Below are 113,859 nucleotides of genomic sequence, written 5' to 3'. Positions count from 1 at the left end.
TGTATTTGAAGAAGTGTATTTAAAACACAGAAAACTAAATCCTAGTGATGGGTCCAGCGACACCGATGCGTTGACGCATGCGCCGGGCTCACAGAGCAAACCACGTGTCGGTGCATGTGCTGCTTCATTACGTCACGTGATTGACACGTGAACTGCACCGGCGCAGTTTAGACTGCATCGGCCGCTTGGCACAGTCCAAGCTGCGCCACTTAGTCCAGGGGGCGTCGACTCAGTGCAGGGGGCGTTGACGCAGCAAAATCCCGCACAGTGTATCCTAAGGAAGTGCATCTGGCGACACGATGCCGATTGCCGAAACAAGCCAGACCTCACCCTCGCTCGAATAAAAATATATGTCTGGGCAATACAGAAAACACACTGATTATCAGAAAAAATGTGTCCGTCTGACTTGGAGCGTCATGTCGGCTGTCATATAATAGGCTATTATTATACGAGAAGTGCTTTATGAACGTTTGTACTGTACGTCATACTCATACCTGTCAACTCATACGGTTTAGCCATAGTTCATACGAATTTTGTGGTGAATCTTACGTATATGGCCGCATCGCACAAATCATACGGATTCTGAAAATGTCCGCCCCCCCCCCAACAGGTAGTTCCGTTTGCTTTTGCCCAGAATGGTGATAGTCTACTCGAATGCTTTCTTTTCGAAAGTAAATATGAATGGATGCTGTAACTTCGAGCCGATGGGTCAGCATTTGGAGTTGGTGAAAAAAGTAACGCAGGAATACAACTCTGAACACAGTAATGCCACTAAGTAGAATGATGATTAGACATTAACCAGACATTGTATTATGGAGATCTACAATAAATATCATTGAAAATTTCGTGGGTTTTTTTCTGCCATATAAAATGATTTGGTATGTTATAAGGATTTTTTGTTACGTTGCGAGGTGGTGGTGGACAGCAAAAAGCAGGCAGGAGGGAGGAGCAGGGTGAACTTGACAAACTATATTTAATAAAACAGAGAAAACTGAATCCAAAACAAACAAAGTGCTAACAACCAAAACGAATCCAAAGTAGCAAAACAAAACCATGACTGTGGTAAAAAACTAACAGGAACAGAACCATGACAGAAACAAACATGACAGTTGCAAGCAAAAAGCAACACAACACACATGACAGTAGCAGGAAGCAACAATGACCCGACACTGAATGTTCGGGCTGGGAGTCCTTTTAAACAACTAATTACCAAATGACCAACAGGTGTGCAGCTGCCGGGGGAGCCCTACAGTGCCACCTGTTGGTCCCTAAACCGAATCATGACATTTTTTGCTCTTTATAAGGATTTTTTTGGTAGTTTATATAGGTTGGCGCTCCGAAAAGTTGACAGGTATGCACGCCACATATTAAGCTTTGAACTACGACAACAGCTAAACTAGCCTAGCCGATGTAAGGATGGTCAGCAGACAAGGTTTACGTTTTATGTAACTTTTAATAGCAACGTGGCAGAGTCATCAAACATGCGGTGAGCTCACTCGCAGTCACTTTCTGGAACTCCCCCTTATAGGCGGGACCTCTCAATCAACTCGAGTATGCATACCTGTCAACTTTTCGGAGCGTCAACCTGTATAAAGTATGAAAAAAATCCTTATAAAGAGCAAAAAAAATCCTTATAACATACCAAAGCATTTTATATGTCAAAATAACGGCAGAAAAAAACCCACGAAATTTTCAATGATATTTATTGTAGATCTCCATAATATAATGTCTAGTCATCATTCTACTTAGTGGCATTACTGTGTTCAGAGTTGTATTCCTGCGTTACTTTTTTCACCAACTCCAAATACTGACCCATCGGCTCGAAGTTACAGCATCCATTCATATTTTCTTTGCACTGCAATAATGCTGTCAGTGTTTCTGGTGCAAGCGATTTTCGGAAATCTGTGTGAAGAGAAAGTTACCGGAAATGAAAGCATTCGAGTAGACGAGCACCATTCTGGGCAAAAGCAAACGGAACCACCTTTTAGGGGGGAAAAACCCCGGAAATTTTCAGTATCCGTATGATTTGTGCAATACGGCCATATACGTAAGATTCCATATGAACTAAGGCTAAACCGTGTGAGTTGACAGGTATGGTTTTTGTCATTTTTTTTCTTGACGAGTCGATGCTCGTTTTGCCATGAATTTTGTCCCAAGGGGTTTGTCATACAATCTTTGTTCGAATGCTGCAACTGTACTCCATACGCTAAACTATTACACGGATTTATTTGTGAATAGAAATCAAAGAAGACGAACCAAAATGTTCTTCTCGAATTATATCACTTTAGCCTCGACGCAGGACGACCATCGTTTCTTTATTGGACTGTAACATCATTATTTCAAGTTTCTGGGCCTAGCTTAGCTGACTTAGCCCTGCTTGCTAGCCGCTTCGTCGCGAAGCAGAGATCAAGTGTGAACGGAAACTGTGGTGGTTTTCTTGAAAAATGCGCCCAGGAAGAACAGCAGAGAACGAGGAGCAACTTTGTGGGGCAAAAGAGGAGAGCGATGCTGTGTTCAAGAAGTGTCGATTTGCCTCACGCAGTGCAGGTTTGGTCTCTTCTAGTTCTTACGCTATAAATCCACGAATTACTTTTCTTCATGTCATTATTAACTATACAGCACAACGCTGTATTTTCTGTCTAGAGTGGCCAAGCCAGCTGCCACGATTTTTCATACTTGCACATCCTGCAAGGGCCAGTTTCCAAATAAAAGCCTTCAAAGACATGGATGTACATATATTCAAAGATTTCTGCGCATTGTGGAGATCCACATAACAGACATTTGTACCAAAATCAACAGTTTCTTCAACACAGGAGCTGTCCGGCACACGTTTTTCAGCCAATCATGTACGAACAAACATACAGTATTTCGTTGACCGGTAAATGTCGGTCTCTTTGGACACACTCACACCATTCTGCAGCTGGAAGCAAGGCTCGAATTTTCATGACTTTGGAGCCTTTTTTTATACATTCGGAGTTTTTCAGATACATTCAAAATTTCCGGCGTTGTTAACACTCAACTCTGTGTTGCAACAAATGTACTCGTTACTTTTTTTCTCGTAGACTTGAAAATTGTGTCGCAGAACGAAATATTCCCATCTCTGGAATTCTATGAAAAGGAATTTCCTTCACCCGGAATAAAAACCTATCCATTAACATTTTGACTACGATATTACATTTTGCCGGAACTTACTTATGCGGAAGTTCCACCGTCCGTAACCCGGATGGAGAAGGAAAGGCCGCGAGAGCTTAAATACACGCAGCGCCCACCCGATGCGACGGAAGACACATGTTCATTCGAAACGACGACGTGTGAGTGACTTTTTATTGGCGTGCGTTTTACTGTAATTGCAAACGATTTTAACTTTATTTACTTACGTCCTGTAGATCGCGGCACGAGCTTAAAAAGCAGCGCCCACTCAACACAACGGGAGACACGACGGAAGAAACGTGTTCGCTTCGCCGTTTTCTATTATCGGAACCGAAACGATGACGTGTAAGTGACTCTTTATTGCCGTGCATTTTACTGTAATTGCGAAAGATTTTAACTTTATTCACTTATGTCCTGTAGATCATGGCATCGAAAATGAAGAACCCAACAAAACAAAACAACCCAAAATAGACTCATTTTTTTCCCAAGACGGAAAAAAATCAACATTAAAATACTCTACGTACTGTACTGTGTTGTGATTTTTTTAATACTCTATACCTGTACTGTATACTGTACTGCAGTTTTTGTTATATAAACAGATTTTGGACAATATATTTTTGCATTTTATTGCTTGTGTTGTTACACGTGCATTTTGTCAACATACTTGCAGGTTCATAAAAGACATGTACCATGCTCTTTTCCCAAATAAGGAAATTCTGTTCTCAGGACAGATTGGACAGCGCAAACATGAATCCGTACTCGAGAATATTTACTGGATTCTTTGAAGCTGTCATGATTGGGTTTAGGGACCAACAGGTGGCACTGTAGGGCTCCCCCGGCAGCTGCACACCTGTTGGTCATAGGTAATTAGGGCCTTAAAAGGACTCCCAGCCCGAACACTCAGTGTCGGGTCATGTTGCTTCTTGCTACTGTCATGTTTGTTTGTTTGCTGTTCCTTTGCTACTGTCATGTTTGTTTGTTGCTTCTTGCTACTGTCATGTGTGTTGCTGTTTGCTCTTGGCTTCTGTCATGTTTAGTTCATTGTTATGTTTTAGCTTTAGTCATGGTTTTTCTTTGATACTTTGGACTTTGTTTGTTTTGGATTTAGTTTTCTTTGTTTTAAATACAATTCTTCAAATACACCCTGCTCCTCCCTCCTGCCTGCTTTTTGGGGTCCACCACCACCATGCAACGTGACAGAAGCCTTTGTATTCATCTTTGAAGCTTTGATTTTAGTGGGTAGCGCACTATCAAACCCAAGAATACAGTTGGACTAATAATTTCTTCAAGGGTCTTAAAAATACAGCATGAAGTCACTAAATATGAACGTAAAGTACGAAAACATAGTGCCTCATATCATGAATATTCGAGGCCAGGACAGCTTTTGACTTTTCCACCACTCAAAAATGTGCAATGTCAGACTGTATGAATCTTTCCGAAGATAACCATGGATAAAACAAAATTAATTCATTTTAAAAAATCACCACTTGGGATAAAAGTAAAAATCCACCACCAGTAAGTGATTCTGCTAATGTCACTTAGCAAGTCATAATTTGAACTCATCTAGCTCTCCTTGTAACCTTCATTATAATTATCAATCATAATTCCATGTGTGTTTCTCGTGTCTTTCAGACATCAGCGAAGATGCTTGTCCTGAGGGGTTGGATGCAGAGACCTCTCACATTAAAGAGGAAGAGGAGAACAACGAGGTACCCCACTTGAAGGAGGAGGAAGAGCAGAAGGCCCCTTACATTAAGAAAGAGGAGGAGCTAGAGCACCCTTGCATGAAAGTGGAGGTGGATGAGCCTCCCGACGTCAAAGAAAAGGAGGAGGAGAAGGGGATCTGCAAGTTGCCATCGACTGGTGTCCCTCTGAAGAGTATAAATGAGGCGGACAGAGGGGCGGAGCCTCCAAGCAGCAGCTCATGTAAACACATGACAACACAGGGTATTGGAAACCACTGTGGACAACCAAAAGCAGATAGCCTCTTAGCTCCACTCTCAGATAGAGACAACACATCGTCAACCGCTGATGATAATGGTGAGAAACGGTTCACCTGTTCCGACTGCGGCCGGAAATTCTCTCGGGAAGGACACTTAAAAAAGCATGTAAGAACCCACACTGGTGAGAAACCTTTTTCCTGCTCAGTTTGTGGCCAAAGATTCTCTCATAGGGGAACCTTAAAATTACACACAAGAACCCACACTGGTGAGAAACTTTTTTCGTGCTCAGTTTGTGGCCAAAGATTCTCTCAGAAGGGAAACTTACAAACACACAAAATAACCCACACTGGTGAGAAACCTTTTGTTAGGTTAATTGTTTTTAGTTATGTTACATTTGCATAGTATTAATGATAAATTGATTATGCTTGCAATGAAGAATGCTGATGCCTGCAATGAAAAACGCTTATGCTTTTAATAAAGATATAATGCTTTTAAATAATATATACTCACATTGCTTAGTGTACTGTGTGGCAGTTGAGGGATGCAGAGAGCATGATAAGTATTAAGACTAAACGGGAGCAAGGTCGGACGTGGACGGAGCTGTCAACACCAGCTGCAACTTGATGTTTTTGTAACAATTGCACACGTGTATATAATTTACACTCACATACACGCACATAGTCAAACAAGTTCAGTGTGTGTTCAACAGCCCACACTCTTTAGGAGGACACACCTATGTAGTAGAGTCCCAATAAATGAGGGGGTGAGGATGGAGATCCTTGGGTGGCCTGCTGAGAACTGAAACCTAACGCTTCTCCTCATTCCCCCCTGGTACCAGAATTAAGTATCCTGTCTCCTCCTTGGGTTTTATTTCTATATGTCAAATTGATGGGCCTGACATTTTTGGGGGCTCGTCCGGGATAGCAATATACCTGATGCCTCCAGAAGATGAGTCGATGGCCAGGAAGACCGTGGCCACGGCTGAAACACCCTTTTCGGGACTGCGTTTCGGCTCCTCCCCTGGGGGCTGAGGGTTGACGCGAAGCCGGAGGAGATAGGACTGCTCTTGGTAGGTAAGGAACTCTTCAAAGGATGAATGAGTGTTTGCGCGCCGGGGCAGGCGCAGGTGGTCTTTAAATCTTTCAAGCCCTGAGCCATACTTGCCCTTATCAGGCAGATAGAGTCGAGTCTTTAAAACTGTTGAGGGCGGCGGTGTCCTGTAAGTACTTCAACTCCGCATTTATATTGAACAATACCTATGTTAAATATACTCAAATAAAACTTACTTTAAGAGTGACTGTGTAATTGATTGAGGTGAGGTTCGCTACCTCATCCGAACAGGGAATTTTGTGTGGCAACCGTCTGAGATGCAAGAATTTCCCGCCACCTTGGTGGTGGTCGACGGTTGGAAATTACCTCAGTCGGAGAGATTGTCACCCTGTTCAGGGGTGGAAGGACCCCCTCCACAGGACATGTTTAACATCAAAACAGGAACTGTTATCTCAAGTATCTGTGTTGCTGCCGTCACACCAAATGGTGGGTTGTGGTGGTCTGGTCTCACCTCACCACTCCCAACTTCTTCCAGCCACACCGAGTCAGATGACATGTTACTTTCTTTGTTTCCGGGATTTGCATGGAGGGGTAACTCCCCGCCTCTCATTATCATATTGTCTCTATATAATCTCATGACTGTGTTTCTTCTACGCTTCCTGACTGAAATCTGGAGCCCAAATCGATTCGTAAATTGCAGAAAAATAAATTAAAAGCTTCGAAAAAAGTGTTCATAGACTCCAGCGTGTTTTTGGATAACCAACATCCTCACCCTCTGAAATTCAACAAACATGCGGAGGAAGAGAAATGCCTCTCTTCCCCCAACATTTGGTGAGCCCGACGTGATTTCAGACTGAGCTTTTGGCCAACAGATTGAACACGAGGCGCCCAAGATTGACGAGGTAAGAGGACAATTCTTCTCTTAATTAATCTTCTGCCTGTTGGCTGAAATCAAGGTAAGAATTGCGTTTTGAATTGATATTCTAAAAAGATAACTTGTGGCTTGATGAACAGTGAAATGCGCAATTGTAATCAAAACACCTCATGTATAAAAAGATCGAGTGCTTTTGCTAAATTAAGGTTCGAGTGCTCTTGTTTGGAATTGTAACGAGTACTTTTGAAGGAATAAAAAGGGTCGAGCACAACACAAACCTATTTTGTAAAATAATGCCAAACTTACAAATGCTCAGATCTTGTTTCTGTGAGGGATGGTACAGGGGTTGGGGGGTCACCACGAAGCATTTGTGCTTTGGGCACCAAAATGGCTGGCGCCGGCTTTTCACAGCAGGGAGGTCGTTTCTGCACATCAGGGGGGCACACAACAAGGAGCGCTGAATAGTAGCTTTTTTCTTGAAGGGCGATGATGCGCACATCGGTCTGCTCACTAGAGACAAAAAATAATAATACATAGACAAACTGTAACACAACAATCTCTGTGTTTGATTAGCGGACTAGCTATATCGGAATGTCAGGTCTGTGCTGAGCAGCCAGTACGTATGCGCCCATTTTTGCCATACAAGTGCAATCAATAAACACAGAGGTGTATTTTGCTACTTTAAGATCTGCTTTTCCCAGGTACACCGATTCATTACAGTGAAACTTCTCTAGAACGAAACCTACATGGGCGAAAATACCCCCTAATGTGAAAAAATCTTCATGCATTAACACCATTCCTATTCTCCTGCCGCCCATATGACGAAAACCCCCCTGTTGCGTTGTACGAAATCATTTTCCCTGCTCTAGCCTCGCGAACAGATTCACTACAACGAAGTCGAATCCAACAGCGACCTCAACTGCTTCGTTCGGAAATGGCAACAGCAACCACCACACTGGTTTACACAGCTCCGAATTTCCTCAACGCATCATACTCATAGCTGTTCTGCCATTGGCTTACCGAGCATCATTCTGGCCTCTGATTGGCCAAGAACGAACTCACTGTCTACGAGTGTAGATACTGCAGCTAGATCCGTGGAAAATAGAGTGGAATGCATCTGATTAGCTGCTCGGATTAAATTGCTTATGGCTCGACGAACATTCAAATAAACGAACGTTTCCTCGAATGCTTTACTTGTTATCATGCTAAAAACCTTACGCTAACTGGAGCGCTAATTAGAAGGCGAGTTCCATCGCGCTAACAATGGCCATTGAGGACTACGAAGCGTCCCGTGGCTAGCTTAAAAGTTCATTGCATGACATCAGCTGAGCAACGCTGTCCTCGGTGGCGATCGAGGGGAGGTCGAGTTAAAGACAGTGAGATAGTGGAAAGAAAAGCCACCGGGTCCAGGAAGTATCTGTTATTGTTAGATTCAGATGCAGCATGAACGTTGCATTGCTAAAATGGCTACAAAACGGACCTTTGGATGTCAAGCAGCTAAGACAAGAAGCGCTCTGACGCTGGAAGAGAGGGTAAAAGTCATCAAAATGAAAGACAGAGGAAGCCAAATAAAAGACATTATCTAAGAAATTGATGTAAGTGAAAGTGAATGCTAATCGTAGATGTCGCAATTTCTTTCCCTTTATTCTTTCTACACTAATGAAGTGTCAAATAAGTGTGTGCTTATAATTATGCACTATTGGAATAAAAATAAAGAGTACACATACGATTGTGTGTGCGTGTACACATACGTTTGTGTGTGTATGTGTGTGTGTGTGTGTTTACATCTGAGATCAAATTTGCTACAGTGAAAAAAACCCTGTTGTGAAAAATGTCTTGCTGCGTTGTAGAGGAGTTTCACTGTACTACCGATGGAAGTTTTCATAATTCACTCTTGTGCTAAATCATTGGAGCAATACATCCCGGCCCCCGAGGCCTTGAATTTGACACTGTCGGTCGGTGAAGGCCCTTGTTATCGAGGAATGCGGCCCCCAGAACAAGGCGACGGCTCCTGGTGCTTGTGTCTCCGATGACTGTGGAGGCCCAGTTTTCCCCGGAAGCCCCGCCCGCAGGATTGACAGAAGTGGGTTGGGGTGCCGGGCGGTTGCCGGGCCCTCTCCTTCCTCCGCGCTCGCCGCTCCTCCTCCACAGCGACGAGTCGAGTCTCGAGCATCTGGACCCCGCCCCGCACAGCCCCACGCCAGGCCGCCCGATCCGCGGCCAGGTCAGCCCACTGTGCCGGGGGAATCCGGCACCGCTGAAGATGACCCTTTAGCTGGTCTTTGAATCGTCTTTTCGGGCCACCGCGGGGACGGGTGCCCTCCAGCAACTCCGCGTAGAGGAGCTGCTTCAGGAGACGGTCGACGCTCATCCGCTGCACGTGGCCGGCCCACCGCAGTTGGGCCAGGGTGATCATGGCCTCGATGCTCGTGAGGCCAGCCCGGGTGAGGATCTCATTATTGGTCACTTCTTCCTCCCAGGAAACTTTGAGGAGAGAGCGGAGTCGTCCTTGGTGGAACCTCTCGAGCCTCTTGATGCTGCTCCGGTAGAGGGTCCAACATTCGGCGCCATAGAGAAGGGTCGGGAGGACGACAGACTTGTACACCATGATCTTCGTGTTGGTGGAAATGGCGTGATTCCTGAAGACCCGACGACCGAGGCGTCCAAAGGCTGTGTGGGCTGCCTGGATATGGTAAGTGAGGTCCTCCATGAGGCCGGCATCCTCCTGGATAATGCTGCCCAGGTAAGGGAACGCCGAGACCTGCTCGATGGGTTCGTCGTCGATGGTGATTTGGGGTGGACGATGGTTCAGGTGGAGGGTCTTTGTCTTTTTGGTGTTGACGGAGAGGCCAAAGGTCCTGTACGCCGCGGCGAAGCCGTCCGTGATGAGCTGGAGGCCCCCGGAGGAGTTGGAGACCGAAGCATTGTCATGAGCGTACTGGAGTTCGCTGACGGTCGTGACCATGGCCCCCCGCCTGCTCCTCAAACGGCTGAGGTTGAAGAGCGACCTTTCAGTTTGGTAGCGTAGAGTGATTCCGTGCTCCTGGACAGGGGTGACGTGGTGGATGAGCGCGGCGATGTAGAGGCAGAACACCGTCAGCGCCACCGTGCAGCCCTGTTTGACTCCGGTCCGAACCGGGAATGGGGGAGTCATTTCGCCCTGAGTCAGGACGCAACCCTTCATGTCGTCGTGAAACATCCGGATGAGGGATATGAATTTGGGGGGGGCAGCCTTGACGTTCCAGCACTTTCCAGAGTGCTGCTCCGGGCACAGAATCAAACGCTTTGGCCAGATCATAAAAGATGGCGTGGAACTCCCTCCGCTGCTCCCGGCACTTCTCCAGGAGCTGTCTGGCGCAGAACACCATGTCCGCGGTTCCCCTTCCTCGACGGAAGCCCGCCTGGGACTCCGGAAGAACCCGGTCAGCGAGAAAGGTGAGTCGGTCGGCCAGTATACGACAGATGAGTTTTCCAGCAGTTGACAGCAGGGAAATTCCACGATAGTTTCCACAGTCGAGTTTGTCGCCCTTCTTGAATATCGTGACAATGACGGAGTCCTTCAGGTCCCCAGCATTGAAGGATGAAGGTGTGGAGGCGGGTGAGGAGATGTGCACCCCCAGCTTGTAAAAGTTCTACGGGGATATCGTCGACTCCAGCAGCTTTGTTCTTCTTCATCCTCCTCAGGGCTCCGGAGATCTCCCGGAGAGTCAGCAGCTCCATCATCCAGTGTTGCACGGGTAGCTGGGGGACAGGATCGAGGAAGCCGTCTATTGCGCTTGTCGGACGGTTCAGGAGCTCCATGAAATGCTCCTTCCATCGCTGGTGAGTATCCTCCTTTTCCTGCAGGATTGTGCCGTCCTTTGCCTTCACAGCCATTGGAGCACTGTGAGCCAGACCGATGATCTTCCTCGTTGCTTCGAAGAAGGATCTGGTATCGTGACGGTCAGCGAAACTCTGCATTTGGTGGGCAAAGTTAACCCACCATTGACTTTGGATCCTCCGGATCTCTCTCTGTGCTTCACTCTTGGCCGCCCGGTAGGCTTCTTCAAGTCTCTTGGAGGAAACGCAGTTCTGCCATGCAATGCGAGCCTCTCTCTTTCTTGAAATCAGTGGCTCAATTTCTTCCAGGTTTTCGGCAAACCAATCAGGATTTCTCCTCTTCTGGACACCGAGGACCTCTTCCGCGGATTTGGTGAGCGCAGTCTTCAAGTGCTCCCAGTCTGAGTGGACAGTGGCAGGAAGGGTCTGACGTTGAGTGTCCAGTTTGTCGGCTAGGGACGTCTGGTACTGTTCGAGGACTTCGGAATTCCTCAGCAGCCCAACATTGAAACATATCCTCTTGGGGATCTTTTTTCTTCTTTTCGCAGGCGCGATCTTCAGCCTAAGTCTTGAGGCTACCAGCCTGTGATCGGACCATCCGTCATCCATGGAGCGGATGGCCCTGGTGACCATGACGTCCGATCGGTCGCAGATTCAGGTAAGGACGTAATCGATCAGGTGCCAGTGGCCCGATCTTGGATGTTGCCAGGTGGTCTTGTGCTTGTTGGCCATCCGAAACAGTGTGTTGGTTATCACCATCTCCGTCTCTGCGCAGAGACCAAGGAGTAGTTCTCCATTTTCGTTGCAGTTGCCAACGCCTTCCTTCCCCAGAATCCCTCCCCAAAGCTGATGGTCCCGGCCGACCCGCGCGTTGAAATCCCCCAGAACCAAGAGCTTATCCTGGGGGTTGACGCGGAGAATCAGGCCACGCAGCGCAGCATAGAGGGACTCCTTCGCCTCCTCCGAGGCGTCCAGGGTAGGTGCGTAGGCGCTGATGATGACAAGGGATTGGGATTGACACAGAGGTAGGGTGATGGACATGAGTCTCTCAGAAGTTCTTACGGGGATGATGTTGTGATCCCTGACCAGACGTGACTTGACGCAGAACCCTACACCGTGAATTCTTCTCTCCTCCACAGCTCGTCCGCTCCAGAAGAAGGTGTACCCGTGCCGAGGCTCCTCGATCTGCCCGGCACCAGGGAGACGGGTCTCGGAGAGGGCCACAATGTCCAGGCCGAGCTTCTGAATCTCAAGGGCGATGAGGGCAGTCCTGCGCTCCGGTCTCTTTGCTCTTACATTGTCCATCAGGGTTCGTACATTCCAAGCGCCGATTTCCAGGAAAGCAGTCCGGTTATTGCATTTGTTTCGCCCGCATAAAGGATGAATCTGCTGGAGGCGGGTCTCCAGCCGATCGTTGGCGGTGATGGGCGTGTTTAGGCCGCCTTTTATTGGCTCTTCTTCGGATTGAGGGGAGCAGCGCTGCGACTAAAGAGTCCTGCTCTGCCACCGTGGTCGCTACCTCTCCCCCGCGCCATCACCAGTTCGCAAGGGGAGCGACCATCGTGCCACGGCCGCCGACGTGTGGTTGTGGAGCTAGGGACGTGGGCCCTCATCTGAGCCTGTCCCCGACGCCCCGCGCCATCGCCGCCGGACTTCTTGAGGTTGAGGGAATCGGGAGAGGGGGGAAACGGGTTGAGAGGGCAGGAGGGGGGGGGGGGGGAATCGCCATCCTGGGGGCTATGTAGCTTGAGGGAGGGGGGCGGGTCGTAACCCCGCCCCCGCACTTCGACCCCGTGGCCAGGGTCCACGGCAGCGCGGTGGCCGACGGTGGTGGTCCAGGGGGTCTGCAGCACCCGAGGTTGGACCGTGGGTGCGCCGGGCCCGGTGTTTTATTTTGAAGGGTGGGCATTCCTTCATAACCCAGGGGGATGGTCGGCTTGGGGATCCGGTCCGCCACCTTGCTAGGCGCTTGACGCCAGGACTGCGGTGGATTTGTATACCGCCGGGCGCGGTCTCGTGGGGTTTTGCTGACCCGAAGGTCATTACCACTTTGCACCAACTCTCCAGTGATGGAAAGTCCCGTCAATTCGGCATGGAGGCTCCCTTACGGACTTCACTGCGATCCACTAGGAATTGGCGATGGTTTGATCCGCACCTTTGAGCCTAGGGATCGCAGATCTTATGCAACCTTGACACTGTACATCTTTTTGGAATATGGGAGGAAACCGGAGTACCTTAGACGACGGGGAAGAACATGCAATCTCCTCACAGGACTGCTGGAGCCGGTCGAGTACCGTGTCGCCCACAATATTTTTGAAGGAAGAAAAGCACTGTTAAGGTTGTATGATTGCCTTTTTACAACTGAGTCAGCAGAGGGCAAAGTAACTCTACTCTGCGTTGTTCGTGGTGAATGACGTAGTCAGCCATGTAAAAAAGGGGCACGTTGTTTTTCATTTCTCTCTCTCTGCCTGTTGAAATAAATATGCCGGTGTATGGCTGAAGAAAACATGTCCTTCTTAGGATGGGAGAATATTGGATGTCAGTCGACAAGCATTGTGAAGTAACCCTGCTATGAAGCATGACAGTAATTAAAATAGACTTCGTAGAAAAATGATATTGAAAACTGCACTGTGATCCTAAATCAGACAAACGTTTTTCATTTTGGAATGAAATGTGTCATGTAACTATTTAATTCTCTTTGACTTCATGTTGCTTTGTTTTACTCTGCTTGTACCCTGCCGCCAGATCGACACTGCAAATGAAAATTTGATTTCAATGGCCTTCCCTGCAGAAATAAAGTTACATAAAAACCACACCTTTTCCATTTTTGATAGTTTTTTTTACATCAAGCAAACCACGTTAACGATGAGGACAATGCAGATGACCATATTAGGAAACAGGAAGTCAAGCAACAAAGTGATGGCTTGTTTTCAGTGAGAAGCTCCAACGTACACTGCAACGATTTAATAGGGAGAAGAATATTTAATGTAAGGTTTTTTTAGTCTAGAAAAGTAGTGATGGGGGGAAATGCAGTGCTGTGCGTGGAGGCGGGTGTGTCGAGAAAGTTTCGGCGGAAAATCTACTCAACTCAACTCAACTGTATTTATAAAGCACTTTAAAACAACCACCGCTGTATACAAAGTGCTGGGTATGGAGCAAACATCATCCATAGAACTAGAAACAGTAAAACAATAAATTGATAGAAAAAACAGTGGAAAAAAATAATATATATACAAAATATACGGCAAAGCAATATAAATTAACTTTATGTCAAGCGGAAATCACCATTATTAACCAGCGCGCGCACACACACACACACACACACACACACGTACACACGCACACACACACACACAAACACACACACACGCACTAGAGCAGGGGTGGGCAAACTACGGCCCGCGGGCCGGATCCGGCCTATTGGTCTTTTTAATCCGGCCCGCCGAAGATTGGTGCACAATTAAGGTTTGATTGCATTCATTTCGTTTGGACTTGTAATGGCAGGTATTTCAACACCAGGTGGCGCAGTTACCTCAAGTTGCAGAGCACAGGGAGGGAGGGGAAGACGAAGAAAGAGGGAGAGAGTAATGACCATGGAAGGGAAAGTGATATGTATCTGATTAAACGAAGCGGGTAACAAAGTACGAAACATTCAGGAGACGCCTGGAGTCGGAAAGACTCAAATCTATGAGACTTTGAAAAACAAGGAAGCGATTCTTACTCAGTCCAATTCTGGCAATTTCCATGCTCAGAGTGAATTGCTTGTGGCTCGAGTAAATGAACATTTCCTAGAATGGTTTGATTGTTATCATGTTAAAAACTTTCCGCAAACTGGACCGCTAATAAGAGTCGCAGAGCAGTCAAATGTGTAGAGCGTGAACAACAGGGGGCTCAGTACACATCCTTGAGGAGAACCGGTGCTGAGTGTGATGGTGGAGGAGAATGTTACATTATTACTGGCATACAAAGACATTGTGCTATCTTCTTTATTTTCTATTTCTATTTCTAACTTTTGGCCCGGCCCTCCACAATATTTTCTGCTTCTCATTTGGCCCCTCCGGGAAAATAGTTGCCCACCCCTGCACTAGAGGTAAGATCGGGCCGCCAGAGCCCGAGCCCGACCCGACCCGAAATGTCAATCATTGCTTCGTGTTCGGGTCGGGTCGGGCTTCTCTCTCGCTGACTTTTTATTTATTTTTTTCGAGGCCGTCAATAGTTTTGGCCATGAGAGACCGTGGTTCGCAAAAAAACAGAAGTCGCCTCATCACAACACGTACTGTACTAAACTCTTGCAATGACAATTCAAAGAACTCCTTTCTGCCTCTATATATGATCCACCCATCATTATTCTTTTTTGTCTCTCTGCTTCTCTCTCTTACAGTGCCGCGCTAGATTCTTAAGGACGTACTGCTGCTGTTGTTAATGGCCCGATTTTCAACACGTCAAAATGACGGACGGCCTTAATATTTTTCATCAACTCTTAAAAAAAATCCGTCAATGATGGAAAATTGTCGGTTCGTGTGCCCTCTGCAGAAACAGAAATATAAAAGATGTAAATGTTTATACAGTCTTGTTTAACTTAGATTTCGTTCCAAAAGACAGGCTTTGTTCTCAGAAATCACCCCTCCTCCTCCCGAGTCCTCACAAATAAAATATGAAATGTCGGGTTTGCTTCGGGCTCGGGCCTGCAAATCAAGCTCAGTGATCGGGCTCGGGCCGGGTCAGGCTTATATACCCTCGGGCCAGTTCGGGTCGGGCTCGATTTTCTTTAGGACCGATCTTAGCTCAAACACACACACACACACACAATGAAGCAAAAAATACCTATTACATCACCTATATCAAAGTGCAGGCCCACGGGCCAGATCCGGCCCGCGAGAATGTTTTCAGTGCCCCCTGGGATGATATTGATTTATTATTAGAACCGGCCAGCAGACCGCAGCAAGCCGGGAGCCCGCAGATCTTTTTACACACACCAATACTACATTTCCCACAATGCAACGGTGACGCACCAAGCAGTCGGTCACTTTCATTTCAAAATTTATTAGTGCAGCAGTCACTCACATAACAGTGACGTTAGCTTTCAGATACCCATCAAAAATGGCAAAACGGAAGGTGGACACCGAGGACCGGGGGCTTCAAACAAGGCGGGAGTCGGACTAATGTTCACAGACGTAGCTGGAAAATCTGTGTGTCTTCTGTGCGGAGAAAGTGTGGCGGTATTGAAAGAGTGAAATCTGAGATGACATCATGAAACAAAACACGCAAACAAAAACAAGAATATGTACATGGAACAAAGGCTACAGAAGGTTGAGGAATTAAAACGAAGCCTCAAATCTCAACAGGCTCTGTTCCAAAAAAGCCAAATCATAAAGCCAGGCTGCTGTTACGGCCAGTTTTATTGTGGCAGAAGAGATCGCCAAATCAGCCCGGCTACTTACGGAGGGGGGTTTCATTAAAAACTGTATGCTTAAAGTTTGTGACGAAGTTTGCCACGAAAAAAGCAACTCTTTTTAAACGTGCGCATGAGCAGAAACACCATTGCCGAGCGAGTAGAGCAGTTGTCCATTTATCTCAAAGAGCAGCTTGTGAAAAACGGAAAAGATGTCATCGCATATTCCTTGGCTGTGGATGAGAACGCTGAAGTTTTTGACTTAAAAGAGCAACGGACAACACTGCGGTCGAACTGCAAATCCCCTAATCTGTTCCAAGGCCTGCCCCCCCACCCCCCGAAATTCAAACAGAAATGTTTTATTAAGTATAAAAATGCATCAAAATATGTAACAAACATACAGCATGTTACAATTACATTATTGCACTATAATGGAGAATTGTGCAAAATGGAAAAAAACAGAATAAAGAGTAAAAATGATCATTTAACTTTTAATTGCATCCTCGTAGTTTTTTTTTTTTTGCCCTCTTTAGTTAATATTCTTTTTCAGAAGTGTTTTTTGCCTTACGTTTTGTAAAAAACTGTGCGTTTGCTTTTGGCGGCTTTTAACAATCTTTCGAAAATGTCAAAGGCAAACATTAGCAAAGCGATCGCCCGAATTGTGAAGACTTTTTCTGGGTGATTCACATTTACATAAAACCATCTTAACGTCTCATGGCCCGAGGGGCGAATGACAAGGATGCTGCATGACACAGATCGATTAATCGACACACACAGGCACAAACGATTGAGGCCCCTCTCAGCCAATGGGATGCCAAGAAGATGCTCGCGATTAGCCAATGGCAGAACAGCTATGAGTGTGTTGCGTTCAGGAAACTCGGACCTGCGAAAAGTGTCCCGAACTGTATTTTTTTTACCTTTCGGATCTTGAAATTTCTTTTGGAACAAGAGGCAATATTTTCCTGTTGAGAAGTTTCAAAACTTGAAAACTTTTTATGAAGAGGCGTTCGTAAGTAGAGGTACCAGTGTAAAAGTAAAAGGCAGCTTGGGCCGCGGCTTCACGTGATCAGGGTGGAGCTTCAGTCACCCGATGAGTTTGTGAGTTCAGAGCTTGAGTTCAGAAGGAGAAGCAGAGTTGACAGAAATTTCTTCAGCATGTTGCTGTCAGCTTGGTTGCTGCTCGTCATCACGGTGGCGGGTGAGTGCTGCTTGGCGAGGCGAAGAGTCACTCAACATGTCACCGAATGCTGAAACAGCTTTTGTCTTATCCTTCAGGCACCAGCAGCGAGCTGGTGGCGGTCACTACTGAAACGTTGGCATCAAAAGGCAGTCGGGTGACACTATCATACATTTACACCGATAAGGCTACGAGTAGTGATTATTTTCTCTGGTACAAACAACTTCCTGGACAAGCGCCACACTTCCTGCTTTCCCACTTTGGAAACGGCAAACCATTGAAGGGCAAGCCGGGAATGTCGGTCAACATGACAAGTGACAGGGAGCGAGTGCACCTGCACATGGAGGATGTGTCGCTTGAGCACTCGGCAGTTTACTACTGTGCTGTGACACCCACAGTGACACATGCACCACATTCTCGTTACAAGAACATTTCCTGCTCCTCAACTCATCACACTCGCCTCTTATCAGAATCAGAATCAGAATCAGAATATTATATTATAGCTGTGATGACCATATTATAGAGGAACAGCTTAACTAGATACATAAACCCAAATTCTAAAGTTTGAACGTTGTGCAAAATGTGAATAAAACTAAAGACTTTTTTTTTCACCCTCGTTTACTTTTCAAATGGTTTTTGGTCATCATGAATTTTGAAGGTCAGTGTTTTGTGACGCAGTGTCATGGATGTTCCTGTGTACCAGAAGAAGCCTGATTCGCTTCCTCAACAGTTTATCAGCCAATAAGTATTCGCAAGAAGAAGGAGAAGCAGATGGGGCAAAGACAAATTTCAGGTGACACCAAAGAACCACAGTACGGCGCTGTGACTTGGGAGGACATGTCTCCGAATGTGCACATTGATGTCATTACAACAGGAAGTGAAGGTCGTGCCCACTCAGCCACAAGTCAGCATTCATGTGAACCGCAAATGCTGTGCCATGAAGCTCATGCTGACACATCCTCTGGCGCGCCTGCACAAAAACACCTGCAGCTGCCTCGTGTCAGAGACCACGTTGGGGGAGTGGCCTCACAGGAGGAGATGAGCCACTGTGACAACACGCTGCTGCTGCTGTGCAGGGGACGTTCTTGTCTCATGGCTCATTTCAACTTCATCTCATACTCACTGATCTTATGTTTTGTTGTGATGTTATGCAAGCACAAGGAGGTCTTTCTCCTCATCACTGGTGCAAGAGGATATAAGTTGTCCCATTACATTCCTGACATCCACGACAAAGGTCAGGCGTGGAAAAGGATCAGGAGACCAACAGCGGCTGGCGCTACTGACTGTTATTGCTCATAAAGTGACAAAAACAGAAATCCAAACCTTCCCCACTCTGCGCACTGATATGAACACAGCTGTGATGACCATACTGTTGAAACCCAATAAAGACCCAACGACAACCATCCAATTATCGCACACTGTTCTGAAATCAAACCTGTTTAAAAGTTGCGGAAAGCGATGCTCCTCGTTCTACCTGATCTTCATTTCCTACACACAACAAACATCCTGTCCCAGTAAGCTTTTGAGACAGAAACCATCGCCGCTGTCATCTGTGGTGCAGGTGCCATGGCCACCGCTTCCTGTCGAAAGAGCAGCAGACACGCACACCAACGCTCATCCTGAAATAGCGCAAGTCATTTTTAACTCATGCTCACAAAATAAAGACTGATAGGCTTGCTAAATGATGTGGGATTTTTTTTTTAATGTGTGGGTTGACTCTCATTCATCCAGGTCATGGCAAAAGTTGAATCGAGGCAAGTGAATTCTTCTGTATTGTTGATTTTTTTTTTCAAAATGGCCTTCTATCATTTGAACAATTTGTAATCATGCTGATTTGATGTCTTTTTTGTATTTTATTCATGACTTATTAGTTTCTGTGGGTATAGAATCTTGGGGGACTCTTTTGAATCATCCAAAAAAAAAGGAAGCAACAGCCTTTTAAAAATGTTCTTTTATTGAATTTTTTGTTGATTTAATGACACATTTTATTGCTCACTGACATGTAAAAAGTGGCACGTTCTCACACAAGCACAGCAGCAAGAGGAAGATGGTGGCGCCGTGCTGGCTACTCTGGTGCCCGGAACCACAGGCCCAGTGTCATGACACAGTTGATGGCGAGCGTCTTGGCAAAGATGAGGCGCAGGGTGAGGACGGCGAGGGACAGAAGGTTCACCTTCTCGTCTGCCGGCAACATGCACATTTAGCTCAGCCCGACAGACTGCGCCTCTCGCATGTTCAATACTAACCTGGCACCAAAGCGACCTGGCACCACCCTGGTCCACTTTCACCTGTGGCGATTAAACAGGAAGCAGACATGAGGCGGTGACTCCATTTAGAGTACTAGAGGTCTGGCTTGACCCTTCTCACCTTCCTCACATGTGTCGTTATGTGCGGCTGTCAGCAGTACCACCTGGTTGTATAACGAGTCGTCCGATATTCGCACGGGGTGTGACTCCTCGAACATGTGATGTTTTCCCACTTTCTCCGTGGCATTGCGTCGGCTGAAGCCGGTGGCGAGACACACCGTCAGGTTGCTAGTCTCAAGTTTGTAGAAGGATGGCTCAAAGTCCTCCCCTAAAACACCAACCACATGCTCACATTACAAGGGAAGTTGCGTCAAAAGTTTTCATGACCATAATATGGAATATAAATGACCAATGCAAGTGGCTCCCCTCACTCCTTTTAAAATCAAGGCAGTCAAAGGACTTTGTCGAAGCAGAAATTGACTCGCTGGGGTGTATGAGATTGGCGCACACCAAGTGCATTAATTTAGCAGCAAGCTCTCCCCTTGCGGATTATATATTTGGCTGGGCATTTGACGTGGACAATTGGAGAGCACCTTGCAACCCTGTTTGAGCATCCATGGGGACCAAAATCATGAATGGCTATTTTTTTCAGTGTTTGGTTCCTATTTTTAATTTAACATGAATGAAAATGGAAATAAAACCATTTAGATGTTTTTCCCATTGATGCAGTTTGGGTTCTGGAGTTGACTACTGGCTTTGAAGAAACTTGCTGGTTCCTGACATGGCAAAAATGCAACAACAGCTTTTATATTAAATTCGTGACAGAGTTTGTGAAAGTTTCACACAAAACATGTAGACATGTAATGAGCAAATCCCCAAATTTCATTTAATTGAGCTGCCACCTTGACTTTGCCATTTTTCCACGCACCAGTCTCAACACTCAATCTGGTTCCACATCCAAACAACGATGACGAATTAGACAATGTGAGGCTCAACAAAACAAAAAAGAAACAATATGAACTAGCTGAGTTTCTGTTTCAGATTTTAATTCAAACAAAACTAAGTAATTATCTTCCAAAAACGCCCAAAAATCCCACTTACAGGTTTCCACCGTCAATCTGGTTCCACTTCCAAAAAGTAACCTGTTGTATCCTGTCACACATTAGTTGCTTCCTTTCCAAGAACCTCCTGAGATCTGTTTTGAACTTGCAAACCTCAACAGGCTCCACGGTGTAAAAAAATGGACACAAAAAATGTATTTCATCTTGTTTTATCTCATCTTTTTGAGGTAGTGACACAATTTGGGTTGCGATACATCAAAGCCAAACTTACGAGTGTCCACAGTCAGTCTGGTAGAGTACTCTCCAGTTTCCTGACACACATCAGTTGGTCACCTAACAAAAGCCTGAAGTGAAAGAAGAAGAGCACAATCGGAATCCTTATGGGGCTGAGGTGGTACTATGGTCGTTTTCATGGAAACCATGTCGACTGGACACCCTTCTCCAAGTGTCTGTGAAAGAAGATTCTCGGCAGAAGCAAGCAACTGAACCTTTCCCCGAAAAATTGAGTGGAGAAAGAAAAATGAGTATTCACTAACAATGATGTCAATACAAGAGGTGGAAAATACAAGCTCCCGTATATATTAAGATCATCCTGATTTCCACTGTCATTCTTGTCCCGCCCCCGAAGACAATCTGGAAGCCTGCAGCAGCCTTCTTGTAACAACATCCACTGTGACACAAAGCTGCAACTACATTGGCCACGCCCACAACCTCTGGCTTCACTATGCTGGCATCATGTTGCCTCTCTTCAAAGTTCCGCTCAAAAGTCATTCACATCTATTTTAATATTACCAGGTGGTCCGAAGTAATGGTACAAAGTTCAGGAAAATGATACAGGGTCCGACATTAACAGTGGCCCAATGGCCTTATGGCCCTGGACCAGTATGCCACTGTGGTCAGGCCACCACCGACATTCTAGATGCGGGCTCGGTAGTCCAGTACAAATTTCATGAAATTGAGTTTTTAGCTGTCAGGCGAGGCAATCAAACTGTCTCAAAAGCAAAGGATGTTTTGGGCTCTCAAAAGTCAAAAGTTGTCTTGTTTGAGGTTCAGAGTGACTTTTCAGTGAAAGATTCATTGTTCAAAAGTAAGTGGCCACAGTAAACAACCAAAACATATTATGCTGGTGCGTGCTCAATTATTTCCCACAACAATATGTATTGGCTCGAACAAGAAATAAGATCAGAAAAAATATTTTTCATCTGGATCTGGACGTTAATCACAGTCACACCAAGTGAACTTATTCGTACTATTTGCTTGCCTGGCCACAAGGAATCAGAAAAAAAAACAAAAAACCAACATGTAGAACAATAAGCGCTTGCGAAGGCAAGGTACAAGAGAACAATGAGAATACACAAACGAAAAATCACAAGTCCAATAACGTGAAACCAAATATCAAGATCGATAAAAAAAGAATACAGTATTGAAAACGAGAGTGACTATGAAAGTATTAAGGAATTATTCCGCTAGAAGTAGTAGTAGAACACGGTTGAGGAATTTCACCTTGCTATGAGAACTATTGGTACCGGTCTCTGTCCTGAACATCCGCTACTTAAAACAAAGAATGTAGGGTGAAGTTGGGGTCCTATTTCCCCTTGAGTGATTAACAGCCCCCAAGTGTCTTCTTTTGCGTCCCCCAGTTCCTGAAGGCTGTCAAGTTCCCTCAAGGAGGAACTCTTATCTCGAGATTTGTGCACAGCAGATGTGGTCTGTACTTAGTCAAAATGCCAAGATCGAACTGCATTGACTTTCTTTGTTTCAGATTTTTACATAAGAGGAAGGACTGCCCGCCCCTAATTAACATAATTAACATACTATGCCTATATATACGTGTGACTGTGGTTGTTCGGGGCTTCCTGATGAAATCTGAGACTCACAGGAGCCCAAAGAAGAAGCCACTGAAGAAAAGACGACGTGGTGTTGGGTCTTCTTCCACCTTATAGAGAGATAAAAAAACCTGTGTCCAAGGAGGGCCAAGAGCAAATTGACAGCTCCCCCTCCTCAACAGAAAGGCACCGAGCGGTCACACGTTTCCTGCTTTCCGTCTCACCGAGTGCCAGCTTGCCACGTGCCGAAAGGTCGGCGAGTATCGAAAGTGACAGGAAGCAGGTTCACCTGCATATTGAGATGATTATGGGCATACAGTATTTACCTTAATATTCATGTAAGATTAAGTTATATTATTAATTCTCATTTTATGTTTGAGCATCATATTATTTCATGTTAAGATTACCTAAATTGCATTCTTTGGTTTAATTGCTTCGAGATGATTTTATGTTGATAGATTCTGATTGGCTGTTGAAGTCAGGGAAAGCAGGAAGTGATTTAACTTGTGAAGAGTGTGTTCTCAAACGTGCTGCGGTGCAGACGTCTTTTTTTTTCAAAAAACTGCATTCAAAGGATTCCATCTCTCTTTTTGCCGTTCGTAAAGTAGAGCCATCCATTAAAAAAAAACAACGAATCCCTCAACTTACATTAGCTGTAAATGAGTCTGATTAAAACCAAGACAAGACAAATATGACGATCACGCGAACCACAGTGCGCTGCTCCACCATACATGACTTCCGTTGTGCATGTGTGATGTCACTGCTTCAGAAAGCCCCCGCCCCCTCAGCAACAAGTCAGAGTTCACGCACGTTGCGAGTGCAGACATGAGTCGAGCGCTTGTATGTGTGCTGATGGCTGCTTGGTCCCTGGGTGAGGTCGAGATGTGAAGTCACTGCTGCTTTCCACTGACGTCTGATCGTTTTTGTTAACTTTTTGTGACAGGAATCAGCGGCCAGACGGTGTACCAGCTCAAACGGGGCGTCCGCACTGTGGAGGGTGCAGCAGTGACGCTTGACTGCAGCTACGACAGTTCGGCGTACTCCATCTTCTGGTACAAACAAGAAGCCAACGCAGCACCCGAGTTCATCTTGAGCCGATTTAAGATCGATCAAGGCAAGACGGCAGAGAAGTACGCTGACAAATATCGCTGCAGCATGGACGCCAGCGCTCGGCAAGCTCCTCTGCGTATCGCGCGCGTGAAGCCCAGCGACTCGGGAGTCTTCTACTGCGCCTTGCAGCCCACGCTGACACATCCACTGGCGTGCCTGCACAAAAACTTTTGCAACTGCCTCATCTCGGAACATACATTGGGGGTGTGGCCTCACAGGAAGAAATGGGTCAAATTGTCGCAGAGCTGCAACTTATCGTGACAACAGCCTGTTTTCGTGCTCTAGGAGGATATTGCCTTGTCCCGTTGTGGCCCAGCGGGCCTAAAAACGTACTTTGTAACTCACTCAGGATGATTTTTCGATTCTACTTGCCGCTCACTCTGTCATGAGTCTCAGATGTGCTCCTTTGACACATCTGATTTCAGACTCCATATGGATTCCTTCTAGTATTTCAATGTCCTCTCCTTCTTTCTGATCTGAAGTTAGGTCTGTTGAAAATGGGACAAATTTGAGTTGGGAATACTTGGATTGGATACAACTTTATTGCCAAATGTGCTGTGCACAGATGGAATTTCTTCCCTCTCATTCCCTCTCATTGAAAATTCGGGTGGAGGTCACATGTTGCATTAAACCAGTTCTATTCTAATAGTGAGGCTCCGTCAAGGGGGGTGCGTTTGACCTCGGGGAACATGCTTTTTTATTTTTTAATTTTGATTTTTTTTTTACTCTCCTAGAATGAAGTGCAGTGGCACCTCCACTACATTAGGGCTAGTGGCGCTCTCATTGGCAGAGTTTGCGCAGGGAGCATTCAAAGGGAGGAAATATGACGAGGCATATGTAGCGCTTGCTTTCACTGTATGACTACGGTGGCAGACGAGGAAAGATCGGTGTGTTTACTGTGTCAAAAAATGTTGGTTGCGGACAGCATGAAGCCTAATAAATTAAGGCGTCACTTCAAGACATTACACCCCAATCACGCTTTGCTTCGGTGCTGCACCGATGTATTTTGTTGCGATATATCTTACACTGGAGCAAATTTTGTGGAGTGTCCACACGGACAAAGCTACTGACGAAAGAGAAGCGTGTTAACCCCAGTGCAGCCCCACTTGCGTTCACACGGCAGTTTCTGCAGCGGTGCAAAACGATAGAAAACAAGAGCTGTCGTGTTGGTTCTTTTTAAAACATACCCAACTCAAGCAACTACTGTACAGGCGCATCCTTCTCCTTCTCGGTCTGCTCGAGAGGCGTTCAATGACAGCCCCCAAAAACGTAAATCAACGATGACTTCAATTACACTCATAAAAGCAAACATAATGCGCCAAACAGAAAATCAAGTGAAGAAATCACAAAATAAATTCTATGGGGGGTTGTGAACACACACAAAGGAACAAACTACACAAACAACTCTGAGACAGTCCAGTCTCCTACAAAAGAAAAGATGACGGAAGTACAACAGAGCACGAAAGCAACGCATTCTAGCCGCATGTAATCAACTCTTTTCATGCGTAGCGAGGCTACTCCCCCCGCAAACAAGCATTTGCTCCGGAGTACATTTTTAAACTACCTCCTTGAGCAAGGTTAAATTTGCTCCGGTTTAAGCTGTTTTCAGGGGCGACACCGGTGTAACTTTGCACGTATGAACGCTCTACTGGGGCAGCCGCGGCGCTGCACCGGAGCAAATGTTGCAGTGTGAACTATTAATGTGGGTGATCAATTTGAATGCATTATAATTTGTTGATTTGATATAATTTTCTTTTTCAGTATCGTATGGTTTGACATGGTCAGTCAAAAAATGTTTACAGTTTAATTAAGGATTTAATTTTATTTTTGAATTTCAGATGCACTTTAAAACTTTTCTGTTACAGTTAATAAAGCTATTCTTTGTTGGAAGTTGGTCCATATTTATTTTTTATTCTCTTATAGGTTAATAAGAATACAGTGTTATGCAAAGGTGTACTTTTTGCAATTTTATAAACAAATGATACAATTTATAGTCGCGGGGGTGGTGGGGCGCGAGATGTTTTCTTCTTCTCATGAATCTAGCGCGGCACTTTAAGAGAGAGAAGCAGAGAGACAAAGAAGAACAATGATGGGTGGATAATAAACAGAGACAGGAAGGAGTTCTTTGAATTGTCATTCAAGAGTTGAGTACAGTGTTGTGATGAGGCGACCTCTGTTTTGTTTTGTTTTTTGCAAACCACTCTCTCTCGTGGCCCAAACTATTCACGGCCTCGACACTAAAAAAAAAAAGGAGGGAGAGGGAGCGAGGGAGAAGCAATGATTGACATTTTTGGCCTTCGGGTTGGGTTGGGCTCGGGCCGCCCGATCTTAGCTCTACTGTGTATTGGCCATTGTTCACTTTTAAAGTATTGTAATGCCCTTCAGTGTCGTAGGATGCACACTGTTGAATAACGACACAAGGCATGATGGCGTTTGACTGATGCTTAGTCGCATGAATGGCAACTGGCAATGACAGTCGCAAGCGGCACCTTACCTCTTGGGTGATACCATCTCAACTAGAACGGGGGGGGGGGGTAGTCTCCAAATATCTCCCCTTTTATAATTCAACACAATTCACAATAAACAATATTAGCTTTTCTAAAAATCGAGTCTTTGGGGTGGTTTCACTGTCCGACCACTGCTGGTCTTGTACTGTCCCTTTGTGTCCATCTGTGTCTTTTCCTCATCTTGCCCGTTTGTCCCGTCCTTGCTCTTGTTCTCTTCCCTCATACAGTCACTGCCCTGACTCCCCTGTGGTTTGGGAGGTGTCGGTTTTGTTCTGTTGGTCTTGGAGCCTCGTTTTGTTCCGTTCGTCTCTCAGCCATATTTTCTTCTGCCGGTCTCAGAGCCACTCTGTTACGTCTGTACAGAGTACCTTCTACATCCACTACATAGGACCGAGGGCCCGCCTGCTGGAGACACACACCTCTGAGGCCGATCTCCAGGCAAAGGCTGCATTCCAATTTTTAGTTCTGGCAGGTCTCGAGCTGATTTGTCATACCACAGCTTGTCTGTTTGATGCTTAGCCTTCAACTTCTCTGTAACACCCGTCACTATGCATGGCTCCAACAGGCTCTCCGAAACAGGAAGTGGCATTTTCAGCCGACGGGCCACCAGTCTTTGAGCCAGACTGTAGTCCATGTTGTCTGCAGGGGTATTCCTCCACTGAAATACAGCCAACCAGGGATCAGAGCCAGCACCAGCAGCATTTTTACACAGATTCTTGGCTATTTTCACAGCCGATTCAGCCTTGCCATTTGATTTGGGGTGTCTCAGTGAAGACATAACATGTTCAAACCTCCACTCTTTTGCAAATCTTCTGAATGTGTCATTCTCAAACTGTGGCCCACAGTCAGTGATCACCCAGTCAGGCTGGCCATAGCGAGGAAATTGTGATTTGCACTTTAGAACTGTGGTTTCCGCTGAGAGGTCAGGAAGCTGCTCAATCTCCCAAAAATCGAAGTCATGATCCACCATTATCAGAAAGTCTCGCCCTGCTTGTCTGTATAAGCCCATGCTTAAAATGTGCCACGGCCGAACGGGAAGTGCATGCGACATCATTGTCTCTTGTTGTTGTTTGTGTGCATACTCATTGCAGACCGAGCACTGGCCAACAAAGTCTTTAATTTCCCCCTGCATATTGGGCCAGTACAGCGTGTCTTTTGCCTGTCTGTTGCATGCCTCTCCTCCTATGTGACTGTTGTGTATGCGGTTTAGCATTTCTGTCCGTAGTGACCTTGGAATTATGACCCTTTGACTTTTGTTAAGTATTCCATTCTGTGCACTGATTTCATCTCTGACCAACCAATGCTCTCTGATGGCTAAAGGTGTCTGCTCTTTGTGTTCAGGCCACCCCTCCATGACCATATCCTTCAACATTTGAAGACAGGTGTCACTTGCTGTATGATCTCTGATTTGTGTTAAACGCTGATTAGTGACATTCAGGTAGTCCGCTTGATGAATGTCTTCAGCTTTGTCTTGCGCCCTCTGTAGCATGCACACAGACTGCCGATTATAGGCCTCATCGCTCGTGTTGACTGGAACTATGGCTCTACTAAGCCATAGTGCCCGGTTTGTATGTTACCTTGAGGATGTACTTTTGCAATGCGAGAAGCATGCTCTTCAGACGCTTCGGAGCACACAGGAGAGGCTTGTTGAAGATGGCGATGAGCGGCTTGTGATCTGTCTCTGCTGGTATTTCTTCTCTGCCGTAGAGGTAATGGTGGAATCGTTGACATGCAAATACGATGCTCAAACGCTCCTTTTCAATTTAAGCATAGTTTTGTTCGGTCTGTGTTAATGCACAAGATGCATAGCTAACTGGCTGGCCATTCTGGAGAAGACAACACCCCAGACCCTTCTGGCTGGCATCACTTTGTACGGTGACAGGCTTTGTCACATCATAGTATTTCAACAGTGGTGCTGACGTCACAAGCTTTTTGATTTCCTGAACAGCTGCATCATGCTTAGGCAGCCAGTGAAACATGACATCTTTGTCTAGAAGCCTTTGTCGGGGTTCACATGTGTCTGACAGGCGTGAAAGAAACTTGGCAAGGTATGAAACAAAATCAATAAATCTTTGCACAGACTTCACATCCGTTGGGTGGGGCATCTCCTGAACTGCCCTGATTTTCTGTGGGTCTGGCTGGAGACCGTCGGATGACAAAACATGCCCATGAAACTTGACCTCCCTGACTTTAAACTGTAGTTTATTTTGGCTGAGTCTCAGTTTGATCTCCTTGCATCTTTCCGTTAGCGTGATTAGTTTTTCGTCGTGGTCCTTGATTGCTTCCGCATCTGTGTGCTCGCACCCGGCAATCAATATGTCGTCAGCTATTGGTTCAACTCCAGTAAGCCCTGACAATAGCTCATCTTGTTTGCGTTGATAGACCTCTGGAGCGACCGACACGCCAAACGGAAGTTTTAGCAACCTGGTATCTTCCCCACGGAGTCCAGAACGTCGTCATGTAGTCGCTCTCTCTCTCCAGTTTACACTGAAGAAAAGCATCCCATGCGTCCACGAGCATAAAGACAGCACGTCGTCTAGTGTGGGCATTTTGTAGTGTGAGCGTTTTAATGCTTTGTTGAGGTACTTGGGGTCTATGCAGACCCTCATTTTCTCTGGCTGCTTAACGATTACCATATTGCTAATCCACTCTGTTGGCTCTGACACAGGGGTAATATGACCATCAAGTTCATGTTTATCCAGTCAGGCTTTTACTGCTGTTCTGAAGGCCACTGGGACTTTTCGTGGTAAAGTTTGTACCGGGGTCACAGAACCGTCAAGCTCAAAGTGTATCTATCCCGGAAGCGCCTGCACTGGGTCCGTGAACACATCTGAAAAAGACTCAACTTGTTGCTGCTTGGTAAGTGGCCCAGTGCTGCTCTGCCCTATCCGATTCAATTGTTCTGGCATGGTGAAATGCATTAGCCCCAACTCCACACTTGTTGAGCCTGACAGTAGGGGGCGCTGTTTGCACCTCACAACCTGTCTTTTGCCGTGTACAACACATTCTGTTCTAAAAACCCAGATTGAGTTAAGCGTTTCTCCTGAATACAAAACTAGCTTGGTCTTGCTTGAGAGTAGCGGATCGTCGGGCGCTAGCTTCCTCTTGTCTCTGATGCTCATCACATTGCACGTGGGCCCCGAATCCAACTGAAATCTCTGGGGTGCTCCGTTTAATGAGAGGGTCGCAAACCATATTTTTCCTTGAGCACGTAGCGCACCAATGCTCTCTGCAGCAGAGATTTCATCCTGTTCTTCATCAAACTGTTCGTCTTCCTTGACATTGATTCTCTGGTTGGATTGAACTTTTCTCATGCACACTTTTGCAAAGTGATTCAAAGTCCCACATTTACGACATGTTTTTTCCAAATGCTGGGCACGCATCCGCTCCCCGTTTGTGTGAGCCACCACAATATTTGCACTCGACATTAATGCCCCCTCTTCTCTGTCCATCTTTGGGTTTATATATGCCTTGTGTGCCCTGTTGCTGTTGCTTGTCTGATACGTGAATACTTTCTGAAATGCCCTCTAGTGTCATGAGTTTCAATTTCATACCTGTCATTCCAGCCTCTCTGCAGATATCAACGGCTGATCTTTGTATCAAGTCTTTCTCCCTAAGTAGGCGTCTTCTCACATTTTCATCAGTGATTCCAAGACCAGCCGGTCGCGTAGCAGCTCTTCTTTTAGCTCTCCGTATTCACATGAAGTGGCCTTCTCGCGCAGTGTTGTAACAATTGAATCAATTGGCTCACCGTCGTCCTGCTTGCAGTTTCCAAACACGTACAGTATCTCTCGAATATTACATTCCGTTTTAGTTTGAAATAATTCTCCAACGCGTCCAATATCTCTTTCACGTCCTCCTGTTGTGCCGCAGACAGGTTCAGGTTATGTTTGTACACATGGCGGCAATCGCCTCCCATAACTCTTCTCAGAGCAGCAGCCTGCACTCTTTTGTCTTTATCTTCCAACCCGAATACCAAAGAATAGTCTTCAAATTGAGCACGAAGGTTATCCCAGTTGTGAGCAACATCTCCAGTCAGCTTCATCTCCTCTGGGGCTGGGATGCTAACGTCAGCCGCCATGTCGTTGCTCTCACGTCGTGATATTGGACTTCCAACTGCGTGTTCCGCACTCAATGAACTTACAGCTGTGACGGCACTTATCGAAAACAGCAGTGGGTAGGATCACTTCTGACACCATGTTTGTTTACTAACGTCTAACGGCACAAGACATGATGCCGTTTGACTGATGCTTTAGTAGCATGAATGGCAACTGGCAATAACAGAAGCAAGCGGTACCTTGCCTCTTGGGTTATACCATCTCAACTAGAATGGGGCGAGATAGTCCCCAAACACACACGGTCGCAGATGCAATCTGTTCTCTTTTTTAAAAAACGAAACAAAACGGGAGACACGACCAGAAAACTTGTCGGGAATCCAAAACAAATTTACCGGCCATTCCTTTTTTGTCTCATGCTGTGTACTATTTTAATTTTAGGAATCAACATCGAAAATCCAATTGTGATGAGACTATTTCCTGACGACAAAGAGAATAAGGCTGGATTTTACTTTTGGTGCTTCTATTTTAGTATGAACGAAATTTAAATACATCAGATTCCGAACAAAAAATAAAAATCTCTTCCTGTAAACAAACTATTCGATTGGCTTATTGTGGTCACGTGATTATAATAATAATATAATAATAATAATGCATTTTATTTAAAAGCGCCTTTCATGCCACCGAAGGACACTGTACAGACAATAAGAAAATACAATGTAAAAATTAGTAAACGAGATATTATATAAAAACAGGACATAAAATCATAAAATCATAAAAACATAGGAAATGGAAGAGCTATGTGTTGTAGGCAATCCTGAACAGGTGTGTTTTTAGACGGGATTTGAAAGTGGAAAGAGGTGTGCAGTTTTGGAGGTTCGGAGATAGGTTGTTCCAGAGCTTTGGAGCAGCGTGACTGAAGGCTCTGGCTCCCAGGTGCTCAGTCGGGCAGGGGGCACTGACAGGCGGAGGGAGGACGAGGATCTGAGGGAGCGAGAGGGGATATGCACCTGGAGAAGGTCAGATAGGTAAGGAGGGGCCAGGTTGTGGATGGCCATATATGTATATAGAAGCAGTTTGCGATGTTGAACAGGGAGCCAGTGGAGCTGTTGGAGAAGGGGGGTGATGTGCTGCTGGGAAGATGTTTTTGTGATGATGCGAGCAGAGGCGTTTTGAACCAGCTGGATTTTATGAAGGGACTTTTGAGGTAGGCCGAAGAGGAGAGCGTTGCAGTAATCAAGGCGGGATGTGACAAGACTGTGGACAAGAATAGCAGTGGTGCGGGGGGTGAGGGAAGGGCGAAGTCTGGTAATATTGCGGAGGTGGAAATAAGCAGTGCGGGTGATGGTGTTGATATGTGAGTGGAAGGTGAGCATGCTATCCAGGATGACACCCAGACTCTTAACCTGGGGGGAGGGGGACACTAGGGAGCTGTCAATGTTGAAGGAAAAACTGTTTACTTTGGATAAAGTGGATTTGGTGCCAAGAAGGAGGACTTCAGTTTTATTAGTATTTAATTTAAGAAAGTTTGTTGTGAACCATGTTTTGAGTTCGGAGAGGCAAGAGGTGAGGGAGGTGGGTGGGAGTATGGAGTTTGGCTTGCAGGAGAGGTAGAGCTGGGTGTCATCAGCAAAGCAGTGAAAGTGGATATTAAATTTGCGGAGGATATGGCCAAGAGGCAGGAGGTAGATGATGAAGAGAAGGGGACCTAGGACAGATCCCTGTGGTACACCTGTGGTGACTGGGGAGGGCTTTGAGGTGAAGGATTTGAGCTGGACAAACTGAGTGCGGCCAGTGAGGTAGGAGTGGAACCAACTGAGGGGAGTGTGGGAGAGACCAATGGAGGAGAGTCTATTGAGGAGGATAGGGTGAGAGATTGTGTCAAAGGCAGCGCTCAAGTCTAAGAGGATGAGGATGGAGACTAAACCGGAATCAGATGCTATGAGGAGATCATTTACAATACGGATTAGGGCAGTCTCTGTGCTGTGGCGGGGGCGGAAACCGGACTGAAAGGGTTCATAGAGAGAGTGATGGGACAGGTGGGAGTGGAGTTGAGCAGCAACAGTTTTTTCAAGGATTTTCGAGATAAATGCAAGGTTGGAGATGGGGCGGAGGTTATCGAAGTTGTTGGGGTCAGAGCCATGTTTTTCAGTGTGGGGGTGATAGCAGCGGTTTTGAGGAGTGATGGGACAATACCAGAAGAGAGTGAGGAGTGGATAATAGCAGATATGAGAGGAAGCACAGAAGGAAGGCAGGATTTAACAAGGGATGAAGGGAGGGGATCAAGCTGGCAAGTGGTGGGCTTGGATTTGATTATGAGGTTGGATAATTCAGCAGTCGTTGGTGGAACAAAACTGGAGAAGAAATGACAAGGAGAAGAAGGTTCAGATGGGGGGGAGCAGGCAGGTTTTGATGGAGTTGGTGATGGATCTTAAGGATTTTGTGATTGAAGTGTTCCATTATGGAGTTGCAGGTTGCTGTGGAGTACAGGTGGAGGGGGAGAGAGTTTGGTGGCCGGAGGATTTTGTTCATGACGGAGAAGAGAGTTCTTGAATTTCCTTCGTTGGAGAGGATGAGGCCGGAGTAGTAGCTGGATTTGGTTTGTGCAATTTGGTCCTTGTATTTAGTGATATGGGTAGTGTACATGTCCTTATGGATGGTGAGACCGGTTTTCCTATAGAGTCGCTCAAGTTGGCGGTTTTTTGATTTCAATGATCTAAGAGCGGGTGTAAACCAGGGGGCAGATGTAGAGAATGAAGCAGTCCTGGTCTTCAGGGGGGCGAGAGAATTTAGAATATTTGTGTGGCAGGCATTGTAGTGAGCGGTGAGGTCATCCGGGTTTGAAAGGGCGTCTGGGGGCGGGGAACGGTCGATAATGGAGCAGAAGGTGTCAATGTTGATATTTTTGGTATTACGAAAAGAAATGAGACGGGAGGTTTTGATTGTAGAGAAACGGAGTATGATGTTAAAAGTGAAGAGGAAATGATCGGTTTCAGGAAAAACATCAGCAGTGGGCTTGGAGGGGGAGAGGCCAGAGCAGCAAACCAAGTCCAATGTGTGGCCTTTGATGTGGGTGGGGAAGTCAGTAAGACAGTGTATCGCAAGGCTCTCCAGGTAGGATGTGAAGTCTCTTGTGAGTGGCAGGTCGGCGTTGTCCATGTGAATATTAAAATCTCCCAGCAAAATTAAATTTGGCGAGAGAGTGGATAAGTGTGTGATTAAACTGGAAAATTCATTGATGAAATCGCTATGTGGCTTCGGGGGGCGATAAACTGTGGCAATGATGGTTGGCGTGGGTCCAGGGAGTTTAAACACCATGCATTCAAAAGAGCTTGATGCAGGAACGGAGACTGGTAAGATTTTCCACTTCTCGCGGTGGATTACCGCGAGGCCTCCTCCACGGCCGTTGCCACGGGGACGGCAGATGTAAACAAAGCCGGGAGGAGTGGAGTCATTCAGAGCAGCGAAGTCGTTTGTTTGTTGCCAGGTTTCTGTTAAAACGAGGAAGTCAAGTTTGCGTTCGGCGAGGACGTCTTGAATGAGGTGTCCCTTGTTCGTAAGTGAGCGGATGTTCAGTAGTCCAAAGTTGACGGCGGAGGTGTCATGTTTGACGGCGGCAGTGCTGTTAGCCGACCTAGCCAGGCGGGCTACTGCATAGTAGTTGGTGTTGCGGCCGCGGTTTCTGGGAGGACGTCGAGAGGTGGACCAGGTCGAGTTGATTGAGCCAGGATTTTTGTAGTCAACATGTCTACGCGACCCGCGGTGAATGTAGCGAAGTCGAGGCAGGCGAGCGATGGTGCAGTTCCGGCGGTGGAGGCTCCGGTGCAATCCTCCGGATCCGGAGAAGATCCGCGACAGAATAGTGGAGTAGTCCTGTCACTGGATGATGGCAGAACGTCAGAAGTATCAGAAATAACCCAAAGGCGGCGAAGTTGTGCCGCCCCATGACGAGGGAGAATGGCCGGTGCGGTGACAGCCGGTAAGTTTAAGCTACCGGCGTTAGCCCGTGGACTAAGTTACGATTTGGGGTTTGATTGATCGGGTGAAGCTATGATTTGTTACATCAATCACAGTCCAAACAGTCCAAAAACAGAAGGGCAAAAGAAAAATCAGAAGAAATATCTGAGCTTTTGAAAAGTTTTGGAAAAGTTTGGAGTGAGAAGCGGCGACATACACGCCAGCGTCCTCTCACCCCGGATGCCATTATGAAACAGCGGCGGACTCAGTCTGTGACAGCGGCCTGAGGGATTCATGTGGAGAGGACGATGCATTTGGATTGTACATGTGCAATCTGTAGATGGAGTTTGATGTCGTTTCGCTACTTTTGTCATTTTATTGCAGTTTGATTTGCCAAGTAGGCTGCCATTACACTGGTGAGCAGCATCAGCTGTCGTTGGCCTCCTAGTTGACATCTGAGCTGCACTGTCAACATAACTTGAGAAGAGAAATGAAGAGAAGAAATTGGATAAAACCAGAAGAAAACTACAGTACATGTCGTATCGGATGAGATAACCTAAAGAGCAGACAGAATATCAGACCCACTACAGAGCAGAGTGAAGTAAAAAAAACGAGACAATACAGAGCATCCTTGAGCACGGTAGCAGCCTGTTGTCACGCTGAGTTGCAGCTCTTGCTACAGTGAGACCAATCTACTCCGGTGAGGCCACGCCCCCAATGTCACTCATGCGATGAGGCGGGTGCAGGTTTTTTTGTGCAGGCACGCCAGTAAATGTGTCAGCGTGGACTACAGGGCGCAGTAGAAGACTCCCAAGTCGCTGGACTTCACACGTTCGATATGCAGAGGAGCTTGCTGAGTGCTGGCATCCATGCTGCAGTGAAACCTTTCACGGTACTTTTCAGCATTGCTCCTGGAACCGGACCAATCTGTAACCAGGATGAAGTCAGGCGATGCGTTGGCTTCTTGTTTGTACCAGAAGATGGAGTACGCCGAACTGTCGTAGCTGCAGCTGAGCATCACTGCTGCACCCTCCATGGCGTGGAAGTCCCGTTCCAGCTGGTGCACCGTTTGGCCACTGATTCCTGTCACAAAAAGGCAACAAAAGCGATCAGACGTCAGTGTAATGCGGCAGTGACTTCACATGTTGACCTCACCCAGGCTCCAAGCAGCCGTCAGCACACATACGAGCGCTCGATTCATGTCTGCACTCGCAGTGTGCGTGAACGCTGACTTGTTGCTGAGGGGGGTCTTTCTGAAGCAGTGACATCACACACGCACAACGGAAGTCATGTATTGGCGGAAGTCTCTGTGAACCCCAAACAAGACAACTTTTGACAACTTTTGACTGATGAGAGCCCTTTGCTTTCGAGATAGTTTGATTGCCTCGCCTGACTACTAAAAACTCAATGTTCAAATCGTACATTATTTTGTTTAAAAGCAAGAATTTCAGTTTCATATTCATTAAATTTCGGCTTGTCGATGGTGGCCTGACAACAGTGGCACACTGGTCCAGGGCCATAAGGCCATTGGGCCACCATTAATGTCGGAACCTGTATCATTTTCCTGTAATTTGTACCATTACTTCGGACCACCTGGTAACATTAAAATAGATGTGAATGACTTTTGATCGGAACTTTGAACAGAGGCAATATGATGTCAGCATAATGAGGCCAGAGGTAGTGGGCGTGGCCAATGTGGTTGCAGCTTTGTGTCGCAATGGATGTTGTTGCAAGATTTTCTTCGGGGGCGGGACAAGCATGACAGTGGAAATCAGGATGAACCTAATCTGTACGGCAGCTTGTATTTTCCACCTCTTGTATTGACATCATTGTCCGTGAACACTTGTTTTTGTTTCTCCACTCTGTTTTTCGGGGAAAGGTTCAGCTGCTTGCTTCTGCCGAGAATCTTCTTTTATTGCCTCAAGTGCTATGGAAAGACGACGAAAGCTTTTTTGGTGCAAATAACACCCTTCAAGACATCACAGACACTTGGAGAAGGATGTCCAGTTGACATGGATGACATGAAAGTCTAGTCCACGCGGAACGTTGCCCTGAGGGATGTTGCTGTAAACAGGCCAACTGCTGATGTGAAACTAGTTTGAGTGTCGCAACTGGTAAATGTTCCCATCCATGTTCCCATCCATACAGCTGGAATGAGCAGATACAGTAATTGGTCCGCTGACAATACATTTTATTTGTGCGTGGAAAAATGAAGGTAAATACCAAATGGGATTTTGCTCATATCATGCTTTTAAAGGCACTCAAAGCACTTGAACAAACCTCACCAGCATCACGACCAAGTTGGGGCTTTGGTATTTTGCTCAAGGACCCCTGGGCATGGTGACTTGGTCGAGGAATGGACCCATGACCTTCAGGCTGAAAAATGACCACGATACCACCTGAGCTGTGCCCCACGCCCCCACCCCTACCCCCATCAAGATTCCAATTGCGTTCTTGTCAAAGTTTCGCTCGAGGTTTTTGTTGAGGGACCAACTGATGTGTGTCAGGATTTGGGAGATTACTTTTTGGAAGCGGCACCAGACTGATTGTGGAGACTCGTAAGTTTTTTTTTATTTTTATGTGTCACAACTCAAATTGTGTCACTGTCAAAAAGATGAAATACATTCTCTGTGTGCGTTTTTTTAATACTGCGAAGCCTGTTGAGGTTTGCAGGGGAATTTGAGCCACACCGAGTGCCCGTCGCCATCCACTGAAACACTGGATGAAGATCATGCAAATGATGTGATCATATAAATTATGTGTGAGGTTCAAAACAGATCTCGTGAGGTTCTTGTTAAGAGAGCAACTAATGTGCAACAGGATCCGGCAGGTTCGTTTTTGGAAATGGAACCAGATTGACAGTGGAAACCTGTAAGTGGGATTTTTTTGGAAGAGAAAGAAACAGAGGCTAGTCTTGTGCTTGTTTTTTTTTTTTTGTGTGTGTGTGTTTGAGCCTCGCATTGTCTAAACGTGAACTCGATGTTTGGATGTGGAACCAGATTGAGTGTTGACCGTGGTGAGTGAAAACATGACAAAGTCTATTTGGCAGCTCAATTAAATGAAGTTTGGTCGTTACATGTTTACATGCTTTGTGCGAAACTTTCACAAACTCTGTCACGAACTTAATATGAAAGCTATTGTTGTGTATTCGACATGTCACGAACCAGCAAGTTTCTTCAAAGCTTCAAGTAATCAACACAACCCAAACTGCATCACGAGAAAGAAAAAAAACCCCGAAATGGTTGTTTTGTTTCCAGATTCATTTCATGCTAAACTAAAAATAGAAACCAAACACTGAAAAAAAAATAGCCGTTCATGATTTTGGTCCCAATGGATGCTCGAACATGGTTGCAAGGTGCTCTCCAATTGCCCACGGCAAAGCACGGCTGAATATATCATCCACGAGGGGCACTTGAGATGTATAAATGCACTTTGCGGGCACCAATCTCATATATGGACCCTAGGGAGTCAATTTCTGCTCCAACCAAGTCCTTCAACCGCCGTGATTTTAAAGGGCGTGAGGGGAGCCACTTGGATTTGATCATTTATATTCCACATTTTGGTCATGAAAACTTTTGCCACAACTTCCCCTTTAATGTGAGCATGTGGTTGGTGTTTTAGGGGAGGACTTTGAGCCATCCTTCTACAAACTTGAGACTAGCAACCTGACGGTGTGTCTCGCCACCGGCTTCAGCCGACGCAATGCCACGGAGAAGGTGGGAAAACATCACATGTTCGAGGAGTCACACCCCGTGCGAATATCGGACGACTCGTTATACAACCAGGTGGTACTGCTAACAGCCGCACATAACGACACGTGCGAGGAAGGTGAGAAGGGTCAAGCCAGACCTCTAGTACTCTAAATGGAGTCACCGCCTCATGTCTGCTTCCTGTTTAATCGCCACAGGTGAAAGTGGACCAGGGCGGTGCCAGGTCGCTTTGGTGCCAGGTTAGTATTGAACATGCGAGAGGCGCAGTCTGTCGGGCTGAGCTAAATGTGCATGTTGCCGGCAGACGAGAAGGTGAACCTTCTGTCCCTCGCCGTCCTCACCCTGCGCCTCATCTTTGCCAAGACGCTCGCCATCAACTGTGTCATGACACTGGGCCTGTGGTTCGGGGCACCGGAGTAGCCAGCACGGCGCCACCATCTTCCTCTTGCTGCTGTGCTTGTGTGAGAACGTGCCACTTTTTACATGTCAGTGAGCAATAAAATGCGTCATTAAATCAACAAAAAATTCAATAAAAGAACATTTTTAAAAGGCTGTCGCTTCCTTATTTTATTGATGATTACAAAGAGGCCAAACGAGATTCTACATACAGAGAAACTAATAAGTTATGAATACAATACAAAGCAGACATCAAATCAGCATGAAAATATATTGTTCAGCTCGTAGAAAGCCATTTGAAAAAAAAAATCAACAAGATAGAAGAATCATTTGCCTCAATTCAACTTTTGCCACGACGTGGATAAATGAGAGTCTACCCACACATAAAAAAAATCCCACATGAGTTAGCAAGCCTATTGGTATTTATTTTGTGATCACGAGTTAAAAATGACTTTTTGTGTGCGTGATATCGTTTGTGTCACTGCTGCTCTTTCGACAGGAAGCGGTCGCCATGGCACCTGCCCCACAGATGACAGCGGTGATGGTTTCTGTCTCAAAAGCTTACTGGGACAGGATGTTTGTTGTGTGTAGGAAATGAAGGTCAGGTAGAACGAGGAGCATCACTTTCTGTAACTTTTAAATAGGTCTGATTTCAGGTTGATAATTGGATGGTCGCCGTTGGGTCTTTATTGCGTTTTAACAGTGAGGTCATCAAAGCTGTGTTCATATTCATGCGCAGAGTGGGGATGCGCAGTAGCAGTCAGCAGCGCTGGCCCTTGTTGGTCTGCTGATCGATATTTAAGCGGACCTTTCGCATGCCTGACCTTTGTCGTGGATGTCAGGAATGTAATGGGACAACTTGTATCCTCTTGCGCCAGTGATGAGGAGAAAGACCTCCTTGTGCTTGCATAACATCACAACAAAACATAAGATCAGTGAGTATGAGATGAAGTTGAAATGAGCCATGAGACAAGAACGTCCCCTGCACAGCAGCAGCAGCGTGGTGTCACAGTGGCTCATCTCCTCCTGTGAGCCCACGCCCCCCACCCCCTCCCATATGACACGAGGCAGCTGCAGGTGTTTTTGTTGCAGGCGCGCCAGAGGATGTGCCGGCATGAGCTTCATGGCGCAGCATTTGCGGTTCACATGAATGCTGACTTGTGGCTGAGTGGGCACGGTCTTCAGTTCCTGTTGCAATGACATCAACATGCACATTCGAAGGAAGACATGTCCTCCCGAGTCACAGCATTGTACTGTGTCGTGTCGCCTGAAATTCATCTTGGCCCCATCTGCTTCTCCTTCTTCTTGCGAATAAATATTGGCTGACAAGCCTTTGAGGAGGCTTCTTCTGGTACACAAGAAGCCCCATGACACTGCGTCACACAACAGTGACCTTCAAAAACCATGATGACCAAAAACTAATTGAAATGTGGACTCCTCAGACGACAGCCCACTGGAGTGGAATTTTTTTTTAAAATTTGATTTACATTTCGCAGCATGACATCCAAACATTAGAATTGGAGTTTGGAAATCTAGTTCAGCCGCTCCTCTATAAGAGGCGAGCGTGATGAGTTGAGGAGCAGGAAATGTTCTTGTAACGAGAATGTGGCGCATGTGTCACTGTGGGTGTCACAGCACAGTAGTAAACTGCCGAGTGCTCAAGCGACACATTCTCCATGTGCAGGTGCACTCGCTCCCTGTCACTTGTCATGCTGACCGACATTCTGGTGCTGCCGTTTAATGGTTTGCCATTTCCTGAGTGGGAAAGCAAGTGTAGCGCTTGTCCAGGAAGTTGTTTGTACCAGAGAAAATAATCACTACTCGTAGCCTTATCGGTGTAAATGTATGATAGTGTCACCCGACTGCCTTTTGATGCCAACGTTTCAGTCGTGACCGCCACCAGCTCGCTGCTGGTGCCTGAAGGATAAGACAAAAGCTGTTTCAGCATTCGGTGACATGTTGAGTGACTCTTCGCCTCGCCAAGCAGCACTCACCCGCCACCGTGATGACGAGCAGCAACCAAGCTGACAGCAACATGCTGAAGAAATTTCTGTCAACTCTGCTTCTCCTTCTGAACTCAAGCTCTGAACTCACAAACTCATCGGGTGACTGAAGCTCCTCCCTGATCACGTGAAGCCGCGGCCCAAGCTGCCTTTTACTTTTACACTGGTACCTCTACTTACGAACGCCTCTTCATAAAAAGTTTTCAAGTTTTGAAACTTCTCAACAGGAAAATATTGCCTCTTGTTCCAAAAGAAATTTCAAGATCCGAAAGGTAAAAAAAATACAGTTCGGGACACTTTTCGCAGGTCCGAGTTTCCTGAACGCAACACACTCATAGCTGTTCTGCCATTGGCTAATCGCGAGCATCTTCTTGGCATCCCATTGGCTGAGAGGGGCCTCAATCGTTTGTGCCTGTGTGTGTCGATTAATCGATCTGTGTCATGCAGCATCCTTGTCATTCGCCCCTCGGGCCATGAGACGTTAAGATGGTTTTATGTAAATGTGAATCACCCAGAAAAAGTGTTCACAAGTCGGGCGATCGCTTTGTAAATGCTTGCCTAAGACATTTTCGAAAGATTGTTAAAAGCTGACAAACGCAAACGCCCACTTCTTTACAAAGCGTAAGGCAAAAACCACTTCTGAAAGAGAATATTCACTAAAGAGGGCAAAAAAAACTACAAGGATGCAGTTAAAGGTAAAATGATCATTTTTATTTTTTACTCTATTCTTTGTTTTTCCATTATGCACAATTCTCCATTATAGTGCAATAATGGAATTAAACATTTGTTTGTTACATATTGTGATGCACTTTTATGCTTAATAAAACATTTCTGTCTGAATTTGGGGGGTGGGGGGGGGGGCTTGGAACGGAATAAGGGATTTGCAGTTCGACCGCAGTGTTGTCCGTTGCTCTTTTGGTGATTGGATCTTACGTTTCAAAAGAGAAATAACAAGTACAAAAACACGTAGCTATTTAACTTTTGTTTGAATATTGAAACGCCAACATTGAAATACAGCTAAAAACAGATTCATTTTCATTTTTTTAACGAAAAAACAATACCATACAACACGAGACACAAATCTAAATACTGGTACAGTGAAACTCCTCTAGAATGAAACCTACATGGGCGAAAATACCCCCTTATGTGAAAAAATCTTCATCAACACAACTCCCATTCTCCTGCCCCCCATATGACGAAAACCCCTCTGTTGCATTATACAAAATCATTTTCTCTGCTCCAGCCTCGCGAAGACATTCACTACAATGAAGTCTAATCCAACAGCGACCTCTACTGCTTTGTTCGGAAACGGCCACAGCAACCACGTTTACATAGTGAACGATGTTTATTTCGGTCACAGCTGCTAGTTTCCTGGACTCAACATACTCATAGCTGCTCTGCCATTGGCTTACCGAGCATCATCCTGGCCTCCGATTGGCCAAGAGGGACCTCACTGTCTATGTGTGTAGATACTGAAGCTAGATCCGTAGCATCCGATTAGCTGCTAATGCTAAATTGCTTATGGCTCGACGGACATTCAAATAAACGAACGTTTCCTCGAATGCTTTACTTGTTATCATGCTAAAAACAGCCACGGGACGCTTCGTAGTCCTCGATGGCCATAGTTAGCTCTCGAAGGCTAAAATCCTGATGCTAACTGGAGCGCTAATGAGAGAGAAGCGCTCTCCAGTTTAGCCTGCATCGTACTAATCCATTTCTGTCCCAAATTGCCCCAACGCAAACTACATATTGTTGGTATCCTTTGTTAAAGAACTAAAGAATAAGTAGCAAAAAAAAAACATTTAATGAAAATTAACTCATGAAAATCTGAAATTTCTGTTAAATTCTGGTTCAACAGCATTGTTGAAATTACCATAATCATAATAATAATAATAATAATAATAGATTTTATTTATAAGCGCCTTTCAAGACACCCAAGGACACTTTACAATAACAAAATAGCACTACTTCTACAAATATTATTATTACTACGAATAATAATGATTACTCTTGTTGTAATAATAGTTATAAAACTAAATATTAGAAGCATTCTTGCTCGGGCGACAATGCAAACTTTGCCCACAAATGTTCAACCACCAAAATAAACAACACAACACTTTCCTTGTTTTTTTTTTGTTTTTTTATTTATTTTTTTTGTCACAATATGTAATCAGGCGGCCCGGTGGTCCATTGGTTAGCGCGTCGACCTCACAGTGCAGAGGTCGGGGGTGCAATCCCGGCTCCGGCCTTCCTGTGTGGAGTTTGCATGTTCTCCCCAGGTCTGCATGGGTTTTCTCCGGGTACTCCGGTTTCCTCCCACATTCCAAAAACATGCCTGGCAGGCTGATTGAACACTCTAAATTGTCCCTGGGTGTGAGTGTGAGAACGGATGGTTGTTCGTCTCTGTGTGACCTGCGATTGGCTGGCAACCGGTTCAGGGTGTCCCATGCCTACTTCCTGAAGACAACTGGGATCGGCTCCAACAAACGCCCCCCCCCCAACCCTTGTGAGGATAAATCGGATTGGAAAATGAATGAATGAAGATGTAATCACTGTTTTGCAAATCTAACGGGCCGATATGTGTATGACATCAGCGGGGGACACCCTGAATCGGTTGCCAGCCAATCGCAGGGCACACAGAGACGAACAACCCTCCACGCCCACACTCACACCGAGGGACAATTTAGAGTGTTCAATCAGCCTGCTATGCTTGTTTTTGGAATGTGGGAGGAAACCGGAGTACCCGGCGAAAACCCATCATAAAATCAATACTATGCGGCCCGCCAGTACTGTTGATCACAGTGTAAAATAAATTTGTACAAAAAATAAAATTACATTTCACCAGAAGATGGCAGTAGCCTTTTGGCCGCACCCTGGCCGCCGTGACACTTGGCCTTAGCGTGACCGTTTTAGCCCAGCCCATTTCTGACATGGCGACTGTAACCAAAAAACGTCAAGTTGACTGTGAGGGCCGCCGCTTCCAGGACGAGTGGAAATTGGAGTATTTTTTCACCGAAATCCGGAACAACTGCGTGTGCCTAATTTGCCAAGAGACCTGTTTTCAAGGAATTCAATATCAAGAGGCATTACCAGACGAAACATGTCAACTACGACAAGCTAACTGGAAACCAACGTGGTGAAAAAGTGACAACTGGAAGCTGTTTTAACGGCACAGCAGCGCTTTTTCACAAGAGCCCGCGAGTCAAATGAAAATGCTACGAAGGCGAGCTACGAGGTGGCGATGCTGATTGCCAAGCACTGCAAACCTTTCACCGAGGGTGAATTTATTAAAGACTGTGTAATGAAAATGGTCGAGAAAAGTTCTCCCGCAAAGAAGCAAGAGTTTGCCAATATTTGCCTGGCTCGTAACACTGTGGTACGGCGAATTGAAGACGTTTCATTCGATATTAAGAGACAATTAGAAGCAAAAGGAACTGAGTTTGATTTTTTTTCATTAGCCTGTGATGAAAGCACGGATGCATCCGACACCGCTCAGCTAGTGATTTTTTTGAGAGGAGTGGACAACGACATGAACGTAAGTGAAGAGCTTCTGGACCTCCTGAGTCTGAAGGACCAAACAAGAGGAACAGATTGATTTGTTTCTGTATGTACGACATGAAACTCCAGTGGAATAAAATCACTGGGATTATTACGGACGGCGCACCTGCTACGACTGGCGAGCGGAGTGCATTATCAACCCTTGTCTGTAACAAAGTCAGCGAAGAAGGAGGCAGAGCTGTATTATTCACCAAGAAATTCTCTGTGCTAAACATATCAGATATGATAATGTTATGAAACCGGTGATAAAAGCGATGAATTATATTCGCTCCAAAGCGCTTTCAGCAGTTTCTTCTTGATATCCAGGCTGAATACGGAGATGTTTTGTATCATAATGACGTGAGATGGCTCAGTCGGGGGTCTGCACTGCAGCATTTCTACGCTCTTAGGGAGGAAATTGAACAATTCTTGACAAAAAAGGGACAACTGATGCCACAACTTTCTGATCCCTTTTGGCAAGCTGATTTGGGATTTTTAGTTGACATAACGCGACATCTGAATGCGCTGAACACAAGCCTTCAAGGGCAAAATGCACTGGTCAGCCAACTGTACTCACACATCAAGGCATTTCGGACTAAGCTACAACTTTTCCAAAGACACCTATCACAGGAGCAGCCCAATACTGCACATTTCCCATCGCTGCAGGAAATTATGACCAGTTTCCCACAGAAAAATATAAGTGCGCAAATGGCAAAGTACGCTCTCCTCTCTGGCTGAGGAGTTTCAACAGCGCTTTTGGGACTTTGCAGCTATTGAAAAGGAGATGATGCTTTTTTCCCCTCCTTTCTCTGTGGACCCTGATGACGCTCCAGACCACCCGTAGCTGGAGCTCCTTGAGCTGCAGTGTGATGCCGAGTGTCGCGGTCGGCACCAACAGCTCCCTCTTGTCGACTTCTACCGCCAGCTGGATGAAGGCAGGGTCCAAGCAATGCGAACATTTGCTAAGAAAATGCTGAGCTTTTTTGGCTCCACATACTTGTGCCAGAAGACATTCTCCGTTATGAACATGAACAAGAGCCGCGTGAGGACGAGACTAAGTGACTCACACCTGCGTGACGTCTTGCGCATCAAAACCACTGTTCTTGAGCCAGACCTGGACTACGTACTGCAGTCAAGATCCCAGTTTCACCCTTCACATTAGTGCAGACAAGATGTTTATTTATTCCTGAGTTGAATAAATTATTAAATCTCAGTTCATTTTTTTTTTTGTGATGGTAAAAACCACAGTTTTGAGTATGCAGTGATCACTGTCTTGAATTTCTTTTACAGTGATCATTTAATAGTGAATAATACGTAATTCTGCAAATTACTTGGATGTCTATTTCTGTAATCTCCCCAGGTGTGTTTTTTCAAAAAAAAATTTGTGGTCTGTGATTTTGTTTGGAAAAAATGAAGTCAGCCATTTGCAATAAACAAATAAATATATATATATATATATATATATTTTTTTTTTTTTTCATTCATTCATTCATTCATTTTCCGAACCGCTTGATCCTCACTAGGGACGCGGGGGGTGCTGGAGCCTATCCCAGCCGTCTTCGGGCAGTAGGCGGGGGACACCCTGAACCGGTTGCCAGCCAATCGCAGGGCACACAGAGACGAACAACCATGCGCACTCACACTCACACCTAGGGACAGTTTAGCGTGTTCAATCAGCCTGCCATGCATGTTTTTGGAACGTGGGAGGAAACCGGAGTACCCGGAGAAAACCCACGCAGGCCCGGGGAGAACATGCAAACTCCACACAGGGAGGCCGGAGCTGGAATTGAACCCGGTACCTCCGCACTGTGAAGTCGACATGCTAACTACTGGACAACCGGGCCACCCATTATAAAAATATATATATATATATATATATATATATAATCGTAAAATAAAAAAATTTAATCTTAATGGTTCAAAGAATGTCAGGCTAAATAGTCGGCCCTCGCATATTTTCACTTTACCAAATCTGGCCCTCTTTGCAAAAAGTTTGGACACCCCTGTTATATACCTACATAAGATAAGAAAACCTTTATTAGTCTCGCAATGGAGAAATTCCCAATTCACATCAGCAAAGTTATGAAGGGAAGAAGTACAACAACAAAATATAGGAGCTGCTGGAAAGGCAGCCACTCTCGCGGCGCCATTTTGAAGTCAAAATAACAAAAATAACACAACACAAAGGACACAAACAGTCGTGCAATCTTCACCACTATTCTGCATACACTTTGTTGTCTGAAGCAGTTATCGATGATAGAGGAAAGGATCAAAGTGTCCTTTCACCAGTGGATCAGAGACGTCATGCTGAAAAATGTGCACACGTCTGCTACAAGCTAAGTTTTGAAAGCAAACACAAAGCTGGAGCGTCCATTGACGAAAAGAGATGAGTTCACTTCTCCTGTCCCACGTAATCCGCTTCAAACTCCAAGCTGTGACTCCCATTTCCAAATCCGCATCGACGCTCCGCGCTAACGCTCCTTTCTTCTCATCGTCGGCTCCTCAAGACTTACATCCATCCAGTCGCAGACCGTTCAACAGCACCGATCTCTCCGCTGAACACAAAGCGAGGCTGTGAAAAATGCTGCCCATTACAGGCGCAAGACACAAGCGCCGCAGGACTGTCCAGCAACGACAGTCAAATGGCGCCGACATTCCTCCCAGTCAAAAACAGTGCTGGTATACCCATGCTGCCGAGAAGGCGCAACCACCAAGCACCGAGTCTCCTCCTTGATGAATGTCGTGGCCAAAAAATGCTGAAAAAAGTCCACATCGGGTCCACACGACGTAACAACAAACACAAAGTGACAAAACAAACACAAAAACAAACAAAAAAGCAAGGCTCATGAGAGCACTTGCCGACGGCTGCCTACTCGGGCGCCATCTTGACTTCAAAACTACATGTACCGGCAGAACGGTTAGCACCTTGTTGGGTTCCAGTTTCATCAAATTTTTACAATCACAATTGTCACAGTGACCCATGGAGTCGCATCTTCCATCTCCACCAAGAATCAGTTCCTTCTCCTTTAATGGAATGACGTCCACTTATCGGGACACTGAACATTCCGGAATCTGAAAACATCCACCCAATATCTTTCAATAATGCACAATTAGCATGGGAAGAGCAATGCAGATCAATTGAGCTGGAAAATGTACGTTGATAATCTGTACAGCAAAATGCTCTTGTAATTTAGCCTGTTTCAGTCCACTTGTACCTCTACTTACAAATGTCTCTTCATACGACATTTTCAAGTTACGAAATGCCTCAACAGGAAAATATTGGCTCTAGTTACAAAAGAAATTTCAAGATACAAAAGGTAAAAAAAATACAGTATGGGCTGCTATTTGCAGCTCCGAGTTTCCTGAACGCAACATATTTAGAGCTGCTTTGCCATTGGCTATTACCGAGAATCATCCTGGCCACCCATCGGCTAAGAAGGACCTCTACCGGTTGTGTATACTGTATGTGTGTAGACCATAGGTGTCAAACTCTGGCCCGCGGTCTAATTATATTTGGCCCGCAAGGCAATACTAAATGACTATTAGAGCTGGCCCGCCGGTGTCATACAGCGCATGGACCGCTAATACGACAAATCCCAGTGCATGGATGGTGTTTTCCGTGATGAAAGTCCTCCGGATTTTCCCGGAACTCCAGATTTTCACATTTTCATGAAAATTCCTCTGGAAAATTGCCTAAAATAAATCTGGATATTCGTTGAACGAATACCCGTTTGAGTTCGTTGTTTTGCTTTCACGAGCGTAGTCATGTTGAGGCACTTAATGAAAGAGATTTTCGTTTCTTTGTAGACACACTTGCTAAACGCCAGTGGAACGAAAAAAGATGCCGTGGACAAGACCGTTATTGTAGGATAAAAAATATATATATAATATATATTTGGGCAAAAAAGGAAAAACACACAGATTATCAGCAAAACGTGTCCGTCTGACTTCGACAGACGTTTCGAGCTGCATGAGGAAAAAATTGCCTGGACAGCAAAGGGGAAGCCACAGTGGAGCTCTGTGATCCCAAGTTTTTGTGTAAACTGGCCTTTCTGTTTGATATCACAAACCATTTAGATGCGCTAAACCTGCAGCTTCAGGGCAGGGGATGTATCATAACAGACATGTACACTGCAGTGAGGGCCTTTAATGAAGTGACATCCAAGAAGAGATGCCAGGCATCTGGCTTGAAAACATCAGTGTGTCGCACACTGATCAATAATTCAGGTTTTCTTTGAGCACTTTCTTGCTACTCCAAAGCATGGCTTTGAATGGTTGCACTTTCATTGAAGGATATTGTTATTAATGTATTATTAGCTGGTGGGTTAAAGGTTACTGTTGAAATTTAAATCAGAAGGCTACAAATAAAAAAGGCATATAATTTTCATTTACATTTTATTTAAGGAATAAGTGCCATTGATGTTTTTGTTAAATTTGAAATTCGATTTTGCACGTGTGCAATATTAAGCTATATACAGTATTGTATAGTGTTAAGATATCATTCCTCTCTGTTAGTTGGACTTGAAAGAAAAATGTAGAATGCTGTTGAAGGTATTTCCTGCTTACTGTGATTACAATCACCTTTGGTACCCTCTCACCCTCACCACTTTTAGGATCCCTCCAGAGGACATTTCAACATCAAAAGAGGAACTGTTATCTCTAGTTTCTGTGTTGCAGCTATTGAGGGACTGCGCATTACTATGAGTACTATTGATCCCAGTCTCTCCTGAACATCTGTTTGCACACTTAAAACAACGTATGTTAAATGTTATCTTCTTCCTCCTTGGTTGATCAACGGCCCCCCAAGTGTCTTCTGTTGTCCCCCCGCACCTTGGGTCGGTACCTGATTGCTAGTAAGCCCCCCTGGGAAGACCTGTTATCTTAGGATGTATGCACAGTGGGGGTTCTGGAACTTGCCATCACACCAAATGGTGGGTAGTGGTGGTCTGGTCTCACCTCACCGCTCCCAACTTCTTCCAGCCACACCGGGTCAGATGACATGTTACTTTCTTTGTTTTCCGGGATTTGCATGAGAGGCGTACCTCCCCGCCTCTCATTATCATATTGTCTCTATATATTATATATAGAGAGAGGTGGTCAAACTACGGCCCGCGGGCCGGATCCGGCCCCTTGTTCTTTTTAATCCGGCCCGCCGAAGATTGGTGCACAATTAAGGTTTGATTGCATTCGTTTCGTTTGGACTTGTAATGACAGGTATTTCAACACCAGGTGGCGCAGTTACTTCAAGTTGCAGAGCACAGGGAGGGAGGGGAAGACGAAGAAAGACGGAGAGAGTAATGACCATGGAAGGGAAAGTGATATGTATCTGATTAAACGAAGCGGGTAACAAAGTACGAAACATTCAGGAGACGCCTGGAGCAGGAAAGACTCAAATCTACGAGACTTTGAAAAACTTTGAAAAAAAGGAAGCGATTCTTACTCAGTCTGATTCTGGCAATTTCCATGCTCAGAGTGAATTGCTTGTGGCTCGAGTAAATGAACATTTCCTAGAAGGGTTTGATTGTTATCATGTTAAAAACTTTCCGCAAACTGGACCTCTAATAAGAGTCGGAGAGCAGTCAAATGTGTAGAGCGTGAACAACAGGGGGCTCAGTACACATCCTTGAGGAGAACCGGTGCTGAGTGTGATGGTGGAGGAGAATGTTACATTATTACTGGCATACAAAGACATTGTGCTATCTTCTTTATTTTCTATTTCTATTTCTAACTTTTGGCCCGGCTCTCCACAATATTTTCTGCTTCTCATTTGGCGGAGCCCGAATCGATTCGTAAACTGCAGAAAAATAAATTAAACCCTTCGAAGGAACTGTTCATCGCCTCCAGCCTTTATTTGGATTACCAACATTCTCCTCGTACAAAATTCAACGAACACGCGGGGAAGAGGAGGCCACTCTTCCCCCAACAATCGTATTCAGCTTTGCTTGTTCCATATTCAATGTTTAAGCAAAACTTGTCTGTGTCCATATCCAGAGGTTCATTATAACATTAAGATATCCTTTGTTTGTCCCGCAATGGGGAAATTACAATCAGAATTCAGAAAGGAAAAACGCTGGGTAGGGAGAGGGGAAAAAAAAAACCATGCTCGAACTATCCTCTTCCGAGGATAATTTAAGTCCAGGATAAAAAAGGCCCTAGCACATGAATAAGCATTAGACAGTTACAACAAGTCACGAGACATAACATGTATAAGGGGGGGGGGGGGGGGGGGGATGGGAAGGGGGGGTAGGGTAGGGTAACCGCGACGCGACCGAGAATGACCAGCTGTCACCGTTGCGCTCCGCATTATCGAACCACGTCACGGGGGGAAAAGAATCGGAGCGATGAAGACGGTGATAACAAGGATGTGTATGCGCGTGTGGTTGTCCAGTTGTGTATGTGTATGCGTGTACAGGTCACAGCTGCTTCGTCGAGGTCTGCTCATCATGAAGACAGTCCCGGCTTATCAGTCCATGGCCAAGAAGGAGGGGGGTGGTGGTGGGGGCCCTAGACTCCGTGCGTATTTCCATCCAGGGGAAAGGCCAGATAGCGTTGTTTGTTTTGGAGAGACGGCCGCCAACAAGTCCAGACAGCCTTGAGTCCTTGGTCTGTATCTCCTCACTGGCGCCGATCAGTCTGATCCAGAATTTTTTTCCGCAGCGTGGATTCCAACGTCTCCATGGTATTATCGATCGCGCGGAGTCGCTCCAAACGGCAACAATATTGCGGTTGAGCTCAGTCACCGCTGAGTCTGAGTGTTGGACATTCGCGCCAAGCCATCCAGAGTGACCGGCAGCTTCTTCACTTCCAATAGAGCCGCTCCCGTCGGTTGAATTTTGCGATAGAACAGCAAGCTGCCAACACCAAACAGCAGCATAACTGTTATCAAAAGGCCAATAATGTAGATGTCTTCCACATCCTCCACGGACAGTACTGTCAGGCACACCGGTCTCCACTTTCTCCATGGATCCAGGGCGTATCCGGCAGCAAGTGTCCCCGGAGGGCAAGGAGGCTCCCCACTGCCCGCTCTTTTCGTCGAAAAGATTTTGTCAATTACATCGAGAGACCAGCCAACTAATTCCATGGTTAGTTCTTCGGATGAAAACACGGTAGGAGGCTAGGGAAAAAAAGTTAGACAAAGACTGCACAAAAGACTAAGTGGCGAGCAGGGAAAAAAAAAGGTGGGAGGGCAGGGGAGCTGTGCAAAAGCGTCCGCCTTCGTCGAGAGCCAAGCAGAAAGCCATCTGAAGGAAAAATTTAAATGAATATCAATGTTGGCCCTCGAGTTTGTCCAAGTTTTAAATTTTGGCTCACTGTGTATTTGAGTTTGACACCCCGGCTCTAAATTGTCCCTGGGTGTTGGGGAGGCGATAGGACTGATTCGTTTAAGGAGATAACTATAGACTAGATGGTGTGCCGGTCAGAGCACAGTTAGGAAGAGACAGGAATTCCAGGGGGTGTTTCAATATTCTTTACTAGGGGTGTTAAAATGAATACGGAGAAATACAAACAATAGGGTGATGTTGGTTGAGGAGGGATGAGGAGGGACGCTTAGGCTGAAGAGGGAAGATGAAGGATGAAGAGGGATCGAGTAGAGGTTTAGGTGATTGAATAGGGGGGTCGACGAATGAAGAGGAATCGACGAATGAAGAGGAATCGAGTGTTTGTTCATGTACTCGAGGGCTTAGGGAATCGCCGATGAAGTAAACGGCACAAAGGAATTGAAAGGCTGAAATCGATAAGAACGGAATGACCTTGGTCAGGACGCAGACCCGGAACTGGCAAGTGCTCAAATAACGCGATACTTACGAGCGTCAACATGAATGTCTCGCGATAAATAAAGGAATGGGCTGAGCCTTTTCTACACTGGGTGTGATTGTGAGTGATAATGTTTGTTTTTCTCTGTGTGCCCTGTGATTGGCTGGCAACCAGTTCAGCCCCAAGAGAGTTGGGATATGCTCCAGGATGCCGGCGACCCTCGTGAGGATAAGCAGATCAGAAAATGGATGAATGGATGATGTGTTGCTATTAAGTCTTTTTCTACTTGCAGATCCTCTCTGATGAGTGAATTTGGGGTCCTTTTTTTGTTTTTTGCCGACTTCAAAGCTCGGACCTCCCAGTTCAAAGCGGTGTTCAAAAATTCCATTCTGACCTTACTTGATACATGTTATGTTGAAGGTCAAATACAGGATATGTTCCATTTTTATATCTCAATGCAACAAAGTAGTGAATCACCAATCATAAATCTCACCAATAGTGAGATTGTGATGTTGAAGAAGACTCGGCTGGTCCAAGCTTTTTGAGCAAAGAGAACTTTATTGGCCAGCGAGCACCACACAGTATCAAACAACAATTCGTATGGCTACTTCATGAATTTCATGACACTTTCGAAAATGTCCATTTTATTTAGGATCGCATCCAGTAATAGACCATTAAACACACATCTCGATAAGTGGGGTGCAATGTAGTCAAGGAGGGTTACATTTTTAAAAACAAAAACTAAAGCAAATAACCAAACCTCCTCTGAAAATGAATTAAGACAAACTGTATTTAAAAAACGCAAGTCAAAGCCAAAAGAAAAAAAACTGCAATGAAGAATCCAAGAATATTATCAACACAATGACATTGTTAAATTTTCTAATTGATGAGTACAACAACAATAAAAAAAAACGTTTCAATGCAGTCAAGAAAAAAGAAAAGTACAGTACTTGGCATCTTGTGGCCCATCAAATGCCTTGCCTTTGTACTGCTGTTCGTAGGTCATCCATGCCACCTGTAATCCATATGGGTCTCAACCAGGGGTCGGCAACACGCGGCTCCAGAGCCGCATGCCGCTTTTTAGCGACATCTAGTGGCTCCCTGGAGCTTTATAAAAAAATGTTTGAAAATGGAAAAATATTTTGATAGTAGGCTAATATAGCTCAAATAGATATAGATACATGTTGCAGCTCCGAAAAAAGGAGAGCTGTGGTGTTATTTTTTTAAAACGTACACATTATTGATGCTTTTAACAGTCTCGACAAACACAGACACGTCTGCGTTCCACTCCGTGCCTTCTCTCTTCTCGTTCAACTCGAGAGGCGTTCAAAGACAGCCTCCGAAAAAGGGAAATTCATGATCACTTCACTGACACAAAGAAAAGCGAAAACAATGCACCAAAACAAAAAAATCAAGCGAGGAAATGAATTCTAGACTCCCAGTTCCACATCCGCATCGGCGCTCCGCGCTAACGCTCCTTTCTTCTCATCGTCGGCTTCTCAAGCCTAACATCCATCCAGCCGCAGACCGTTCAACAGCACCGATCTCTCCGCTGAACAAAGTGGGGCTCTGAAAAATGCTGCCCATAACAGGCGCAAGACACAACCGCCCCGGGACTGTCCAGCAACGACAGTCAAATGGCGCCGACATTCCTCCCAGGCAAAAACAGTTCTGGTATACCATGCTGCCAAGAAGGCGCAACCACCAAGCACAGAGTTTCCTCCTTGATGAATGTTGTGGCCAAAAAATGCTGAAAAAAGTCCACATTAGGTCCACATGACGTAACAACAAACACAAAGTGACAAAACAAACCAAAAAGCAAGGCTCATGAGAGCACTTGCCAACAGCTGCCTACTCGGGCGCCATCTTGACTTCAAAAGATGATGACTCCTCGCTTTGGTGGCGGATAGAAAGGTAAATAAAATTATTGTACTTCACTCTGCAGCAAGATATATTTGCAACTTTTTATGTTTCTATAATTTATAGGTCGTGCATCTGGACGTGGTGGGATGAATCGATGTGGTGACAAACTGGATGGAAGCCAAAAACCATCCTCTCCACAGCTGCACTTTTGTTCATAGTTCAATAGTTTTGTTGTGTGCAAATAAATTATTTTGCTACAAAAACATTATTTGTAATGTTCTTTTGTAGGAGGAACACATTATTGAGGTATTTGAGTTGCCACAAAAGCAAAAAATAGTGTAAAACTTGAAATGATGCTTGAAATACAAAAAGCTCATTTTCTCTAGATTTCTGCAGAAAATCGGCCTTTCCCATAAAACTTAGCAGTTTTCTAATGCTGATTGCCAACGAACAGAGAAAGATAGAAACAAACTTTTTTTTCTGCTGAAAGACGAGAGTCTCACCTTTCTTTTGACAGGTTGCATGTATGTATAGCCATAGAACAGAAAATTCTGTGGGCCTTGCAAATCAGTCAAGATTCAGTAAAATGTGCGGGATTGAGGGGGTTGCTCCAGTGAAAAGAGGTGGTATTCAATGAGTTAAGTACCTTCATTGTGACCCTATTTGACATTTCATGAAATTACTTCACACTTCGCTTTAAAATCTCTAAAATCCAAAAACTAATGTATGTACTCCAAATAAACTTCTACTTTAGTATGAAGTGTCAATTTTACATGCAACTAGAGGATGGTATTTCAACAAAAAATGTCAAATTTGTTGATAAAATTCATGGTTTTAAGGCTTTAAAATCTCTAAAACCCATTAGCTTCCAGTTGCTCCCACCCCCCCAGCTGATTTTCAGATTTTTTTTCTTCAGTAGGCACTCTCATCCCTGTGTCTGGTTGGCCACCCCTGCTCTATAACTACTGTCACACATTGTTCGCTCATAAATAATGTAAAACATGTTGTTTAATATAATAAAAAATCAGAGTCGGCTGACCTTGGAGACGCACGAAAGAGCCTCCTTCAAAGGGCTTGGATTCTATGTCCATATTTGGACTTCCTGAATGGAGCGGGTCGGTGAGTCGCCTACAGCCTCTCGTCTGCATTGGGTCTGAGTGAATGTTTGTCAATGTATGCATGAACTTAAAAATGTTGTTTGTGCGTGGTGCGGGCCAGCCGGTGAAAGAAATGTGCAATTATTCACGCGCACAGCTTAGAGGGAACATTGCTCATCATTCATGAATCTCATTTCTTGTCCAGGGAAGCCAAGACAACGAAAGTATTTATAAAAAATGATTAGATTTATTTGAGGATGAATAAAAAAATTCTAAATCTGACTCACCTGGCTGGCGACGTGGGTGACGCAGCTGATGCGAGCTGGTTAGACCAGTGACCTCGCTGCCCACAGTTGTAGCAGACATCATTGTTGTTGTCTTTGGGGTCTGGATGGTCATAGTTTTGGAAGGGGCGTTGTTGATGTGGTCAGTTATGTAGGCCACCAGGGGGCGCCGGGGAATGAGGGACCACCGCCGCAAGTCCATCTTGATGATGATGGGGAGATGCCAACTGAGCCAAGGCCAGGTCAGCCTGAAGTGAAACAGTTTGACAGCGTTGAAGATTGACATCAGATATTTCTCCCACTTCCCGTTGGTGTTCCATTCTGGTCATCGCAGAAAGGTCCTGATGTCTGGGATTCCTGTCCACCACTCCTGCTATCTTGGAGAACCCTTCAGATTTGAGATGCAGCAGGTGTAGTTTGCGGGACTCACCACCAGTCGGTCGCCACGCTCAACAGGAAGCCTCCAGGGCCGTAGGCATCGCTTGACCTCCCTGTCCTGGGGGTGGCCAATCTTTCGCTGCCTCACGCAGTTCAGTGTCCATGTTGCGCAGCATTAAGACTGAAGTCCCATTTGGTCCTGTGAATTCGATCGTGTTCCTGTGTAATGCACACGCGACTCACCAAACTGTTGCCCTGACCTCGTGTGGCGAGGAGAGTTCATCATAGTTTTCGTCACCAGTCTTCTCAAGACCAAACATGAGATCAAATAAAATACAATTAATGCACTCGATGAAATTCAAGGTCGAAACAAAAATAAAAGACTCAACGATAAGAATCAGAGTAACAATCAAGCCCTTCCGTGAGCCGTCACCTTACCGTGGTGGAGGTGTTTGTGTGCCCCAATGATCCTAGAAGCTCAGTTGTCTGGGGCTTTGTGCCCCTGGCAGGGTCACCCATGGCAAACAGGTCCGAGGTGAGGGTGGGGGGACGGGTCCTGACCATTGTTTGTGCAGATGCACCAAACAGCAGCTCAGCGTACCCACCCTTTGTGGAGTCTTTGGAGTGTGTGCTGGAGAATACTCCTACTGGGGACTCCCTTGTTCTGCTGGGGGACTTCAATGCTCACGTGGGCAATAACAGTGAGACCTGGAACCCCGCCCCCCACCCCGGATCAGAACTGGAGTGGTGTTTTGTTATTGGACTTCTGTGCTCATCACAGATTGTCCAGAACATCAAAAATAAGGGCGTCCATGTGTGAACTTGGCACCAGGACACCCTTGGCTGCAGTTCAATGATTGACTTTGTGGTTGTATCATCGGATTTGCGGCCGCATGTTTTGGACACTCAGGTAAAGAGAGGGTCAGAGCTGTCAACTGATCACCACCTGGTGAAACCCTCACAATACTCACTGTGAGGGTGTGTTGGGAGCGTCTGGCGAATCCCCTGTCATAAGGAGTTTCAACTCCCACCTCCGGCAGAGCTTTTCCCATGTCCCGGGGGAGGCGGGGGGCATTGAGTCCGAGTGGATCATGTTCCATGCCTCTATTGTTGAGGCGGCCAATCTGAGTTGTGGCCATAAGGTGGGTGGTGCTTGTTGTGGCGGCAACCCCCGTACTCGCTGTTTTTTTTTTTTTTTTTTTTTTGTGAAGAAGGTTTCACAGTCCAATTCTCGTCCGTCTTCTCCTCAAGCAACTATTAGAGGTCCCATCTGGGGTGCCAGATTGTCTTGTCCAGGGAAGCTATGACAATGAAAGTATTAATAAAAAAAATGATGAGATTTAGTTGAGAAAGAAAAAAAACCATGGAGAGACATTGTTCACAGATCTGTCAAGGAAGCCCTCTTCCCCCGTCGTTTCATCTTATTTTCTACTATTTGGTCAGCACAATCAGCATTTTGAGCAGCTACACAGAATGCAGTTGAATGCATGAGCAGGCAACTTTGCTTATTTGCAAAATAACTGGAAAACATTCAATAGTACGAACAGTTACTTCCATTTTGCGCTATTGAAAAAGACTGTGCTATTACAAGCTTTTTAGCAGAGAGAATTTTATTGGCCAGCAACCAACACAGTTTCAATCAACAATCCAACTGGCAACATCATACATTTCACAACAAAATGGAGAATGTCTATGAGCATGTCGACCTCACAGTGCAGAGGTACCGTGTTCAATTCCAGCTCTGGCCTCCCTGTGTGGAGTTTGCATGTTCTCCCCGGGCCTGCGTGGGTTTTCTCTGGGTACTCTGGTTTCCCCCACATTCCAAAAACATGCATGGCAGGCTGATTGAATGCTCTAAATTGCCCCGAGGTGTGAGTGTGAGCACGAATGGTTGTTCATGTGCCCTGTGATTGGCTGGCAACCGGGTCAGGGTGTCCCCGCCGACTGCCCGAAGACAGCTGGGATAGGCTCCAGCACCCCCCCCCCTCCCGCGACCCTTGTGGGGATAAAGCGGAACAGAAAATGGATGGATGGATGGATGCATCCAATAAAAAATGATAAAACACATATCTCGAACACTAACTATTATGAAGAATCCAGAAGTATAATAATCCCGATTACAAGGCTCAATTTTCTCATTCATGACAAAAGAAAAAAAGCAATGCAGTCAAGGAAGAGTACACAAAATATAATGCACCTTGGTGCATGAAATCAAGAAGCCTGCTCAGATGAGAGGTGAAAACTTTATTGACAACTGTTCGTCTCATCATCACACTTGTGCTTTTTATTGTGAAACATGCATGAGGATGTTTTTTTAAGACTGTCTTCCAAGAGAATCTTTGGCCACAAACTGAACAGGAAATAGGTTTCTCACTCGTGTAGGTACTTTAGTGCCTTTTTAAGTCTCTTTTCAGAGAGAATCTTTTTTCACAAAATGTGCAGGAAAAAGCATTCTCAACAGTATGTGTTCTTGTGTGTATTTTCAAGCTTCCCTTCCAAGAGAATCCTTGGCCACAAACTGAGCAGGCAAAACGTTTCTCTCCAGCATGTGTTCTGGTGTGTATTTTCAGATTCCCTTCCAAGAGAATCCTAGGCCACAAACTAAGCAGGCAAAAGGTTTCTCACCAGCGTGTGTTCTTGTGTGTATTTTTATGCTTCTGTTATGAGAGAACCTTTGGCCGCACATTGAGCAGCCATAAGGTTCTCACCAGTGTGTCCATGAGTGTATTTTTAAGGTTGGCTTCTTTGAGAATCTTTGGCCACAAACTGAGCATGAAAAAGATTTCTCACCAGTGTGTGTTCTTGTGTGGCTTTTTAGGTGTCCCGTGGAGGAGAATCGTTGGCCACATCTGGGCAGGCAAATGGTTTCTTCACCAGTGTGAGTTGTTGTATGTCTTTTTAAGTCTGCCTTATCAGAGAATCTTCTGCCACAAGCTGAGCAAGAAAAAGGTTTCTCACCACTGTGAGTTCTTGTGTGTATTTTTAAGCTTTCCTTATGAGAGAATCTTTGGCCACAATCTGAACAGGCAAAAGGTTTCTCACCAGTGTGGGTTCTTGTGTGCTGAATGAATTTTCCCTTCTGAGAGAATCTTTGGCCACAATCTGAACAGGCAAAAGGTTTCTCACCAGTGTGGGTTCTTGTGTGACATTTTAAGCTTTCCTTCCGGGAGAATCTTTGCTCACACACCAAGCAGGCAAAAGTTTTCTCACCAGTGTGCCTTTCAATGTGATTTTTTAAGTATCTCTTCTCTGAGAAACTTCGGCCACACACCGAGAAGGCAAAAGGTTTCTCACCAGTATGGGTTCTTGTGAGACATTTTAAGATTTCCTTCCGGGAGAATCTTTGCTCACACACCAAGCAGGCAAAAGGTTTCTCACCAGTGTGTAATCTGATGTGTCTTTTTAAGCATCCCGTCGCTGAGTAACTTTGGCCGCAAACTGAGCAGGCAAAAGTTTTCTCACCACCATGTGTTCTTGTGTGTATTTTTAAGCTTTCCTTCCGGGAGAATCTTTGCTCACACACCAACCAGGCAAAATGTTTCTCACCACTGCATGTTCTTGTGTGTATTTTTAATCTTTCCTTATGAGAGAATCTTTGGCCACAATCTGAACAGGCAAAAGGTTTCTCACAAGCGTGAGTTCTTGTGTGTATTTTTAAGTTTCGCTTCTCAGAGAAGGGCGGTCCGGTAGTCCAGTGGTTAGCACGTCGGCTTCACAGTGCAGAGGTACCGGGTTCGATTCCAGCTCCGGCCTCCCTGTGTGGAGTTTGCATGTTCTCCCCGGGCCTGCGTGGGTTTTCTCCGGGTGCTCCGGTTTCCTCCCACGTTCCAAAAACATGCATGGCAGGCTGATTGGACACTCTAAATTGTCCCTAGGTGTGAGTGTGCGCGTGCATGGTTGTTCGTCTCTGTGTGCCCTGCGATTGGCTGGCAACCGGTTCAGGGTGTCCCCCGCCTACTGCCCGAAGACGGCTGGGATAGGCTCCGGCACCCCCCGCGACCCTTGTGAGGATTAAGCGGTTCGGAAGATGGATGGAAGGGCTTCTCAGAGAATATTTGGCCACAAACTGAGCAGGCCAAAGGTTTCTCACCAGTGTGTGTTCTTGTGTGTATTTTTAAGCTTTCCTTATGAGAGAATCTTTGGCCACAGATTGAGCAGGCATAATGTTTCTCATCAGTGTGGCAAATCATATGACTCTTCAAACTGCTCGCATAAGCATAAGTTTTCCCGCATTAAGGACATTTACAGCGTTTGCCAGTTTCACATGTCACATCAGGCCCAGATGATTTATCATCAGTCTCAGTAGAGTGTGGCGTTATGTCATCACCACCTGATGGTGGAGATTGGAGGCTGTCTGCTTGTGATCCTCCATCAACCTCTGATGTCACATGTTGAAATGAGCTGCTGTCTGGAGGCCACGCCCCTCTGCTCGCTTCACTTTGGCCCTCATCGTCACTTTTTAAAGGTCCACCAGTCAATGGCAGATTGTAGATATTTTGCTCCTCCTTCTCATTGATGTAAGGAGAATTTCCTCCATTCCCCTTGGTGTGAAGGTTCTCTTCCTTCTCCTCTTTGATGTGAGTGTGCCCTTTGTCCTCCTTTTTAATGAGAGGGGGGTCTGGCTCCTCATTTCCTTGAATGCAGGAACGCACTTCATCCTCCACCTCCTTCTTAATGTGGGGGGGGGGAGAGTCTGGCTCCTGCTGCCCAGGACCAGCATCTTCACTGACGTCTTCAAGACACATGAGGATAAACACAAAAGGTTTGGTCATACCAATTCTCATGTTTAAACTTTGAATTTGCGCAAGATTGTTTATATTCGTACCTATGGTTGATTGGTGTTTAAAGCTGTGACAATAAAAGGGTATAAAAGGTGTTAAGGGTTTTTCCTGCGTTTTCCTGCCACGCCAATTGACAACACTCAACACAGCATAGAGCACCAGCTGTGCTGATTGAGCGATCGATGTCCCTCTGCGGCAGCTCTGTATCTTAACTGCAGTTGCAGCACTGCACAACTATCGAGGCGCTACATCAACAGCAGTGCAAAGGAAAAACCTGAAGCAACTACCAAAGAAAAAAACTGATCGAATCGTGTTCCCCGGATTATAAAGAGAACAAAATAAACCTGTGACAAACTGTGACAGGAGTGCAGCACAAAGACACTCACATACTCACAACTCACAATGACCCAACAAAGAATGACAGAATTCAGGGAGCTAAATACAAGCAAAGTGACGAGACAACGAGAAACACCTGGACAGGACCCAAAGGGTTGAGGGAGCTGATGACGACAACAGGTGGCGACAAAAAGGGCATATGAAGGAACAAAACGAAACATAACCAAACACAAATATAACAATTACTTTTTTAAATTCTTCTTACCAAAAACACACAAGCCAGTTGAAAACAAATAATAGGATCCTAAAAAGAAACCTAAAAAGGATAGTGGGCCAGTGCAGGGATGTCAGAGGAGGAATTGTGTGCTACTGCTTCAGAGTACCTGCCAAGAGGTGAATAGCAGAATCCGGGACCAACTGGAGACAATTAATGGAGGATTGGCTGACTCCAAAGTAAAGTGCATTACAGTAATCCAGGCGGGATGTGATGAAGGCATGAATTATTGTTTCAAAGTACTCATGAGAAAAGGAAGGTTTTATTTCAGCCAGCTGCCTAAGATGAAAGAAGGCACCAATTTGCCGGTCCAATTTAAAATCACTGTCGAGTTTAAGGCCCAATTTCGAGACTGTTGGCTTAAGATATGAAGCCAGGGGGCCCAAGTCTACAGGATGGGATGCACAAGGGCCACTGGGACCAAACACTATCACTTCTTCTTCCAGTCAGGTTTCAAGACGATGCATAGCACGGAGTCAGCCCTGTTACGCGTTTCTAATGACATCCTCCTGGCAAATGACTCTGGAGACCACGTGTGTCTAGTTTTATTGGACTTAACTGCAGCATTTGATACAGTGGATCACAGTATTCTGCTGACTCGTCTGCAGCACTTGGTGGGCATTGGCGGCAGTGCTCTTGAGTGGTTTAGGTCCTATTTAGCTGACAGAACCTTTTGTGTCAGCCTTGGCTGCTCTGAGTCACGCACTGCTGCCCTGTCATGTGGTGTTCCACAGGGCTCAATACTAGGGCCTCTGCTGTTCTCGTTGTATCTGCTCTTATTGGGTTCCATCTTAAGGAAACATGGTATTCCCTTCCACTGCTAGGCAGATGACTGCCAGATCTATGTCCCACTGAGCAAGAAAGACGCCTTCTCATGAAGGCCACTCCTAACCTGTCTGGAAGAAATCAAAACCTGGATGGCACAAAATTTCTTGAAATTCAATGAAGACAGAGGTGATATTGTTTGGTCCCAGTGGCCCTTGTACAGCCCATCCTGTAGACTTGGGCCCCCTGTCTCCTTATCTTAAGTCAACAGTCTCAAACTTGGGCCTTAAACTGAACAGTGATTTCAAACTTGATCGGCAAATTGGTGCCGTTGTTAAATCCAGCTTCTTTCACCTTAGACAGCTGGCCAAAATAAAACCTCTCCTCTCACATGAACACTTTAAGACAGTAATTCATGCCTTTGTCACATCCCGGCTCGATTACTGCAATGCCCTTTACTTTGGAGTCCGCCAGTCCTCCATTAAGCGCCTTCAGCTGGTCCAGAATGCCGCTGCTCGCCTCTTGACTGGTACTCGTAAGAGGGAGCACATAACTCCTACTCTGGCATCCCTTCACTGGCTCCCCATACATTTTAGAGTTTTTTTCATCAAGTGCGTAAAGGTAGATTTGTCTGTGGCTCTACAGTCCGCAGCTCTGATATACGACTGCGGTCAAGCCAGCCTCCACTCGCAAAATTGAAGTCAAGTGAGCCGCCACTGCGATTGCCAGTGCTCTGCATTATGGTAGTGTGCCGCCAGCGAGCGGCATTGGGCACCTTCAAAATAAAAGAGCCACCGCTCATGCATAAACGTCATTTGTTTGGGTTAAAAGAAATGAATAAAAGTATAAAATAAGTAATTTCTTGGCTGTCAGCTAACGATACGTTCACCCCGGAAGAACAAGAACTCTCACAACAGCACAAAAAAGCGTTCTCAAATGGAGATAGAAAATAAAGTCAATGGTAATTCCACATCAATTTCATCTGATATTAAAAAAATTATTAAAAAATCAGTCTGGGTGATCGCGCAACCACACCAGGTGTCATGATTCGGTTTAGGGACCAACAGGTGGCACTGTAGGGCTCCCCCGGCAGCTGCACACCTGTTGGTCATTTGGTAATTAGTTGTATAAAAGGACTCCTGCCCGAACACTCGCTGTCGGGTCATTGTTGCTTCTTGCTACTGTCATGTGTGTTGCTGTTTGCGCTTAGTTTCTGTCATGTTTAGTTCATTGTTAAGTTTTAGCTTTAGTCATGGTTTTTGTTTGATACTTTGGACTTTGTGTGTTTGGGATTTAGTTTTCTTTGTTTTAAATACAATTCTTCAAATACACCCTGCTCCTCCCTCCTGCCTGCTTTTTGGGGTCCGCCACCACCTCGCTACGTGACACCAGGTTGTCGACACACTCGGGCACCCCAGGTATCCAACCTCAGTACAGGCATTCAGATTGAATATTCCATTACCAATTAAAATGCCTCTCAAATATGACATTTTGAGCTCCTCTGCTTATTTCAAAAGATTCTTGAAAATTAATTTCAGTTGTCCCTCAATCAAACCAGACCTGCAGGACAGTAGAGCACTGCAGGTATCCAACAAAACCATTCGGATCTGATGTCGACAAGATGGCCTGCGTTCTGACATGACCTGCATTCTAACATGTTGATCTTTTCGCCCATTTATAGAACATCCTAAAAGAAGGAATCCATCAGCCCGGCTCTCCACCCAGACCACCCTCGTCCGGATCAGATGTTGCATTTTGAAATAAAAGGCCTCTGAAAACTGGCATGTTGACCTGATTTCTGACAAGATGATCTGAACGCCTAACATGTTGACATTTTCGACGGTTTTGAAAAAAAATCCTAAAAATTGAGTTACCGTTATCCCATGAGGGCTGTAGGTCTGGGGCTAACTACAGCACTCCGGCTTTCCAACGTGACATCTCCCGTCCGAATCCGATTATGCATTTGTGTTAGAGGAATCTATGAGCAAAATTGTATCATGTTTAAAGTTTCATTTAATCTGGACACATCTAAACGTTTGGGTGTGTATCCAGCACCCCCAAATTCCTGTGCACAAAGCCAGAGGGCTGTTGAAGTCCACAATTAGCACGTCAATACAGGTGGGTGATCACGGGGGAGAGGGCGAAACTCTGTCACAAAAGGGGAATGAATAATTCGGGAACAGCGGTTGAACAACAAAAGACGAGTTGAGAACACCCGTCGCGCCCAGGCGACATTGGCCATCCGCAAAGTCTGCAACATGTTAATTCAATGTAGACCAGACAGAAAAGGCGCCAACGTACTGGTGGTTCAATGTTTAAAACAGGTAACCAATCACTACCGAGGGGCCGGACCGGGGGTGCGGTATGCAAATATCGGGGGCAGTGTTTTCCTTGTATGTTACAATAAAAGTCTGAATTGGCGGGAAGGGAGCTCGAGTGTGATCGCGGAGAAACTAACGTCGTTCGCTCTCAGAGATCCGCTTCCGCCGATATTGAAGACAATTTTCCTGTGTGCCGAGTCATTTCTTTAACTTTGTCCAAGAAAATCTCTGACAGAAAATCTCTGACAATTTGGGATTAAGAGGCATCTGAAATGTGGAAAGATGACTTTATTTCCGAAAAGGTGATCTGAACGCCCAACATGTTGACATTTTCGACCGTTTTGAAAAAATTCTTTAAAAATATATCACCGTCATCCCATGAGGGCTGTAGGTCTGGGGCTAACTACAGCACTCCGGCTTTCCAACGTGACATCTTCCGTCCGAATCCGATTATGCATTTGGGAATAAGAGGCCTCTCAAATGTGGCAAGATGACCTGGGCCCCAACAAGTTGATATGAACATGTTGACATTTTCGACAGTTTTGGAAAAAATCTTAAAAATTGAACCCTAATTATCCCTCAACCGGACCCGGTGTGTGTATCATCTGTAAAAAGAAATGTGGTTATTGTGGAGATGGATAAACACGTTGTTTTTTTAAATCTAGACTTTAAATTATTACAATACGATACAAAAAAGCCTTTCAACCAGAGGTGATTGCTCTCAGACTGCAAACGGAGCTCAGCTTTGCCTAAAATGTCTAAAAATAAGTGATCAAATATATGTTTGTACATACAATTGTGTGTCCATGTCATTGACTTAATACGCGCTACAACGCACTCAACTCTTGTTCCGAATCAGCTTATCAGTGGTTACGATGCGACTGTCTTCTCATTCATTCCTGCAGCTTCACTGTGATTTAAAACATGGTGATGCTGAGCGTCGAACGCGCGGACACATGGCGTCGGGAGAGTTCACATAGGTTGTCCCAATGCATTGAAACGAGACGAGTCATTGGATAAATGCTGGTTTTGTCCTGCCCATTGGACGCTCAGCGTCTCTGGGAGTCTATGGACAGTGGGTGTTTATCGGCTGACCCGGACGCTCAGCTTTTCTGATGATCTGTCTTGAGGCTGAATCTCGTTTTGATTGACAGCGAAATGAGCCAATCACCGATCTTTTGGTGTCGGCATCAGTGGGAGCATTTTTCAATTCTCATTCTGTTCTGAGTTACAACCTACCCAAGATGGCCGCTTGTGCGACAGTGTGTTCGGCGACGCTCCTGCCATTTCGGGTTTTTTTACTTTTCGCAATGCTTGTTACCTCCCTAGCAGCGTCTCGGTTGGTTTATGATCGCCGATCGTTGTTATTGATTCAACAACACGTCGGAGATTCGGCCGCGTTTTGGCAAGACGGTGGTGAAAAGACGCTACCTCCGTTCTTGGCTAACCTGCCGGCTAATCTCTTCCGCGTTCGCTCGCCCCCTTCACAGAAGCGCCGCCGCCGCCGTCGCCGCCGCCGCGGCAAACGTAGCGGTCAGCTCGTGAAGCTAAAACGGGATCTGAGACACACTTCGATCGCTCCGGCGTGGTGTGCCCTCAACCCCGTCGCCTCGTGCTTGCTAACAGTCGTTGGCTCTCCCATCGCGCCACGGCATTTCTACCCTCCACGCCTTTCTCGGGGAGGAATCCAGCGAAAGCTTTTGAGGGAATTCCCCCGGGCTCGGCGATCGGAAGAGGCAATCCCTCCCGTTGCTACTCCCACAAGGATCGCGTTGTTAAACGCCCGGTCGCTGACGAACAAGACCCATATTCTGAGGGAGTATTTCCTTTCCAATGACTTGGATTTCCTGTGTCTGACGGAGACTTGGGCAGGTACTGGTGAGTACAACGCTTTGCTTGAATTGTTGCCACCCGACTGTGGTTTCCTCGATACCCCGAGGACATCAGGCCGTGGTGGAGGAACGGTGAGCATCTTTAAGAACAATTTCAAATGTAAACGGTGCACATTCACCACATCGGCCACCAGCTTTGAAGCAACCTTCTTTGAAGTCGGTCGTGTTTTCCCGGTGCTCTGTGCTGTCATTTACCGTCCTCCTAAATACAACAAAGACTTTTTAAGCGACTTTTCAACCTTTCTTGCGGAAATCAGGCTGAGATATGATCATATCCTCCTAATGGGGGATTTTAATATCCATGTGTGCTGTCCGGAAAAAACGCTAGCAAAGGACTTCTTAAGACTTATCGACTCTTTTAATTTCGTGCAGTATGTGACCAGCCCGACACATGAACAAGGTCATATTTTAGACCTTGTCCTTGCTTATGGTCTACCGGTGTCAAATCTGGAAGTCCTTGAAAATGGGATTTCTGATCACATGGCAGTTTTATTTGACGTAGTCTTATCGCGTGTTGCTGTGAAATCTGCCGCTCCTAGTTTTAAACGCCGAATTTTTAACCCTCGCACTGCTGGTCGTTTCTCTGATGCCTTTAATAACCTTTGCGTATCCTCGTCTAACACAGAGGAACTCACCTCTTGGTTCGACTCATCATGCTGTGCCATCCTGGATTTGGTGGCTCCTTCAAAAACTGTGCTCCCAAAACCTAAACCCGAGCCATGGTTTAACGACATTACCCGCGCAGCTAGGCAGGGGTGTCGCAAAGCCGAACGCAAGTGGAAAAATGACAAATTGCATGTCTCTTATCAAATTTGGAAAGACTGCTGGCGTAACTACCAGCTCACAGTAAAAGAGGCCAAAAGAGAATATCTGTCGGACCTTATTCAAGCTAACCGTCACAACCCACGCGCACTATTTAAAACAATAGATTCTGTACTCAAACCCCCTCTGCCTACTTGCTCGGATTCTTCACCCGAGATGTGCAACAGATTCCTTCAATTTTTCATTGGTAAGGTCTCTACAGCTAGGACTCCGGTCTCAAATACCGCATCTGACCCCTCTGTCCATGTTCCATGTTCAGCTGTGCTAAATTCTTTTGAAACTGTGTCCTTGGCGCTTTTGGAGGATGTAGTTCGCCAGACAAAGCCATCTGGCTCCCCTTGCGACTCTCTTCCCCCGCACTTCTTTCAGGAGGTTCTCCCGAGTGTTGGCGCATCAGTCTTGGATATCATCAACAGCAGCCTCTCTTCTGGTGTAGTTCCCCAACAGTTTAAACATGCTGTGGTCCAACCCTTGATCAAGAAAGCTGGCCTTGATCCAGATGTGCTGTCAAGTTTCAGGCCCATTTCCAAGCTGCCTTTCATTTCCAAAATTCTGGAAAAAGTCGTGCACATGCAGTTGAAAATTTTCTTGGATGAACATAACATCTTGGAGGTCTTCCAGTCAGGTTTCAAGACGATGCATAGCACGGAGTCAGCCCTGTTACGCGTTTCTAATGACATCCTCCTGGCAAATGACTCTGGAGACCACGTGTGTCTAGTTTTATTGGACTTAACTGCAGCATTTGATACAGTGGATCACAGTATTCTGCTGTCTCGTTTGCAGCACTTGGTGGGCATTGGCGGCAGTGCTCTTGAGTGGTTTAGGTCCTATTTAGCTGACAGAACCTTCTGTGTCAGCCTTGGCGAGTGCTGGCCATTTTGGTGCCGTACGGATAAGTGCTTGTGGTGCCCCAACCCCCTCCCCCACACCACCCCCCTGACTGAAACGAACAATATAAGTATTTGTCAGTGATGCTTTATTTTACAAAACAACTAGTCAATATTCAGTAGTAGAGTTCATAAGTCAGAGATAAATAATAATTTTTAAATCTGACATGAAACACCAAGAATGGCACCAAGTACACAAATAAAATAACAAACATAATTATAATAATAATCATCCATCCATCCATTTTCTGATCTGCTTTCTCCTCACAAGGATCGTGGGGCATGCTGGAGCCTATCCCAACCGTCTTTGGGCTGTAGGCGGGGGACAGCCTGAACCGGTTGGCAGCCAATCGCAGGGCACAAAATGATGAACAACCATCCAAGCTCACACTCACACTTTGGGTCAATTTAGCTGCCACACATGTTTTTAGAATGTGGTAGGAAACTTGAGTGCCTGGAGAAAACCCACCCAGCCACGGGGTGAACATGCAAACTCCACACAGGAAGGCCGTAGCCGGGATTGAACCCATGACCTCTGCTCTGTTACATCGACACGCTCACCACTCAACCACCGGGCTACCCACGTTGAAAACAATGGTTCAAAAATTGTATTCATTCACTCGTTCATTTTCCTATCCACTTAACCTTACGAGGGTCGCGCGGTGGGGTCGGGGGGGGGGGTGCTGGAGCCTATCCCAGCCATCTTCGGGGGACACCCTGAACCAGTTGCCAGCCAATCGCAGTAACTCAACAAATTGGCATATTAAGTCTTAATCTCATCAGGGTGATCATGAGTTTTTTGAAATTTGTTCAAAGTTGAATTTCTATTTTCACTCATTTCAGGAGCCAAAAGATTGAACAGTGCCATGAGTGTCATAACATTTGGTAACCCGGTGTAATATTTAACTTTATCATTGTCATTTTCAAAGTCCTCTGGCAAGTTTGCCTTCATCTTATGCACTATGCTCTTCAAACAGTCATTTTGTTTTGTCAATAGTTGGTTTTCTTTCTTCAGCTGAGAAATTTCTTCATTTGCCAAATCCAGCTTCTCAGCATCAGACAATTCCTCTACCACCTCAGGTACCTCTGGTAATGATTCTTCTGTTTCCACTGGTAAATAAGCTCTACTGTCATCTTAGTCATAGCGGCTTCAGTCTTTTTCCTTGCATCTTTCCTGTTTAGAAGTCTCTCATGTCTGATAGCAGCTTTTGATGGTGATCTTGGAGTGTAATTACATACGAGCTAGCCACTGTCTTCTACGTCGCTCACTTTACTTTTCTGCCGCCTCTCCTTGGCCTTTCGTAATCCTAGGAATGCGATAAAAACTCTTTTTATCCCTCCCACCTCGGTTGTGACAGTTGACAATAGCACATGTCAGCGGCATATTCTTGGATGAATGAACATTCAAAATGGACCTCGTGTATGGCTTGTTTAAAACAGCCCTCCAATAGGGCCGCCGGTAGTGCATTGTGGGTAATTGCGAAAAGGAGGGAACCCTCTCTTGATTTAGTGCACTTTTATGGCAAAAATTCTCGATCGAATGGGCACATTCGTACAGGATGCTAATCATGCGTGACATTATGATACTGCTGGTCCGTGAATTAGTTTAAACACAGCGATTGATGTGTTTCACTTTGTCGATGTTGTTTTTATTTTTATCTGTCCACTGAGCAATCTGATGTGCGCATCATCGCGCTAAATGCAAAACCTCTACTGTGGGCGCTTATGATGTGTCAATGCGATCTTCTGCTCTCTGCGCCGCGTCGGCCTTTTCTCTCTCACTTCCTCATGGACACTCACCACAAACAACAAACACATCATTATTTGCCGTCATACATTTTAAACTGTTACCTGAGACATGATTATATAAGGCAGCACTGACACAAAAGCCATTATATTGTGAAGACATAAAAAAATTGCAATAAAGCAAATTGAAAACGTACAAATGAAAATGAATTAACTACCTACTCATCCACAATGTGACATTTTTCAACACGATGAAATAAAACAATGCGAAAAGAAAGACATTTTTCATATAACAAAAATGTATAAATCCTAGCCAACACATTAACTTAAGTAAAACAAAATCCCAAAACCAAAACAAAACAAACAAAAAAAGATTATTAACAAGACGACAACTCACAACATTTTCACTTGTTATTTCACTCCAACAAAGAAAAACAGAATTCGAGCAACCTTGCAAGACGCTGCATTGAATTCAGCCATCCTTGGAGCAAGAACTGATTAAGTCTGCTCAGATGAGAGGCCAAAACTTCATTGATGACTGCTCATCTCACCAACACACTTGTGATTCTTAACCTGATACTTCCACGAGAGGCTTTGGCCACAAATTGAGCAGCAAAAGGTTTTCTCACCGATGTGTCTTTTTTTGTGGCGCTTTAAAGATATCTTGTGAGAGAATCTTTGGCTACAGACTGTGCAGGAAAAAGGTTCCTCACCAGTGTGGGTTCTTTTCTGTATTTTTAAGCTTCCCCTCAGAGAGAATCTTTTGTCACAAACTGTGCAGGCAAAAGGTTTCTCACCAGTGTGGGTACTTGTGTGTCTTTTTAAGCTTCCCTTCTCAGAGAATCTTTGACCACAAACTGTGCAGGAAAAGGGCTTCTCATCAGGGTGTGTTCTTGTGTGTTCAGTCAATTGTTCCTTTGTCAAGTACCTTTTGTTACAAACTGAGCAGACAAAAGGTTTCTCACCAGTGTGCGTTCTGATGTGAGCTGTCAAATATCCCTTCAGGGAGAATCTTTTATCACAGACAGAGCACGGAAAAGGTTTCTCATCAGTGTGTGTATTTGTATGACGTTTTAAGTGTTGTTTCCAAGAGAATCTTTGGCCACAAACTGAGCAGGCAAAGGGTTTCTCACCAGTGTGTGTTCTAGTGTGCAATTTTAAGCTTCCCTTCTGAGAAAATCTTTGCCCACAAACTGAGCAGGTAAAAGGTTTCTCAGCAGTGTGTGTCCTTGTGTGTAATTTTAAGCTTCCTTTCTCGGAGAATCTTTGACCACAAACTGAGCAAGGAAAGGGTTTTTCCCCAGTGTGGGTTCTTGTGCGACATTTTAAGCTTTCCTCCCGGGAGTATCTTTGCTCACACACCAAGCAGACAAAAGGTTTCTCACCAGTGTGTGTCCTCATGTGTTTTTTTAAGGTTCCCTTCTGAGAGAATCTTCAGCCACAAAATGAGCATGGATAAGGTTTCTCAATACAATGGCAAATCATATGCCTCTTCAAACTGCTGACACAAGCATAAGTTTTCCCACACTGGGAACATTTCCAGCGTTTGTCAGTTTCACATGTCATATCACCTTCATACGCTTTATCATCAGTCTCAGTAGAGCATAGAGTCATGTCTTCACCACCCGATGGTGGAGCTAAGAGACCATCTGCAAATGATCCTCCATCACTTTCTGATGTCATGTGATGACATGAGCTGCTGCCTGGAGGCCCCAGCCCTCTACTCGCTTCACTTTGGCCCTCATCTTCACTTTTTAAAGGGATAGCAGTCAAAGACAAGTTGCATACATTCTGCTCCTCATCCTTCCCTTTTTTGTAGAGAAGCTTTTCTTCATCTCCCTTGGTTTGGAGGAGCTCTTCCTTCTCTTTGATGTGAGTGTGCCCTTTGTCCTCTTTTTTAATGAGAGGGGGGTCTGCCTCCTCCTTTTCTTGAATGCAGGGGTGCTCCTCATCATCCACTTCCTGCTTAATGTGGGGGGACTCTGGCTCCTGCCGCCCAGTACAAACATCTTCACTGACATCTTCAAGACAAGAAAATAGAGAAAAAAGGTTCAGCAAAGTGAATTCTCATGGTGTAGCTTTACATGACAGATTATTGTTTATATTTGTACTTGTGGTTGATTGTAATTTAAGGTTATTGCAATGAAAAAGGTCATTAGACTCGTAACGTTTATTAGCCAGCTGATGTGATTTAATTTGGCCACATTGAGACAAAAACAAATGTTTTTGAAAGACCAGGGACAAAACCCTTTCCATCCTTCCATCCATTTTCTAATCTGCTCATCCTCACAAGTGCTGTGGGTATGCTGGAGCCTATCCCAGATGACTTCGGATGGATTTCGGGTACACCCTGAACTAGTCACAGGGCACACATGGTGGATCACACATATACATTCCGTGGTGTGGGAGAAAATTCTTGTTAGTTTTTCAACAATACATCAAAGGTTCATGGCGGCGGTGAGAGGACGTTGCCTCCATTTCTGGCATACACACCGGCTGACCTCTTCCACATTTACACATGCCCTTCATGGAAGCACCGTGGCGGCATACGCAGCGGTCAGCTGGTCAAGCTAAAATAGGAACCGAAACACGCTTTGAGCTCGGCTCATTCCCGAATGCAAGGAATTACTCCATCGTGGCGTGGCCCTGGACCCTGTCGACCCATGCCCGATACCAGTCGTTTGCTCCCTGCGTAGCGCCACGGCATGATTGCCGTCCACACCACCTTTGACGAGGAGTCCATCTTCAGATTTTGACAGAATTTCCTTTAGCTTGGCGATCAAAAGGGGGATGCACTGCCATTTTTGCTCCCAGAAGCATTGCTTGTCTGTCTTTGCTGTTGTCTAATTTTTTTTTGTTCTAGGTACAGCACTTTGTATACAGCAGGGGTTGTTTTAAAGTCCTCTATAAATATAGTTGAGTGAAGTTAAGAACATGCAAACTCCACAAAGGAAGGCTGGAGCCGGAATCAAAGCCTGCACCTCTGCATTGTGAGGCAGACATGTTAACCAGTCTTCCACCGTGTCGCCACAAAACTTTATCGAGATGACAAATGTGTTCATTGAAAATTTGACCAAGGATCAGACTTAAAATTGAGTTGTGCGTGTTTTTGAGGTTATTCCCTCTGGATGGCTCTATTTTAAACAATGTGGTGTTGATTTTATCATGTATAGCCATAAATAATTTGTGGTGGAGCCAATTTCACCGTCCTCCCCAATGGTGCTGTGCGGTGTGGTGGAAGCATAGCTCAGACGCCGTTCACTTGAGACCCTTCACAGTGGCCTCCATCACCTTTTGTCGTGTGTTGACTTGAAATTCTGCTGTTTAGAGGCCGCGCCCCTCTGCTCGGTTCACTTTGCCCCTCATCTTCACTTTTTAAAGGGATATCAGTCGATAGCAACTTGCAAATGCACTCCTTCTCCTCCTCTTTGATGTAGGGAGGCTTTCCTTCATCCTCCTTGGTGCGGAGGTGCTCTTCCTCCTCTTCTTTGATGTGAGTGTGCCCTTCATCTTCCTTTTCTTGAATGCAGGGACACTGTTCATCCTCCACTTCTTCCTTAATGTGGGGGTACTCTGGCTCCTGCTGCCTGGGACCAGCGTCTTCAAGACCCATGAAGATAAACACAAAAGCTTTGGTCATGTGAATTTTCATGTTTAAACTTTGGATTTTCTCATCATTCTTTATATTTATACCAATGGTTGATTGGCGTTTGAAGCTCTTACACTAAATGGGTAAAAAGGTGTTCAGCGTTATTCCCGCGTTCAAAATTGGATTGCGGCCACCCCCAGCCAGGCCGATTGAGATCACTCAACACAGCGTGGAGCTCCAGCTGTGCTGCAGCTTTGTATTTTAAATGCATTTGCAGAACAGTGCCACTATGGAAGCGCGACATCGACAGAAGTGGAAGGAAAAGACCAAGATGGCGTCCTAGTTGGCAGCCGCCGGCAAATGTGCTTCAAGAGCTTGACTTTTTTTGATGTTTTTGTCTTTTTTTTGTCACATGGTGTTTGTTGTTACTTCGTGCGGACCCGATGTGGACTGTTTTCAGCATTTTTGGCCACGTCATTCGTCAAAGGAGAGGTGGTAGCGCCTTCTCGTCAGCACGCGTGTGCCAGTGCTGATTTTGATTGGAAGTAATGTCTCTCAACTCAACTCAACTGTATTTATAGAGCACTTTCAAACAGCCATCGCTGCAAACAAAGTGCTGTACATGGAGCAACTAACATATACAACAGGAAAGCAACAAATCAGTAACAAAGATGGTAGAAAGCACCAAACAGCAAAACTAAGATCAAATCTGAGTCATGCTGAGTCAAATGCCAAAGAATACAAGTGAGTTTTGAGGCGGGTTTTAAAGATGGGCAGCGAGGGGGCTTGCCGAATGTTCAGTGGAAGGTCATTCTAGAGAGAGGGACCAGCAACGGAAAAGGCTCAATCCCCTCTGAGCCTCAGTTTAGTTCTTGGTACTTCTAATGTCTGGTCCGCAGACCTGAGGCTCCGGGCAGGTGTGTAGGGGCGGATGAGCTCAGAGAGGTAAGGTGGTGCGAGGTCATTTAGAGATTTGAAAACAAATCATAGGATCTTGAAAAGAACTCTAAAATGAATAGGGAGCCAGTGAAGGGATGCCAGAGTGGGAGTGATGTGCTCCCTCTTACGAGTACTAGTCAAGAGGCGAACAGCAGCACTCTGGACCAGCTGGAGACGCTTGATGGAGGATTGGCTGACTCCAAAGTAAAGTGCATTGCAGTAATCGAGCCGGGATGTGACGAAGGCATGAATCACTGTCTCAAGGTGCTCATGAGAAAGGAGAGGTTTTACTTTAGCCAGCTGTCTAAGATGAAAGAAGCTGGATTTAACAACGGCACCAATTTGCCAGTCAAGTTTAAAATCACTGTCCAGTTTAAGACCCAAGTTTGAACCAGTTGACTTAAGATAAGGTGACAGGGGGCCCAAGTCTACAGGATGGGATGTACAGGGGCCTCTGGGACCAAACAGTGTCACATCTGTCTTCTTTTCATTGAAATTCAAGAAATTTTGTGCCATCCAGGTTTTGATTTCTTCCAGGCAGGATAAAAGTGGCCTCAGTGAGAAAGCGTCTTTTTTGCTCAGTGGGACATAGACCTGACAGTCATCTGCATAGCAGTGGAAGGAAATACCATGTTTCCTTAAGATGGAACCCAATGGGAGCAGGTACAGTGAGAACAGCAGAGGCCCCAGAATTGAGCCCTGTGGAACACCACATGACAGAGGAGCAGTACGTGACTATTTGACTGCTTGTGTTTTTTGCACCTGTAATGGGCAGTACTTTTCACAGCCGTTTTGTTTCGTGGAGATGTCAGCACTGTTGGACAGTCTGCGCTGGTGTGGTTGGATGAATGGCTTGTGGTGCCAAGGATGAGGAGAGAGGCGCATTGGTGCTGAGCGTGGTTGCATATTTGGAACTGAGAGTCACATGAAACATGAAATGGATTTACATGGAACAGGAGAAGTAAGCCAATCTTTTTTTTTTTTTTTTTTTGTCATTGGACGCGACAGCTTCTTGTTTACTTTCAAACTTAGCTTGGAGCAGACGTGTGCACATTTTGAGCATGATGTCTCTGATCCACAAGTACAGGGGTGTTAAATTCATTTTTTTTGTGGGTCATATTTTAGTTACTGTTTCTCTGGGAGGACCATTATGACTGAAACCATATAATGAAGTCAAGAATAACGGTTTACTCCACTTTTTTTTAAGTTACTGTCAGGGCGGGTTTGGTTCCAAGAAAATGCTTACTTACAATATCCTTCTTATTTATTGCAAATGAGAATTTGAAATTTTTGAGACAGATTTTAGCTAGCATGATGGAAGTTCACATTTGATTTGCTTTTGCGGGCCACAGAAAAGGAGGTGGCGGGCCAGACCTGGACCCAGGGCCTTGAATTTGACACCTGTGCACTCGTCAAAGGACACTTTGATTCTCTCCTCTTTCATCTAGAACTGCTTCAAACAACAAAGCATATGACAGAAAAGTGGTTCAGATTGCACGACTGTCCGTATTTTTATGTTATGTGTTGTTTATTATTTTACTTCATGTTAACTGTTTTGTAAAGCACTTTGTTACAGCTGCAGCTGTTGTGAAAGCGCTGTACAGTAATCCCTCGTTTATCGCGGGGGTTACGTTCCAAAAAGAACCAGTGATAAGAGAAATCCTAGAAATAGGATTTATGAAAAAAAAATGCAAAAAAATGTGACGGACGAAATTTCAAATGTGCTCTACGTTTCACATACAGCACATTTGACAATAAAGTTGTACTTGGTATTTGATAGTCAGCTTTATTTTTGACAGTTATTATACAATACTGAACTACGTATACAATGCGGAGGCAATTGCTCTAAGAACGCAAGGGAAGCTCAGCTTCCCCTAAAATGTCAAAAAGTAAGTGATCAAATACACTGTACGTGTGTACGTGGACATGTCATTGACTAAATATGTGCTACAACGCGCTCAACTTTTGTTCCGAATCAGCTGCTTATTACTGGTTATATGACGCGACTCTCTTCTCATTCATTCCCACAGCTTCCCTGTGCTTTAATCTGTGTGGACGCTGAGCGTCGACCGCGCGGACGCTGGGCGTCGAGAGAGTTCAGTGTAGGTTGTCCCAATGCATTGAAACGAGATGAGTCATTGGATAAATGCTAGTTTTGTCACTCCCATCGGACGCTCAGCGTCTCTGGGAGTCTATGGACAGTGGGCGTTTTTAGGCTGGCCAGGAAGCTCAGCTTTCTGCATGATGATTGGATGATCTGTCTGAGGCTGAATCTCTTTTGGATTGACAGCAAAATGAGCCAATCACCGATCTTATGGTGAAGGCAACCCGTCATTTTTTTTTGAATAGGAACGGAGAGTAGAATTCACGTATAAATAAACGGACACATTTTATGATGTAGGCCGAAATTGAGCTTCCCCTCCTTGACAGACTGTCAAGTGACACATCCGCCACTGATACAATGAAACCAAAGACCAAATATTTGCAACGGTCAATTTGGCAAGCTGTACAGAGACGAGGTGCGGAGACTGTTCACGTCGGTCAGTGCCTTCGACAATCAGGATGCAGAATGCAATTCATTGTTTAAAAGCATTAAAAAACTGCACTGAAAAAATCCGTCAAACAGTGAAGCCGCGGAAAGTGATCCGCATTAGAGCAAGGGATCATTGTATAAATAAAGATATACTGTATTGTATTGCATTACCCCCCACGGGTCAGTGCTATGCGGTGTCCTTTTTTCCCTGCCGGACGCTAGAAGCAGGTAAATATTGCCAAGGTTTTTTTTTTTGTATTTAAGAATGTGTGATTACCAAAATAAACGTTTCTTCGTGACAAAGTGACATTTATGATTTTTAATATTGCAGATACGGCAGGGAAGATCAGACACTTTTTTGAAAAAGCGATAACAGAACAGAACAATTACCGCAACTGGCAGTTGGTTACAATGTCATAATTCATGGCGGTGACAACATGTGGAAATTTGGTTTGAAAACCCGGTGACGAGTCGGCGAGGCTACATAAATACCCTTTCCAATTAGGAGCATCACAACGCAAAGCAAACGTGTACATGATTGAAACATTATTTTGTTCTTCCTCTCAAAAACCCATAAACCAGTTGAAAATAAATCATCTTAAAAAGAACAAGAAAATGGATGGGGAGCCAGTGAAGGGATGCCAGAGAAGGAAAATTGTCAAGAGGGGAGCGGCAGCATTCTGGACCAACTGAAAATGTTCAATGGGGCATTGGTTGACTCCAAAGTAAAGCGCATGACAATAATCCAGCCGAGACGTGACGAAAACATGAACTACAGTTTAAAGTGCTCTTGAGAAAAGAGAGGCTTTACTTTCCCCAGCTGCCAAAGACCACAACGGCACCAATTTGCCAGTCGAATTTAAAATCAATGTCCAGTTGAAGAATCAAGTTTGAGATGGCTTCAGATAAGAAGCCAGGGGGGCCCAAATCCCCAAGATGGGATGTACAAGGGTCACTGGGCCCAAACAACATCACTTCTGTTTTCTCTTCATTGAAATTCAAGAAATTCTGTGACATCTGGGTCTTGATTTCCTCCACACAGGATAAAAGTGGCCACACTTTGCTTCTTTTTTGCGTAGCGGGAAGTGGTCTAGAAATAACGTGATATTAATTGATCGTCATATTGTTATTTATTTATTACACAATCATTGTTAAAAATCAGTCAAATTATGGGTTAGTTACATGAACAAAAATATTGTCAATCAATGTTCACTCTCCTTAATTATTCTGCTTGGGTTTAAAATTAAAGGATTGAAACAATCTAAATATCGTATAAATCAAATAAAGAGTGCTCCGTTTATGATTAGATTTCAACAAATCAGTATTTACAGCAAAAATTACCACGTCATCGTGATTTGGATATAACTCAGAAATGGTTTTACAAGGATGTTCTATACATGCAATTGACCAACATTTTTTTTGCTCTTTTCACCATAATTTCAAAAGAAACAAATTCCATCATACTGTCAAAAACAGATGTCAAGCCACCGTAATGTAATCCAAATGTCATTTTTTTGCCGAAACTGCTGAACAATCTTTACACTTGCAAAACACACCACACACACACACACACACATATATAAACAGAAAATCCCTCTCAAACAGAGGGAATAAAAGCGCTGTTTTGCCGTGATTCCAGTCAATCCAGTGTTGCTGGTTGTCATGAAAAGTGCTCAAATTTTCAAAAATAGCATAAAGTTAACCTGCAAAGTGATGCTCTATTTCCTCGTTAAGTTAAACAAACCCTCAAGGACCTTGAATGACAAATTCTTTTCATGATATTTGTCGGATTGGAAGAGCTCGCAGCGGAGTGTCGAACCAGCAGCCATTTCGGTTACATTTGAGGTATGAAGAGACATCACTGAAACATTACTAAACCGTAATCCGAGCAAATGTGTTATTTCAGAATTGTGTATAAATGTGGTAGCCCATCGCGTCGATCGTCGACCAAAAATGAGCTCTCACTTTCAAAATCGTTGGTGACCAAACCTGCTCTGGTGCAGCCAACTCGGGACTTCTCCAAAACAGCGTCGTTGTCCTCTTTTGCTCCGAAGAAATCATCCTCGTAATCTGCTGTCCTCCTGTACAACATTTTCACACGATCGATTGCAACCATTCTCATTCAATCTTGAACTGTGCTGGACGACGAAACGCGCCTCTTTGTTTAGCGGTTAGCAAGCGAGGCTAAGTAAGTTAGTCAAAAAAAACTTGAGCGAATTTATCGTCCAGTAAGAAATGATGGACCCACTGCATCGACGCTGCGGTGCGTTCAATTGTAATTAAGAAGAGAGAATGGGATTTTCAAGGGTTCAATCTTTTTTTCCCTTTTTGTCTAGTGCGTATCAGTAGCTTATTCTGCTAATCGCGGGCTGCAGCACCGTTATACGGCAAATCGTTTAGGACAAACTTTGTCGCAACACAAACACGTTTAGGATTCCGTTACGCATGTATGCGTGCGCTTAACATGTGCCTGTAAACTGTGGATTCGTTATTCAGATATTATGTCTCACGGTGATGGAATAATCACCCTCAAGGTTATCGCCTCTGTGCATGGCTATTCGCGTTCGAGATAAGGTTTGTCCAAGTGGAATTGCCATAGATTCTCCGCTGACGTTCTCTCGACTCGCCTGCTTACACCCGCTGCACAGCATTTTCCAGAATGTTTTTGAAATGTACTGAAGATATCACCTATATATGTTATATGTTTAGCTTAAAACTTTGTATCATAGACAGGTCGACTTTGACTATTAGGTCTCTGTCCTGAACAAAGAATGTAGGGTGAAGTTGGGTTCCTATTTCCCCTTGAGTGATTAACAGCCCCCAAGTGTCTTCTTTTGCTTCCCCCAGTTCCTGAAGGCTGTCAAGCTCCCTTGGGGAGGAACTCTTATCTCGAGATTTGTGCACAGCAGATGTGGTCTGTACTTTGTCAAAATGCCAAGATCGAACTGCATTGACCTTTCTTTGTTTCTGATTTTTACATAAGGGGAAGGACTGCCCGCCCCTAATTAATATAATTAACATACTATGCCTATATGTACGTGTGACTGTAGTTGCTCGGGGCTTCCTGATGAAATCTGAGACTCACAGGAGCCCGAATCGATTCGTGTTGTGCCCTGAACGTTCAGTAAAACATCTTGCAAGAACTTCTCCATTTCCAGCCTCTGACTTTCGCACATCAACTCAGCCCGAATCAAACGAACACGCGGAGGACCTGGGGAAGTGGAGAACGGTCAAGGGATCCCGCCGTGTCGACAACAACGCGCTTCCCCCTGCTTGATCATCCTCCAACAGTACTCACTATTTTTCTACACTAAAACACCTTACGTTATACCTTCTTTTCCTTAAGGTGCACGTTGGAGCTCCTCACTGTCGTCAAGCCATCCTCGGCATGAAGTTATACAAGGAGTAGATTTGGAGCTACCATCTCCCGAAAAGCATGGCAAGTGTCCCATTCAACACTGGTGAGGCTGAAACTGCAGGGACGCCATCACCTCATTGGACGACTTCCTGACTTCTAATACGGTCATCGGCATTGTCCACACCTTTGGCGTGCTTTCCTTGATCTAAAAATTACTTTCACAATTTAAAAAGGTGTGCAGTGTTCAAGTGGCTCTTATTTTTGCAGGAAAGCCATTCAGATATTTTCTTTTGCAGTGGCGATCTGCCAGTGTGCAAGCAGAGGAAAATTCAAAAATATGAAGCTAAAAGTAAATGCATAGTTCCATAACACATTTCATTCGAAACTGAAAAACCTCCATTTTATTCCGGGTCATAAATGCAGTTTTCAGCATTTTTTCTCCGCAGTCTATTTCAGTCAGTCCTGTTCTGATCTAAAAAATATTGGGGGTGCCACGGCGGTCCACTGGCTAGGCTGTCTCCCTCAGTGCAGAGGTCCAGAAGTCTGGTTTTGGCCTTACTTTGTGAAGTTGGTTTGTTCTCACCCTCGTGGGTACGTTTTCCTCCCGCATTCCAAAAACATGCATGGCAGGTTAATTGGAACACGCAAGTTGTCACGTGTAATAAATAACGTTGAGCTTCTGCAATAATTTTGTTACTCTATTTACACTCACTTGTCCAAAAATTCAGCAATAAATATTTGACTGATTTCAAAACAAGTGTTCCATCAATTTACTGTGTACAAGTAATTAAAAAAAATATATATCATTTATTCATCTTGGCTGTGTAACGGCCTTCCGGAGGAAGACAAAACTCCAAGATAGCCCGCGACAAAAATGAGTTTGACACCCCTGCGTCTCAATTGTCCCTCAGTGTGATTGTTCGGCTGTGAATGGCCTGCGATTGGTTGTCAACCAGTTGAGGGTGTGCCCCGCCTACTGCCCACAGACAGCCGGGATCGGCTGCAGCGCGAACCACGACCCTTGTATGTGAACACAAAGCGAGCATTTCTGTCAGTGCAAATCAATTCAAGTCAAAGTCGGTGAGCGCAGAGGAGAAGGGAGTGACATAAAGGTGAAGCAGGTTTTGGACTACCATCTCTTGCAGCTCCCCGTCTTTCAGCGGTGGGCTTTACTGTTGTCGGCTCACTCCTACGACATCAAGCATCGCAGATCAAATGCTCATTGATGCGCAGATGGACTTTCAAGGTTCCCACTCCAAACTCTCAAAAGCTGAATCGAACACAGTAGAAATCTTTCACTACAGGGACATTAGAGCGCCAATAACTGGATCCACAGTGAAAAAGGCTCCAGGTGCTGAACATGATTTATCGGCAGTGATAGATATGGTCACGAATGGGTGGTCAGTAGATGATGACTCTAACCTAAAACTTTACCACGATAGAAGGTGGAAGCTTACCGTCCAGTCCGGGTGTCTGCCGTGTGCAAGGAGGATACCGTAATCATTCCACTGTAAGGGCACACTAAAATGCTAGAGCACCTTCATGCGGGACACAGTGGAATCGTGAAAATAAAGAGATAGTAAGAAGTTCCTTTGGGTGGCTACGGCGAAACAAAGAGGTCGAACATATGGAAATGAGTTGTTCATCATGTCCTAAAACTTGCAACAACCCTGCAGCCGCACCACTTAAACTATGGGATTGTCCTCAGGAGCCTTGGTGTTGTATTCATATTAATTTTGCGGTGAAATCTGGAGTAGATTTGGTGCACCTGTCCAAATTGTTTCCGATAATGGCCCTCGACTCGTGTCAAAACAAATGTCAGATTATCTTCAAGCCATTGGGGTACACCTGCCAGCCTGGGCTTCAATAGAGAACTACAGAAGAACTTGGATCTGTCTTTTCTCTCTCACTTTCTCATGTACACTCACCGCAAACAGATACTCGCTGAGACTCAGAAACACAGTATTATTTGCAGTCATACATTTTCAACTACTGTATTACCTTAGCTATGATGATATGAGGCAAGTGTGTTGTGAATACATGAAAAACAGTGAAAAAGTAATATGGAAGCGTATTCATGAAAATCCCTTCACTATCAATTCATCCACAACACTATGACATCAAATTTAAAAATAAATAAATGATCTAAAATGCATTTTAGGGTCTAAATATGATCAAAGACACTAACTAAAGTACAACTACATTTCATAGCCAAAACTCAAAATGAAAATTTTAAAAAATCTCAACAAACTGACAACTCACCATATTTTCAACACAACAAACACAAACATTTCTTTCATTGAGGAACCTTGCAAGATGCTGCATAGAATTCAGTCATCCTTGGAGCATGAAGTGATGAAGCCTAATCAGATGAGAAACCAAGGCTTCATTGATGAGTGTGTTGGTGCATTGCAACACACTCATGGTTCTTCGCCTGATATTTCCATGAAAAGCTTCGGCAACAATTTGAGCAGGCAAAGGGTTTCTCACCAGTGTGTGTTCTGATGTGATTTAATAAGATTCCCTTCTGAGAGAATCTTTTACCACAGACTGAGCAAGCAAAAGGTTTCTCCCCCACGTGGGTACTTGTGTGTCTTTTTAAGCTCCCCTGACGAGAGAATCTTTTACCACAGACTGAGCAGGCAAAAAGTTGCTCACCAGTGTGTATTTTTGTGTGAATTATTAAGTTTTCCTTATGTGAGAATCTTTGACCACAAACTGAGCAAGCAAAAGGCTTCTCACCAGTGTGGGTTCTTGTGTGGCCTTTTAAGGCTCCCTTCTGAGTAAATCTTTGACCACAAACTGAGCAGGCAAAGGGTTTCTCACCAGTGTGTGTTCTGATGTGCTTTGTTAAGGTTCCCTTCTGAGAGAATCTTTTATCACAGACTGAGCAAGCAAAAGGCTTCTCACCAGTGTGGGTTCTTGTGTGAATTCTTAAGCTTTCCTTACGTGAGAATCTTAGACCACAGACGGAGCAGAAAATAGGTTGATCACCAGTATGGGTTTTTGTGTGGTTTGATAACTGTCCCTTCTGACAGAATCTCTGGCCACAAACTGAGCAGACAAAGGGTTTCTCACCAGTGTGTGTTCTGATGTGGACTTTTAAGATTCCCTTCTGAGAGAACCTTTGCCCACAAACTGAACAGGCAAAAGGGTTTTCACCAGTGTGGGTTCTTGTGTGTATTTGTAAGGTCCCCTTCTCAGAGAATATTTGTCGACAAATTGAGCAGGCAAAGGGTTTCTCACCAGTGTGTGTTCTGATGTGCTTTGTTAAGGTTCCCTTCAAAGAGAATCTTTTGTCACAAAGTGAGCAGCCAAAAGATTTCTCACCAGTGTGCGTCTTTAGGTGTGCTGTCAAATATCCCTTCAAGGAATATCTTCGACCACAGACTGAACAAGCAAAAGGTTTCTCGCCAGTGTGTGCACTTGTGTGCCTTCTTAACTCTATCTTCCGAAAGAATGTTAGACCACAAACTGAGCAGACAACATGTCTATGACGTTTTAAGTGACCCATTTGAGAGAATCTTTGGTCACAAACTAGGCAGGCAAAGGGTTCCTCGCCAGTGTGGCAACTCATATGCCTCTTCAAACTGCTCACTGAAACACAAGTTTTCCCACATTCAGAACATTTCCAGCCTTTGTCAGTTTCACATGCTTGTGATCCTCCATCACCTTCTGATGTCATGTATGGACACGAGCTATTGCCTGGAGGCCCCACCTCTTTGCTCGCTTCACTTTGACCCTCATTTTCACGTTTTAAAGGGCCACCAGTCAATGGCAGCTTAGAGATATTCTGCTCTTCTTTCTCCTCTTTGATGTAGGGAGACTTTTTTTCATCCTCCTTGGGATGGAGATGCTTTTCCTCCTTCTCTTTGATGTGACTGTGCTCTTCTTCTTCCTTTTGATTAATAAGAGGCTCGGGCTCCTCCTTTTCTTGAATGCAGGGGTCCACTTCATCCTCCAATTCCTCTTTAATGTGGGGGGACTCTGGCTCCCGCAGCCCAGGACAAACATCTTCACTGACATCTTGAAGACACAAGAAGATAAAGAAAAAAGGTTTGGCAAAGTCAATTCTCACAGTGTAACTGTAGATGGCAGACATTGTTTAGATTTATACTTGTGGTCGATTATAATTTAAGGCTATTACAATAAAAAGGTAATAAGGCTCGTAACATTTATTAGTCAGCTGGTGTGACTAAATCTGGCCACATTTAGGCAAAAACAAATGTTGATGAAATACCATGTACAAAACATTATCCCTCCCTCCGTTCATATTGTAATCCGCCTGGCCTCGCAGGGTTTGCGGCGGTGTTTGAGTGTATCCCAGCTGACTTCGGGCTGTAGCCCTGAACTGGTGTCAGCCAATCGCAGGGCACACATAGACGAACAACCATCCGTAATGTGGGAGGAAACCGGAATACCCACGCAGGACAACATGTAAACTACACACAAGAAGGCCGGCGCGGGAATCGAACCCTGCACCTCTGTATTGTGAGGCGGACGTGTTAACCGGTCGCCCACCGTAACCCCACAAAATGCAAATGTGTTTCGTGAATATTTGGCCGACTATCAGACTTGAAATTGACGTTTGTGTGTTTTTTAGGTTTTTGACTTTGGGCGGCTCTATTTGAACAATGTGGTGATGATTACATCATGTATAGGCATCAATAATTTGGGACCCGGTTGTGGTGAAGCCAATTTCACCATCCTCCCGAGTGGTGCTGTGGGGCGTGGTGTTAGGATACCTAAGAGGCTGTCCACTCGTGACACTCCACAGTGGTCTCCGTCACCTTCTGATATCACGTGTTGATTTGAGCTGCTGCGTGGAGGCCCCGCTCCTCGCCCCGCTTCACTTTGGCCTTCGCCTTCACTTTTTAAAGGGACACCAGTTGATGACAACTTGCAGATATACCCCTCCTCCTCCTCTTTGATATGAGTGTGCCCTCCGTCCTCCTTTTTAATGATAGGGGGCTCTGGCTCCTCCTTTTCTTGAATGCAGGGGCGCTCTTCATCCTCCACTTCCTCCTTAAAGTGGGAGGACTCTGGCTCCTGCTGTCCAGGACCAACATCTTCACGGATGCCTTCAAAACACATGAAGGTCAACACAAAACATTCGGTCATGTCAATTCTCATGTTGGAAATTGGAATTTGCACATGGCTGTTTGTACTCCTGCTTGAGGTTGATCGGTGCTTAAAGCTATTCCAATATATGGGTAAAAAGATGTTCAATGTTTTTCCTGCGTTCAAAATTGCATGGCGGCCACCCCCAGCCAGGCCGATTGAGATCACTTAACATCGCGTAGAGCTCGAGCCGTACTGATTGAGTGACGGCGGTCCTTCTGTGGCAGCGTATTTTCACTGCAGCTGCAATGCTGGGCCACGATGAAAGTGCTACATCAACAGCAGTACAAGATTGAAATTTTATTTTTTTATTCCTCTTTCCATGTAGTCTCAAAAACACGTGAGCCACTTGACAACAAGTAATAGAATCTTCAAAAGAACTAAAAAAATCGATTGGGTCCAGTCAAGGGATGCCAGCGGAGGAGTTAAGTGTTCCCTCTGACGAGTACCAGTCAAGAGGCGAGCGGCAGCATTCTGGACCAACTGGAGGATTGGGTGACTCCGAAGTAAAGTGCATGACAGTCATCCGGACGAGATGTGACGAAGCCGTGCTGCCTCAGATGAAAGAAGCTGGAGTTCACAACAGGTTCTTAAATCTAAAAACTTGGAGCACATCACTCAAAGAGTAGGCAGGTCAATGGCTCTTGCCAAATTCTTGACCTCCATTGACAAAGAAATCACCACATTCTTTAACAAGCTTCTTTTTCTCACTCATAATCGAATTGTCTTGCTCAACAATATTTGTTGGAATGTCTCGATGATGGCAATTTTTTTTTATTTCATTACAAACCCTCTCTAAACACTCCATGTATCCTTTTTGGGGGGGGGAGTCTTAACTTCTTGCCAAACATGATTCAAAAGCTCCACTGCTTCTGTTGATGTTACCCTGTTTCACTTCGGCGTCTGTCTTTCCATTTTTGACATTATCTTATCATCCATTTCAAATGTTGGGGGGAAGAGTCGGCCTTTTTCTTCCTCCGCGTGTTCATTAATTTTGGATGATGAGGATGTTGGTTATCCAAATACAGGCTGGAGACGATGAACAGTAACTTCGAAGGTTTTATTTTTCTTTTCTGCAGTTTACGCATCCATTTGGGCTCTGAGAGTTTCAGATTTCGTCAGGAAGCGTAGAAAACATTCAGTCACGAGAATATATACAGACAATATGATAATGAGAGGCGGGCAGTTACGGCTCCATGCAAATCCCGGATACAAAGAAATTAACATGTCATCTGACCCGGTGTGGCTGGAAAAAGTTGGGAGTGGTGAGGTGAGACCAGACCACCACTCCCACTATTGTCTTCGGTCTAAGCTTTGATGTGATGGCAGCAACACAGATGCTTGAGATAACACTTCCTCTTTTGATGTTAAACATGTCCTATGGAGGGGGGTCCTAAAAGTGGTGGGGTTGAGGGAGCACTAAAGGTGATTGTAATCACAGTGAGCAGGAAATACCTTCAATGGCATTCAACATTTTTTGTTTCAAGTGTTTGAACAGAACCAACAACAGAGAGGGGCGAAAAAAAATCACATTAAGGAATAGATTCCTTAACACTAATGATGCAAAAACTGGTAAATGGTCACTTGCATCACAAACGAATAATCCACTTTTTAACCTCATTTATTCCCATAAATTTTATTGTTGGGATTTTATGATTGCCTTTTTCGACTGAGCCAGTAGAGGGCAATATAGCTCTACTTTAGTTTCATAGTGAGTGACGTGGTCGGACGCGCCTTTTCTTTTTCTCTCTCTACCTGTTCAATAAAACACGCCGATACATGGCTGATGGAAACGCCTCGCTCAACTTGTCATTCTTGGCTGAAAGGCAGAAGGATGCCAATCTGCACGTGCTGTGAAGCGACTCTGCTAACAATTATCAATCAATGTTGCACTCTCCTTAGTTCATCAGCTCGGTTTGAAGATTAGGGGTTGAAACTCAAACTGAGCATCATTAATTCGGCAGTCTTCATGTGATTATTCAATTTCAACAAATCAATGCTTATAGCGCCCCAAACAAAAATCACCATGCCATGGTATTTTGGATTTCATTCAGAAATCATTTTACCCCGCGTGTTCAAAAACACCTTTTTTTCCTGTTTTAAACATAATTTATAATAGTCATGTTCCATCAAACTGTCAACAACAGTTGTCAAACCACTGCAATGTAATCAGACTCTACATTTCTTTCTGAAACAACTATTCTACTTGCGGAAAAAAGAAAAGAAACACAAAAATAAGAAAATCCCTCGGGAAACCGTGGGGGGGGCATCATGCTGAGATTTCAGGTTGTCCAGTTTTGCTGATTATGCTGATAAAAAGTGCCTAAATCTTTTATTTTTCAAAATATTGCATCCTGCAAATTGGCGCTTTATGCTTAAATTAAACAAGTCACAAAGAGATTGGAGGACGAAGTCTTTTCATGATACTTGTCGGAATAGTAGAGCTGGCAACACAGTGTCTAACCAGCAGCCATTTTGGATACATTTTTGGTATATAGAGATATCATGACCACATTCTTAAAACGTAATCTGAGCAAAAGGGTGAATTCAGAATTGCGTATCAAAGTGGTTGGCCGTCGCATTCATCAGCGACCAGGAAAGAGCTCACTTTCAAAAAAGGTTGGGAGCGAAAGAACGAGAAGTGCCCGAACCTGCTCTGGTCGAGACAACTCCGATCTTCTCGAAAACAGAGTCGTTGTCCTCTTTTGCTCCGAAGAAATCATCCTCGTCACCTACCGTCCTCCTGCACAACATTTTCACACGATTCATGACAACACCATACACTCTCACAACTTTTGTAACTCTGCCGGGTGACGAAACGAGTCTCTTTGTCAAGCGGTTAGGAAGCTAGGCGAAGGAAGCTCAACGTTTAAAAAATAAAGTTTGAGCGAATTATTTTATAGCCCAGTAAGAAATGATGGACGTACCGCATCGAGGCTTCGGTGCGTTCAGTTGTAATGACGAAGAGGGAATGAGATTTTCACGGGTGCATTTTTATAATGAAACGCGTGTAGGTCGTTTCTTCTGCGGATACACAGGCCGCAGCAACGACATACGGCAAGTCCTTTCGGACAAACTTCATCGCAAGACAAACCGGTCAAGGACACGAATACACCTGCCTGTAATATGGATTTTTTCGTCATTTTTTGCTTCATTTTGTTTGTGTGTATGTGTGTGTGTGCGCGCGCTGCTTAATATTGGTGATTCGCGCTTGACATAAAGTTAGTTTATAATGTTTTGCCGTAGATTTTGTTATTTTTTCCACTATTTTTTCTATCATTTTTTTGTTTTACTGTTTATAGTTCTATGGATGATGTTTGCTCCATGCCCAGCATTTTGTATACAGCGGTGGTTTTTTGAAAGTGCTTCATAAATACAGTTGAGTTGAGTTGATTTTCCGCCGAAACTTTCTCGACCCACCCGCCTCAACGCGCAGCACTGCATCCCCCCCCCCCCCCCCTAGGTTTTCTCAAATACAGCCAAGCCTTACGATCTCCATCACTACTTTTCTAGACTAAAGCACCTTACGTTAAATCTTCTTCTCCCTATTAAATCGTCGCGGTGTACGTTGGAGCTTCTCACTGAAATCAAAGCCATCACTTTGTTTCGTGACTTCCTGTTTCCAGATATGGTCATCTGCATATCCTCATCTTTGACGTGCTTTCCTTGATCTAAAAAAATCGGTCAAAATTTGGCAAGGTGTGCACTGTTGAAATTTCTTTTATCTTTATTTAACTTTATTTATTCAGGAAAGGCCATTGACATCATATTTTCATTTGTAGTGGCGATCTGGCAGGGTACAAGCAGAGCAAAACAAGGAAATAAGATAAGATTGCAGAAATCCAAACCAAATTGGGGTGATGTGTCTGAAGTTCGAGGTGTAGAGGATGAACAGGAACGGAGCCAGGACAGTCCCCTGCGGCGCCCCAGTGCTGCAGAGAAGCCTGTCCGACTCGCAGCTCTGTACCCTCACGTACTGCGGCCTGTTTGTGAGGTAGCCTGTAATGATGTGAGGTGGTGGTGGTAAGAAGCCTAAGAGAATCATGTCAATAGTTACATGACACATTCCATTCCAAAATGACGTTCATTGTATTTAGGATCACAGATGCAGTTTTCAAAATCATTTTTTTCCTATGTAGTCTATTTTAATTACTGTAGTGCTTTTCTTACTTCAAAAATATTGGGGGCGACACGGGAGTCGACCGGCTGCGGCCGTCCTGTGAGGGGATTGCACGTTCTTCCCCGTCGTCTTGCACATGTCAAATTCAAGGCCTTGGGGGCCGGGATATATTGCTCCAATGATTTAGCACATGTGTGCATTGTCAACACTTCCATCTGTAGTAATGAATCGGTGTATCTGGGAAAAGCAGATCTTAAAGTAGCAAAATACACCTCTGTGTTGACTGATTGCACTTGTATGGCAAATATGGGGGCATACCTATCGGCTGTTCAGCACAGACCTGACGTTCCGATCTTGCTGGTCCGCTCATTAAACACAGAGATTGTTGTGTTACAGTTTGTCTATGTATTTATTTTTTTATCTCTGGTGAGCAGACCGATGTGCGCATCATCGCCCTTCAAGAAAAAAGCTATTATTCAGCGCTCCTTGTTGTGTGCCCCCCCTGACGTGCAGAAACGACCTCCCTGCTGTGAAAAGCCGGCGCCAGCCATTTTGGTGCCCGAAGCGCAAATGCTTCGTGGTGACCCCCAACCCCTGTACCATCTCTAACAGAAACAATATCTGAGCATTTGTAAGTTTGGCGTTATTTTACAAAATAACTTGTCAACTGTTTAAAAAATTAAGAGATAAATAATCCTAATTAAATATTTGTAAAACACAAAGTCGAGCCAAGTCAACTTTATTGTCAGATATGCTCTATGTGCAACATACAGCACAGATGAAATTCCTTTCCTCTCAACCACAGGAGAGAGAGAGGAGCCGCTGCGGGTACCCGCGCCGCCATCAACAGAACAGTTAACATAAAATAACAAAAAATGCTGCCCATTACAGGCGCAAAAAAAAAACACAATCGCCATGAGCTGTCCAGCAACGACAGTCAAATGGCGCTGACATTCGTCCCAATCAAAATCAGAATGGAACCAAATACTCAAATAAATAATATAAACAAAAACAATCCACTACTATTAACAGTAAAACATAGTTTTGAACCATGATACAAGTTAGTTAGTTAGTTAGTTCCGCCCGCTCCTATTTGGAACATTGGGCGACGAGCCTCCTCCATTTGTTCCGGTCACTGGCGACCCTTCTTGCTCCATGCCACTGAGGTCTTCTTTGGCAGTCTGTCTCCACGTCTTCTTTGGCCTACCTCTCTTCCTCTTTCCACCCTCTGGCATCCAGTCCATGGCCACACTTGCCGGTCTCTCTCTTGGCAGCCGGAGTACGTGGCCGATCATTTTCCTTCTCCTTTCAGAGACAATGTGTGACAGTTCAGCCACTCCTGCCCTCTTCATCACCTCCTCGTTGGTGATGTGGTCTCTCCATGAGATCCTCAGGATGGATCTCAGGCAACGCCGATGAAAGACATCTAACTTGTTGGTAATGTTGGCTGTCTTCATCCATGTCTCACAGGCGTAAATCACTGTTGGGATAACCACTGACATATAGAGGCGTAGCTTGGTGGTCATAGTGATGGCTTTCGATGACCAGATCTTGCGGAGGCGTTGGAACACTCCCGCAGCTTTACCAAGTCTACTGTTGACGTCTTTCTCCACACCACCTGTATTTGAGATGTTACTCCCAAGATATGTGAAGCTGTCAATGTACTCTGTCATGTTGGTGTAGAGTGAGTGGTTGAAGGTGTTGGTGCTGTCCGACGGCCATGGCCTTGGTCTTTTCCTGGCTAATTCGTAAACCGACCTTAACTCCGTGCTCATGCAGATTGTTGGTCAACTCCTGGAGTGCGGGCTGGGTGTGACTTAACAGAGCCAAATCATCTGCAAATTCCAGGTCAGCTAGTCTGCTCCCTCCCCACTTGATACCAACTTTTTCCCCTGTGATGGACTTCCTCATCACAAAGTCAATTATGATGATGAAGAGTAGGGGTGACAGAATGCAACCCTGTCTTACACCAGTGACAATGTCAAAATCATCAGTTGTGCCACTGTTGGTTTTGACACAACAGGTTGAGTTGTGGTACAATGACCTGAAGATGTTGATGTACTTGAGGGGTACACCATACAGCTGGACGATCTGCCACAGTGACTCCCGGTGGATGCTGTCGAAGGCTTTCTTGAAATCGATATAGTTGATCATGAGTGGTGTCTGAAGTTCTTGGCACTGCTCTATGTTTCGAAGAGTAAAGATCTGTTCGGCGCAAGACCTTCCCTTCCTGAAACCGGCTTGCTCTTCCCTCAAGATGTTATCCACTTCATCTTTAAGGCGATGTAGCAGGACACTGCAGAATACCTTGCTGAGGATTGACAGCAGTGTAATGCCCCACCAGTTATTGCAGTCTGCGAGGTTTCCCTTCTTAGGAAGCGTGACAATGACCCCACGTCTCCAGTTGGCAGGAACCTCTTCAGCATGCCAAATCAGGTTGAACAGGTGGGTAAGGCTCTCCACAACAGCGTCTTGGCCGTGTTTCAACATCTCGGCAGCTACCTCATCGAGTCCCGGTGCCTTGTTGTTCTTAAGGCCCTTGATTGCTCTGGCAACCTCAGTCTCGGATATCTCTTTCGATGTAATATTTAGAGCTGGAGCTGGTGTCTCTTGATCGAAATTGAAGAGCACGGGAGGCATTGGTTGGTTGAGAACCTCCCTGAAGTGTTCCAGCCATCTTGCTTCTTGCTCCTCGTCGCTTAGAAGTGTCCTGCCATCCTTGCTCCTGATTGGCACGCTAGAGCTGCTCCTGGAGTTGGTTAGCTCCCGCACGATCTTGTATAGGGTCGTCGTGTTGTTGTTCTCGGCTGCTTCCTGTGCCTCTCTTGCTTTCTCTTCTAGCCACTGTCTTTTATCCTTCCTGCAACTCTTCTTCACTGCCCTGTCCAAGCGCCTGTACTCCTCGTCTTCCATCCTCCAGCTCCGGAGCCTCCTCTTTTGTTCTCTTTTTATCTTGGCCACTTTCCTTTCATCAATCAACTTCCAGGTGTTGTCTGTTATCCATCTCTCTTTGTTGGTACCCCTCTTTCTGCCGATAACTGCTTCTGCAGTTTCAGCAATGGCACAAGAGAACATACTCCACTGCTCCTCAATGTTTGCAAGGTGTTGTGATACCTTGAGCTTCCTACTCAACTCCTCACAGAAGCTTTCTGAGATGTTGTTATCCTTTAGCTTGTCCACTGCGTAAGGTCTCTTGGGCTGCACCTTTTTCACCTTCTTCAGCTTCAGCTTGATTTTACTCACCACAAGGAAGTGGTCTGAACCCACATCTGCACCTCTGTGGGAGCGAACGTCGAGCAATGACGAGCGCCACCTTGTGTTGATGCAGATGTAGTCCAGTTCGTTCTGGGTCCCGCCACCAGGTGAAACCCAGGTTACTTTGTGGATCCGCTTGTGCTCAAAAAAGGTGTTGCCAATGCTGAGGCCGTTGGTACTGGTTAGCATCAACAGTCTCTCCCCGTTGTCGTTCGTGGAGCCTGCAGACCCATGTGGTCCAACTGTGGCATTCAGGCCCCTTCTGTCATTATCCAGTTTTGCGTTGAAGTCTCCAATCAGCATTTTGATGTCATGTCTGGGGATCTCCTCAAGCACGGTCTGGAGCTGGTTGTAGAAGGTGTCTTTATCGTCCGCTGAGGCAGCTTCGGTTGGGGCATAGACTTGTACGATGGTTACTTTGGCATATCTGGTGTAGAGCCTTGCTGTAATAATCCGTTCATTCACCGGCTTCCATCCAATCAATGCTTTTGCTGCACTATTGGAGAGGATGATGCCGACTCCATGGGAATGGTGGTCTTGCTTCCCAGAGTACAGAAAAGTTGCTCCATCAACCACGAGACGCCCTTGCCCCGTCCACCTCATTTCACTAACGCCTAAGATGTCCAGGCGATAGTCCCTCATATTCTTCAGCACCTGGTCCATGCGACCAGACTGGAACATTGTGCGCCGAGACGTTCGCTGCCGAATGACTTTTGCGGCGCTGTCCGATCTTCTATTTGTGTCTTTTTATTCTACAACTGTTGCCGTGTCTGCACTGTACAGTACACGGTGTCATTTTGCGTATTCTTTATTCTTTATTTAAACAACTAATATTAGTAACGTACCGATAACCGCAAAGGATTTGAGACGCCTTGATTTGAGTCTGACTTAAACTGTCCAAGATGGCCGAAGCTCAGTGGCCGTCAATCAGCAGTGAGACCAAACAAAAACAAACATGTTCTCCCTTATAAAATTGATTTTGTGATCTCGTGATTGTGTGCATGTATGTATGATTTTTTTAAAAATATGATTTTAGGGAGGGCTATTTGAAATGACACCTGACAACCATTGTTGTTGTCTTTTTGGGGACAGCCGGAAAGGCCGATTGGCATTTCCGTTCATTTCATTGGACAAAGAGGATTTGTGACGCTCGTGCTTTCGGTTACGAGCGCGGCCACTCAACAAATTCAACTCACATGAAAGGCACCGATGTTGTTTTTTGTTTTTTTGGTGCACAGCGAGAGCTTCTCACGGCGCTTCTCACATCAACATTCAGGCGTGCATCGTTACGGAGCCGACTCTTCCTGCCGTTTCAAGCGACTCCCGATTCACGCTTGGGCGGCAAAGGGCTAAATCGGACCTTCGCGGAACCGCCTCGTTTATTGCGGCTCAAAGGAAACAGAAATTGTTTTACTTACACGCCGCAGATTATTTGGCTGGAAGGAAAGAGAAAGAAGGTTTGGATGAGGGACTTTTTGCCACAAGTGGCGCAAGTTCTCTTTGGATCTTCCCGACAGACCAGATCTCGGCGTCCCTCACCTCGTCTGTTGCGGCGACGCTTGGCGAGGACCGCCGCCACCCCCGCCGCCAGCAGAGCCAGGAGCCCCGACGTGAAGGCGACGGCCGCCGCCATCTTGACTCGTTCTTCTTCTTTTCACGTGGCGACGAAGAGAAGCGCGCGAGGCGCTCGTCACGACACCGTTGGCGAGAGTCAATCCGAGGTGACGCAACGACTCAAGTGGCTCGCCTGCGTCGCGCGCGTTGCTCAGGATGTTTTTGGCGTCCAACTCGACGACGATGGCTCCCTCGACGCCGGCCAGCCGGAACACACATTCGTACTTGGCCTCCGCGTCGGGCGCCGCCTCCACTTTCAGGTGGACCGCCGTCTGGAAGGTTCCGTCGTGGTTGGGGAGCGTCTGGCCCATCTCCACGTCCTCGTGCAGCTGCTCGCCGTCCTTCCTCCAAAAAAGATCCGACGTGAGGGGGTAGAAACCCGTCGCGAAGCAGGTGACCGGAGAGGAAGGCGTCTTCTGGAGGAGAGACACCCTGGGTAGCTCTGCGGCGAAGAGGGAGGCAACGACTTAGGGGGGGCCAAAGACCACGAGAGAACACGTGGGAGGAGCAAAGATGGAGAGAAAGTGCGAGAAGAACTGAGCAAAGAGAAATGTGGGGGGAGAAATCGTGAGAGCGGAGGAAGTAGGGAGAGCATGCGCAAGAGGATGACGCTCAGGCAACGCGTCAGGATCAAGACGGAGGGAAGGCGGGAGCGGACAAAAGTCGGGCAAAATGTGCAACGGCTTGAAGGACGGAGAAAGGGTGAGGGGGCAAAAGGGGCAACGTGTGAGAGGGGTCAACGAGGGCTAAAAGGTGTGAGAGCGAAAGATGGTACCTGTGAGTGGAAGATGGAGGGAACGCGTGAGACGGCGAAGGAAAACGGCGAGCGAGGACAACTTGGAAGCGCGCCGAGAAGGTGCGAGGAGACGACCGGCGGCGAGCATGTCGAGAGGGTGAAAGAAAGCGAGAGCGTGCGAGGACGATGGACAGATGAAGAGAACGGCTGAGAGGACGAGAGCGCGTGAGCGGCCGCCGCACCTGTTCTCATCAGGAAGTCCCGCCCGTTGCTCACGTACGTCATCAAGGCAGCAGGACAAATCACAGTGAGGGTACGCTTCCAGTATTCTTTGAGGCTGTCCGATCGTTCCCACTTGTTCTTTGTGATGAACGCTTGTGGATGTGCTGCGATCCATCTCATCGTCTTCAGCTCAAATGAGATGAAGTCTTCTCCGTCATAACTGTGCTGAGTCCAACCATCCGCCTCACCAGTCTCGTCATCCCATTCACAGCCCTGCATCTCCTGCATCATGTGAACGCCTGAAAGTGTCACGCGCACGATGAACGGAGAGAAGCCAGCAGTGACGTGCGTGTTTATGAGTCGGGGCACATCCGCTACGTCGTACGAGCGGAAAACCAACCTCCAGTTTGGTTGAAGCGCTCTTTCGCGATTTCAATGCTGACTTTGTACACCTGCTCATTGTTGATACTGTTGTGCCTCTCTCGCTCCCACAAGTCTGGATCCTCCGCTGCGATTTTGTTCACCCGGTCCAGTTTGGCTTTCGTTTTCCGGCTCTTGCTGTCAAACTGCAAAATCTGAACGCCGTCAACATACGCGACCTCCCAGTACTCTGGCAGCTTTGCGATTTGAGAGGACGCTGTCACGAAATAACGCAGCGTATGTAGCGCTGAAAGAAAAGACAAGAAAATGGGCCCCATTTTATTCTTTTGCTTTGCATTCGGCAGCCTCGCGCAATGCGGGGTTGACATGACTCCATCCGCTCTCGGGGCCTCGACACTCTGGACATGATTGACGCCACGTTTGATCGAAGCGCATTTTTACTCGCAAAGCTTCTCTGTGATGTGACGACCCCACACTCGTCGTTTTCTCTTTTTGATTTCTTCAAAGATGTTGAATGCCCCTCACCGTTGGTTGAAACACACTTACAACAGAAATCGAGTGGCCTTACATTTAACGACTGTCATTCATTTGAAAAAATAACAATTCAAATCATTGGATAAAAGTCAGACACGATACCACTCCAACAACAAAAAAACAAAAAATTAGAAGGTTATCGACTATCCACGCATGAAATTCAACGTAGGCTATACAGTGCGTTTTTCTGATAGATTAGAGACGATTTTATTTCCATTAGAGTCAAACGATGATTTTTTTAAATCAATGCAATCATACCGGATCAAGATGAAAAGAGTTCGCGTACTTTTTAACGTGATTCTCAAAGTGGGACGTGATGACCACTCGCAAGCTCTTAGGAATGATGAGGCAAAAGAAACACGACGTTCGATATGAAATAGATCAGGGGTGGGCAAACTTTTTGGCTCGGGGGCCACGTTGACTTTTAAAATTTGACATGCGGGCCGGGTCAGCACAAGATACGGTACATATATTTTTTTAAAAAACAACCGGCATTAGTTGACGGTCCATATCAAACATGAACAGAGCAAAGGTATCGAAGTATGAACCTCCTTTTTTTTTTCACGAGAACAGTGTTGTTGATCACCGATTTCAGCCAGTGCATTGCTGCAGACGGGTTGTGGTCCGACCAGTAGAAGTAGAGCGATACTCTAAATATTTTCAAGCAACGAATCATATTTGCGGTGTCCAATCTTTCCTTAGAACAGAATTTCCATATGTGGGATACGACTATGGTACATGTCCTTTATGAACAGTATGTTACCAACTTACACGAGCATCAAATTGCAACGATACGTTGCCCAAAAACTGTTTCTAACACAAAATCTGCAGCAAACAGTACAGGCATGTGAACCAAATAGAACAAAGTTCGGACTATTTTCTGCAAAATGAGACGAGGAAGCTTTTCTTTCCACTCACTCGCTGTCTCCAACTCGACCTCCCCTCGATCGCCACCCACGACAGCGTTGCTCAGCTGATGTCGTGCAACCAACTTTTTCAGCGAGCCACGGGACGCTTCCAAGTCCTCCGTGCCCATAGTTGGCGCCGTGGAGCTCGCATTCTACCTAATTAGCGGCGCAGTTAGCGGAAGGTTGTTAGCACCGTAACAGGTCAAGCTTTCGAGGAAACGTTCATTGACTGGACTCTCCGTCGAGCCGCAAGCGATTCACTCTGAGCAGGGAAACCGGTAGAATTTTTCAAATTCTCGCCGATTTGAGTCTTTGCGACTCCAAGCGTCTCCTGAATGTTTCGTATGATGTAACCCGCTTGGCTTTATCGGATGAGTTTCACTTTCTCTTCCGCGGTCACGGCCGGTCCTCTTCGTTGACATGCCATGATCTACAGCAGTGTCTATTTCCAGCCAAGGCGCATTTCTTTCGCTGAAAAAATCCCGCGGCACGCCACTAGCTGAAAATGTGGAAAAAAAGCTTATTTTAACAATCAGTGTTGTGTTGTTATGATAAGCGGTTTTTTTAACATTGAAGAATAACGTTATAACACCTTGATTAGGAATCAAATCTACATCAATCCAATATTTTATAGTCTTTCTTATTTATTCTCACTCAGTGTGATGAAAGGTTTGGATGACCACATATCTGATATCCTGGCAGCGTTTGACTCGAAGGGTCATGTATCTATTTAATAGATACATGTAATCACATATGTAAAACTTCCCTTCGAGTCAAACGCACGGTACGTTTTCAACTATTGAAGTACATTAGTTGTTTAACTTTCATGTCCAACACATTTGCATTTGCACCGCTGCCCCGGGTTTCGTGGACATTTAGGCCGACCGCATGACTCCATTTTCATGTCAGGCATTGTGGCGGCGCGGTGTGAGCTTCTGACTTTTTTTTCCTCCAAAGTTTGTACATGACAAAACGTTTGAGAACTGCTGCTCCAAACCATTGCAACCGGAACACAATCAAAACTAAATAAATAACCAAATAAATTGTTGAAATGTCGACACCGAATGAGGAAGTTTAACCCCCGCCCCACCTTGTTGAACAGAACAAGAAATGTAAGCTTATGTTATATTATTAATTATCATTTTATGTTTGAGCATCATATATTTCATGTTAAGTATCCCTAAATTATATTCTGTTGTTTAATAAATGCTTAGACATTTTTTATGTTGCTGTTAAAGTAAGAGAAGCAAGAAGTGATTTTAGTTACGGGGGTTGTGTTCTCGGACGTGCTGCGGCGCAGACGTTTTTTTTCTCCTTTTATTAAACTGCATTGAAGGATTCCATCTCTCCATCTGTCATTCGCAAAGAAGAGCCATCCACTGAAAAACAACGAACCCCTCAACCGACAGAAATAAAAAACCACGGGCAGATTAACATGCAACGTTGAAGCTAATCTTTTTCTGCTCAACCACTGACGCAGTTTAACATTTCATGACCGTGGGTTCGCCTTTCCATATTTAATCGATAACATATTTATGCTGGTCGGTGTTGAGGCAGCGGACACGCGAAGAGAATAAACGTTAACGCGTCGGTTTACAATCTTTCGCGCAAGTAACCAAGTTGTCAACAAAGTGCACTTACCAGGCGTCACGTTGAGTGTTTGCAGAGCCGCAACAAAGAGGACGAGTAGATACATTCTCGGCATCCAAAGTTGTGTCGCAGAGGGACAAGTCGTGAGAAGTTACGACTGTCTGTCCCACGGGCGCACGGGAGATAAAAGCCGAGGGGGGGGGGGGCTTGGACCAGTTCACCTCCTGAACCAATTAGAATTCGGGCTGCCAGTGACGTCACTCGGCCTTTTTTTTCCATTGCCAGAATACATTTTCTGCCTGATTTTAAACGAAATTGCTTACGTCGTTTTGCGTACGTTGCTGAAACGACAGCAACTGTGTTTGTGTGTGTTCGAGGATTTCAAATGAGATGAAAAACAGTGTTTGTGGGATTCGTGCTGAAGCAGCGACATCCTCCTGGTAGTGAGGGGTAATCGCAACAAGGAAGCGCTCCTTTGCGTTTCTCTGAAATCACGTGACCCTCCTGTGCAGTCCCATTGGCATCCGATTTCCCTGACGTCATTCCGGTTGCTACACGTATGTCAACGTTGCCGACATATTGAATGTGGAAAAGTGGAGCACCGAGTGAAGCGTTATGACGTGTTAGGCTGAATTGTGCCTTTCCAAATCACTTCTTCCCTAAAATATAACACTCACACGGTGAAAGCATAACCGTGACACAGTTATGCGTGTGTGTGTGTGTGTATGAAATCAAAAAGAAACCTGTCGCTTTGCATACAGCCTGCTTTCAAAAACAAAGTGCATCTTCTCAGAACAGTTCAACTGCATTTCACAGTCCAACACATTTTCATTTAATATTTCATTCAAATACATTCAATGATTCAACAGCTTGATGAGAAAAAAGAAGACATTTTCATGCAGCAACCCTGGTGGGTTTTATACAATCCAACATGACACTAAGACCGACACTGACAGAAGAAAGCAATCCAAGGCACTCCTCAAATCTAATCTTGTACAGTACACCAAAAATAGAAACAAATTTTGAGCGTTGCAAAAATATGATCGCACCAATCACCCATGTGAAGAATAAATAACGTGTTTTAAAATCCAAACTCTCCTACGTTCTGACACCTGGAGAAAGCAGAGCACAGCAAATGCACAGAACCATGTTACCGAAACCCTCTCCAGAAACCCAAGATCTCATGTGAGCTAACTCATCCGATGACGCTCGGAAACGGGCTCAGTCAAAACTTGGAAGCAACCTCTGAATCAGGCACTGGCGGAGGGAGCAAAACACAATGTGAGATTGTTGGGGGGGGGGGGGGGCAGTCACACGCATGAAGGAAGTACATTTGCTCAAGCAACGTACTCTCAGCTGAATGGATCTTGCAAAGATGTAAAATAAATTCTCACGCTCTTTTGCCTTTAAAATTAATTTCAGGTAGTCACTGTATTACACAGTAAGGTACCACCTCATACGGGTGACCTGACTTCAGAATTTTTCAAGATATAAGTCATTGTTTAACTGACTTTTTTTTTTTTTTTGCTTTACCTGTGAGCACAGACTAAAAATACGAGCGCGATCGAGCATGGTGTCAGTGAGAAAGCAATTCGGATGTCTCAATGACTGTATCATACTGCCCTCCGGTGGCCAAGGCCAGTGATGCAGTGAGGAAAATAAAACCTGTTGAATTAAAAATAATAATCTTGCTTCATGTCATTACTGCGTGTTTTTAAAATGAGAGTACTGTTGAGTGCAACAATTTGTTGTCGTTTTGGATGATCCCCATTCACACTTTGGGAACAGAGCTCTAATTCAGACCTTCGTAGAACTGCCTTGTTGAATGTGGCTCCAAGGAAACAGAAAATGCTTTACTTATACGATCGAGGGTGTATGGCTGAAAGGAAAGACAAACAATGTTACATTCACTTTTTGTCAAAAAGGTGCGAGGCAAACAAACAACCATCCACGCTCACAATCACACCTAGGGACAATTTTAGAGAGTTCAACCCACCTGCCACGCATGTTTTTGGAATGTGGGAGGAAATCGGAGTACCTGGAGAAAACCCACGCAGGCCCGGGAGAACATGCAAACTCCACACAGGGAGGCCGGAGCTGGAATTGAACCCGGTACCTCTGCACTGTGAAGTCGACGTGCTAACCACTGGACTACCGGGCCGCTATCTATGTTTATATTGCACTTAATTGAATGCTATACATTGAAACTGTAACATTTATTTTGTGAATGCAAACACTTTGTTTTTCTTCTTTCTTCTTTCTACCCACGATCTTGCTGCTGTAGACTGTAAATGTCCCCAGTGTGGGACAAATCAAGGATATCTTATCTTAAAATAGGGAATGTGTAGGAGGATCAACGATGGCATGAACATGTGAGGAGAAAAGAGGATACATGTGAATGACAGATGGAGGGAAGTAGTAAGAGGATGAACGAAATAGCATCCGAGGACAATTGAAAGAACAATAAAAATGTGGGAGAGGACAAACAATGGAGAACATGTTTGAGAGGATGGAAGATGGAAAGATCATGTGAGGGGGTGTCAGTACCAGGGTTGGTTTGATTAAAAGGGGAAATGTATTTGAGGGCTGGTGAGTAAAGAGACAAACTATGAAATAAATGAATTTTAAAAAACCTCACCTAGCAGGTGAGAACTCTATAGGCAAGGCAAGGGCTTGTCAGATCTGTGGTGAGAGGCTGAGGTACACGCACAAGGAAGAAACACTCTGACACAGGACTAAGTGAGAGGACCATTTAAACCAGGGGTGCCCAACTAGTCGATCATGATCAACCGGGAGCTCACTGACTGGTCCCGAGTTGATCGCGAGAAATGGAGGAAAAAAATTGTGCGTGTTATGAACATACATTTGTTTTAGTGCACACTGCACCCTTAGCATCCTGTCAGATTTACAAAAAATGTATTTCCGTATTTTCCGCACTATAAGGTGCGCCGAAAAGTCTTCCATTTTCTTAAAAGCTCACTTAAAATCCGGTGCGCCTTGTGTATGGTCATTACAGGAATATGTCGACTCCAAAATGGCTCCTTGCTGGAGACGTGCAATAGAACAGGGGTCCCCAACGGCCGGTACGCGGACCGGTACCGGTCCGCAGGGCATTTGGTGCCGGGCCGCACAGAAAGAACTTGGCTTAATTCTGTTTTATTTATTTCGGAATACGAAAGATGTTTTATTTTGAAAAAATACCGGATTCTCCGTTACATCCGTCCGTCTCTGTCACGTGTCAAACCACGCTTCTGCGTCACATGACCGATTATGCAAAAAAAAAAAAAGACTAAAAAAATTTGTAAAAAAAATGCTGGAGATCGCAAATGACGGCGGCCTTAAAAGCACATTCGAGACAACTGGATTAAAGTTGTGGCTGAATACTCTGAGATCGCCACAATCGCACTGTTGCTATTTCAGACATGCTACCTGTGTGAGGCGGGGGTTTTCTGCAGCAACGGCGACTAAAACAAAATGACGAAGTAGACTGGACATAAAACACACACTTGAGGTGTCTATTGTCTCCCATTACCACGAGATGGGACCGCCCGCTTGCAGAAAATCATGCTCAGGGCTGTGGTGAGTCATCATTTCCATGCGCTTTGAATTTGCATTCTATTGTATTTTGAATGCATGAAACATTACCATCGCGATCAGAGTGTTGCGGCCAGATTATACGCTCCTTGTGTTTATTATTATACTTCGAAAACGCCACCGTTTTCACGCAGCTCATAGCATATTATTTTGTTGTATTATTTCCGCCACACCTTAAATGCCGGTCCCTGGAAATAGTGTCTGACATAAACCGGTCCGTGGGGCAAAAAAGGTTGGGGACCCCTGCAGTAGAACACGGAAATAGAATAGCGGCAAGAGAGTTCAACGCTAACGAGTCAATGTTATAACTTGCTGTTGGTTCAGTGAAGTGTGTCGCTGCTTTAGTAAATACGTTTTTGTTGCAGCTCCGAAAAAGGAGAGCTGTGGTGTTGGTTTTTTAAAACGCACACTTTATTAATGGTTTTCACAGTCTCAACAAATACAGGTCCGTCTTTGTCAGTCTCCGTGCCTTCTCTTCTTCCGTTCCACTCGAGAGGCGTTCATGACCGCCTCCGAAAAACGTAAATGAACAATTCCTTCAATGAAACTATGAAAATTTAAAATAATGCATCCAAACAGAAAATCAAGCGAGGAAATCCCAAAATAAATTCTATAGCCCCCGACAGAATGTATTTTGTGATTTCCTCGTTTGTGAATTCACAACAAAGGAATAAATAACAAACACTTCGGAGACAGTCCAGTCTCCTCCATTTTACTGGCATCTGATCCTTCTGTTTGCATTTCCGTGAGCCGAGCCCTATCTCGTGGGTGCATTGTAGATTGCGTTTTATAATCAGTGCGTCTAATATATGAAAACAATTTAAAAAATAGGCCATTCATTGAAGGTGCGCCTCATAATCCAGTTCGCCTTTTAGTGTGGAAAAATATGGTTAAAAAATAACACAAAAAGCAGGTCACCTTTAACCTACGGTGGGGCTTGACCCGCATCACTGGAAGTTGTAAGCGGTCATCAGCGTGGAGTTAGATCTGTTGCGATATACTTTTTTAAAATATTTATTTCAAGTTTGTTTCATCTGCAATTCACCAGTTGCACTGGAAATGAATGGGAATCTGGAGCGCCAGGCGAAGCATTTTAAAACTGTACACGTGAATTACGATAGTTATGTTCCAGTGGCGATTGATCATACTGCAAGGGAAGCTCGGCTTCCCCTAAAATGTCAAAGAACAAGTGATCAAATTTTCATTCATTCATTCATCTTCCAAACGGCTTTATCCTCACGAGGGTCGCGGGGGGAGCTGGAGCCTATCCCAGCTGCCTTCGGGCAGTGGGCGGGGGACACCCCGAATTGGTTCTCAGCCAATCGCAGGGCACACACAGACGAACAACCACGCACGCCCTCACTCACACCTCAGGACAATTTTGGGTGTTCAATCAGCCTGCCACGCATGTTGTTGGAATGTGGGAGGAAATCGGAGGACCCGGAGAAAACCCACGCAGGCCCGGGGAGAACATGGAAACTCCACACAGGGAGGCCGGAGCGGGAATTGAAGCCGACGTGAAGTCGACGTTGCTAACCACTGGACTACTGGGGCGCCCTGTGATCAAATATATGAATGTAAATTTCATTGTGTGTACATGTCATTGACTAAATATGCGCTACAACGTGCTCAACTTTTGTTCCGAATCACCTTCTTCTTACTGGTTACGACGCGACTCCCTTCTCATTCATTCCCGCAGCTTCGCTGTGCTTTCAACGGTGGACGCTGAGCATCCGCAGAGCGTCTACTGCCCGGACGCCGAGCGTCTCGAGAGTTCAGGGTAGGTTGTCCCAATGCGTTGAACGGAGACGAGTCATTGGATACCAGCTGGTTTTTGTCCCGCCCACGGACGCTCGGCGTCTCTGGGACTGGATGGCAGTGGGAGGGTACCGGACGCCAGGCTTTTCTGCTTTTCTTCTTTGATTGACGTCGGAATGAGCCAATCATCGACCTTTTAGTGTAGGCATCCGTATGAGCAAGTTTTCAATTCGCATTCTGTTCTGAGTTGAGCTGGAGACTTCTCCTAATCCTTTTAGCGACACTCTTTGTTGTAAACAACTAGCGACAAATTAATCTTTTATTTCTGGTGGGTTTTATTGTAGTTCCTGTAGTTGTAGGACACGAATTAAGTCCCTGGAAAAGACGCCTTGTTGGTATGACAGATCATCACAGAAAATCACAGATCATTTTCTTGAAAAAGGAACGAAGAGTAGAATTCACGTATAAATAAACGGACACATTTTATGATGTCGGCCAAAATCGAGCTTCCCCTCTTTGACAGACCAGCATCCGCCACTGTTATGTTCCCACTGCACTTAACATTGCAAAAATGTCCGCATTCGGTCTCTACTGACGTAGGCAGTGATCTTTTTCTCACAAACTCTTGTATCTACTTTATTTTTCTGTTTCGTTCATGTTAGGGGTGCTTGTGGCTGTTGCTCATCGTGGCATGCGTGTATGCGTGAACGTACGGTAGCGGGTCGATCGCTTGAGTTTGGTTGCTTGAAAAATAGATCTTTTGGTCAAAAAAAGGTCGGGCACCCGTGATTTAAACACAAGGTAAGGGCCAATAGGTGGAAACAATCAGGGCGGGGCTGACAATCAGACTGGCACAGGAGGAAAGGCCAGTCTTTCGAAAACAAACACAAACAACCTTCACCGCAGTGCACCAAGGGGATAAAGCAGGGGTCGGCAAACCAAAATGTTGAAAGAGCCATATAGGACAAATAAAACAAAAAACAACTATGTCTGGAGCCGCAAAAAAAACAAAACCTTCTATAAAACTTACAACGAAGGAAACACATGCTGTATGTATGTAGGAGACTGGACTGTCTTAGAATTGTTTGTTATTCATCCCTTTGTTGTGTGTTCACAAACACCCCCATAGAATTTATTTTGTGATTTCCTCGCTTGATTTTTTTGTTTTGGTGCATTATGTTTGCTTTTCTTAGTCTCAGTGAAGTCATCATGAATTGCCGTTTTTTGGAGGCTGTCTTTGAACTCCTCTCGAGTTGAACGAGAAGAGAGAAGGCACGGAGTCGGACGCAGACGTGTCTGTGTTTGTCGAGACTGTTAAAAGCATAAATAAAGTGTATGTTTTAAAAACCCGTGACCCTGGTGAGGATCAAGCGGTCCGCAAAATGAATGAATGTTTTAAAAAAACAACAACACCACAGCTCTCCTTTTTCGCAGCTGCAACATGTATCTATATCTATTGGAACGGTATTAGCCTACTATCAAAATCGTTTTCCATTTTCAAACATTTTTTATCCTTATCCTATTATTTTATAAAGCTCCAGGAGCCACTAGATGTCGCTAAAGAGTCGCATGCGGCTCTGGAGCCAAGTGTTGCTGACCCCCGGGATAAAAGAGAGAGCATGTGAGGATGTGATCGACAGATGAAGGGAATGGATGAGAGGAGGGAAGAGAGAACACGAGAGTACAAATGAGAGAATGATATGTGAGAGAGAGCATTGGACCTGTTCTCATCAGGAAGTCCCTCCCATGTCTCACATGCTTCTTCAACTGGGCAGGACAAATCTCAGTGAGGAAATGCTTCCAGTGTTCATTTAAAAAATCCAACCGGTCCCAATTGTTTTTTGTGATGAAAGCTTGTTGATGTGCTGCAATCCATCTCATCGTCTTCAGCTCAAATGATATGAAGTCCATCCATCCATCCATCCATCCATCATCTACCGCTTATCCGGGGCCGGGTCGCGGGGGCAACAGCTTTAGCAGGGAAGCCCAGACTTCCCTCTCCCTAGCTACTTCTTCCAGCTCTCCCCGGGGGATCCCGAGACGTTCCCAGGCCAGCTGGGTGACATAGTCTCTCCAGCGTGTCCTGGGTCTTCCTCTGGGTCTCCTCCCGGTGGGACATGCCCGGAACACCTCACCAGGGAGGCGCTCAGGGGGCATCCGAATCAGATGCCCAAGCCACCTCATCTGGCTCCTCTCGATGTGGAGGAGAAGCGGCTCGACTCTGAGCCCCTCCCGGATGTCCGAGCTTCTCACCTTATCTCTAAGGGAGAGCCCGGACACCCTGCGGAGAAAACTCATTTCGGCCGCTTGTAGCCGGGATCTCGTTCTTTTGGTCACGACCCATAGCTCGTGACCATAGATGAGGGTTGGAACGTAGATCGACCGGTAAATTGAGAGCTTCGCCCTTTGGCTCAGCTCCTTCTTCACCACGACAGACCGATACAACGTCCGCATCACAGCAGACGCTGCACCGATCCGCCTGTCGATCTCCCGCTCCCTCCTGCCCCCACTCGTGAACAAGACCCCAAGATACTTGAACTCCTCCACTTGGGGCAAGATCTCCTCCCCGACCCGGAGGGGACACTCCACCCTTTTCCGACTGAGGACCATGGTTTCAGATTTGGAGGCGCTGATCTTCATCCCAACCGCTTCACACTCGGCTGCGAAATGCTCCAGTGAGAGTTGGAGAGCCCTGTTTGAAGGAGCCAACAGCACCACATCATCTGCAAAAAGCAGGGATGCAATACTGAGGCCACCAAAACGGACGCCCTCAACGCTTCGGCTGCGCCTAGAAATTCTGTCCATAAAGGTTATGAACAGAATCGGCGACAAAGGGCAGCCTTGGCGGAGTCCTACCCCCACTGGAAACGATTCCGACTTACTGCCGGCAATGCGAACCAAACTCTGACATCGGTGGTATAGTGACCGAACAGCCCGTATCAGGGGGTTCGTTACCCTGTACCCACGAAGCACCCCCCACAGAACTCCCCGAGGGACACGGTCAAACGCCTTCTCCAAGTCCACAAAACACATGTAGACTGGTTGGGCGAATTCCCACATACCCTCGAGGACCCTGCTAAGGGTGTAGAGCTGGTCCACTGTTCCACGGCCGGGACGAAAACCACACTGCTCCTCCTCAATCTGAGGCTCGACTTCCTGACGGACCCTCCTCTCCAGCACCCCTGAATAGACCTTACCAGGGAGGCTGAGGAGTGTGATCCCTCTGTAGTTGGAACACACCCTCCGGTCCCCCTTTTTAAAAAGAGGGACTACCACCCCAGTCTGCCAATCCAGAGGCACTCTCCCTGTTGACCACGCGATGTTGCAGAGGCGTGTCAACCAGGACAGCCCCACAGCATCCAGAGCCTTGAGGAACTCCGGGCGGATCTCATCCACCCCCGGGGCCTTGCCACCGAGGAGCTTTTTAACCACATCGGTGACTTCAACCACAGAGATAGGAGAGCCCACCTCAGAGTCCCCAGGCTCTGCTTCCTCCAGGGAAGGCGTGTTGGTGGAGTTGAGGAGGTCTTCGAAGTACTCTGCCCACCGATTCACAACGTCCCGAGTCGAAGTCAGCAGCGCCCCATCCCCACTGTACACAGTGTTAGTGGTGCACTGCTTCCCCCTCCTGAGACGTCGGATGGTGGACCAGAATTTCCTCGAAGCCGTCCGGAAGTCGGCTTCCATGGCCTCACCGAACTCTTCCCACGCTCTGGTTTTTGCCTCGGCGACCACCGAAGCCGCGTTCCGCTTGGCCAGTCGATACCCGTCAGCTGCCTCTGGGGTCCCACAGGCCATAAAGGCTCGATAGGACTCCTTCTTCAGCTTGACGGCATCCCTTACTGCTGGTGTCCACCAGCGAGTACGGGGGTTGCCGCCACGACAGGCACCAACCACCTTACGGCCACAACTCAGATTGGCCGCCTCAACAATAGAGGCACAGAACATGGTCCACTCGGGCTCAATGTCCCCCGCCTCCCCCGGAACATGGGAAAAGCTCTGTCGGAGGTGGGAGTTGAAACTCCTTCTGACAGGGGATTCCGCCAGACGCTCCCAACAAACCCTCACAATACGTTTGGGTCTGCCAGGACGGACCGGCATCTTCCCCCACCAGCGGAGCCTACTCACCACCAGGTGGTGATCAGTTGACAGCTCCGCCCCTCTCTTCACCCGAGTGTCCAGAACATGCGGCCGCAAATCCGATGATACAACTACAAAGTCGATCATCGAACTGCGGCCTAGGGTGTCCTGGTGCCAAGTGCACATATGGACACCCTTATGTTTGAACAAGGTGTTCGTTATGGACAATCCGTGGCGAGCACAGAAGTCCAATAACAAAACACCACTCGAGTTCTGATCGGGGGGGCCGTTCCTCCCAATCACGCCCCTCCAGGTCTCACTGTCATTGCCCACGTGAGCATTGAAGTCCCCCAGCAGAACAAGGGAGTCCCCAGCAGGAGTACTCTCCAGCACACCCTCCAAGGACTCCAAAAAGGGTGGGTATGCTGAGCTGCTGTTTGGTGCATATGCACAAACAACAGTCAGGACCCGTCCACCCACCCGAAGGCGGAGGGAGGCAACCCTCTCGTCTACCGGTGTGAACCCCAATGTACAGGCACTGAGCCGGGGGGCAATGAGTATGCCCACACCTGCTCTGCGCCTCTCACCGTGAGCAACTCCAGAGTGGAAGAGAGTCCAACCCCTCTCGAGAGAACTGGTACCAGAACCCAGGCTGTGTGTGGAGGCAAGTCCGACTATATCCAGTCGGAAATTCTCTGCCTCAAACACCAGCTCGGGCTCCTTCCCTGCCAGAGAGGTGACATTCCATGTCCCAAGAGCTAGCTTCTGCAGCCGAGGATCGGACCACCAGGGTCCCCGCCTTTGGCTGCCGCCCAGCTCACATTGCACCCGACCCCTTTGGCCCCTCTCATGGGTGGTGAGCCCATGGGAAGGGGGACCCACGTTGCCTCTTCGGGCTGTGCCCGGCCGGGCCCCATGGGTGTAGGCCCGGCCACCAGGCGCTTGCCAACGAGCCCCACCTCCAGGCCTGGCTCCAGAGGGGGGCCCCGGTGACCCGCGTCCGGGCAAGGGAAACCTTGGTCCATATATTTTTCTCTTCATAAGGGGTCTTTGAGCCGTGCTTTGTCTGGCCCCTCACCTAGAACCTGTTTGCCATGGGTGACCCTGCCAGGGGCATAAAGCCCCAGACAACTTAGCTCCTAGGATCATTGGGACACACAAACCCCTCCACCACGGTAAGGTGACGACTCACGGAGGGGCTATGAAGTCTTCTCCGTCATAACTGTAGTGTTCCCAGCCATCAACTTCACCAGTTTCATCATCCCATTCACAGCCAATTTTCCTCTGGATCATGTGAACACCTGAAAGTGTCACGCACAGGATTTTTCAGAGAGAAGCCAGCAGTGATGTGTGTGTTTATTCGTCTAAAAAAAAAAAAAGTATAAGCACATCCAATGCGTTTTACGAGCAGAACCTTGAATGGAAACAAACCTCCAGTTTGGTTGAAGCGCTTTTCCACGCTTTCAATGCTGACTTTGAGAACCTGCTCATTGGCAATACTGTTGCGTGTCTCTCTCTCCCAGAAGTGTGGATCCTCTGCTGCGATTTTGTTCACCCAGTCCTGTTTGGCTTTCGTTTTCCTGCTGTTGCTGTCAAACTGCAAAATCTGAACGCCATCAACATAGGCCAGCTCCCAGTACTCTGGTAGGTTTGGAATTTGAGAGGCCGTTGTGATGAAATAATTCAGCGTGTGAATGGCTGAAAGAAAAACCCGAAAATGTCTCACATTTGATATTTTTTGTTTTTCATTCAGCAATCTTGCACAATGCATATTTTAAATGATTCCATAAGCTGTTGGAGCTTTGACACACTTGACATGATTGACTTCATGTTTATCATTCTTAACATCCTTCCAAACCTCCAAAACTGCACACCTCTTTCCACTTTCAAGTCCCGTCTAAAAACACACCTGTTCAGGATTGCCTACAACACATAGCTCTTCCATTTCCTATGTTTTTATGATTTTATGATTTTATGTCCTGTTTTTATATAATATCTCGTTTACTAATTTTTACATTGTATTTTCTTATTGTCTGTACAGTGTCCTTGGGTGGCATGAAAGGCGCTTTTAAATAAAATGCATTATTATTATTATTATTAAACCTTCTCAGTGAATTTGACAATCCCACACTCATAGGTTTTAACATTTTTATTTCTTCCAGTTGTTCATAAATATGTTAGACGCTGATGTGGCGCCACGAGCAAGGTTTTGCATGTCCGTCATTGTTGGTTTAAACATACTTACAAAAGAAATCAAATGACATTACATTTTTACTATTCTCTTTCATTTGAAAAATAATAATTCAAATAATTTAATTAAGATTATATGTTGTAATATATAAAAACAAACAACAAAAACCTAAAAGATGCGTGTCGTCGACTGTCTTTGCAAAACATTCAATGTAGGCAATGCAATGTGTTTTTTTGCACCAGTTTCTTCAACAAAAGTCTTTAAGAATATATTTTATGCCCATAAAGCATTAATGTATACTGTATTTGTCCTCGTTATTTAACCCATCACAGGAGTGAGAACAGCAAACACACAGTTAGTGGACCACATTAGAGCAAGGGACTGCTTTATTTGAGGTATCATTGACCACAGGTCAGGGGAATGTTGGGAGCGGGTGACCTGAACCACGAATCAGTGGCTACCGACAAAGAACCACTCACCCAAATATTGGGGCTCCAACCCAAAGCCTTAAGGTAGCTACTGACTTGAGTTAACTGGGTTTATTCAAGAAAGCAAAAAAAGTTGCTGGAATCGGGAGACATGTAATCTTGCCCCCTCCTCATCTCCCCCAGCGAGTCTTTAGTGTTTCAGACCGCTCCTCAGAGGCTCTCCTTGCTGGAGGTTGTGCTCGACGACGAATCCGTGGCGATGGTCCGAAGGCGGATGTCGCCGGCGGCCGGCTCCTCGGGATTGGACTCAGGCCCCCCGGCCGACACCCTCATCCAGCGGTGGTCGCAGATCTGCTCCAGTGTGGGCCGGTCGGAGGGCTGCAAGGCCAGGCACCATTTAATCAGCTGCTGGCACTCTGTTGAATCAAGAGGTGGCATTAGGATGTCAACTGCAAAGGGATGGGCCACAGTTTCACTTCGTTTGTATGATAACTGTTTATGAACGACAAATCATGCCGGGCTGGTGTGCCGCGAGATCTTTTTTTATTGTAGCAAAACAAGTGACTTGGCTCAATCAAGGTTGGGAAACGCCACTCCAAACGAGTCCTTACACACCGGTTCATTCCAGATCCTATTCGTGCAGCTAGGCGGCGACAAAGTCAATCTTTGCGTGCGCCCTTTCAGCCCGTCACCCACTCACCAGCTGACAGCCTCCTCCTGAAGTACACTCTCCCCCGAAGGATCTGCTCGTCCTGCTTGAAGGGGATATCTCCGCACACCATGTCGTAAAGCAGCACGCCGAGCGACCACACCGTGGCCAAGCGTCCGTCATATCTGTGGTAGCGGATGCACTGGCCCGGTGCTCTGTGCTGTCATTTACCATCCTCCTAAATACAACAAAGACTTTTTAAGCGACTTTCCAACCTTTCTTGCGGGAATCAGGCTGAGATATGATCATATCCTCCTAATGGGGGATTTTAATATCCACGTGTGCTGTCCGGAAAAACCGCTAGCAAAGGACTTCTTAAGACTTATCGACTCTTTTAATTTCGTGCGGTATGTGACCAGCCCGACACATGAACAAGGACATATTTTAGACCTTGTCCTTGCTTATGGTCTACCGGTGTCAAATCTGGAAGTCCTTGAAAATGGGATTTCTGATCACATGGCAGTTTTATTTGACGTAGTCTTATCGCATACTGCTGTGAAATCTGCCGCTCCTAGTTGTAAACGCCGAATTTTTAGCCCTCGCACTGCTAGTCGTTTCTCTGATGCCTTTAATAACCTTTGCGTACCCTCGTCTAACACAGAGGAACTCACCTCTTGGTTCGACTCATCATGCCGTGCCATCCTGGATTTGGTGGCTCCTTCAAAAACTGTGCTCCCGAAACCTAAACCCGAGCCATGGTTTAACGACATTACCCGCGCAGCTAGGCAGGGTTTCCACTTGCGTTCGCAAAGCCGAACGGCAAGTGGCCGATGCGCCAACACTTCTTTCAGGAGGTTCTCCCGAGTGTTGGCGCATCGGTCTTGGATATCATCAACAGCAGCCTCTCTTCTGGTGTAGTTCCCCAACAGTTTAAACATGCTGTGGTCCAACCCTTGATCAAGAAACCTGGTCTTGATCCAGATGTGCTGTCAAGTTTCAGGTCCATTTCCAAATTGCCTTTCATTTCCAAAATTCTGGAAAAAGTGGTGCACATGCAGTTGAAATTTTTCTTGGATGAACATAACATCTTGGAGGTCTTCCAGTCAGGTTTCAAGACGATGCATAGCACGGAGTCAGCCCTGTTACGCGTTTCTAATGACATCCTCCTGGCAAATGACTCTGGAGACCACGTGTGTCTAGTTTTATTGGACTTAACTGCAGCATTTGATACAGTGGATCACAGTATTCTGCTGACTCGTTTGCAGCACTTGGTGGGCATTGGCGGCAGTGCTCTTGAGTGGTTTAGGTCCTATTTAGCTGACAGAACCTTCTGTGTCAGCCTTGGTTGCTCTGAGTCACGCACTGCTCCCCTGACACGTGGTTTGGTCTGTGAACCCGGCGCATGCGTCAACGCATCGGTGTCGCTGGACCCATCACTACTGTTTGAGCTTAGTTTCTGTCATGTTTAGTTCATTGTTATGTTTTAGCTTTAGTCATGGTTTTTGTTTGATACTTTGGACTTTGTGTGTTTGGGATTTAGTTTTCTTTGTTTTAATACAATTCTTCAAATACACCCTGCTCCTCCCTCCTGCCTGCTTTTTGGGGTCCACCACCACCTCGCATACGTGACAGAGGTCGGGTCGGGCAGGGTTTCTCTCTCGCTGCCTTTTTTTAAAATAAATATATGTTTATAAAAATGTATACTAAAACGATGTGCGGACACTAAACTAAGGAATACTTGTTTAAAAATAAATAATTTGTATAAAAGGCGCTGTCATATAATTGCTATTTAACTACTAAACGTGAGCCACGGAGCCAGAGCGTGCTCTGCGCACGTGAACGCCGCCCTCTTAATAATCTTCCCCTCCGCAAGTCGGCATCTTTTTTGACCTGGTATCCCCAATATGGAGGAGCAAGAATTGAAGGATAAACTCAAGACAGGAGGCCTGTTCTTACGCTAGGGGCCTAGAGTGTGATTTTTTTTTTTATTCCAAAAGCGTGTTCCTGAAAAGGTTCCAATTTATTTTGTTTCAATGCTTCTTAAAGCAGGTTGTTTTTTGTGTGTTCCGATGCAAATCATTAAAATCAAAAATGTTATTCTTTATTTATTTATCTAGTTTATTTTTGCTGATTTATTGTATTTCTGTGTTCTTGATCTTCGATCATTTCATTCGATTTTCCATTTTCAGACCAAATTACAGATCACGAAAATTGAAACTTTATTTTGTTACAACAAATCTATAGAAATAACAATGTCATTTTTCTTTTCCCATTTATTTGATTTGCATTTTTCTATTTAAAGCCAAGTGGGCTGCGGTATTTCTCCGCGTAATTATGCAAATGCGCATCGAGAACTCTCTTTGTCTGGCCTCTTATTCTGTGTTTCGTTGTGCAAATGCATTGATCGTGTTTATAAAAATATGCAGATTATTTTCACTTTAAGAAATCTTGCGGTTTTTTCTTCCAAAAATACTATGGGATAAATTGAACTAAAAATTGTAGGCCAAGAAATTTTCATAAAGAAAAGTGTTGAAACTTGTCCGTAGACGTCTGGATGATTGCGCAATGCCCCGTCAGTGTCAGAGCTAGTAGCGGGGGCCATGATGTGCAAGAAACACCGCGATGAAATCAGTATCTTGTCACAACTCGCTGTGATGTCGCGACCCAAACGTCACGGTGCGCTGAGGCGTTTCGAGGCCGTAAATAGTTTTGGCCATGAGAGACCGTGGTTCGCAAAAAAAAAAACAGAAGTCGCTTCATCACAACACGTACCGTACTAAACTCTTGCAATGACAATTCAAAGAACTCCTTCCCGTCTCTGTCTCTGATGCACCCGTCATTGTTCTTCTTTGTCTCTCTGTTTCTCTCTCTTATAGTGCCACGCTAGATTCTTAAGAACGTACCGCTGCTGTTGTTAATGGCCCGATTTTCAACCCGTCAAAATGACGGAAGACCTGAATATTTTTCGTCAACTCTTCACAAAAATCCGTCAATGATGGAAAATTGTCGGTTCGTGTGCCCTCTGCAGAAACAGAAATATAAAAGATGTAAATGTTTATACAGTCTTGTTTAACTTCGATTTCGTTACAACAGACAGGCTTTGTTATCAGAAATCACCCCTCCTCCTCACAAATAAAATATGAACTTTCGGGTTTGCTTCGGGCTCGGGCCTGCAAATCAAGTTAATTGGTCGGGCTTTAATACCCGCGGGCGGGTCGGGTCGGGCTGGATTTTTTAGGCCCGAT

General features: G+C 45.5%; 7 protein-coding genes, 1 long non-coding RNA gene and 1 gene segment (V, D, J or C); 3 read left to right on the top strand and 6 right to left on the bottom strand.

Moving 5' to 3' along the window:
* The first annotated feature begins 6,825 nt into the window (after positions 1-6,825).
* Positions 6,826-12,528, top strand: LOC147185876 (uncharacterized). Of its 2 annotated transcripts, none has more exons than XR_015099175.1 (9): positions 6,826-7,045; positions 9,498-10,452; positions 10,522-10,615; positions 10,702-11,052; positions 11,146-11,209; positions 11,385-11,494; positions 11,668-11,812; positions 11,976-12,145; positions 12,216-12,528. XR_015099175.1 is itself a non-coding variant. In XM_086102953.1 (9 exons), the coding sequence occupies exons 6-9, from the start codon at positions 11,444-11,446 to the stop codon at positions 12,218-12,220; spliced, it is 375 nt and encodes a 124-aa protein (XP_085959079.1). In that variant the 5' UTR covers positions 6,826-7,045; positions 9,498-10,452; positions 10,522-10,615; positions 10,702-11,052; positions 11,146-11,209; positions 11,385-11,443; the 3' UTR covers positions 12,221-12,528. The 2 variants fall into 2 exon arrangements, 1 of the variants encoding a protein (XP_085959079.1); XM_086102953.1 differs by having other exon boundaries at positions 11,668-11,816.
* A 6,810-nt stretch (positions 12,529-19,338) lies between these two features.
* On the bottom strand, positions 19,339-22,464 carry LOC147185875 (uncharacterized). Of its 4 annotated transcripts, XR_015099179.1 has the most exons (5): positions 22,216-22,464; positions 20,984-21,056; positions 19,773-19,979; positions 19,652-19,693; positions 19,339-19,586 (listed from the first exon to the last, which is right to left on the bottom strand). It is a non-coding gene; the product is annotated as an uncharacterized LOC147185875 (long non-coding RNA). The 4 variants fall into 4 exon arrangements; XR_015099180.1 differs by lacking the exon at positions 20,984-21,056; XR_015099177.1 differs by lacking the exons at positions 20,984-21,056; positions 22,216-22,464 and adding an exon at positions 20,753-20,827.
* Positions 22,465-23,326: 862 nt separating this feature from the next.
* LOC147185874 (T cell receptor alpha variable 14/delta variable 4-like) lies at positions 23,327-25,538 on the top strand. The segment is given in 2 exon segments: positions 23,327-23,409; positions 23,482-25,538. Coding segments are annotated over 2 exon segments (474 nt in total).
* A 9,402-nt stretch (positions 25,539-34,940) lies between these two features.
* Positions 34,941-38,429, top strand: LOC147185873 (uncharacterized). Its single transcript, XM_086102962.1, has 4 exons — positions 34,941-35,282; positions 37,789-37,995; positions 38,075-38,116; positions 38,182-38,429. Exons 1-4 carry the CDS (start codon positions 35,006-35,008, stop codon positions 38,295-38,297), a joined length of 642 nt encoding a protein of 213 aa, XP_085959088.1. The 5' UTR covers positions 34,941-35,005; the 3' UTR covers positions 38,298-38,429.
* Positions 38,430-57,894: 19,465 nt separating this feature from the next.
* Positions 57,895-59,974, bottom strand: LOC147185872 (uncharacterized). Its single transcript, XM_086103857.1, has 4 exons — positions 59,965-59,974; positions 59,629-59,922; positions 58,417-58,628; positions 57,895-58,332 (listed from the first exon to the last, which is right to left on the bottom strand). Exons 1-4 carry the CDS (start codon positions 59,972-59,974, stop codon positions 57,895-57,897), a joined length of 954 nt encoding a protein of 317 aa, XP_085959983.1.
* A 7,365-nt stretch (positions 59,975-67,339) lies between these two features.
* LOC147185871 (uncharacterized) lies at positions 67,340-81,226 on the bottom strand. 2 transcript variants are annotated; one of them, XM_086102928.1, is made up of 4 exons: positions 80,567-81,226; positions 78,041-80,453; positions 72,306-72,614; positions 67,340-71,035 (listed from the first exon to the last, which is right to left on the bottom strand). In XM_086102928.1, exon 4 carries the CDS (start codon positions 70,413-70,415, stop codon positions 69,543-69,545), a length of 873 nt encoding a protein of 290 aa, XP_085959054.1. In that variant the 5' UTR covers positions 70,416-71,035; positions 72,306-72,614; positions 78,041-80,453; positions 80,567-81,226; the 3' UTR covers positions 67,340-69,542. The 2 variants fall into 2 exon arrangements, with proteins under 2 accessions (XP_085959054.1, XP_085959055.1); XM_086102929.1 differs by having other exon boundaries at positions 70,327-71,035.
* Positions 81,227-81,378: 152 nt separating this feature from the next.
* LOC147185870 (uncharacterized) lies at positions 81,379-87,978 on the bottom strand. Of its 2 annotated transcripts, XM_086102926.1 has the most exons (4): positions 87,482-87,978; positions 87,206-87,297; positions 84,179-84,514; positions 81,379-83,459 (listed from the first exon to the last, which is right to left on the bottom strand). In XM_086102926.1, exons 1-4 carry the CDS (start codon positions 87,484-87,486, stop codon positions 81,820-81,822), a joined length of 2,073 nt encoding a protein of 690 aa, XP_085959052.1. In that variant the 5' UTR covers positions 87,487-87,978; the 3' UTR covers positions 81,379-81,819. The 2 variants fall into 2 exon arrangements, with proteins under 2 accessions (XP_085959052.1, XP_085959053.1); XM_086102927.1 differs by lacking the exon at positions 84,179-84,514.
* On the bottom strand, positions 84,842-98,102 carry LOC147185869 (H-2 class I histocompatibility antigen, D-D alpha chain-like). 9 transcript variants are annotated; one of them, XR_015099173.1, is made up of 8 exons: positions 97,966-98,102; positions 94,902-95,168; positions 94,522-94,800; positions 93,469-93,985; positions 93,348-93,365; positions 88,403-88,586; positions 87,206-87,297; positions 84,842-85,124 (listed from the first exon to the last, which is right to left on the bottom strand). XR_015099173.1 is itself a non-coding variant. In XM_086102944.1 (7 exons), the coding sequence occupies exons 1-7, from the start codon at positions 98,027-98,029 to the stop codon at positions 87,283-87,285; spliced, it is 1,344 nt and encodes a 447-aa protein (XP_085959070.1). In that variant the 5' UTR covers positions 98,030-98,102; the 3' UTR covers positions 84,842-87,282. The 9 variants fall into 9 exon arrangements, 8 of the variants coding, with proteins under 8 accessions (XP_085959070.1, XP_085959066.1, XP_085959068.1 ...); XM_086102944.1 differs by having other exon boundaries at positions 84,842-87,297; XM_086102947.1 differs by lacking the exons at positions 84,842-85,124; positions 87,206-87,297 and having other exon boundaries at positions 88,427-88,553; positions 93,469-93,579; positions 93,677-93,985.
* Positions 98,103-100,590: 2,488 nt separating this feature from the next.
* On the bottom strand, positions 100,591-109,117 carry LOC147185868 (class I histocompatibility antigen, F10 alpha chain-like). Its single transcript, XM_086103856.1, has 5 exons — positions 108,778-109,117; positions 108,543-108,647; positions 104,988-105,161; positions 103,333-103,414; positions 100,591-100,609 (listed from the first exon to the last, which is right to left on the bottom strand). The coding sequence occupies exons 1-5, from the start codon at positions 109,115-109,117 to the stop codon at positions 100,591-100,593; spliced, it is 720 nt and encodes a 239-aa protein (XP_085959982.1).
* Positions 109,118-113,859: the final 4,742 nt, after the last annotated feature.

This window comes from Hippocampus guttulatus, chromosome 22 (assembly GCF_054856545.1).
Source record: "Hippocampus guttulatus isolate MCC_2025c chromosome 22, RoL_Hgut_1.0, whole genome shotgun sequence".
Classification (NCBI taxonomy): domain Eukaryota; kingdom Metazoa; phylum Chordata; class Actinopteri; order Syngnathiformes; family Syngnathidae; genus Hippocampus; species Hippocampus guttulatus.
The sequence above is the reverse complement of the archived record's forward strand: the minus strand, read 5'-3'. Positions and strand labels throughout refer to the sequence as shown.

Excerpts from the sequence above, each read along its gene's own strand:
- LOC147185873 (XM_086102962.1), top strand. The coding sequence starts at position 35,006 with ATGCAGAGGAGCTTGCTGAGTGCTGGCATCCATGCTGCAGTGAAACCT. Across the intron at positions 35,283-37,788 it reads GGCAACAAAAGCGATCAGAC|GGGAGGACTTTGAGCCATCC; the intron begins GTCAGTGTAATG and ends TTGGTGTTTTAG. Across the intron at positions 37,996-38,074 it reads TAACGACACGTGCGAGGAAG|GTGAAAGTGGACCAGGGCGG; the intron begins GTGAGAAGGGTC and ends TAATCGCCACAG.
- LOC147185876 (XM_086102953.1), top strand. The coding sequence starts at position 11,444 with ATGGAGCGGATGGCCCTGGTGACCATGACGTCCGATCGGTCGCAGATT. Across the intron at positions 11,495-11,667 it reads CCGATCGGTCGCAGATTCAG|AATCCCTCCCCAAAGCTGAT; the intron begins GTAAGGACGTAA and ends TTCCTTCCCCAG. Across the intron at positions 11,817-11,975 it reads CTCCGAGGCGTCCAGGGTAG|CTCGTCCGCTCCAGAAGAAG; the intron begins GTGCGTAGGCGC and ends TCTCCTCCACAG.
- LOC147185868 (XM_086103856.1), bottom strand. The coding sequence starts at position 109,117 with ATGCATTGTGCAAGATTGCTGAATGAAAAACAAAAAATATCAAATGTG. Across the intron at positions 108,648-108,777 it reads GCGCTTCAACCAAACTGGAG|GTGTTCACATGATCCAGAGG; the intron begins GTTTGTTTCCAT and ends TGACACTTTCAG. Across the intron at positions 103,415-104,987 it reads GGACTTCCTGATGAGAACAG|AAAAGCCTGGCGTCCGGTAC; the intron begins GTCCAATGCTCT and ends GAAGAAAAGCAG.
- LOC147185870 (XM_086102926.1), bottom strand. Across the intron at positions 84,515-87,205 it reads AGTTGTCTCGACCAGAGCAG|GCATCCGTGAAGATGTTGGT; the intron begins GTTCGGGCACTT and ends TGTGTTTTGAAG. Across the intron at positions 83,460-84,178 it reads ACGAGTGGACAGCCTCTTAG|ATGTCAGTGAAGATGTTTGT; the intron begins GTATCCTAACAC and ends TGTGTCTTCAAG.
- LOC147185869 (XM_086102940.1), bottom strand. The coding sequence starts at position 98,029 with ATGCCGAGAATGTATCTACTCGTCCTCTTTGTTGCGGCTCTGCAAACA. Across the intron at positions 95,169-97,965 it reads AACACTCAACGTGACGCCTG|CGCTACATACGCTGCGTTAT; the intron begins GTAAGTGCACTT and ends CTTTTCTTTCAG. Across the intron at positions 93,986-94,521 it reads GGACTTCCTGATGAGAACAG|AGCTACCCAGGGTGTCTCTC; the intron begins GTGCGGCGGCCG and ends TCTTCGCCGCAG.
- LOC147185872 (XM_086103857.1), bottom strand. Across the intron at positions 58,629-59,628 it reads AAGTGACGATGAGGGCCAAA|TTTGCGGCCAAAGTTACTCA; the intron begins GTGAAGCGAGCA and ends TTGCCTGCTCAG. Across the intron at positions 58,333-58,416 it reads AGAGATACTTAAAAAATCAC|ACAAGAACCCACACTGGTGA; the intron begins ATTGAAAGGCAC and ends TTAAAATGTCAC.
- LOC147185871 (XM_086102929.1), bottom strand. The coding sequence starts at position 78,197 with ATGAGAATGGTTGCAATCGATCGTGTGAAAATGTTGTACAGGAGGACA. Across the intron at positions 72,615-78,040 it reads GGTCACCAACGATTTTGAAA|ACGCTGGTCCCAGGCAGCAG; the intron begins GTGAGAGCTCAT and ends TGGGTCTTGAAG. Across the intron at positions 71,036-72,305 it reads AAGTCAACACACGACAAAAG|ATGTCAGTGAAGATGTTTGT; the intron begins GTGATGGAGGCC and ends CTTGTCTTGAAG.